Source organism: Mytilus trossulus, chromosome 6 (assembly GCF_036588685.1).
Source record: "Mytilus trossulus isolate FHL-02 chromosome 6, PNRI_Mtr1.1.1.hap1, whole genome shotgun sequence".
NCBI classification, from domain to species: domain Eukaryota; kingdom Metazoa; phylum Mollusca; class Bivalvia; order Mytilida; family Mytilidae; genus Mytilus; species Mytilus trossulus.
In genome coordinates this window covers 71,244,783-71,377,451 of record NC_086378.1, presented here as the reverse complement: position 1 = coordinate 71,377,451, position 132,669 = coordinate 71,244,783, and the positions used below count along the sequence as shown (strand labels likewise).

The window sequence follows — 132,669 nt, the reverse complement described above, 5'->3', positions numbered from 1 at the left end:
AGTGTTGTAACGTAGTTTCATTTATATAAATCCGACACCATTTTTTTCCCTTTTATAATCATTAAGTAGATTTAAATGAAATGGAGATTTTATATTGTGGGAAATATTCAATAAAATTTACATAGAATGTTAATTATAAGAACATAAAAATGACATCGAATTATTTAGTACATTTCACTGCACTTATCTTTTTATATAAATTGTTATGAATAAAAAAAGACACGAAGTTTATCGACGTAATTGTTTGCTCATATTATAAAATAAAGGTTTAATTTTCTCATATTTTCATTTCCTTTATTTTCCTTTTTTAGCTCACCTGACCCCTTTGGGCCAGGTGAGCTTTTCCCATCACTTGGCGTCCGTCGTCCGTCGTCGTCCGTCGTCGTCGTTAACTTTTACAAAAATCTTCTCCACTGAAATTTAATCAAGCTTGACCACAATCATCATTTGGGTATCTAGTTTAAAAAGATGTGGTGTGACCCGGACAACCAACCAAGATGGCCGCCATGGCTAAAAATAGAACATATGGGTATAATGTGGATTTTGGCTTATAACTCTGAAACCGAAGCATTCAGAGCAAATCTGACAAGATTAGATTGTTTATCAAGTCAAGATCTACCTGCCCTGAAATTTTCAGATGAATCGGACAACCGATTGTTGGGTTGCTGCCCCTGATTTTGTAATTTTAATGAAATTTTTGCCGTTATTGGTCATTATCTTGAATACATTATAGATAGATATAAACTGTAATCAGCAATAATGTTCAGCAAAGTAAGATCGACATATAAGTCACATGAGCAAAATGGTCAGTTGACGCCTTAAGAAGTTATTGCCCCTTATAGTCATTTTTTAACAATTTTCATAATTTTTTGTAAATTTTTAGAAAATATTTTCCACCGTTAATTACTGGGCCAAGTTCATTACAGATAAAGATAATTGTTGCAACAAGAATGTTCAGTAAAGTAAGATCTACAAACACATCACGATCACCAAAACATAATTTTGTCATGAATTTATCTGTCCATTGTTTAATATGCACATAGACCAAGGTGAGCGACACAGGCTCTTGAGAGCCTCTAGTTTTGTTAACCAGAGTGCTGCTCACAATAGTACCAGATGGTGCCATTCCTGAACACGTTTCATTTGCGCCAAAGCCAAAATCAGAAAAAATATTAGATTAAGGTTATGGCTAAAACCGCCATCAAGTGAGTTACTTAAACGGCACCAAAATGTCAATATAAACAGAATGTAAGGATGTAAACATTATTTTAGTTTCTTTTATATATTACGGAGTTTAGTATTACGTCCATTATCTCTGAGATAGTATGCATTTTTGTTAAAGGCCAGGTGAACACGTCTTTGCGTTGCATTGAAGACCTGTTATCTGCTCTTTAGTCGGGTTGTTGTCTCTTTGACACATTCCCTATTCCCATTCTAAATTTTATATTTCATTAATAACAAATTTCTTTACAAAATATATTTAGAAATTCTATGACTTTTTTTTAATTTGACAGGAATTTCTTAAAATAACCAACGACATGTATAGAATAAAATACATAAAGAGTACAACATTAACCTTTCAACACTAGACAACTGTCTTTGTAATATGTCAAACTCTGAACTACCCTAATAATTGATTACCTTAGGTGTATTTGAAAAAATACCATTTCGATAGTATTAGTTTTCAACGCTTTTCAACTTCGTACCTTTTTTTAAAAACTTTTTTAATTCGAGATTCACTGATTAGTCTTTTGTAGACGAAACGCGTGTATGGTAACCAAAATTGTAATCCTGATATTTACGATGAGTTTATTTACCCAAACTCATAAAAGATTGTGATTTATTTTTGCAGAACCTACCAACGAAATTCCATTCACAACGAATTCCTTTTAGATGAAACACAGGCTGATATATTACTTTCAGCAACCTCCGATAACAACTGAATTGCAGGCTAAAGACACGGAAATCCCATAAACAAATGTTTGTTTTGGGACTTTTCGATTGCCGGTATTCGAACGCTTACAACAAATATACGCAATAATAAGTAATTTCAGCGATAGATTAATTAAAGATTGACCATATTACATACATTTTTTGTTTTTTTGTTTTTCAAAATCAAAGTTCAAATCGAACATGTATGTTTTTTTTTAATAGACTAATGTAAATTTCAAAATATCTTGTACTTGTAGAGTCCATAAGAATTCATCTGCAGGGTACGGAAGTCAAGTTCGTGCGATGGATTTGCAATAAAAATGAACCAAAAAACCAAAAAACAAGGAAAACGTTTTAAAGACAAATCAAATGTTTCCTTGAGAATGATAGAATAAGAAAAAAACGTACTGTGATTAATAATTCTATGTCATTCAAGTTTGGTGATGGATCACATCAACAGAAATCCCGATAACATCTAGGAAGAAACTGTGGTTATATCTTTGAAAAAACTAAGGTAAATGTTTTCTTTAATCTATAGTTATTATTTCATAATTTCACAATAAAAGTCTACAATATGTTTGTTTTCAGAGAAACCTGTACAAACGTGTGATCAATATATAAATGTGGTTTTGAACTTTCTTGTTATAAAAGTACTTGCCACCATTTTCAACTCAACTGCTTGATTTAACCTGAAAGTAGTTTGATAAACGAGAGAAATGACGGAAATATCAAAGGTATCCAAGAAAAGAGGATAATTGGCAAAAAATTTAAAATAAATGATTGAAAAGATTGGGAATAAAGAAAACTTGTCCAACAAAAGTATAAAAATATATAAAGTAAGAATATAGAATAGAAGATGGTCAAGTATAACATTAAGTCGAAAAAGGATTAAGAATAAAGAATAACTCGCTTAAAACATTTTACTATTCAGCTTTGAAATGCTGCATATACTTTACTTATCAATTGTTATATTATTATTATAAGTATTTACAAAATATCAAAAAAACATTGGAGAGGAGAACAAAAGAAAAGTTATTCATCTTAACAATGTTGAAATAAAATTTTGTTAGATAGGATATATATCCATTTCCATTCTCAAATTTATGATATAAAATGGTATTATATCATTGATACTTGGAATCTTTTGTTCAGTTTTAAATACTTATTCATCATTGCTATCAATATAATCTATTTAACATTCCTAAACCGTTACCCACAGACCTTTTGTATTTTTCAAGAAATTGTCGACATTCCTATGGGAACGAACTGTTCGCTCTCCTTATCGACCTCTTCTTTTTTCATATGAGTCGGAGTTCCTTCAGAAATTGTCAAAAACGTGAAGGTCAAAGAAGCCAGATCAATTCATTTCGCATTCAGATATATTGATGATGGAATTCCGATTAACAATCCAAACTTTTCTGATTGCGTTACATTTATAACAAAACTTGGTTGGTTGAAAACAAAACTTTACGACAAAAGAGATGATTTCAGCTTTCCAATTGTGAACATTCCAGCAGCACCTGCATACGGGATATATATCTCCCAATTGATACGATATTCCCGTGCTCGCATTTCCTATCATGATGTTCTTGATAGAGGGTTGCTGCTCACAAGGAAGCTATTAAACCAAGAGTTCCAAATGGTGAAGTTGAAATCATCCCTTCGTAAATTTTACGGACGCCATCAAGAGTTGGTTGACCGTTATGGAATAACCGTTTCACAAATGATATCGCATATGTTCCTTACGTCGTAACTACAGTCCCCTTCCCTTTCATGAATGTGACCTACCGAATTAGACTATTTACCGGATTTGTTATCACATTAGCCACACGACGGGTGTCATATGTGAAGCAGGATCTGCTTACTCTTCCGGAGCACCTGAGATCACCCCTAGCTTTTGGTGGGGTTCGTGTTGTTTATTCTTTAGTTTTCTATGTTGTGTCATGTGAACTATTGTTTGTCTGTTTGACTTTTTCGTTTTTAGCCATGGCGTTGTCAGTTTATTTTGGATTTATGAGTTTGACTGTCCCTTCGGTATCTTGTGTTCCTCTATTATCTATCCCCGAACAACAGACATGGCTTCCTCCGCCTCATTTTTAGACTTATACATCGTATTTGACATAATCAATCATTTCAGTATTGGCATCTCAATACTAGAATCTATTACAGACGAGACGATTTCAATTTTGAAATTATGGATTTCCCCCTACTTTGGTAGCAATATACCAACTTCACCTGCATTTTATGATATTTTCCCAACTTTATTCAAGAGCTTACATCTGCTACACAGACTTCGTAAAACGTCACTAGTCGTCGGAGCAGAAAATTGCTGAACCAGTTATCATCTTTATTAACTGTAACAGTATTTTATTTGTCTTGATGAATAATACTTTTACTGTTTAGGCTATTTTTTTATGATATTCATTTGTACTTATACATCCCGTCATTGTGTTATTATTCTATGGTAAAATATTTGTATTGTTGTCTTTGTCTTTTTCTAAATTAAATGTGCTTTGTCAATATGCTGCATGTGTGTTTCTTTGTTAATTTTTTGTTTGTTTTATAGTGATTAATATTATAACACAATAATAACTGCTGTACCCCTATTTTTGATATTTTATATCAGAAAATTCCTGTACCAAGTCAGAAATATGAGATATCTTATTTATTCGTTTGATGGTTTTGAGCCTTTGATTTTGCCATTTGAAAAGGAACTTTCCATTTTGAATTTTCCTCGGAGTTCAGTATTTTTGTGATTTTACGTTCTTCCTATTATGTCTGTTCGATTTGTCCAATATAATGGATTTTTATGCGACTGTTATACAAGTGAGAGACTAAACTAGCTATTAACCAAGGTTTAATCCACGATTTTCTACATAAGAACATTTCAGGAATTTGACAGAACTTAGCTTTCTATTCGTTTGATTAATTTGAGCTTTTAATTTTGCTATTTGGTTACGGAATTTCAGTTTTCGATTTTCCTCGGAGTGCGGTATTTTTGTTATTTTACTTTTTTGTGTGAGTGACACGTGGTTTTTTTCTCGGTACAAAGTTACAAACCATTTCATAAACTTGAAAAAAAAACATCCGTTAGAAGTTAGAACAAAGATCCAGTAGGATTTGGCAACTTTTAGATTTTACCCAGACACTTGACCATTTTCAATTGCAATTGGCACTGCTCTTTTTAATTTTAGTACTAAGTCTAGTTATAATGTAATAGTCCATAATTTGCTTCTTTTTCTATTTGATTCAATGTACCAGTAAATATAAAAACATCATTAAAATATATAAAATATAAACAATTATCCTCCCCCAATCAAGACCTGTACTATAATCAAAACATATCTTCAAGATAAAACGTATGTTTTGTGGTACTGCCAGGATTGGTCTCCGATGGTGCCATCCATCAAGTGTACTTTTGTACGGAAATAACTTATATGATACATTTTGATGTAGTGTTCATTTTTGTTTATTTATTTGTGACAAAATCAAGGTTATAGATTTCCCAGGTAAACATTAAGCCGTAATTTGACCTATAATGATTTACTTTTATAAACTGTGCCTTTGATAGAAAATTGTCTCATTGGCACTCATACCACATCTTCTTATATGTATCTATTGTTGTTGTTTGTGTACCTGTCTACATTCAATAACCATTATGATGTTATATCGTATAAGGCAAATGTAGATGATGGCAGATATTGTTCATGCCTGTTAAATATTTCATCTCCTTTTTTTTAAACTTGGGCCGACTTGAGAGCTCAACATATTGTATAGCCACCTACTCTTTTTAGTTTTGTTATTTAAATGCTTTATCATTTAAATATACCACACACATACTTTTATTTATACGTCGGCGGACGTTATGTGTTAGTAAGGTTTTTGTTTATGTCTCTTAAAATCTTTGATTTATTTGACTGCTTAAGCTTTTTTCTACAACACACCGAAAAAGATTAATCACGCTTGGAAAGTAAAATGAACATATCTTATATAATACGATTAAAGAGTAGTTTAAATGTGGTTCTTTGACGGATCAGCACTCTTCGCCGTCAACGTGGGAGTGTTCATGTTTCTTAATTTGCTCTAAACTCAGAAACTGTAATAGTTTGTGTTCGGCCTGTGGTTGTAAAATTTTGAAGCAAATATGTATTAAGTGTGTCCCAGGGACAGTCTTTACTATATAGAAAATCCCTTCCTGACCTGACTTCTTAGAGTGCGTTCTTCAAAGCATTTCATATTTTTGGCTTTTTAAATTTCGAGCGCGAGTGTACCTGATACAGATTAATCTAGAAACACTTGTAATGCAGACAGAAAACATTTTCTTTCTTTTATTTGAGACATTTGACAAGTTTTATTAAACTTCTTTCAATTTTGAAATAGTTTGACATTTTTAAACACGAACATTATATTTCAGGTAGTGTCTGTCATATGTTCCATTTTACTTGACAAACGTGTTTTAAATGCAAATTGTGATCTAATTTACCTTCAAAAACATGCAGAAGAATGATTGAAATTGACAAATCATAAATTACTGCCATTGCTCATATTTGGGAAAAACAGACAGGTGTGAGGCACCTTTTTTTCATTTCCGTGTTTTTATATTTGGGTCGTGCTTGTGCAAATCAAATTATTAATTAAATTGTATCATATTCGACAAGAAGAAAATCAACTCATCTAAAGTATGTGTGAATTAAATTATGAATTTTTAAAATCTGATTTCAGTTATGTTTCAGTTCTGATAAAATCTTTCGAAAGTTGCTTTAAAAGATTATATGGTTAGGTGTTATATCAATAAATCGGTACTAAGAAAAAATAGAAGTGTTGTCAAACCGTACACTTTTGCCCTACCGATTACTCGGATAATCGTTCGACCGATTAACCGGTAGATTGAGTTGGTGCTGGAAAGCCTTATCAATAAAATATTGAATTGAATAGTACCCTACACATGTGGTATGAGTGCCAATTATACAACCTTTCATCCAAGTCATAAATTTACGCTTTTAGAACTGAAGTTTGTCCTCTTTGTTATAAGGCTTGTGTGTGAGGATTCCTGTCGAAGTTTGACTTTTAATAATCAACTACACCGTATCAACTATAGCGTTTGTACCAACTTCAGATTGAAAATAGAAAAACCTTCTTTATCTCGTAGAATTGAATATGTCTTAAACTGATTATTCTTTTCTTTTCACTTGTTGATTCCGAAAATAATGTGGAGTGTTTCAATTGAAATGATTTATTATAAAAAAGAAGATGATTGCCAATGAGACAATCATCTCCACAAAGAGATTGAAATGACACAGAAATTCGCAACTATAGGTCACCGTTTCTTTACTTTGTTTGCATGTTACTCGTACTATCACGTATACATAGAGTACATTCACATCGGTTTTCATTATACAATTTGTTAGTTAGCGTTTCGTTTAAAGTAAGATTAGAAGCCTTGTGAGACGGAGGTTGTACATTTAGGTGTAGGTTTACACACTATTAGATCAGAAACGAAGTAATGAAGTAAATCGTAAAATTTAATAGCATTACTGATTTAGAGTTACTGTTAAAAAAAAACCAAATATACTAATTATGTTTCTTTAAGATCCTGCCCCGAGCTGAGAGACAAGTTCTAATTAATTGATTTTATATGTATAGGATTAACAGTAGCAATCAATTTACTGGACAATTGATATGTCGAATTAACTACCAAGACGACAATTTTTAAATAAAACCTAACTATTTAATGATTTCAATACTATTTTATATAAAATCTGTCAAAATAGTAAAAAGTCCGGTTAACCGGTTAACGATTTTGGTATTCGGTATTCGGTCGTTTGGCCGATTAACCGGTTAACCGGTTAACCGTTGACAACCCTAAAGTATAGACTAGTTTTTTGGATAGTATATGCTTTCCTCATATACATAGGATAATAAATTAACAAATGAAACAAAAGAAAAATACAACGAAAACCAGTCAAAATGCAAATACACTCTATATAATATAATACCAGGGACTATCAAAAACAATTACTATAAACAATGAGCAAGTAGAGCAATGCTTTGTATCACAGTCTCGATGGTTGTCTATTGTTCACTGAAAAATTAGGAATATACAATAGTATACTGCTGTTCAAAACTCACTCGTAAATCAATTTTGAATACACAAGTAGTTAAGATATTAAAATGAGGGAATCGCATGATATACACACGGGGCGATACCATGTGCATCAATAAAGGCAAAATTAGTTTACCGCTGTTCGAAATTCATAAATCGATTGATGAAAAAAGACCAAATCTAAGTTACAAACTATAATTGACGGAAAAACTAAAACATCAACCTTGTCACCTGCTATACATGCATCGCCCGTCATCCGAATCAAAACTCATTCAAAATGTATTAATAAGAAATAGGACACAATCGCTAGATGTGTTGATTGAACAACTTGTATGGTATTTAAAGGTATAAAAAAAAATATGCCTCTATTCAGTCGAGACACAGAATCATCATATCGGTCAAACAATTCCTGATGGAGACAGTAAAACAGATGTAATTTCGCTTTCAGTCATTCATACTTAAAACCCTTCTGAAAAAAAGTACAATCACAAAAAAAACTGAACTCCGAGGAAAATTTAAAACTGCAAAATCAAAAGCTCAAACACCCCAAACGAATTGATAACAACTGTCATATTCTTGACTTGGTTCTTGTGCAAAAGATGATGGATAAATCTGGGTTTTATTGCTCTTACGTGTATGACAGTAGCAAACAATTCCCTGATATTGACACCAATAATTGAGCAAAACAAACATACATTATAGGTAAATAGTTATCAAAAGTACCAGGATTATAATTTTATACGCCAGACGCGCGTTTCGTCTACATAAGACTCATCAGTGACGCTCAGATCAATATAGTTAAAAAGCCAAACAAATACAAAGTTGAAGAGCATTGAGGACCCAAAGTTTCAAAAAGTTGTGCCAAATACGGCTAAGATAATCTACTCCTGGGGTAAGAAAATACTTAGTTTTTCGAAAATTTCAAAGTTTTTCGAAAAAACGTCAAAACTAAGGGTATAGCAGTCAACATTGTGTTATATTTTTAATCACAATAAAAAACCAAATATTTAACAAAGAGTCACAAAGAGGCATATATTAAATTTAACAACCTCATTCATTGCTATCTTATTTTCGCTTTTGTGTTTGGAATATACCCTTATGGAAGTCCGGCAAACACACATTAACAACAACCCAACAATATCATTAACCACAAAATCTGTGTCATATTTACTCATTCATTGGTATCATATGTCCATTTTTACCAACTAGCATGGAGTTATCAGTTGTGATATTGCTATTGTTCCAGTAGGTGTTAAAGTCATACGAATGCTGATCTTTAACATCTTCAGATGAATCATTTGATTCAGTCATATGCTTTCCCTTCGTATGAAACCATCTATGTCGTATGAATGCAACCCAAAATATCAACATATTACTTATACTTATTAATTAGTTTTGCATTATTCGTGTGCTTCGTTCAAACGATGATCAGATTATGTTTTTGAAGAATGGCAGATTTCTTCATTTTAAAAAAACTTGTTGACAATATGTCTTAATCTTTTTGTAATTTTACAGGGCTGATAAAGAGTTGACTTTTTCAACATTATTAGATAAAAGGGATGCAATTAAATTTTATTGATACAACTTTGATACAACAAGCAGATTATTTGTATAAACTAACTACGTTAAATCGACATCTTTATTATGTCAATTTCAATTATATGACGTATATGATATATAATTGATTTCTCGCACCTGATACATTTTCTGTCAATGTTATGTGTTTAAAGTCCAAATATCAATATATTTTTTTTTTAATTCCGAAAAAGCTTTCACGCTTCATGCTAATTATGATACCACTGGGTCGATGCCTCTACTAGAGGAATGATAATCCCCGAGGGTATCACCAGTCCAGTAGCCAGTAAATCAATAATGGCATGAAAATACGGAGGTTGTGTTTTTTTATAAAAAAAATTGCTGTTATCAAATTTTGGAAATTCTTTAAAATAGAGAGACGACAGATACCAAAGGGACAGTCAACATTTAGGAATGTATCTTAATCATGCAAAGCTCTGATTACTTGCCCAACTTTGGCTTTACTGTTCGTTTTTGGTTTATAGCTCTTCGTGTTCAAATAAGCTAAGGATTTTTCAATATTATGGTGCAGAAAAATGGGCAACTTTTATGTTATCATTTGCTTTCATTTCACCATTATACATTTAAAAAAACAGCTTTCAATTCTTTATTACATATGTTAATACAATGACTATATGACATTAACATCGAATGATGGATGTGTATTAAATGTATTACAAAATATGTTTATATGTTTATTATGTCGATGTAATTGTTTGCACTCGTTTGTAGGTCATATGCATTGAATTATTTTCACTCCATTAATTGACTTTGAGTATCCTTACTCTGTTCGATATCCTTCTTTGTACATTGACTCGTGATATCTTAGCTCACTTAAGTTAACTTTTGTAACTTGTATTATCTGAACGTTCTTCAACTTTCTATTTTGACCAATGACTCGTGATATCTGAACTCACTTAATTAAGTTCACATCTTTGTACAATGACTCCTTATATCTGAACTCACTTCAATATTCTGTTTTGTACAACGACTTGTGAAATCTAAACTCACATCAATATTCTAGTTTGTACAATGACTCTTGACAGCTCAACTTACTTTGTTTGACTTCTTTTTCAATATATCTGGTACATCTGAACTCATTTGTATGTTCTTATCTGTTTGATGACTTTGTGATATCTCTTGATATCTGAACTCATTTCAGTATTCCATTCTGTACTCCATTGCTCGATTATGTGTATCCTTACTGCCTACGGTATTTTTCTTTGTGCCTATTCTCTATTTTGTACAATGATTCGTGATATCTCAACTGACTAAAGTTGTCTTTTTAGTAAAATGACTTGTGATTACTGAACTCATATTAATATTATGTTTTGACTAATGACTGGTTATATCTGAACTCACTAAATTAATTTTACACTTTTGTTCAATGAATCGTGATATCTGATTTCACTTCAATAATTTATTTTTTATCTGTACTCCATTCGGTATTTAGTTTGTGTGCTGTGTCTCTATTCCTTTTTCGTGCTTCTTTGTAAGTTCGGTAAGTGCCATATTTGGCCCCAATTATAAAGTTCATGGTTACAAGACAATAATTGTTTTAAGTTGCCTTAAAGACATGTGAGAAAGTTAAACAGAGCTGTTATTGTCAAAGTTTAATTTTAACACGTTGATTTTTACATCCCAAAAAGGTCAAGATAAGGGATTTTGGTGAAATTTGACAAAATCAGCTGGATTTCAACCAAATAAAGGACCAGGAAACATAGAGCGCAGGCGTCGACAAGCTTAATATTCAAATAAGACATGTTAAATGTCTTCACAAACATTATTTTAAAAGATGTTTGTTGTTGACGTATGCGCTCTATGTTTCCTGTCAAAAAATCTTTGGAAATTTACCCATTCTCAATGATTTTTTCGTGAAATATCAATACGAGTACAACTTGTGACGTCATAATGAAACGCAGAAACGTAAAATTTTCAACAAAATGGCTTATATCCTATCTAGTCAATGTATTAGCTATAATTTATCGTGATATTGGTCAATAAATCCGAATTTGAAATTTACGCAAAAAAAGGGGGCCATTTTAGGACCTTATCGAACATACTCCTTTATTTGTTTTCATAATGATTAAGATTATAACACAATGTTGACTGTTGTACCCTATTTTTGACATGGTTACCTATTGTTTCTATTGATATGTCCACACATAGTTGTCATTATAATGGATTATATGCAACTGTCATACAAGTGAGAGGTTGAGCTAGCTATACAACCATATTTAATCCACTTTTTTCCTATTATCAAGAAATGCAATTACCTAGTCAGAAATGTCACAGTTGTAACTCATTCGTTTGATGTGTTTGAGCTTTTGATTTTTCTTCTTGATAAGGGACTTTTCGTTTTAATTTTTTTCAGAGCTTGGTATTTTTGAGATTTTACTTTTGTACACAAGGATGACTTGTGAACTCTCAGGTTACTGAAGTTGACTTGTTTGTCATTAAGTTGTGATATCTGATTTTTTTTGTACAATGAATAGTGATATCTCAACTCGCTTAAGTTTACTTCTTTGTACAATGACTCGTGATATCTCAACTAACCTGAGTATAGTTATATTGATGACAGACTCGTTTTATCTTTACTTCAGTATACATTTTTTTTACATTGAATCCCGGTATCTGATCTCAATTGAAATGACTACAGTAAACAAAATGAAGTGTTTATAAAAATTGATTTATCATGTTAGAGATCAATATGTTAATTTAAATTAACAGTACATTTTTAGACAACCTATAAAAACAAGCATCATACAAAATAAAAAATAAAAGTATTACAAAAATTACCGCACTCCAAGGGAAATTGAAAAAGGAGGTACATAAACATGTTAATTTAGTCTCTTGTTTCCTTTAAACTGCTTCTACGTGTGAAAGCCATCTTAAATCAAAATGATTTATATCGTTCTTAATGCAAAGGGTTTTCCAATATAAAAATGAAATGTACAATACTGTGTACGTAATCATGGTTGTGTTGTCTGGAGGCGTTCTTTAAACTATAAATATCATACTTGTATTTTTTTAAGGTCACCCCAGAACAACTTGTTCGTGTGTAGAATTTGTAAAGCGAAAACTTATTCAGTCATCATTACACACTGCACAAAACAAAGAACCGTTTAAAATCGTTCTATAATGTGAGTTTTTGCGACATCCAGTTCAAACAAGTGATCTGTACTCTTTTTTTTTTTAAATAATTGCTTTTATTTACATATATAAAAGTATTCAAACCGTTAAATGTACTTTCTTGGTGTGTTGAAAATTTACATGGGCATGAAATTAATATCGAACAAAGTTTTTTATGTTCGATTTTTGGTTTAATTTTTTTTTTTTAAATTGGGATAAATAAACTTAAAATATGTTGAAATATGTTAAAAGTGTTTTTAGATGAAAAAGTTAAAAACAAGTATAAATTATACAAGTATGTTTAACGAAGTCGATCATTATTGAGTTTCGATTTGACAGTGGTGGTTTGAAATCCAATAGTTCTACTATAAAAAAAAAAAGGCAATAGCAGTAAAGCGCTGTTTACAAATCCGGGTCACAAACCAAAACCGAGGGGAAACAAACTAATTATAGGAGAGAAAAAACGGAATAACAGAAACACTAAATTACGATAAACAAACGCAAACAAAACATAGAAACGGACTATTTATTAACAACTGCCATATTCCTGGCTTGGTACAGGACATTTTAAGAAAATAATGATGGATACAACCTGGTTTTATGACTGACCAAACCTCCAAGTATAGAAATTAATTATTTTGTATGAATCATAAACGGGTTTCATAGTCCGAAATCTACGAAGGGATTCAAAATCTGGGAGCAATGACACCAAATACAGAAAATGCGAGTAAGTAAACTCTGGATCCAATTTCCACAGAGGACAATGCGTCATTGGAATCGAATATAGATTTTACTTGCCCATTATTTTGATTTTTCATGTTATTGCTCCTTCAGATTCGGTTACCTCCTCTAATTTCGATCGGGAAAACCAGTGTGGTGATTTCATATGAGACAATTATCACCCATAGTCTAAATGCAATAGATAAAAGCAACAATTATAGGTCACCGTACGTCCTAAAAGAAAATCCGAATTTATAAATTAATGAAAATTGTTTTATTATATATGTAAGCATTAGTTACTTTCTTAATATTTGATATTTTTCAGATATCCATGGTGATGGAAGTCAGTGGTTGGTTTGTGGTGCTTTGTTTAATTGTACAGCTCAGACAAGCCATATGTGGTTAGGTTTGATTGGATTCATTCGTTTAAAAATATCATAAGATAAAAATGAAAAATACACGTTATATAAATTTCTTGCGTACCAAGCGCTTTTCTGGATTTACCTTCATCAGGAACGCTCTTAAAGACAAATATTTGACAAAGGATTTATAAAAACCGAAATAATTGAAGAACTATATGAGAAAAACTAACCTAACATCCATAAGCCAAATCCATCCAAGGCGAACTTTGCTTAAGGGAGTTGAAATCTTTAAGTTAGTTTCTATATAATTTCAAAATATATACACTCTTTCTATAAATCGATAATGGTGAAGACGAAACGACACAACAGTGATTTTTTTAATTCCCCTAAGCTTATGTTAATCTATTGAAAATTTCTGATGGCATAGTCTATAATTAGGATAGGACATACATGTTATTTGCAAAGTAACTAAGATGTACATTAAATATAAAATATACGTGCATTTGATCAAATTCATTTTACATTCGTGTTTGGTAAAATCAAGCAAGCACGACAACATCAACCAGAAAGATATTTCAACTTTTGTCTCCAATCATCAAATTGTCGCAATACTTTCTTGTGTAATGCTGTTGCATTTGAATGTTAAAAAAACAATGTATATGCTAAGAAAGTTTTTTGCAGTTTCCCCATTTGGCAAACAGCTCAACTTTGTGTCAAGATATCTTATAAAGTTAATGAGATATTTAATAAAATTAAAAGGATAAAGTATACATGTATATGTAAACAAAAATGAAAACATCACTATATATAATTGTTTCGTCCGAAGCGCATTTCTTGATTTTTATACATCAGGAACGCACGAAGACAAATATATGGAAGTCAATGATGTATTTGAATTGAAACAGTTGAAGAGCTTTTTATGACAAAAGGGACTGAAAAATAATAACCAAACCTATCTAAGGTCCTTGCTTCAGATATATCTTATAAACTAATCGAAATCCCCTCTTTATTTTTCCATGAAATCAACTAGGCCTATGTACATGTTTGGGCCAATAACCTTAAAGCTGTTAAATAGAATATTTATTATAACATACCATAACATTTTATTAAAAAATGTATTGACTATTGAACATGTCATAAAGTAAAGACTTTCATTTCCTTACTTTCGATTTCAGCATATTGCGGGAGCTCTTACTATGACCCTTCAGACAATACCTGTTGTAACGGAGTCTTGACATCTTCTAAAAACCAACAATGTTGTGGAAAGAAAGGCTACAAGCCACCTTATGAAACTTGCTGCAACGGAGTTGTTAACTCTCCAGGCGGCAGCCATTGCTGTGGATACAAAGCATACACACCTCCATATAAAACATGTTGCAATGGTAAACTGAACGCTCCAGGTGGAACTTACTGCTGTGGAAAAAAGGCGTACACACCACCATATTTAGTCTGCTGTAACGGAGTTCTTAACACACCAGGTAAAAAACTTTGCTGTGATAAAAAGACATATGATCCGGACAATGAAACGTGTTGCTATGGAAAGTTACACCCTCGACACGGACTTTGCTGCGGAACTGTTATTTATAATCCGGAAGAACAAATATGTTGTCGTGGAATTGTGCATACAAACAAACACAGATGTTGTGGAACAGAATCATATAATCCGTATTCTGAGCAATGTTGCTATGGCAGACATGTCAAAACACGTGGCTTTTGTTAAAAAATAAAAACTTTGGAAATTAATCGTATTTATAATCATAGTTCTCGTTGAAACATATAAAAACTATTGAAAATTATTTTATTGATATAAAAAAATGTAAGAAAAGGTCTAAAGAATATCAAAGTACGTACGCTATGAGAACTCGGATGACCCCAACATCTGATTGCTTGTAAGAAAATAATACAGATATCAATCTCCATGTAGACTAACTTGCAGTTGTTTCAATGTTTTGCGTCCATTGTCAAATAGTTAATAATAGTTAATAGTTTTTCGAACTATAACCATTTCTGCAGTTAGAAGGTTGTATGGAATACAGTGAATCGAGAGAACATGTATAACATGTGCATAAGAACTGAGAGGATAAACTTTATTTTCAACAACTTTTACACGATTTCAAAATTATATATTAAAAAGTAATGGGTCTTTCGAACCTTAAATCTTTACTTTTATTGGTATATTTTAATTAATAAAAAAATCATGTTTTATCAGTGTTTTTTTTCAATTTTTTATTTGAAACGTCTGTAGTTTTTATAAATCCGGCGTTTCGGACACTTTTTTCTATTATTTCTATGCTGTGTCATTGTGAGTTGAAGAACACAATTTGATAGATATCTAAATACGGAGATATTGAGTAAATCACAGCCGTCAGGTCAATAAGCTAACACACTCACTAACTAAAACAGCACATACATCTAATAACTATTTTCGAAATTGAAAATTCAGACAGTCAATCAGAAATACATTTGACTTATCTCCTGATGTAGATTATTCCGATAGTAAGGAGGGTGGACACGTTTACCTTTTTGAAGTAGGAGCGAGAAGATGAGAGATTGAGTATATATTTAAAGTATAGCACAACTACGTAGATCTACCCTATCTTATATATTATTTATTTTTTTACAAAACATCTCCACAAAGCCATCACGCTTACACTATGTATTTGAGAGATTAATAGATTTGACAAATATCTGATGCATTGACGCACATTTAAGAAAACAATCGACGTCTGTTTTATTGCAGATGTTTGTGATTCAATCAGCTACCGTGTCATATAAAATTTATCTTTATTTCTCGACGTTAACATATATCACGAAACCTGAAAAGTGACTTATTGCAACGTTATATCCCTACCACTCATTTCGTTAAAAAAACAGTACCCTTCCAACGATTCAAACTTTTCTGAATGGGTTTCATTTATATAGACTTCAGAACTAGAAATTACAGTAACTTTGACAACAGACACGGCTCCCTCTGCCTCATTTTTATACTATACATCGAGTTTGACATAAGCAGTAATTTCTGTACCAGAATCTATGACTAACATAAATATTGTATTTTTATTTTTTTTATTCCCACCACCGTTATAACAATATACCAACTTCACCTACATATGGAATATACATTTTCGAACTTATTCGGTATTCAATAGCCTAATAAAACGTCACCAGTGTCTGAGCAGAATCTCTACTGGTATATTTGTTTGTTTTTATAATGATTAAGATTATAACACGAGGTTCAATGCTGTACCCCTTTTTTTCACTTTTTTTTAATTTTCTATCTATAACTGCTGTTTGTTTTGTTCATATATTGTTGTCAATTTAATTGTATGCCACTGTCATATAAGTAAGAGATTTGACTAGCAATAAAACCAGGATTCATCCACCATCTTCTACACAAGAAAATGTCTGAACCAAATCAGGAATATGACAGTTGTTTTCCATTCGTTTGATATGTTGGTGTCGATGCTTTTGTTTTGTTATATATGATAAGGAACTTTTCGTTTAAATTTTCCATGGAGTTTTTGTTATTTTACCTTTTTATTATATATATTAAGTGTCCCCTCACTTACAAGCCAGCCGATTTAATTCCGAATGCAGTCGACAAACTCTTTGCATATATTGGCTGTATATATTTAGTATGGATATAAGTAAGTGGAATCTTGAGTGCAACATTAACACACACGCGAGACAAATCTAAAGAAGCAACTCAATTATCTTTGAAGGTTACTGGAAATTGCTCATACTTGTGTATTTTTAGATAGTTCAATTAAAATATGCTAATTACATCAACTTGACAGCAAGCTGCATAATTAATATTTTAGTTTTTTTAAACCAGGCTATATTGTCCTACTATTTGACAATAAAATTTATGAGAATGGAAAAATTAAGAAATATGTTTTGTTTTATTTATTGACCTAATTACCCTTCAATTACCTTCGGTGTCATTGACTTGTAAATCTCTTCAATCAGATTGTTATTTTTAAAGTACACACAGGTTGTGTATGTAAGCTATCTTTAAACATATTTGATTCGAGCGTCACTGATGAGTCTGTTGAAGAAAAAACGTGCGTCTGGAGTATAAAATTAATATTCTAACATGACGTCCTTCAAACGCTTTGAGTACACACCCGTGGTAAAATATGAATATATTTCATGGGCTGTTCCCATTGTACCCCCACGTCATATGTTTTTTTATGAATGAGCGACTCGACGTCATAGAACAATGACGTCAGAATATAAGTAATTTACGGGAAAATAAATGCTTGTGAAAAGGAAAATCATCACAACAAAGAAACGTAAACAAACGATGCTAAAATGGGATATAAGCGATTTTTTAAAACATATAAAACATATAATTAAATAATCATGTTTAAATTCATCCAAAACTATCTAAATACGTTATTGTTAATAGTTAAAGCATGTCACTAATTCTGTTTGCTCCGTTCTGTTACGCCAATCTAATAGTGCGTTTATTTATGGGAACGGCAAATATTTGCCTCCACCTAGAGCGCTTCGATCCAAAAGAATTGCCGTATTTGTCCTATTAGAATCGAAATAATTCATGGGGGCTTGAATATATCTAGATTTTACCACGGGTTGTCCCTTTATGCCGATATTTTACCCCTCGCTATCGCTCAGGGTAAAATATTTGTCATAAAGGGCCAACCCGTGGTAAAATCACGATATATTCAAGCCCACATGAATTATTTCTTAATTAACCTGTGATCACAGAGATATGTCCCGCTTTTTTATTATTTTGATTATGCAAATGTTAACATAAAAATAGCATACTTAACATGTTAAATATATTCAAAGTTAGTGAATCATGACTGTGGTACTTGACTAAGCAATCTCCATGTAAATGAGAAGTGTCAATGCTAGTACAACAGCATACCAAATATCATTGACTTATTATAAGTCGTTCCCTTTCAACGAGCTAAACTCAAACATCAACTAGTTATCTATGTAAAAGTTTCATGGTCAATGGACCATGAAGAGGGATGGGAGCTATATGATTTCCATGGAAACAAGACTAACAAATGCCATAAATTTGCATACCAAATACAACTGACTTTATATTATCACAAACAAATACATATAAACTAAGCAAAAGTTTCATATTCAATAGACCATGACTGAAGGAAGTTGGCCAAATTTTCTTATTGGAAATGAGATGTGCTAATGCTGACACAACTGAATACCAATTAACTTTGACCTAACTGTGATGGTTCCCCCTGAACTGACTTAATCACAAACTAATACATGTTTACTACCGGTAAGCAAAATTTTCAGACTCAATAAACCATTTCTAAGGGGGTTGAGTCAGAAAATCTCCATGGCAATGAGATGTGCCAATGCTAATACAACTGCATACCAAATATGATTGACCTACTTGTGGTTCATCATAAAAAGAAGCTTATCACATTGTTAGCACCACTGCTGTCATCTCCAACGCTGTCAAACGAGCCAAAAATAGGCTTTTTATGACAATAAATCGTATATTTTATGAATTCAGTCATCAGAGTTATTGGTAGATGTTACTTTGCTAAATATTATTGTTGTTTGAAGTTTCTGTCTATCTATAATATTCTAGATAAAACCATAAACTTCATCAAAATAATAATTTAAGGGGTAATAACTCCAAATATGTTTTTCTTATTGGTCTAAATATTCCAAGGCGAATAGAAATTGACCTTCTGATCATTTTTACCAAGTCTAACTTGCTCTGACTGCAACAATAGTTTTTGAGACATAGGCCAAAAACTGTATTTTAGCGTGTGTTCTGTTTTCAGCCATGTTTGTCTACAGATCAGGAGAAAAAACAAACTTTATACTAGATACCATAGGGACTATTCACTCCATAATTGGTTCAAATCTGTTCCAGAGTCTCTGTTTCAGTTGTCTTAAGTCATAATATTGCTATGAGGCACACAAACAACTGCCTGTCCCAAGTAAGGAGCCTCTGGTCTTTGTTAGTCTTGTACATTTATATGTTTTAGAGTTTGGTGTGAAATTCAACTTTCATTGAACAATAGATATAGGAAGATGTGGTGTGAGTGCCAATGAGACAACTCTCCATCCAAATAACAATTTAAAAAGTAAACCATTATAGGTTAAAGTACGGCCTTCAACACGGTACACATTTGGTTAGGTGATAGCTGAAGCCCGCCTCAGACTGCAGTATTTTCTTGCAGTGTTGAAGACCTCCTGGTGGCCTTTGCCCCTTTTCTGCTCTTTGGTTGAATTGTTTTTTCTTTGAAACATTTCCAATTTCTATTTTCAAATTTAACATATCACAACAGGCACAAAGCACCAAAATAAAAGTAATAATTGCAGTTACTGAAAGCTAGTTCAAAACCACTTAACACCTTGAAATATATCATGTTCTTCAAGATTGCAACAGAAATCCGTTGAAAGATCTATCCCTTTTAGGGTTAAGTTCTATCTAAACAAACAAACCTACCACACAGGCTGGATGTTTTTTTTAACAAATAAATGTACTAATGTAAAATCCATTGATGGATAACCCTGTCATGTCCTGAACATACACCCATCAAGATTAGACAATTCTGTCCAAAATCTTGGCAGAAAAAATACAATACTTGTCAGTTTCATCGACTTTTATTTAATTCCATTATTTTTGTTTGATAAATATCATCTCTATGTACAATTGAAATTATAAATTACAAATTATACAATATGCATGTATGCTAAGGATTTCTACTACATGTATTTGTGATACGGTATAATTTTAACAGGCTCAAAATTAAGTAATAATAATTTGTAACACATTTCCTTATTTTTATAAGAAACTTCGAGATATCACATGGCTAATGAAAAATGTTGAAGAAATTTATTCAAATTGAATTGGTATATTAAGATAAAATGGACAAAATGCACCAAACAAATATTTAAGAAAACAGAAAAATAGGACGAGAGAGAGAGAGAGAGAGAGAGAGAGAGATACCAATAAGAAAACATCAGATTTAACATTACACATTGGTGACAAATCTTTGAAGGTCTACTAATTGTTATCAAAGGTACCAGGATTATAATTTAGTAAATTTAACATACCTGTAATATCATGTAAGTTACATATTGAAGAAGAGATTTTTGTGATTTTCCTTCTCACTCATTTTCTACACTGATGCATAAAGATAATCTCTTATTACTGATGGCAATTTTACTTGGATATTTTTTAGTGTTTTGACACTGACTTTAATTTTAAACTGACCAAGCTAATAAAGAAATTTACATTTATGGGTATAACATTGAAGAGATTTTCAATTACATATTGATAATAAAATTATTTTGCAAACTGGGCTTTCATAAAATATAAAGGAATTTTATATTTATGAAGACAGAAATGTGAAGAATATCAAAATGCACAAAAAATCAAATAAACTTTCCTTCACAGGTCTGATTTATTTTATCTTTAACAATGTCGATTTTATTGTCTTGATAGCTTGTCCTTTCTTTAACAAAAATCCAGAAATTTAACACTGGAATCCTTTACCATTCGAGATATTTTTGAAAGTTCTTGAATCTACCACTAGATATATTGAAAAGTACTTCCTGTCATGGATTCTTACTTAAACTCTCATTTTCTATTTCTGTCACCACTGGTGCAAATATTTGTCCACTAAAACAATTTACTTTTCAATCCTAACACAATGTGTATATATACTTAATAGTAATCAGAAATGAGAAGTTGAATAAATACTTTACAAGTATATATCATATATCTAAACGAAATATATATTATCAAATACAACAACATACTTACACTCACTCCATTGATAACAAGAACTATTATAGTGAGCTAATAAAAATGTAATAAACATAAAATGATTACAAAAACAATGTCAAAGCAAGATTCTATTTTTATAAATTTTCCAGAGGATACTTTTAGATTATCGTTGATCATTTCAAAAAGATTGATTTTCTCATTTGAGATAGTACAGCGAAAGTAAAATAAGCTTACGAGTTGAGGTGACCATTGATAATCTGTTTATTGCTATTTTACCTATGAAGACGTTGTTAATATCATTGATAACGTGCATGTGCACCCTTAGTTTCTAGCAATAATTTTTCATATCACTCTACTGTAATAAGAATGGAAAAATTTGTAAAATAGTGATAATGGCGTTTATAGCATGGTTTAAATTGAAATGAAAACATATTAATTTGCTTTGACTTCATCTTATCCTTTCTACCTACATTCTACATTCTGTGCACTTAAGAATTTGGTTAATGATTTTAACTCTAAAAATTGATTTTTAAACTGTTTTTTAGAGTAAGAAATGGCACCAGTTGTGTAAATGGAATTTTCTGTCATTGGTTTCACCCTAAAAATGTATGTAATAATTACCTCTGGATGGTCAGTAAAACAACAAACAATCAAAATATTATGTTATCTGATATTACTTCAATTTAAATACATATTGCACAAGGATTAAATTCTTATTGCATAAAAGTTAATATACGGTGACAAAGAAAAGAATGATTCTTAAAAATAAATAGGTCCCTTTTAGCATTTACAGTTAATATAAAGTAAAATATGACAATGTAAAATATTCAGTAAACCAGAAATCTCCAGTTTAAAGAACCCTGCACATGCTACAGAAAAAAGGAATCTAAATTGGATGAAACATAAATTCTGTGATTTTTTCCTCGTTTTGTCCCTTTATAGCTATAAAAAAAAAAAAAAACCTTCCAAAAAATTTAAAGGTGCCAAAATATTATATTTTATTGTGAGACAAAATGCATTCAAATTGAGCTTAACATTAAAAGTTGACATTTTTAGTGTAATAACCCTAACTTGAAACAATACATCTTATGTAATCAATTGACATAATATAAATACAAATTATAATAGAAATTAAATCTGCATTAAAATCTGAAGAAAAAAATAAAAGCATATATTGAAACTTATGAGAAAATATATCTAAGTAGCTACTGACTCTTTTTCCAGAAAAGGGGTGAAATCAATATTATTTGATTTGTTCCAAAGTACTGGTTCACTATGTGAACATCTCATATAAAGTTGGTCAACTATAACTATTGAGGACAAAGCTTTGAGTTTACAGGAAAAATGGTGATGTTGACCTGATCAGGAACAAAAGATTAACCTTTACAATACTATAAATACAGAAATTATTGCAATGTTTTCATTATTGCGATGTTTTCATTATTGCAAAAAATGCAACAGGGTAATAATCACAATCATTTAAACCTTGGATTTTGAAATTTTTTATATGAATTAAACAGGATGTTTTTCTATATCTTAAAAATTAAAATTGCATTTTAGTCTAAACTGTCAAAAATTGCAATAATAAATGCCACAATAGTTTTTGAATTTACAGTAATACAACCTCAAATAGACAAAAATTTTAGATATGAAATAACATACTCAATTTCATGATAAGGATTAAATAATTACAATATTTGACCTAATGATCCCTGTACAACTGGAGACAATTAATATTTACAAAATTCTATCAAATCGTTGGTTTATTTCTGTTTTGAGTTATAGCAAAGCACACAATCAACCGCAAAATATGGCTATGGTTTTAAAATCAAGATATTCTGTGTTTGCCTGTTGAGGGTTTTTTGTTTTAACTTGAATTGGCCATCTTTTCATTTTGAAAATGTTGAACACTTATAGTTGACTTGTGAATACCATGCATTTAGATTATCAAGACAATCATTTGCTTTATAAGGGAGATAATTTCTTTTTTTTGTAATAGTTAACTTTTAATTTAAAGAGAGAAAATCAATTGGAAATAAGTCTAATGTTCATTCTTGCCCTCCCACAAATATGTGCATACAGTACGCTTTTATAAACAAAAATACAACATACACATATAAAACCATTCTTTCCTTAAAATAACTATCAAATTGAAAAAACATGTTTTATAAAAAAAAATAGTGACATTATTAGATTTTATAATTATTTCAACAGAATTTATGAAAACTCAAAACAGAAATGAACATTACTGCAGCCTAATTCTATAATTTACAACATTGCACCATCAAAATATTCATTTTTTTCTAAGATTCTATTTTTATCATGATGTCTTGGTTGTTTTCACGGCGTCGTAAAAATTTGAAGTAGATAGGTCTTTTGAGTGTACTAATTTTGGAGTGTCAACAAATTCCGAGCCAAATATATAAATGGCTGCCATGGATAGGAAACTAGCTGTTCCCCAAAACAATATGTACATCAACTGTGTGCTGATATTCTCTGAAAGAAAAAGAAAATGCTCATATACATACAAACAGTTTACAAAATGACTCAAACTTAATATAATAAAATACATTAATTTTATCAAAATTACAGCAGCAATACATTTTAAACATATTTGCCCACAAGATGATAAAACACTAAGTAAAATAACAATTTAAAACTTGAACTCCAAGAAAAATTCAAGACGGAAACTCCATAATGAAATGGCAAAATCTAAAGTTCAAATTCATCAAATATATGGATAATAGCTGTCATATTCCTGACTTGGTACAGGAATTTTCGATGTAGAAAATGGTAGATTAAACCTGATTTGAACACCAATTTTTCCAAAAAAAAAAAAAAACATTCTAAAGATGATTAGATTGAACCTGTGAACATGGTAAAGAGAGTTGACCCCTAATTTTCAATCATGAATTATTCTACAGATTTATAAGATGATATTACCTAACATTAAACAGTCTATTATATTTCACAGCAACCTAATGTTCAAAGAGATCCAGGGAGTAAATTACAGGATTTCTTTCATATGTGAAATTATTACTTTAATTTTAGAGGGAAATTGCTGTATTTCATTGCAACCAATGCATTGATTCAGAATGATTACTGTGGATTCATTTATTTTCATGGGTACCAATTTTCATGGATTGGGGAAAAACATACTTTTTTGTGGACATTTAATTTCATATGGTTTGGCAAAAGTCTGCATATTTTCCTATAGAAAATTAAAAATTCTTTTAATAGTTGAATTTGTCGTTGTCCTGTAACAACGAAATGTATGAAAATTGGTAAACAACAAGTAAAACGAATCAACAGTATCCCTCCAGTTTAATTTACACTAAGAACTAAAGCTTACCATCAGGTATTAGAATACAAATTAAACACATGGCTGTGGCTATTACAAATACAACAGGAATCTGAAAATAGAACACAAATTAAACACATGGCTGTGGCTATTACAAATACAACAGGAATCTGAAAATAGAACACAAATTAAACACATGGCTGTGGCTATTACAAATATAACAGGAATCTGAAAATAGAACACAAATTAAACACATGGCTGTGGCTATTACAAATACAACAGGAATCTGAAAATAGAATACAAATTAAACACAAGGCTGTGGCTATTACAAATCATCAGGAATCTGAAAATAGAACACAAATTAAACACATGGCTGTGGCTATTACAAATACAACAGGAATCTGAAAATAGAACACAACTTAAATACATGGCTATGGCTATTACAAATACAACAGGAATCTGAAAATAGAATACAAATTAAACACAAGGCTGTGGCTATTACAAATATAACAGGAATCTGAAAATAGAACACAAATTAAACACATGGCTGTGGCTATTACAAATACAACAGGAATCTGAAAATAGAATACAAATTAAACACAAGGCTGTGGCTATTACAAATCATCAGGAATCTGAAAATAGAACACAAATTAAACACATGGCTGTGGCTATTACAAATACAACAGGAATCTGAAAATAGAACACAACTTAAATACATGGCTATGGCTATTACAAATACAACAGGAATCTGAAAATAGAATACAAATTAAACACAAGGCTGTGGCTATTACAAATACAACAGGAATCTGAAAATAGAATACAAACTAAACACATGGCTGTGGCTATTACAAATATAACAGGAATCTGAAAATAGAATACAAATTAAACACATGGCTGAGGCTATTACAAATACAACAGGAATCTGAAAATAGAATACAAATTAAGCACATGGCTGTGGCTATTACAAATACAGTCGACTCTCGTTATCTCGAAGTCAGCCAGACCGGAGAAATATTTCGAGATACACATAGTTCGACTCAAAAGAAAACCGGAAGTTTGACTGAACAAGGGACACAACTCTTGCTTAGCATGGTAAAGCTAAAATAAATCAGGTTGAATATGGGAAGGGGATCGATATTCTGGTATCAGATCGATGTATTTGTCTGTCATGGTCTTTCATTATTATAATAACATTGTTTTACTTATTCAATTGTTTCAGTTACAATTGTTTCCTATGGCTTTTATCTGAGAGAGTAATTTCCAATCGATAGTTTTGTTATTCAGGTCGTTTAAAGTTGACAAAATTGTTTATTCTCGGGTACAAAAGACTTTAAAAAATTTAAATTCCTCTTCATTTTGTTTTATCTCGATCTTTCTTTTAATAAAAGAAAATACAACAAGATTAAAGACGCCGAATGAGCAGTTTTTAGGTGGTCATCAACAGAAGTCATAATCCTTACTTTATACACACCCAAGCTCATTAGTGTAAATCACAATTAATTGTTTTGTAAACATTTTAAATACTTTTTTCATGAACATTAACAATGTATCACTAATTATTTATAAAAATTCTATAAAAGATAATCTTAGGTAAACACTCGTGGAAACAGCATGTCATAAATCGATACAGTGGTCAGTGACCGGAAATTTAATTACACGTGTATTGTCAGATTAACTCTTCAATCCATTTAAATGCAGGTGGTCATTTTTTGACATATGTGTATTAGTTCGAGATAAATAATGAATTTTGAATGCTTTTGTTAACCTTGGGATCGTAAATTTAGTTCGATTCAAACGAAATTTCGACACATCCAATTTCGACTCATCGGGAGTCGAATTACATACATTTATATGGAACCAAGTTCGGGACCACGTGAAAACTTCGACTCATTCGAAATTTCGAGTCAACCGAGTTCGAGACAACGAGAGTTAACTGTATAACAGGAATCTGAAAATAGAATACAAATTAAATGCATGGCTGTGGCTATTACAAATATAACAGGAATCAGAAAATAGAACACAAATTAAACACATGGCTGTTGCTATAACAAATATAACAGGAATCTGAAAATAGACTACAAATTAAGCACATGGCTGTGGCTATTACAAATATAACAGGAATCTGTAAATAGAATACAAATTAAACACATGGCTGTGGCTATTACAAATATAACAGGAATCTGTAAATAGAATACAAATTAAACACATGGCTGTGGCTATTACAAATATAACAGCAATCTGAAAATAGACTACAAATTAAGCACATGGCTGTGGCTATTACAAATATAACAGGAATCTGAAAATAGAATACAAATTAAGCACATGGCTGTGGCTATAACAAATATAACAGGAATCTGAAAATAGAATACAAATTAAATACATGGCTGTGGCTGTTACAAATATAACAGGAATCTGAAAATAGAACACAAATTAAGCACATTACTGTGGCTATTACAAATATAACAGGAATCTGAAAATAAAATACAAATTAAACACATGGCTGTGACTATTACAAATATAACAGGAATCTGTAAATAGAATACAAATTAAACACATGGCTGTGGCTATTACAAATTTTTATACAACAGGAATCTGAAAAAAAGAATACAAATTAAATACATGGCTGTGGCTATTACAAATATAACATGAATCTGAAAATAGAATACAAATTAAACACATGACTGTGGCTATTACAAATACAACAGGAATCTGAAAATAGAATACAAATTAAATACATGGCTGTGGCTATTACAAATATAACAGGAATCTGTAAATAGAATACAAATTAAACACATGGCTGTGGCTTTTACAAATATAACAGGAATCTGAAAATAGACTACAAATTAAGCACATGGCTGTGGCTATTACAAATATAACAGGAATCTGAAAATAGAATACAAATTAAGCACATGGCTGTGGCTATAACAAATATAACAGGAATCTGAAAATAGAATACAAATTAAATACATGGCTGTGGCTGTTACAAATATAACAGGAATCTGAAAATAGAACACAAATTAAGCACATTACTGTGGCTATTACAAATATAACAGGAATCTGAAAATAAAATACAAATTAAACACATGGCTGTGGCTATTATAAATATAACAGGAATCTGTAAATAGAATACAAATTAAACACATGGCTGTGTTACAAATTTTTATACAATAGGAATCTGAAAATAGAATACAAATTAAGCACATGACTGTGGGTATTACAAATATAACAGGAATCTGAAAATAGAATACAAATTAAACACATGGCTGTGGCTATTACAAATTTTTATACAACAGGAATCTGAAAAAAGAATACAAATTAAATACATGGCTGTGGCTATTACAAATATAACAGGAATCTGAAAATAGAATACAAATTAAACACATGACTGTGGCTATTACAAATACAACAGGAATCTGAAAATAGAATACAAATTAAATACATGGCTGTGGCTATTACAAATATAACAGGAATCTGTAAATAGAATACAAATTAAACACATGGCTGTGGCTTTTACAAATATAACAGGAATCTGAAAATAGACTACAAATTAAGCACATGGCTGTGGCTATTACAAATATAACAGGAATCTGAAAATAGAATACAAATTAAGCACATGGCTGTGGCTATAACAAATATAACAGGAATCTGAAAATAGAATTCAAATTAAATACATGGCTGTGGCTGTTACAAATATAACAGGAATCTGAAAATAGAACACAAATTAAGCACATTACTGTGGCTATTACAAATATAACAGGAATCTGAAAATAAAATACAAATTAAACACATGGCTGTGGCTATTATAAATATAACAGGAATCTGTAAATAGAATACAAATTAAACACATGGCTGTGTTACAAATTTTTATACAATAGGAATCTGAAAATAGAATACAAATTAAGCACATGACTGTGGGTATTACAAATATAACAGGAATCTGAAAATAGAATACAAATTAAACACATGGCTGTGGCTATTACAAATTTTTATACAACAGGAATCTGAAAAAAGAATACAAATTAAATACATGGCTGTGGCTATTACAAATATAACATGAATCTGAAAATAGAATACAAATTAAACACATGACTGTGGCTATTACAAATACAACAGGAATCTGAAAATAGAATACAAATTAAATACATGGCTGTGGCTTTTACAAATATAACAGGAATCTGAAAATAGAATACAAATTAAACACATGGCTGTGGCTATAACAAATATAACAGGAATCTGAAAATAGAATACAAATTAAGCACATGACTGTGGCTATTACAAATACAACAGGAATCTAAAAATAGAACACAAATTATACACATGGTTGTGGCTATTACAAATACAACAGGAATCTGAAAATAGAACACAAATTAAACACATGACTGTGGCTATTACAAATACAACAGGAATCTGAAAATAGAATACAAATTAAACACATGGCTGTGGCTATTACAAATACAACAGGAATCTGAAAATAGAACACAAATTAAACACATGGCTGTGGCTATTACAAATACAACAGGAATCTGAAAATAGAACACAAATTAAACACATGGCTGTGGCTATTACAAATATAACAGGAATCTGAAAATAGTAACCAACAATCATATAAATGGCTTCAGTTATACAACTTCTTTACTAAATACTATCTATACAGCACATGTTATTTCAAAACATTGATCAAATTCTTAAACAGGTATTATTTAATTCATGAATTCAGTGTTCTCCCCAGGGTCTTTTGCATCATGGTACCAGTAATGTGAAGCCATCTGAAATTCTTTTCTTATAGATTGCGTTATGGATGGGATGCTATAATTTCTTAAAACATGATGGTATTTCATAAATGCCATGATGAAATTTGAAATTTCTTAAACACTGCATGATTCAATTTTTTCATAAATGAAACATTGAAAATAATAATAGAGGATATGGTTTTTAGAAACATTTGGATGTTCGTTTCACTGATTTTGGACTGCTTTTAAAGTTTCTAGAAAACACCAGTTTTTAAAAGTATGCCAAATACACTCAGGCATATTCTAAAGTAATATGGGATAAGGGTTGTTCCAGATTTTTGCACTTGTGTGGATGGGGGCACTCAAATAAATATTTTGTGGTTGGTTGCATTTTCTTAAGAATTTTGTAAAATCATTAATACATTGTACAATGAAAATTTTATAAAAAGGGTTGGTGGCATCTGAAAGAAGGTGCCTCCCACCCCCTCATGAGTTCAAATCTAGAACAGCCTTATTATAATTGTATTTTTTTCAGATATAAGTTAATATAGAATCTTACGGCATAAAACTTCCAATCTCTCTCTGACTGTAATGGTGATGGTCTGACTACACCTTCATTCTCTTCTACTATGTAATTTCCTAGGAACAAATCCATCGAGTCCTGGCAAAATAATGTAAAAGTTATCAAAGGTACCAAAATTATAATTTAGTACGCATGTGGTTTATCAAAATTATATATAAACTACCTGTAGATTTCTTATCAAGTTAAAAAAAACAATAATAAACTACCTGGTAAGTTCAAAAACTCATAACTCCTACAAGTCAATTGGTAAATATTTCTTGAATTTTATATAAATTAGACTGTTGTTTTTTTCTGTTTGAATGGTTTACACTAGTCATATAGTTACAAATTGTGACTTGGATGGAGAGTTGTCTCATTAGCATTCATACTGCATCTTCTTATATCTATATAATTTTAGTTTCCCTATCTAAAAATCATAACTATAGGGCTGCGCATTTCCAACTAGATAAAGTATTGCAAGCTTAAAGACAAATCCTTCTATTCAGATCTACCAATAATATCTTCTTTATATTTTATTTTTACTTTAGGCTAGGTAAAAGCTTTAAAATAAGCAAATAAAAAAATGGGGTCACCAACCTCGTTTTCGATTTAAAACGCCATCTTTTTCACAGAATTTGGAAATTATGACTTCTAGTCAATAGCAGTGTAATATTTTTTTTAAAGTCCGTATCCAATAAAAACTTGTCGGTTTTGTTAACCTAGTTTTTAATACAAACTATTTTACTAATATCACCATTTTCTGAGTGGAAAATGATAACGATAAGTTGCTATAATAGTTTTCCCGCCTTTTTTTATTGTGAAATACCTATAAAAAATCAAGTTTAAAAAATAAAAAACCAATAATATCTCCATGAGTCTTCAATAGAATATGCATTGTTTATATCTTAACAAAATAAGGAAATAAAAAGATGGGGTCACCGTAGTGGAAAAAGAGATATTTCTAAAAAGGGGTAAACAAATTGAATTGGCGGGAAAAACATTGCGCCAATTAAACAACGTCAAAAGATGTTCGGCCGGTTTAGGCTATATTCTTACAAATTAAGGACAAACCAGTTCTCGTCATTTGCTGTTTTGTTGTTTGTTTTGTTTTAAACTACGATAAATTCACATTAATCTACACATGATAGTACTTAGTTTTTCAGTCAGTATCACAGACACGTAATATAAATGCGGTGGTTGGAAAACAATGCGTTGTACAAATGTACACACGAGTGCTTCTCTGAACATTTCATTTCAGGTTATTCATAGTGATTATGTGTTGAACAGAAATTATTTTTAAAATAGTGAAGACATTTTTATATAATATCGTTGTCCAATCAAAGTATATCTGAAAGACAAGACATAATTTTGCTTCCGGTACCATGAATTTTAATTTCGTTTAAGAATGTAGTTCCTTTTTATTTTGATGATAATTGCTTAAAATCATTAGAAATTTAAGTCTCCGTTTCCACTAACAATAAAGATCGATAATTTCTGAGATCGCCGATCTTTAGTATTGCAAAAATAAGAAAGATCGATCTTCGATCGGACGTAAACATTCCATCTCAAGATGTAGTTTTAAATGACCAATTTTTTTTATGAACCAATTGTTCTTCAAGTTAAAACGCTTAAGATACATCGCGATCGACTTTTCAATCAATCAATTGATATAACATTCCAAGTGTTTTATGTAGATGTGAAAATAAATCTGCGCATGGTCAGTTTAAAAATGTTCTTAAAAAAAGCTGATTTCAGTGTTTATTCTCAAATGATTTGAGAGAACGTGCCATGGAGAAAACAAAAACCAAATAAATATATTCAAGGTTTTTTGCGTCATTCTAATTAAAGTTTATTAATAAAAAAGAAGATGTGGTATGATTGCAAAAAACACAATTCTCCACAAATAACCAAGTGACACAGGAAATTATTAACTATGGGTCACCGTACGGCCTACAACAATGAGCAAATCCCATACCGCATACACAACTATAAAAGGTCCCGAAAGGACAAATGTAACACAATTCATCCTAGAAAATAACAAAAAAACAAATTTGTTAATCAGAAATAGAGTTAATAAATGCAGAAGCATATAATTATCTAATGAACCAAATATTTCCTTATTCAATTTTCTACGATTTTTTGTTAACGAAATGGTTAGACAGATTATTTAGATCTGCAATAATGGGGAATGTATAAAAGAGACAACAACCCGACTATAGAAAAAACAACAGCAGAAGGTCACCAACAGGTCTTCAATGTAACGAGAAATTCCCGCACCCAGAGGCATCCTTCAGAATGTTTACTAAATGTAAACGCACAAGTTCTTATAAGATTGAAAATGCGAAGATGCTTTTCAGAGATCGATTTAATTTCAATTCCATGCAGGTGTTAACGGGGTCTAATTAACATGATTTCTGTTTTGATCATTCATCCTTCGGCATCTAAGAATATTGAAATATTCCGTAATGTTGCTAGAAACTCAGTCTAAGTATACTCATACAGCTGTCATACCGTGAGTATGAATAAAACCTAGTCCGACCTCTTGTCTCAAAATTTTTTTTAATTAATTTTTTTCCTTATGCATTCCTCTGTAATTCTTCATTCCGACAACTTTATATCACAGGCACAATTATGTTTTTTTTATACAAAAATTGCGCACCTTATACATAAATATCAAATTTGGAAAATCGGAACAAACTCGGAATGGTCATATAAAAAAAAACTACAATGTTAGAAGGCATTGCTTGTATGTTAACTTCTCTAGATGTATTTTGTTTTACATGTATGCATCGTTAGGTTACTGTTTTGTTGGTGTTTATCAGAAATCTTATTATTATATTCATGTAAAAATGTTAGTGCCGTACACATTCAAAATATGTCAGTGCAATTTGCCATATCCATATATAGGTACGTAATGTAACTATTGCTAAAGATACATTGAATTAATGATTTGTAAAGTATCGATATAATTAAGAACCTACGAAAGTCGATACATGTAGAAAATTTGTTAGAAAAAAGTATTATATTATAATTTGATTGGCTCATCTTGTTGTCGAGTATCCAGATTCTGTTTCGTTTCTTTACAGTCATTTTTGTTTTATTTTGTTGTTGTTAGATTGCTGTATAGTTGACTCTCTTTTCATTTTCTATATTTCATCCAATTCTGGAACATGTCTATATATAAAAACAATTCTCATTTTCTTTAGGCAGATTAATCTATCAAAGCCGTTAGCGATTGTTACTCTCTCCATCGGTTCAAAGAGGAATAACTCTGATAAACGTTTCCAGTTGGCGGAAACCGCAACGTCATAAATCCGCACGACATAGTACTGTTGCGCTGGTATACGCGCATAAACAACAGAGGGATTTGTCTTTAATATACCCTTAACTCCTGGTAGTTTCTAAAGAGGTTTTGATCATAGGAAACACGAAAACATCATTGCACTTGTAACCCCACCACCGAAAACATGGTGAAACAAGATCTTCAATTGTTATTGATGTCAAGCAGTATGGAAGAATAACTAAAATATCTTGAATTACTATTTGGTGAAAATCATCATAAAATGGCAATAACTTGTATTTTACCCTTATATTCTATTTTTAACCATGTTTTCCGTTAAGCTAGGCTGCTGGGTATCAGACACATAAAAAAAAAAATCTACCCTTATAAAGATTGTGGCAAAGTTTGTCAAAATTTGGCTCAGTATATAATTTCAGATGAGAAGAATTTGTGGAAGATACTACAGTCATGGGACAAAAGTGAGTTCCCACTCAAAAAATGTCCTATCATTTCAACCAAAATCGATATTTTTCAAAAAAATATTACCAACTAACTGTATGAGTGATTTAAAAAAAATAGATATCAAAAGATGTAAAAATGTCTGAAGTTTTATTGTTTATTTAGTCATGATTTTCTTGAGTTTTGTTTTCATCATCTGATAAATTAAACAGAAATGCAAATTTTTACGATTTTAATTTGGTTAGAATGATAGCAAATTTTTAAAGAATTTTGTTTCATTGTGTTTATCTCGTCAGAAAATTAAAATGAGCATGAATAATATTATTACCAAATATACAATAAAACTTCAGATATTTCTACATCTTTGGTATCTATATTTAGAAAATGGCTCATACAGTTACTTCGTAATAATTTTCAATGTTTTGAAAATTATAGATTTTAGTTGAAATGATAGGACATTTTTTGACTGGGAACTCACTTTTGTCCAATGACTTTTTTCTGTTGTGTATTCCAATATGTTTGAACTGTGTAATTCTAGAATAATTCTCATTCCCCATTCTATTCTCCATTTCATTCTGGTGATTAAGCACGACATGTACTTGCTTGTAGGGTATGTTACAGCCCACATGTTTTTTTTCACTTTCTTTTTTGGTTGTTTTGTAGGCTTAAACCAATAAAATTGTAAAAATTGTCATTAAAGGGAAATAACTCAAATCAAGTCGCCTTACAAATTTGATTATGTTGACTTGTTTGTCTTACTGATAAACCTCTTCATAAAAATCATTACATTTAAATATTTAAAGTGTTTCTAACTCAATACATGCAGTTATCTAAAAAAAATTATCTATAACTGATATAAAGATTTTATAAATCATTTGACTTTGAATACGGTTATTAAGGAAGTATACTTAAGGAAGTATAGAATACCTGTGTTGTACGTAAAAATGTAAAATGGCGTTTTCAAAATCAGCGCAAAAAGGACAAATTCCTGTATGTTGTGAATTATGTGAAACTAATAGACCCATCAAATGGAAGTGTTTAGACTGCGACCTTTTATTGTGTAATCATTGTAAGGAGAGAGTACATTTAAAAGTAAAAACTGCAAAGGATCACAGAATAATTGATTTAAAAGAAATTGGTCTTTATAAAGAAGAACTTGATTTTGCAAACATTCCCTGTCAGGATCATGCCGGACAAAATGCCTGTCTTTATTGTAAGACATGTGACACTCTTGTTTGTCCAACCTGTGTGTCAAAAGTTCACAAGAAACATGATCTAACAGACATCCAGGAAGGATATGATATGAAAATAGACAAGTTGAAAAAAGGACAAAGTAAAATTCAAAGGAATAGGAAAGAAATTGTTTCAAGACAAGAAAGGCTTAATCATCTTTTATCATCAGAAAATTCTAAATATAACAAGGTACATCAAAAAGTTCTTAAGCAAGAAAAATCTGTCAAAGAAGAAGTCGAAATGTACTTTAAAAAACTCAGAGATGAATTGGATGAACGTCACAATACTGTTTCTGACTCAATCAAATCTGATTTAAATGTTGTTTCAATCTTTCTTAAACAAGCTGTAACTAAAAACAATGAAGTCCAGGAATGCATTAAAATTACCAATACTCCTCAATTCTTCACAGAAGTCAGCAACTTAGAAAAAAATATTGACATCCAATTGCCTCAAGCCAGATCAAGTAATTTATCTACACCAAACTTTGTTCCAGGGCAGATAACTCAATTTAACATTGGGGTGTTAGAATTGGATGAAAATCCATCTGACGAACCACATAGAAATCTGGAAATAAATAAACTCTATCAAACTGAACTGGATGTAGTATCACGTGTCTGCTCCTCTATAGATCAGTCTTTCTGGATTACTTTGGGTAAGCTTGGTTTAGTTCAAAAAGTGAAACCTGAAGGAGCCAAACTGAAGATTTTGTCCAGTTATAAAACTGAGGTGTACAGTATGTCTGTCACTCAATCAAATAATCTGCTTATATCTACTGGGGAAACAAAACTTAAACAAATCAGTGGTCAGACAGGTTCACTTACAGACTCGGTTTATAATGTTTCACCATTCCTTCCTACAGCAGTCCATATCACCAATGACAATAAAGTTCTAGTAGGATGTGTTAATGACAACCCCCCTAAACAAGTGACTAGGGTTGTAGTACTAATGAATCAGAATGGAGACCATGAGAGAGTATATGAACATGATCAACATAAAAACCCTATATTTACCTATCCCATGAGTATAACCAGTACTAGAAATGGGAATATTCATGTGGTGGATAGAGTAAGTAAAGATGTATATAGAGTAGTAGTGTTAGGACAGGGTGGTGATATAATCAATATCTATACTGGACATGCAGTGATCAACGAAGATTTCCATGGTATAAAGATTAAACCATTCGTACCAGGAGACATAGTGACAACACCTAGAGACAATGTTATTGTAGCTGATGTGTTTACAGATACTCTTCATATCCTGAACAATGCTGGCCTACTGATGGCATATTATAAAACAAGTGATATGAACATAACCTCCCCATGGTCTCTTGCGTTCTCTTCGTCAGGAAAACTGTATATTGGATGTGGTACATCAGAAGACAGTGAAAATAAGTATGCCAAGCTATATGAAATGACCATATCAAGATGCTAAATCTTTCATGTAACATTTAAGTTTGAAAGATAGTCATGTTTGTTGACAGTTACTGATGTTGGAAGTTCATTGTGAGGGCTGTACATTAGTGAGACAATGGTCAACTCAATACTTGTTTACTTATGTAGCATACATGTATGTGTATTTTAATGGAATAAAACAATTTCATATAATAATTTTTTATTTTGCCTTAATATTGGATTCAAGACTAGAGATCATTATTTAAAATTGTACAACCCTGAAATGATTTTGTCTCTTACATTAACAATTATTTAAATAAATTTTACCTCACGACAGTTTTTATAAACTATCAAATATGTACCATCAGCACAGAGTTGTCCAGAACTGAATTATCCTCATGTAAATTCTATAAACAATCTAACAAGAGTAGCTTCATTTTGGTGAAGTTCAACTTTATAAGTGAGAAAGGTTTCAATTTTGGTTTTTGTAAGGATATGTGGTGTAAATGTCATTGAGACTTTTGTAAGGAGATGTGGAGTAAATTTCTTTGAGACTTTTGTAAGGAAATGTGGTGTAAATGTCCTTGAGACTTTTGTAAGGAGATGTAATGTAAATGTCATTGAGACTTTTGTGAGGAGATGTAATGTAAATGTCATTGAGACTTTTGTAAGGAGATGTGGAGTAAATTTCATTGAGACTTTTGTAAGGAGATGTAATGTAAATGTCATTGAGACTTTTGTAAGGAAATGTGGTGTAATTGTCATTGAGACTTTTGTAAGGAGATGTAATGTAAATGTCATTGAGACTTTTGTAAGAAGATGTGGTGTTAATGTCATTGAGACTTTTGTGAGGAGATGTAATGTAAATGTCATTGAGACTTTTGTAAGGAGATGTGGTGTAAATGTCCTTAAGACTTTTGTAAGGAGATGTGGTGTAAATGTCCTTGAGACTATAGTTAGGAGATGTAATGTAAATGTCATTGAGACTTTTGTAAGGAGATATGGTGAAAATGTTATTGAGACTTGTGTGAGGAGATGTAATGTAAATGTCCTTGAGACTATTGTAAGGAGATGTAATGTAAATGTCATTGAGACTTTTGTAAGGAGATGTGGTGTTAATGTCATTGAGACTTTTGTAAGCAGATGTGGTGTAAATGTCATTGAGACTTTTGTGAGGAGATGTTATGTAAATGTCATTGAGACTTTTGCAAGGAGATGTGGTGTAAAGGTCATTGAGACTTTTGTAAGGAGATATGGTGTAAATGTAATCGAGACTATTGTAAGGAGACATGGTGTAATTGTCATTGAGACTATTGTAAGGAGATGTAATGTAAATGTCATTAAGACTATTGTAAGGAGATGTGGTGTAAATGTCCTTGAGACTTTTGTAAGAAGATGTGGTGTTAATGTCATTGAGACTTTTGTAAGGATATGTGGTTTAAATGTAAATGTCATTGAGACTTTTGTGAGGAGATGTAATGTAAATGTCATTGAGACTTTTGTAAGGAGATGTGGTGTAAATGTCATTGAGACTTTTGTAAGAAGATGTGGTGTTAATGTCATTGAGACTTTTGTAAGGATATGTGGTTTAAATGTAAATGTCATTGAGACTTTTGTGAGGAGATGTAATGTAAATGTCATTGAGACTTTTGTAAGGAGATGTGGTGTAAATGTCATTAAGACTTTTGTAAGGTGTCATGGTGTTAATGTCATTAAGACTTTTGTAAGGAGATGTGGTGTAAATGTCATTGAGACTATTGTAAGGAGATGTGGTTTAAATGTCATTGAGACTTTTGTAAGAAGATGTGGTTTTAATGTCATTGAGACTTTTGTAAGGATATGTGGTTTAAATGTAAATGTCATTGAGACTTTTGTGAGGAGATGTAATGTAAATGTCATTGAGACTTTTGTAAGGAGATGTGGTGTAAATGTCATTGAGACTTTTGTAAGAAGATGTGGTGTTAATGTCATTGAGACTTTTGTGAGGAGATGTAATGTAAATGTCATTGAGACTTTTGTAAGGAGATGTGGTGTAAATGTCCTTGAGACTTTTGTAAGGAGATGTGGTGTAAATGTCCTTGAGGGTATAGTAAGGAGATGTAATGTAAATGTCATTGAGACTTTTGTAAGGAGATATGGTGAAAATGTTATTGAGACTTGTGTGAGGAGATGTAATGTAAATGTCCTTGAGACTATTGTAAGGAGATGTAATGTAAATGTCATTGAGACTTTTGTAAGGAGATGTAATGTAAATGTCCTTGAGACTATTGTAAGGAGATGTAATGTAAATGTCATTGAGACTTTTGTAAGGAGATTTGGTGTTAATGTCATTGAGACTTTTGTAAGCAGATGTGGTGTAAATGTCATTGAGACTTTTGTGAGGAGATGTTATGTAAATGTCATTGAGACTTTTGCAAGGAGATGTGGTGTAGGGGTCATTGAGACTTTTGTAAGGAGATATGGTGTAAATGTAATCGAGACTATTGTAAGGAGATATGGTGTAATTGTCATTGAGACTATTGTAAGGAGATGTAATGTAAATGTCCTTGAGACTTTTGTAAGGAGATGTGGTGTAAATGTCCTTGAGACTTTTGTAAGAAGATGTGGTGTTAATGTCATTGAGACTTTTGTAAGGAGATATGGGGTCAATGTCATTAAGACTTTTGTAAGGTGTCATAGTGTTAATGTCATTAAGACTTTTGTAAGGAGATGTAATGTAAATGTCATTAAGACTTTTGTAAGGAGATGTGATGTAAATGTCATTGAGACTATTGTAAGGAGATGTGGTTTAAATGTCATTGAGACTTTTGTAAGGAGATGTAATGTAAATGTCATTGAGACTTTTGTAAGGAGATGTGGTGTTAATGTCATTGAGACTTTTGTAAGGAGATGTAATGTAAATGTCATTGAGACTTTTGTAAGGAGATGTGGTGTTAATGTCATTGAGACTTTTGTAAGGAGATGTGGTTTAAATGTCATTGAGACTTTTGTAAGGAGATTTGGTGTAAATGTCATTGAGACTTTTGTAAGGAGATGTGGTTTAAATGTCATTGAGACTATTGCAAGGAGATGTGGTTTAAATGTCATTGAGACTTTTGTAAGGATATGTGGTTTAAATGTCATTGAGACTTTTGTAAGGATATGTGGTTTAAATGTCATTTCGAATGTTGTGAGGAGATGTAATGTAAATGTCATTTAGACTTTTGTACGGAGATTTGGTGTAAATGTCATTGAGACTTTTGTGAGGAGATGTAATGTAAATGTCATTGAGACTTTAGTAAGGAGATGTGGTGTAAATGTCATTAAGACTTTTGTAAGGAGATGTGGTGTAAATGTCATTGAGACTTTTGTAAGGAGATGTGGTGTAAATGTCATTGAGACTTTTATGAGGAGATGTAATGTAAATGTCATTGAGACTTTTGTACGGAGATTTGGTGTAAATGTCATTGAGACTTTTGTGAGGAGATGTAATGTAAATGTCATTGAGACTTTAGTACGGAGATTTGGTGTAAATGTCATTGAGACTTTTGTGAGGAGATGTAATGTAAATGTCATTGAGACTTTAGTAAGGAGATGTGGTGTAAATGTCATTAAGACTTTTGTAAGGAGATGTGGTGTAAATGTCATTGAGACTTTTGTAAGGAGATGTGGTGTAAATGTCATTGAGACTTTTGTAAGGAGATGTGGTGTAAATGTCATTGAGACTTTTGTAAGGAGATATGGTGTAAATGTCCTTGAGACTATTGTAAGGAGATGTAATGTAAATGTCATTGAGACTTTTGTAAGGAGATGTGGTGTTAGTGTCATTGAGACTTTTGTAAGGAGATGTGGTGTAAATGTCATTGAGACTTTTGTAAGGAGATTTGGTGTAAATGTCCTTGAGACTTTTGTAAGGAGATGTGGTGTAAATGTCATTGAGATTTTTGTAAGGCGATATGGTGTAAATGTAATTGAGACTATTGTTAGGGGATGTGGAGTAAAGTCATTGAGTACTTTTCATAAATAATATGCTGCATGACATTCCTCAAATGGCCTTAATAGTAAATCAAAATATTTCAAAAATAGGGTGTTTGTGTCTGACAGCCATAGTCTTGATACTGAATAGGGTGTAATGTACTGTAATGGAGTAATATCGAACTGAAATGGAGTCATACAATACCAAAATAGAACAATAATTAACAGCAAGGGAGCAACAATGAGAATGATCAGATAAAATTACATGTATCCAACATGAATTACCTCTAAAGTCAAATAGACTCACATGTATATGAAAAAAGTCTGGGTATAAGATAAAATAAAGGTTTTTTTTTCATATACAAAGATTTCTTTTTATCTTGAATTAATTCTTCCTTGTCGGTTTTAAATAGCTGTAATCAGTTGCTTTTACACCTATATCATTTATAAACTCTAGTTTTATCATTTGAACATAACACTCAACACACAAATGATAGAAAACATTGCATAATTTCCAATAAGGCAAAAATCTAGAAATAAAATTATACTGATAAATACATTTAAAGTTCACCACTTGATCAACCTTGAAAATGACAGCATCTTAAATTTAAAGTTAAAACAAATATTAAAAGAAGCGAATGGATCAATTATCTATACTGCAATCTTTAAGTGTGTGTCATTTAAGTTTGATATTTAAATAGACAGAACAAAACAAACATTCAGTCATGAAGGGATCAGAAAATGAATCTTATTACTGGTTTTGTAATTATAACCAACATTTATTTACTGCTTGCCTAAAAAAAAAGAAGCCCAAATTATATGAGGGTCAAGACGGAATCCTTAGATTTTGGAGTTGAAAAGGGCAGATCTTGTCTCTCTGATCAAATATGCATTGACAATTGCTATATAACTATAAAAGTTTCAAGATAATAGGCAAACATGCAAAAAAATGTTAACAAAATGGCATTAAAGGACAAGTATTTCAATAAGTAGTATCACAGAACCATTTTGGCCATGCTGACTTATTTATTGATTTTGCCTTGTTGATTTTAAACAATCAAAGTTTCTCTATTTCTATTATTGTTTTCCATTCTATAGGTAAAAATGCCAAAAAATGGTAAAAATGTCATTAGAACAAGGAATTATTTGAATTTGGAATAATTTTGATAGTTGGGTTAGTTTTCATCATACAATTCTAATAATTTAGAAATGTATGATGAAAACTAACCCAACTAAGTAGGGTTAGCCATGCATGCATTGTGGAAGGGGGTTAGTTGATACTGAAATGATAGTGAAAGTAAAACTAACCTTAGCCATGTGTATATGGCTTACCCTATAGTTGGGTTAGTTTTCATCATACATTTCTAATCAATTTTCCAGAATTCAAAATTATTCCTGATTCAAATATTTCCTTGTTTTAGAGAGAAAGGGGTTTATTGACAGTTTTGGTTATTAATATTATTTGTAGATCTTGTCTTGGTGATACTTTTTGGTGATTTCAGTTTCTATTGGTCTCCTTCAGCTTTTGTGCAAGACACAAAATAGAGGCTATTACGAGATTGTGTTGCACACTTAGGTTTATGTGCATCTTCAACAATTAAATCTCCCCAACATAAAGAGGACTTCAAAGAAAAAGAAAAAGAAAGGTTTTTTAATGTTTTGTACAATTTTACAATAAGAATATAACAGACCACTTCTGATGAGTTAAGCCTTTTTCAACTAATTTTTATAGTTCATTCTTATGTTGTACTGTTACACCACTGTCCCAGGTTAGGGGAGGGTTGGGATCCCGCTAACATGTTTAACCCTGCCACATTATTTATGTATGTGCCTGTCCCAAGTCAGGAGCCTGTAATTCAGTGGTTGTCATTTTTTTATGTGTTATATATTTGTTTTTCGTTCATTTTTTTACATAAATAAGGCCATTAGTTTTCTCATTTGAATTGTTTTACATTGTCTTATCGGGGCCTTTTATAGCTGACTATGCGGTATGGGCTTTGCTAATTGTTGAAGGCTGTATGGTGACCTATAGTTCTTAATGTTTGTGTCATTTTGTCTTTTGTGGATAGTTGTCTCATTGGCAATCATACCACATCTTCTTTTTTATACTAAAAGATATGTTTCAACAAATGCATTTGTCCTATTTTTTGTTTTTGTTAACAATGTGTTTACATCAATCATACTAACCTGTCTAAAGCCATCACTGAAGTTGTTTTTGAAATATCTTATCAATGAATTCCAACCATCCATTAACAACCCATATTTTGTTCTTTTTCCTTGTCTGAAAGTATAGGAAAATATTTCATTAAATCTTGATCTTTGCTTTTATGCTACAAATAGAAATATTCCAAAATATTCGTATTTGAATTTTATGATTGTTCAATATGTTTCAAATGCATACAAATTTTACAAAATCTGAAATACCATCCAAATATCTATTCTTTGCCTTAATATCATATATTTTGAAATTTTATAATTCTTTAAGCATACTTGATTAAATAAGTTGCATAATGTCTCAACCTTGCTTTGTTTTGTTATTTTTAGTTTTTACATACATTTTTATTGTAAAATCACTTCAGCACTCCTCTAGGTTTTATACACAGTACGTTACCTTGTAATATCTGTCTTCAGGGCACCTGTCCCTGCATATTGTTTTGACATCACATCTGCATTATCTGCCCAATCTAAAAATCAAAATCGGTGAACCTTTTAATTTACCAGTCATAAGAGAACTACAGTACAATTTTAATAAATTTTAAAGCATTTTGCATTAATTACATCAAGCCTGAAAAGATTCCAAGTTTTAAAAGATTGAGAAAAAGCAAACCAGAACTTAAAAGGTTATCACTGAATGCTACCCTCTTAAAAATCAAAGTGCTTGAAAGCACTAAGAGGTAAAGACTGCTTCAATATATCAGTGGGAAGTAAAATTAAATATTCAATGGTTGATGTTGTTTTAACAGCTATTCTAGAAAATTTGTAAGGGTTCCGCGGAACCCAGTGTCTCGCCTACTTTTGCTGTAAATCCCAGGCTCAACAAAAATGAGGAAAAAAATCTATAAAAATATTCCTCTTGATACTATCTTATGATTGTAAGAAGCTTCTGTCCAAGTTTGGTAAAAATCTAGGATAGTTAATGAATCTATTAAATGTTTTGAAAACTTTAACTGCAGACTGTATGTAATGTTAACTGGAAGAAAATCTAAGTCCATTTAAAATTAAAATATAGAAAAAATGGAGTTATCTTTTTACAAAATTTACTTCTGGATACTATCTTTTGATCATAAATAAGCTTCTATCACAGTTTGGTACAAACCCAGGATATTTTAAGAAAGTTAATTAAATTCTAAAAACTTTAACCACAGAGTGAATGTAATGTTTCACTGCAGAAAAACTAAGTCCATTTTAAAGTAAAATATGGAAAAAATGGATTTATCTTTTTACAAAATTTACTTCTGGATACTATCTTTTGATCATAAATAAGCTTCTATCACAGTTTGGTACAAACCCAGGATAGTTTAAGAAAGTTATTAAAATTCTGAAAACTTTAACCACAGAGTGAATGTTATGTTTCCCCGCAGAAAAAAACTAAGTCCATTTATAAGTTAAATACGGAAAAAATGGAATTTTATTTTTACAAAATTTACTTCTGGATACTATCTTATGATCATAAACAAGCTTCTGTCCAAGTTTGGTAGAAATCCAGTATAGTTTAAGAAAGTTATTAAAATTTCAAAAACTTTAACCACAGAGTGAATATTTGTGGACGCCGCGGACGACGACGACGGAAAGTAGGATCGCTTAGTCTCGCTTTTTCGACTAAAGTCGAAGGCTAGACAACAAAGGAAGATAACTCCAATTTTTAAAGAGGAAGTTAACTATGACATAATTTATATTTTTAGAACAGATTCAACAGATATTAGACTCCTGCATATTGCAAAAGTTATGTAATTTTCTTGACAAGTAAAACATCATTTTATGCCTTGAATATCTGAGCATATATTACATCGATAAATTTCTAAAAATATTCATGGAGGATAGTATGTATAGAATGTTATGATCAATGGGCTATATTTTATGTATTAAAAAAGGTAGTGAACAGTCTTGCAAGATTTAGATATTAAGTCAGTCCCATAAGGTTTTGATTTACCTAAAAAGGCTTTTCCTAAAACCCCAACAACATTAGGATATGACTTTAGATGACTTCTAAATTTTAAAATGGGGGGAGGGGAGTGTTTATATTTTTTTTTTTTTTTAGATCTCTTCTTTTTATTTCTAATTCAGTGGATTAACAATCTGAACATAAAAAAGCAGGCAATAAATTCACAGTTACAGAAATCAAGTTTTAATGAGTGGAAAAAATCTCAAACTCACCATAATCATGACTATTGCCATGTGTAGGGGAAAAACATCCATGATTTCTACTTTAATTGTATTACAAACTAGAGGCTCTACAGAGCCTGTGTCGCTCACCTTGGTCTATGTTAATATTAAACATTGTACACAAATGAATTCATGACAAAATTGTGTTTTGGTGATGGTGATGTTTTTGAAGATCTTACTTTAATAAACATTTTTGCTGCTTACAATTATCTCTATCTATATCAGTATGTTTCTGTGGAAAATGTTAGTGAAAATCTACAAATTTTGTGAAAATTGTTAAAAAATGACTATGAAGGGCAATAACTCCTCAGGGGGTCAATTGACTATTTTGGTCATGTTGACTTATTTTTAGTTCTTACTTTACTGTACATTATTGCTGTTTACAGTTTATCTCTATCTATAATAATATTCAAGATAATAACAAAAAAACAGCAAAATTTCCTCAAAATTACCAATTTAGGGGCAGCAACCTAACAACCGATGATCCAATTCATCTGAAAATTCTAGGGCAGATAGATCTTGACCTGATCAACAATTTTACCACTGTCAGATTTGCTCTTAATGCTTTGTTTTTTGGGTTATAAGCCAAAAACTGCATTTTACCCCCATGTTCTATTTTTAGCCATGGCCGCCAATTTGGTTGGTTGGCCGAGTTACCAGACACAATTTTTATACTAGATACCCCAAAGATGATTGTGGCCAAGTTTCAATTAATTTGGCCCAGTAGTTTCAGAGGAGAAGATTTTTCTAAAAGATAACTAAGATTTACGAAAAATGGTTAAAAATTGACTATAAAGGGCAATAACTCCTACAGTGGTCAACTGACCATTTTGGTCATGTTCACTTATTTGTAGATCTTACTTTGCTGAACATTATTGCTATTTACAGTTTTTCTCTATCTATAATAATATTCAAGATAATAACCAAAAACAGCAAAATTTCCTTAAAATTACCGATTCAGGGGCAGCAACCTAACAACGGAATGTCAGATTCATCTGAAAATTCTAAAGCAGATAGATCTTAACCTGATAACTAATTTTACCGTTGTCAGATTTGCTCTAAATGCTTTGGTTTTTGAGTTATAAGCCAAAAACTGCATTTTACCCCTATGTTCTATTTTTAGCCATGGCGGCCATCTTGGTTGGTTGGCAGGGTCATCGGACACAATTTTCAAACTAGATACCTCAATGATGATTGTGGCCAAGTTTGGTTAAATTTGGCCCAGTAGTTTCAGAGAAGAAGATTTTTGTAAAAGTTAACGCCGGACGCAGGACGACGACGACGGACGATGACAGACGACGGACGCCAAGTGATGAGAAAAGCTCACTTGGCCCTTTGGGCCAGGTGAGCTAAAAAGAGTTCTATTGTCATTCACTTGATCTGTTTTTCAGGATTTTTTTTATTAAAGGGGATCACAAATATGTATGTTTTCCTAACTTTAAATTGCATACAGAGCAAAATATTTTATATCATGTACTTTCTTTAAAATCTAAACATAATAAAATGTTAACAAACTCACCATTGTTGTATGTGTAATTAAATGTTTTACAGTCTTTAATTTGTTGGCCTTGATCCAGTATACCTAGTTTCTGTAAGCAAAAAGAGAAAAAATGCATAAGTGAATCACACTGTTGATGTGTCCTGTAAAATTGATAAAGAATTAAAACAAATCATTTTATCCTGCTTAATCATTTATTCTGTTTTGTAGGCTCCTTATAACAACACTATTTTGAAACAGTTTCAGATTTCAATAGAGATTTTTTCAACTTGAAATAACAGATGTACTGATATTCATCAGCAATAAGGTCAATTTCTATCTGACATAGCATAGCTCATATAATAAATGAATAAAGGGAAATAACTCAAATTCATATACTTGTAAAAAATTAATTTTGCTACTCAAAGGTCTAAAACTCAACAAGAACAAATAAAATTATCAAAATTTAACCTGACCTTCATTTAGTCATAGAAACAACATATCTAAATTCAAAAAATTTAGTCAAAGCATTTTCATGATAATGAACGAAACTGTTTGTCAGCCTCCTGTCTGCCTGCCCACCATACATCCCTAAAATAATAACAATTTTTTCTTTTAAAAATCCTGTTAAAAATAAAATTGTGCTGGATCTCTAACATAAGTTAACTTGACAATTAAAATCCGGCAGCTATAACATCTATCACTTACTGTTAACTGATTTTGTAAAACCACTTTGGCAATCAAACTCTGTACAACATTGGTCCTATCTAAACAATCAATACAATTAGTCCTGAAGATCCCTTCTTGTTGGGACAAAACTGTACCATCTTTTTGCATCATAAAATAACTGAAAAAACATATATTTTTATGTAAATTATATAATTATGTGTTTTTTTTTCTTTCAACTGTGAGGAGTAATGAATACACAGCACATTGTTATTAATTTGATTAGTTTGTAGGCTGTACACAGATAAAAAAAAAAGTAGCCAATATTTGAACATATGATAAAGAACAAATATGGTATGTATTTAAAAGGCCTGACAAAAATGTAATTTCATAACACCATATTGGTTTGTTAAAAAGGTTCTTTGGTGTCCCAACAACTCCAACAAATACAAAACAATATCTTACAATATTTTTGAAAAAGTCAAAGTAATAGTCTTCTGATAGTCTAAAACTGAATAAAACATACTCCTAAAGTCTAAAACTGAATAAAACATACTCCTAAAGTCTAAAACTGAATAAAACATACTCCTTAAGTCTGAAACTGAATAAAACATACTCCTAAAGTCTAAAACTGAAAAAAAACATACTCCTTAAGTCTAAAACTGAATAAAACATACTCCTAAAGTCTAAAACTGAATAAAACAAAAGTCTTAAACTGAATAAAACATACTCCTAAAGTCTTAAACTGAATAAAACATACTCCTTAAGTCTAAAACTGAATAAAATATACTCCTAAAGTCTAAAACTGAATAAAACATACTCCTAAAGTCTAAAACTGAATAAAACATACTCCTCAAGTCTAAAACTGAATAAAACATCCTCCTAAAGTCTAAAACTGAATAAAACATAAGTCTAAAACTGAATAAAACATACTCCTAAAGTCTAATTCTGAATAAAACATACTCCTTAAGTCTAAAACTGAATAAAACATACTCCTAAAGTCTAAAACTGAATAAAACATACTCCTTAAGTCTAAAACTGAATAAAATATACTCCTAAAGTCTAAAACTGAATAAAACATACTTCTAAAGTCTTAAACTGAATAAAACATACTCCTTAAGTCTAAAACTGAATAAAGCATACTCCTTAAGTCTAAAACTGAATAAAACATACTCCTTAAGTCTAAAACTGAATAAAACATACTCCTAAAGTCTCAAACTGAATAAAACATACTCCTAAAGTCTTAACCTGAATAAAACATACTCCTAAAGGTGAGGATTCTCAAAAGAAATTCATAGTCAAATAAAACATACCCCTAAAAGTGACAATTCTCAAAAGAAATTCATAGTCAAATTTCATGCCAATGTGATGAAAAAATAAATGTTCATAATGTTTATAAATGTTTAATCTATTTTTTAATCCATGGGGCTGATTTAAGCATGGGACACATATCCTATAAACTTACTGTTGTCTTCTAATGTCATCCGATAATCTGTCCATCAATATAGATAGTCTATCCCAACGTAATCCTGTGTTTCCACATTCGTGGTGAAAATCAAAATACTCATATCTAAAATAAATGTAGAGAAAACTTTAACAGTAGCTATAGAGACATGTTCAATCCTTTCATTGTCACAGACAAGTTGAGAAAATTTTACTAACTGATTTAGCTAAGGAGTTCAAATAAGTCAGAGTTAAACCAAATAATCCCTCTCTTTTTTGCATTTCTCATTAATCATGTGGTAAAAAAGAAACATACTATCCTGAAATTTGGTGTAAAAAGTTCTTTTTCATTTTTTCGAGCCTTCGACTTTTGTCTTTTGTTATTGCTATCATCATCATATCTATATCGCATTTTTCACAAATAATAATAACATGGCAATAATTTCTGAATTTACAGTAATTTAATATAAATACATTGGTCACTATAGAAACATCACTTACCTCATTTTTTTATTCTGAGAATTTGTTATAAATTGAGAAAAAGATTTTTCTAGAAGTCCTTCTGATCCGGCCTGGTTAACCTAAAAAAAATACAATTAAGGAAATTTTAGGGTTGTTCAATCAAAAAATTACATATAATACCTTTCTATATAGATAAGGACTTTAGTTTTACTGTTTGGATGGTTTTACACTAGTAACTTTTGGGGCCCTTTATAGCTAGCTGTTAGGTGTGAGCCTAGGCTCCGTGTTGAAGACAGTACCTTGACCTATAATGGTTTACTTTTATAATTGTGACTTAGATGGAGAGTTGTCTCATTGGCACTCATACCACATCATCCTATATCTGTAGCTACAGAAGGCATTTTGAATAAACAGCTGCACCATGAGCACATGATAAGCCTGTCATGTTTTAAAAGAATAAAGTTTAATAACTTTTCAATGTCATACCAGAAATTTATGAAAACACTAAAGGGAGGTCATCTTAATTGATATATTAACCAGTCACCAAAGTTTCATGAAAATATCATTAACACAGTGAATAGTTTGGAACAAATTTCATAAGAAACATACTATTTATATATAGAATAACCATACATTGTTTCTAATAATCAATGTTACATGTACAAGGATAAGAAACAGGTAGAAAGCTAGGCTGTGCTGATCATTTCTACCTGTTTTGAGCAGAGTAAAAATAACATTGATATTTCGAGACAATATATTGTTATTCTTTATAAACTGCAACTCTTTTTTATAACTGATCTAAATGAAATATTTAGGGTAAAAATCATCATTTCTTAATTTTGGGCAGGAGATGTAAAATTTCTGCAAACTTGTATGTTTTATTGATGTCATAAATAAAACTCAACGGAAACACATTGTCAATATCATAAACAAGGTGATATACAGTCAGTGACTGAATATCACATATGAATAAACGGTCAATGCAATTCAACCCAAAAAGCACAGCTGCAGTATATAATATCATTACCAGGGAAATTAAAGATATTTTCAAAGAACAATGTTACCCATTAAGTGCATGTAAAATGTATATGAGTGTGATTTTGCTAACATTTTTATGTATGCATTTTTTTCATAAAAATCAAGGAAGAGGAATACATACCAAATTAACAATCGTTTGTTCTCCATAGTTATAGACCTGGTTGTCAAAATGTCTTTGAAATACTTCTGGCTGTACAAAAAAAGTTTATAACAATTTAAATTTGCAAACTAGTATATTAATTCATAAAAAAGTAATATTATTTATAATAAAGATTTTCAACATGGTTGAGGTATTGTTTTAATGGTTTTTTTTGCAGATGGACAAATTAATGACAACCATACCACATCTTTGTATCACAATGAATTGGATTACAATACAAGAAAGTTCTATGCATTGATATATAGTAATGGTGTAGTTCATTTGTTTCTATTAATTTTGAAAATGTACAGAAAACAGAAAAACCCACTTAATTTACTTTTCATCCTCACTTTGTTTTAATCATAAATTAATGTTGTATTTACTGGTAAAAACATGTTTAAGTGCCATTTATACACATAGGCAAACAGTGTAGGTATATATATCTTCATTTATATGTTTTGGAGTTTAGTGTGAAGTCCATTTTCATTAAACTAGTATATTTAAGGGGCAAGCTGAAGCCTGCTTCGGGGTACAGAATTTTCTTGGTGTGTTGATGAGTCATTTGTTGTGTTGGGCTGTTTTTTTCTCTTTGGTCGAGTTGTTGTCTCTTTTTCCATTCTCAATGTTATCCTCGTACAAGAAAACATATAATACTTACATAATTGGCAGCATTGATTTTAATTTTTGGCTTGTACTTCAAATTAGGTCGTTGTGACCAGAATATAGGTATTGATCCTCTTGTCTGAAAAAAAATTAAGCATATAAACTTGTTTTTCTTTTATAATAAAAGTCACATAATCAATACAGTGAGTTATAACCATAGTTGCTGAGGGTTTATTTTATTCCATGATTTTCTCAAAAATGTCATATCAAAGAGTGCCATAGACATCAAAGATGGTAAAAAGATCTTAACACATTGCTAGATGGTGTCATATAAATTGTTATAGAAATGCATATAATTGTTTATGTCAAATGTATTATTAGAGGTGTAATTTGTGTTTGTAATTGGTTCATTTCAATACTTTATAAGTAATGATGTCAAAAACAAAATTTGTTTAACAGTGTTTTACCTTTAATCGTATAAGAAGATTGCAAATGGTGGTTTTGATAATTGGACTGAATCAAAATTAGTTTACATAACCAGACAGTCAGACAAACAGGTATACATATATGTATCTACTTATATGATAGTCTAAATAAATAGGAAAAAGAATTATTTACCTTAAAGCTAATTTCTTAATGAATGTAGAGTTGGCCTTTGGTTAGGTTGGTTGCTTTGTTTTTTTATATTGTACAATTGTAATTGGGATGGCATCAAATCAAATTCAAATAAATTAAATACAGGTTTAATTATGCCTATCTATATTGAATGCAGATGTAAATCTTAATAACAATGCTTCAGCCAACGCTTATACAAACAAAGTCACTCTACAAGCATAAGAAATTAGCTATAAAAATTTTCCACCTACCTGTACATATGAACATCTGACTTTTTCATATTCTACAATCTGTTCTGTTTCTACAAAGTTGGCCACTTGACCTTCGGTGTCGATTCCCCTGACCCAGAATCTAGTACCAACTCGCAAAACACATCTCCGCGATATCAAAATATGGTCAAATGATCTGTTGTTTATTAGCGATGGTGTTATACAAATATCTAATCATATGTTAAGGAAAACAATATTTAATAGTCTTAAAGTCAAAGAAAAGAGGTTTGCAGCTTCACAATAGCTAACTTTTCATTCAAATATCAAGGCTTGTTCCATTAGAATTTAAGAAAGAACTGATAATGAACACTCAATTACTTTTCACCTAAGATGGTAAGAAAATATAATAACAAAAGACTGCAAGAACTTATAGATAATATAGGACAGTGAGAAAGTTCTACAGAAATTTGCCTATGATCTTTAGATTGAAATTAAAATATCATACAAAATAGCCTGCTTATAAAATATAATGCCGATTTTTTTCATTCACATGATGTAGTAAGTATGAAAAATATCCATGTTTTTACTAAAAAATGTGTTAAATATTTAAAGGAAGGGGGAGCGCCAGGAGATTGAACCTGTGATCTCCTGCTTTGAAGTAATGCAAACTATGGGTACCACCAGATCATTGAGGTGGTTGTTTGTCTATAAACAGTTACTAAGGATACATCCATGTAAAACAGGTAGACAGAATCGGTGTAGTTCTGGTTGCTGTGTTAGTTCTTTAAGAATATGACCATTCCATGTAAACCTAGAATCTGCCTGCAATAAAGAAATAAAACTTAAATAAAAAAATCTGACAAAAACTATCTTATTTGAAAGAACCTTTAGTGATCCAACTCATATACCCCACTTCATTAATACAGGATATTTCCATTAACCATCCACTAATCAAAATGATTGTATCAAAGAACAGAAGATTCTGTTTATTTGTCAGTGGGAAGTAAAAATAAATATTGCAGTGTCAATAAAGCATTGGTTGAAGCTGATTCAACTACAATTCTGGACAATCGGAGATAACTTCAAAGGAGTATATTCGATAAGGTCCTAAAATGGCCCCCTTTTTTAGCGTAAATTTCAAATTCGGATTTATCAGCCAATATGTTGATAAATTATAGCTGATACATTGACTAGCTAGGATATCAACCATTTTGTTGAAAGTTTTGCGTTTCTGCGTTTCATTATGACGTCACAAGTTGTACTCATATTGATTTTTCACAAAAAAAATCAATGAAAATGTTTAAATTTCCATAAATTATTGAACAGGACACATAGAGCGCATACGTCGACAACAAAGATCTATTAAAATAATGTTTGTGAAGACATTTCACATGTCTTATTTGAATCTAAAGCTTGTTGACGCCTGCGCTCTATGTTTCCTAGTCCTTTGTTTGGTTGAAATCTAGCTGATTTTGTCAAATTTCACCAACATCTCTTATTTTGACCTTTTTTTGATGTAAGAAGCAACGTGTTAGAATGAAACTTTGACAAAAACAGTTCTGTTAAACTTTCTAACATGTCTTTAAGGCGACTTTAAACATTTATTGTCTTTTAACTATGAACTTTATAATTGGGGCCAAATATGGTCCTTTCCGAACTTACTCCTTTAAGAAATGACATTAACAATATGACATCATTTATATTTTTTAGAACAGATATTAGATTCCTGCACCTTACAAATTTGTAATTTTCCTAAAAGGTGTAGCATCGTTTTGTGAGTTGGATATCTGAGCATGTATTACATTGATAAATTTCTCGATAGGATGTAAAAATGTTATGATCAATGCACTATATTTTGTGTTTATTTTGAAGATTTAGATATCAAGTCAGTAACAGGGTTTTGATTGCATGAATTTTACCCAAAAATAGTGCTCATTGCATATTTTTCTGATTATCAAGCTCATCCAAGCTATTGATAAACAGATAAATCTAAAGAAGATCTGATAAGAAACGAAGGTGCTATATTAATGTGAATTATAGTTACAAGTCCAAAAAAATAACAGTCTATTTAATTTCTCTGATTAGCAAACTCTTTCCTGAATTTGATGACTGAAACCTAAATTCAAGTTAAAAATTATGATGATACCCTGGTGACAACAAAAAGATTACACCCTCCGCAAAAAATGGTACCCCATTCAGAGATTTTGGTTCATGAACTCATTCTGTTAATTTCTGATGATTGATTCAAAATTGAAGAGGACCTGAGAAGAAATATGGGAAAATCTCTTCAAGCCCATCCCCCTTACTTATTTATGAAAGTGTTTAAAAATCAGGATAATCAATCATTGTACCTCATACAATGTTATCTTACCCTCTCATGAAGTGGCATACTAAGAAAGTCGATACTTGTGTTGCTCAATCTTTGTAGACTGTGAGTGAGATCATAAGTAGTTGAGAAATAATAACTTTCTGTCTTTAGACAATGTTCTACCAAGTTGACATATGTTTTGTTGTCTGTGGTCTAAAAAAAATATAGTAGTTAATTATATTCCTATTATGTGACAATATTTATTAACCAATTTGATGTCTATTTTATATAAAAAAAATATATGTTTCAGCATTCAACAAAATCATTGAAAGTAAATGTTACAATAGACTAAAAATATAAACAAAATAGACAACCAAGGAAAATGTAGACAAAGACAAACATGATGATTTCTGAATTCTACATAAACATGTATATAGACATAGTCTAAGAACATACTGTAGCATAAATGTTCTAGTAAAGGATCTTAAAGGGAAATCCTTCAAAATGGGGCATAACTCCAAAATATGACATTCATTTTTTTTTTTAAATGTGCACGATATACTTTTGTTTAAGACATTTATTAAGTATAACATTCAGCCAACAGAAATTTGGTTGATTACCATATGTCAATGTGAACAACTCCTGTAGGACATATATATTTGTTTTTGTTTTTATAGTATGTATCCTAAACTATATCATTTGTATATGGAAGCTGTCAATTCTGCTGTTGTTTTTTTTAATCTTTAAAGATAAAAGAATCATCAACCAATTACCATAATCCTGTACAGAAGCAGTCATCACATAAAATATTCAGTCTATCATTAGCTAATGTAACAAAAGCCCTTGAACTATTGACCCAGAATTCATTACATGCGCTAGAGGGTCTTCCTCACCCCATAAGATATTATCAGGCCAAACCTGGTCCTGATAATTATTTCTTTGCAACTATAAAAATATTCTGTCCAGAAAATGAACTGTTCATGACAGGATGCCCAGAATTCATGTCAGCTTTCATAACAAGTCTGGTACTGGTAGGTTTCAACAAATCAAAAATTGGCTTATGATATGTTGATCTATACTTAGTATGTGTGCCTTGCATTTACTTACGTCAAAATATCAACAAACATTTATTTCTATTGTTTAAAATGAGAAGGAGATGGGGAATGTGTCAAAGCGACAACAACCCCACCATAGAGCAGTTACCTGTTTCTCTGTCAGATGCAAAGTAGTTCTTTTATATGAGAGCATTTCTGTATCTGTAACTTTCCATACTGTATGTCCACATATCTCTCCTACTTTCTCTTTCTTTGTAATCACAATGAGATAGGGTCCAGCTGTCAATCGTATGATACCAAAGATTCCCCATATTGACTTGGTCACAGCAGGAGGTATCTCAGCATTTCCTGTAAACAGATGATTAATTTGGTCAGGCTGTTGTCTCTTTGACATATTCCCCATTTCCATTTCCATTTTATTATTATAAATAACTATGCATCTATACAAATCTGTGCTAGTTTCTATTACAGAACTATGGAGAACCGATAAACCATGGATTAGATGCATCATAAAAAAAAATCAATTTTTAGACGCAAGATTTTAGTTTGATTCTGATTCAAATTTGATGAGTATTTAATTACAATATTCTCCATCTGTGATTGGTATTTTATATAGATTTTAACTAAGATGTGGTATGATTACCATTGGATACTCCCAGTCTCCATCAGATACCAAACGATGTAGAAACATGTTCTGTGTTATCAATTACATGTAGATAAAATGGTATTTCTGGTCATTTTTTTTTAAATACTTTGTTCATTCGGATAACTACATGCACAGGTTTTCCTGGACTCCACCTGGTGTTTTATGTTTGACTTACATTGGGTGTCTTATATTTGGGTTGTTTGCTGGTTGTATATTTGGTTAGAAATCAAGAAATCATATTAAACATGTTAAAACATACAATTCAAACCATGACCATTAAATTGAAAATTGATTTATATAGTTAGAAAGGCCTATTGTTTCGAATACTTAATCCTTGTATATCAAATGATTTTTTTTACTGAGTACAGTTCTTAATCAATACATATATTTTCATCTTGTTTCACAGTTTCAGCCTTAATGAAGACGTCCAAATTCATACAAAACAGTGTTAGGATCATTAGTGTTTTTAATGCCTGGAGTTATATCATCAATAATGAATGATTCTTTAAGTCACCTAACTAGCATACCAAGACCTACTTCGACTCGTCTAACTTAGGTTAGTTGAGTCTGTTGAATTTACTTGACTTACAACCTAACCCCCCTCCCTTTCAACTTACCTGAGTTAACTCGACATCAACCCTGAGTATGGGCAGGTTTAGTCGAGTTTCAAGATGGCATTAAGTACTTGATACAAATAACATGAATAAAAGTGATACACATAAACTGGTATTTGACAAAATACAGACAAAGAAAAAGGCTGATGAAGGAAATTTATTTTTGCCTGTATTTTGGAATCATCAAATATTGTTAATGTGTGTATCAATTGTCAGTGATGTTTATAAATAAACAAATTTCATTTCTGAACGATCTTTTTTCTCAACCCTTTTTAGCTCACTAACAAACTATTTTTTCAAAGGCATACAGGACAAGGACTTTTCTAACTGAAACAAAATGTTTTTTTTTTAAATTTCAATGCTCAGAAAAAAACATTCCACTTTCCTTATGATAGTCAACTAGATGGAAGAGTTTTTACTTGAATTCGGAGAGGTTGCGCATATGCACATTAGCACTGATATTTTAACTCAAGTCAACCCCAAGTTAGAGGAATGGTAGTACGCCCAAATTATCAGGATGCAGTTTACACATGTTACAAGGTACCATGCTTAACTTTTGTATGTCAAATGATTACATTTCTATCTTCTAACATTACTTAGGTACCTTGAAGGCTTATTTCCTGTGAAACACGGTCAATTATAAGTATCTCACTGTCTTTAGAATCTTTTGGTTCTACATAAAACTTGTCAGCCGTAATATGTCTGAAAAAGAAATTATGTACGTAAAACATCAACCAAATCTGTACACAAATCAAAGAAATAGTTTACTAACCGTAATTGTTTGTCAACCAAGTAAGTATATACATGTAAACTACAATCCAAATCTGGCAATGTGTATGAAACATTTACATCACATCTATAATGATTATGTATGTTGTATTCGTTTCAACTAACCTTCTAAAATTTATATATACTAGAGCACACCCATGATATGGCGGGTATGTGACTGAATTAAAGTATATAACTATGTGTAAGCCTTATGTTAGTATTGGTATTGTCATCTGATCAAGACATGCCTATAATAAGATACACAGGTTTCTCTGCCATGTCTGCTGTGAAATATTTAAAATTTCCTCATAGACTTTTCAAAATCACTGAAACAAGTAATTTTAGAAGTTAAAATTTATTCACTTCAATAAGTGTTTATAACATTTTTAGGATATTTTTCCAACAAGCTTGATTTTTTCATTGGTATCTTACTATGCCCTAACAATCAAAATGGCTGCTTCCAGCACAAACATGACAAATGTGCTACAATTAAGGTTTAAAAAATGTCGGCACTGGGAGGATTATTCAATTAAAGCTTCTTTAAAGGGATTAAATCATTTTGGGGTATAGGACCCTTACCAAACACGAAATTAACCGACTACAAATTTTATTTTTTTAAATCCCGACCTACTTACTGATTTATTTGCCTTGGCAGCCATGGCAGCAGGAAACAGAAATATATTTTTTTGACCTTATGTAGAAAACTATAGAAAAGTTTGTGAAAATATGGAAAATCACTGAAATTATATAATTAGCATAATTAGAAGTTTAGAGAAAACACCAAAATCACTTAAAAAGGTGATAACTGAATATAAAAAAATCACTGAAATAGGTGATAATGAAATCACTTGCTTAAGTAGCACCCCTGACTGCCTATTATTCCCAAGTGAATAACACTTGTCGCAGCTCAATGATTACAAATCTCTTTACAGTATGACATCACCTAACGTCAGTTAAACAAAAACAAATAAGGCTACAACCCAGTTAGAAATCCAACAGAAGAAAAAGAAACAAGATCAAACAAGACTTGAAAATTCTTTTAGAGTTGATGATATTTCTTGTAAAAGGCCTTTTTCAGGGCCATAAATATATTTAAAAGAAAGAGTCTACCTTTATTGTACCTACATGTACGGGAAATGTCAATAGACATAAAATAGTTTTCTAAAAGTAAGTGTTTTGACAATCTGTTACTGGCAAAAAATGACTGGTGAGGTTACAATATATTACTTTTTATCATTATTTGCTCGTTCCATATAATGAAATATCTGCATGTGTACTGTATGGCCCATAAATAAGTGGGTGAATAACATGCACTGATTTTTTAACAAAGTTAAATTTAACAAATGTATTTTTTTTATTTAATCTTCTTAATCATCATGATCATAATTGCCCTATAAAGGCTATATCGTTGATCAACATTGAAATCCCAGAAAAAAAACTCAAAAGAATAAAAAAAATGTAATAAAAATATTGTTGCCAAATAGCCAATGTTGAAATCAAATGGCCATGCTAAAATGAAGCTCCCGATTTGACTAACATGACTAAATGACGATTTGGTGCCGACTAGTCCAAATAATTATGACGTCTTCAAAGGCTATTATAATTTTTTATTTGGACTAGGTGCTGACTTGACTTGTCTGAAGCACAGGCACTTGTCTCAGAAAAAAAATTCCTATATACCTTATTATAACACAAGGTACTTAACTTGCATTTTAGAAAAATGTTAGGTGGTGACGAAGTTCCGTTATATGCCGCTTTATAGGCTGTCAACCCCACTAAAGCTTGTTATATCGTTAATCTAAATTGATTTATCTATACAATGGTGTATAACATGCCTACATTTGTTGTCGGAATCATCCGTAGCAATCCTACCAAAGTATGTCAATCGTAATAATTTTGCAAACCGCTGAAGAATTGGCAATAAACAGCCGCAGCCGCAGTAAAAGATTTATTATAAAAATCGTTTTAAAAAAAACTGTTAGTTTTCGTATGAATAGAACTTATCATACAGTTAGTAAAATCGTATGATATACCATGAAAAAATCTAACAAGTGTTGTTTGTGGTATGTCTAATAAGTTACAAATTTTCCCATGACGTCAATGTCTTTCAGACTCTCTCTTGACTTTACGTATGAAATGAAACAAGATCAGATAACTCCGAGAATCATTTAGACTTTCCCATAGAATTGACCAATCGGAAACTGAGATATACAAGGAGCATGACGCGTTTATTGCCAATTCTTCAGCGGTTTGTAAAATTATAACGATTGACATACTTTGGTAGGATTGCTACGGATGATTCCGATAATAAATGTAGACATGTTATACACCATTGTAAAGATAAATCAATTTAGATTTACGATAAAACAAACTTTAGTGGGATTAACAGCCTATAAAGCGGCATATAACGGAACTTCGTCACCACCCAACATTTTTCTAAAATGCAAGTTAAGTACCTTGTGTTATAATAAGGTATATATAGGAAATTTTTTCTGAGACAAGTGCCTGTGGTCTGAAGAATCAGATCATGACTTAGTGATTGTTTTCGAAAAGCAATTTTCCCGGTTTTTATGAGCTCTATGATATATTTTTCAATTAAGGCATAGGCTGGCATTCGGTTACTTAAAAGATTAACAATTACATACAGAGTTAATGAATCGTGGACAGACATGGTCACTGGTGTGATCGCCGATCGCCTGACGTGACAGTTATGTGTTATCTCCCCTTGGTTTAAAAGCTAAATTAAGGAAAAATAATTAATCCTTGTTTCAGCAAATTTTCGAATATATTTCTAGTTGTTGATAACTGAAAGATAAAATTATTAGCAGATATTTAATTCTTGCTTTTTCGTAACTTCGCTTGACCATTTTTGTTCAAAAAAGCTATTTATTTTCAATAAAAAACACTTATCCAGGGCTGCAATACATAATTTTACATGACATCATAATAGTTCCGGCAAGACCCTATTTTATTTATACAGAACATAGTGACATACATCTTCATATAGAGATACACCATGTTCTGGTATTTGGCTATTTGTTCCCTTCCATTTGTTCTTGGATCTTATAGTTCCAAGTGTAAGTTTTCAAAGTATAGTAACACATTTCTAAAGTTTGTAGTAAACATTTAGTAAAATTTCCAAGGGGGTCTCATTGGGGGATTCTGATCAAGGAGTCTACTTACTGATTTTTAATATTTATGTATCCCGCTTACACTATGTATGTAAGCAATTCTCATTTTTTTTTGTAATTTCCCATGACCCTGTCCCGCAAGACTTCCATTTCCCATTTTACTGGCACAATAATTTGACTTTCAATGCTTACTAAAAAATCAGTAATCCCCCGTCATGCCTTATACCCCAATGAGACCCTCTTCCAATAGACTACTTTCCAGTTTGTCTGCCGCTTGAAAAAATCATCAATTATGTGCACCTTTATGACGTCATTTACCAGATAGAGGAATCACCGGTATCCCTGCACTATATTAAACGTTCCTAAAGCATCTTAGTGATTGTCATTGTGATGGATAAACTAGATATAATATTTGTTCTGTAGGTACTAAATCATAATGCCCTTATAATGACAACAATGCGGAAAGACGATTATATTAGGATTCAATTCCCCAAATTATTTGTGCAATATAGCCTTAAAGTTTTCAAACCAGGCGCTCAACATTATAACGGAAGTGGCGATTCCCCTAAACACATGAATGATGTACTATCTATTCACTATAACCAAAGTTTTTGACGGAAATGAAATGGAAAGTTATCTATTTTTAGACCCCTAAATAAAGGCAAAAGTAGTATACTGCTGTTCAAAACTCATAAATCCATGGACAAAAAACAAAACCGGAGTAACAATCTAAAACCGAGGGAAACGCATTAAATATAAGTGGAGAACAATGACACAACACTGAAATTTAACACACCCAGAAACAGACCAAGCATCAGACAAAATCCCACGAGAATAACAAACATAACATCGAAACCAAATACATCAATTTGGGATAGACAAGTACTGTGACACGTCTTATCGCAATGTGAATTTACACTAAAAAATAAGAGAAAACAAAGATGCAACATTAAAATGTAACACACACACAGAAACGAACAATAATATAACAATGGCCATCTTCCTGACTTGGTACAGGACATTTTTAAAAGAAAAAATGGTGGGTTGAACCTGGTTTTGTTGTATGCCAAACCTCGCACTTAAATGGCAATGTTAAATATAACATTGAATGACAACATAATATAACAGGACTACAAAACAAATAAATAGGAGAACATATTAGACAAAGAAACACATAAGTAGTAGATAACAAAAAGCATCAGGTTTAAAATTCAAATTACGCCAAAAACGTGCCTCGTCCACGCAAGAGTAGACTACACAAGACGCCCAGATATAAAAGATCGAAAGTGAAAAAAAAGGGGTACAAAGTTGTACAGCACTGAAGATCAAAAGTTGAAAAAGGTTGGGTCAAATAGGGCTATGTTTTTATGCTTGGGATAAGAACATCCTTACTATTTAGAACAATTAAAGCTATTGCAAACAGTAAATTTTATCAAATGAATATAAAACAGATATACATAATGAAACTGAAGTATTAACTAATTACAGAAAACTAAACCCGAATACATAATCCTAAGCCTTGAAGGTTATAAATTGTTGTATGCACATACTATACACAGATATCTGATTTGATTTGATCTGTGGTAAAATTTTCCTTGGTGAGTTAAATCCCAAGTTTTTTGAGATAAAAAACAAAAATCCACATATGTTTATCTTTTGATACAAAAAAGTTAAGTATGTGTATCCAAAGGATAGCTATAGAAAATGTCTGAGAAAATGTTTTTTGGTAAATGTCTAAAATTTCTACCCCATTTAACTCAAAATTTAGCACATGAAGGTATATTTCTTATAACATATTTGAATTAACCAGGTAAAAAATAGCTTTTATAAAAATTTTCGTAAAGAAAATCAATGTAGGACATTTACTGGTAATTTAGCTTCTGTTTGATCAGTCAGAGATATAACTCTATAGGGTTATTACAGAAAATAACTTGCGTGTGTTATTACAGATACTTTCATGTCAGAGTTTGTCTACTCTTTATTTCTTAAATTTTCTAAATCTGTAATAACATATGTTTGTTTATATTTGTAAAATATTTTAATTTATAAAGGGTTCTTGGGAACTCTTGAGACTTTGTGAAGAAACTAAATGCATAGCCTTGATAACTAATTTGTTAATAAAATTAATACATTTTTGATTAACCATGATAAATCAATGAGACAAGGCTTTTAAGGGATAAACTTAGCTGTAATAACAAGGCTCAGTTATTAAAGTAATGTAACTTATTATATGAGACACTTGGGAATTACTGGGAAGCTTGTGTAGAACCTCATTACATGCTCTGGTCATTATTTCTTACAATAAATTAAAATACATTGTAATTAAGCATGATGTATGTTTGAGCAAATGCTTTGGAGTGATAAAGAGAAACTGTGATAACAACCTTTAGTTATTACAGGCATATTTTTCTGTAATAGCATAGGTGTACTATGCAAAATTGGCAAACTATGAACTGTTATATCTTTCTATAGTTAAGTATACATAAGGACAATAGTAATACCAATAGAACTTGTATACATTTAAACTAAACTAATGATGTATATATATTGTCCCTTTGAAACATGTAACATACATATGTCATCACAGTTCTTTGATTTTTTAGTCCACAATAACTAATGAATGTTATTTTTCTGTAATAACCCTATAGAGTTATATTCCTGACTGTTGATAATTTATTATGTTTCACCTTATTTCAGATTTTTACATGGATGAAAATTGTAACAGAGAAATTAGTATGGACACTGAAAGAATTGAGACTGCAAAGTTAAAGCTGACACGATATAAAGATTATTCCAGAAATATGAACTGTGTACTTAAATTAAAAGCGCCTTCAAACAAGAAAATCATGATATATTTTACAAAGATTGATATAAAAGAATCTAGATTCTCTATTGGATACTCATGTGAAGATTATCTTGAATTATATGATGGATCGGACACATCAAACAGACATCTTTCAGGTATTTTAATTAAATTATAATTGTCATATAAAAAAAATGTAGATGTGGTATGATTGCAAATGAAACAACTCTCAGCTAGAGTCAAAATGACATGTAATATACATATATATTTGTATTTAAAAGTCATCATGCAGTTGTTTATTAAGCACATAATGTCAACTCATCATGCTCATATGCAATACATTTATTTCTCCCTTGTTTGTATTCTAAAATAGACAGCTTTGTTTTTAATAATTTAGAGTATAGCAAAATAACATTATTGTGATTATGAACAGTGAAAAACAACTTTACTTCTTTGGTCTGTTGAATAACTTTATAAGTTGAAAAAAAATTATTAGATATAAGATAATGTCATTTTTCAAAGATATGTGAAATAAGTATAACTTTAATCACTATCATTATCACTGAACTAGTATATATTTGTTTAGGGGCCAGCTGAAGGACGACTCTGAACTTCTGCTGTTGTTTTTTCTATGGTCGGGTTGTTGTCTCGTTGACACATTCCCCATTTCTATTCTCAATTTTCATAAGTATATATTTATTAAGATAACTATGTAGGACAAATTTGCTTTGTTATTTCTAGGGTTACGACATGACAAGATATGTGGAGAAGATGAACCTAAACGTGCATTTTACACCACAGGACAGTACCTAACTTTAAGGTTCAAAAGTGACGGTACCAGACAGGATGATGGATTTTCCCTGTATTTTACTTCTTTTCATTCAGGTATAAAGAATACAAATAAGCTGTTAATATATAAGTCACTTTAATATATACTGTGTACTGTGTACAGAATTTTTTTCTCTACTCCTGGTAAACAGGAAATTATGAAACATATCCTTGTTTCTAGAAACTAAAGCGTCATCCATAACACTTACTATCTATAAGAAAATAATTTCAGACAGCAACACATACTAGCAATATAGCATGACATAACCATGATGATAAACAGCCCTTAAACATTTTATACTCCTTCATACATGTTAATATATTTTAAAGTCATATGGAACAAGTGACCCATGAAAAATAATGTTTTATCCAAATTGTATATCAATACATGTACATATCATAAACTTAGTCTTCTGTCCACGATTTTATCATTTTTTGCACAAAAATATCATATCATCGTCATTTTTTTTTGTCTCTGTCTGATATAATAAAATATGGCAGCTAATTAATTGCCATGTTTTGAAGCCGTAATTTACCTATTGTCACCTCATTGTAAACAATCAACAAAGAAGCATGGATATGTAGCACGTATATCACATGTACACTCAGATAATAGTTTATTTTAATGGCAGATCTATGCGTTTTGTAATCAACAGACTTTTATGAAAAGGGTCACGCAAAGGTCACTTTGCATACAGAAATTTTTTCAGCTAATGGTTCTGGAAGCAAGCAATTAAAACAAGAGGCTCTCAAGAGCCTGATTCGCTCACCTTAATTTTTTTGGTTAAATCTCTCATCAATGATTATTTTGGCTTTTCAATTTATTTAAATGTTCTTTGAATCGTCCTATTTTCTTCGAAAGCAAAAAATAAAATCATTTTCTCCTATGTTCTATTTTAGCCATAGGAGCTATGTTTCTTGACATGCAAGGAAATAAAATATAAAATTTATACTAGATACTCTGAAACTCATTTAGGCTAAGTTTGGCTGAAATTGATACAGCAGTTTCAAAGGAGAAGATTTTTTAAAGTAAGCCAACATGATGAACAAATTGTGAAAAAAGTCTTTAAAGGGCAATAACTCCTTAAGGGGTCAATTGACAATTTTGGTCTTATTGACTTATTTTTATAGTCCGCAAAATTTGAAAAATTTTCGTCGTATATTGCTATCACGTTGGCGTCGTGGTCTGCGTCGTCGTCCGAATACTTTTAGTTTTCGTACTCTAACTTAAGTAAAAGTGAATAGAAATCTATGAAATTTTAACACAAGGTTTATGACCACAATAGGAAGGTTGGGATTGATTTTGGGAGTTTTGATACCAATATTTTAGGAATTAGGGGCCAAAAAGGGCCCAATTAAGCATTTTCTTGTTTTTCGCACAGTAACTTTAGTAAAAGTAAATAGAAATCTATGAAATTTTGACACAAGGTTTATGACCACAAAAGGAAGGTTGGTATTGATTTTGGGAGTTTTGATTATAATAGTTTAGGAATTAGGGGCCAAAAAGGGGTCCAAATAAGCATTTTCTTGGTTTTCGCACCATAACTTTAGTATAAGTGAATAGAAATCAATGAAATTTAAACACAAGGTTTATGAGCATAAAAGGAAGGTTGGTATTGATTTTGGGAGTTTTGGTCCTAACAGTTTAGGAATAAGGGGCCCAAAGGGTCCAAAATTAAACTTTGTTTGATTTCATCAAGAATTGAATAATTGGGGTTCTTTGATATGCCGAATCTAACTGTGTATGTAGATTCTTAATTTTTGGTCACGTTTTTAAATTGGTCTACATTAAGGTCCAAAGGGTCCAAAATTAAACTTAGTTTGATTTTGACAAAAATTGAATCCTTGGGGTTCTTTGATATGCTTAATCTAATAATGTACTTTGATTTTTGATTATTGGCCCAGTTTTCAAGTTGGTCCAAATCAGGGTCCAAAATTAAACTTTGTTTGATTTCATCAAAAATTGAATAAATGGGGTTATTTGATATGCCAAATCTAAATGTGTATGTAGATTCTTAATTTTTGGTCTTGTTTTCAAATTGGTCTACATTAAAGTCCAAAGGGTCCAAAATTAAACTTAGTTTGATTTAAACAAAAAATGAATTCTTGAGGTTCTTTGATATGCTGAATACAAACATGTACTTAGATTTTTGATAATGGGCCCAGTTTTCAAGTTTGTCCAAATCAGGATCCAAAATTATTATATGAAGTATTGTAAAATAGCAAGAAATTTTCAATTGCACAGTTCTCAGCAATAACAAGAAATCTTCAATTGCACAGTATTGTGCAATAGTAAGAAATTTTCAATTGTACAGTATTGCACAATAGCAAGAAATCTTCAATTGCACAGTATTGTGCAATAGCAAGAAATATCTAATTGCACAGTATTGTGCAATAGCAAGAAATATCTAATTGCACAATATTGTGCAATAGCAAGAAATTTCAATTGGAGTTATCTTTCTTTGTCCAGAATAGTAGTTGAATCAACTTAAATCATTGTTTTATACAATATACAATGTATATTCACTTTTACTACCATATGATAAATTAAAACAATCTTTACCATTCAGTGATAACAAGCACTTTTTTACATTTTAATATTTTATGATGTATTTAAATGAGTAATTATTGTTGCAAACTCCATTAGAAATTTGAATTGAGATCAGTTTTGGACTTAAGGAAAGGGGGATGTGGAAAAAAAATTGGGTGGGGGGTGCAATTTTTCTCATTTGAAATTCCATAAAAAAAAGAAAATTTCTTCAAACATTTTTTTGAGAGGATTAATATTCAACAGCATAGTGAATTGCTCAAAGGCAAAACAAAAATTTTAAGTTCATTAGACCACATTCATTCTGTGTCAGAAACCTATGCTGTGTCAACTATTTAATCACAATCCAAATTTAGAGCTGAATCCAGCTTGAATGTTGTGTCCATACTTTCCCCAACCGTTCAGGGTTCAACCTCTGCGGTCGTATATAGCTACACCCTGCAGAGCAACTGGTTTTAAAATTAGATCAAGTATTTAAAATTTTCAACAAATAATGACAATCAACCACTTTTATCTTTATTGATATTGTAATTAAGACAATAAAATTTTAATACCCAAGCTCATCTATTGTTTGTTACAAAAATGGAAGTAGTGATTAACACATGTAAAAACATTAATGGATGTGTCAATTATGTTCCAACAGACAATTAAAATATACTTAATTAATTTTTCCTTAAATTCTTTTAAATAAGATGAATAAATTCACCAAAATTAGCTTTTTTGTGAGGCTAAAAAGTTATAAAAAAACTTGATATTGCAATATCATGAATATACAATGTAATCATAAGTAATCTAAAGTAATCATGATTACTTTAAAGAAAAGTAATCTAATGTAATCGATTACATATGCAATAGGGTGTAATTGCAATGTAATTGATTACATTTTATTAGCAAAGTAATTGTAATTTAATCGATTACATTTTAAAGTAATCGACCCCATCCTGTCTCCAACTTAAGTTTGCCTCAACCAATGCAAATATTATGAAATTTACAACAATGGTTATTGCCACAAAACTTATATCAAGTATGAATTTTGGTAGCATCACTTTTTTAGTTCTTGAGTTAGTTCCCTGTAATAGGTATGCAAGCATACATGATTTTCCTATAGACTTATTAGTACTAGTAAATTACTTTCCTAATTAGTGACTCAATCTTCATCTAATAATCAGTTGAGATTTTCCTTTTTTATTTTATTTAGGTGTTTGCAATGGGACAAATGACTTTAAATGTAGACTAGGACAGTGTATATCCAAAAGACTTCAGTATGATGGCTACAATCAGTGTGGTGACAATAGTGATGAAAACAGAGTGATATCAGCGTCATCTCTCGCCAAAATTCTGGGGGCAATTGCAGCTGTGGTGGTGATTGGTCTGATTGTGTTTGCAGTGTTTTACTTTTACCGTAGAAGCCGTGGACAATCTAGAGGAACGGTACTTAAGGTGTGATATAATTCAGATTAACATACTGTAAATTCAGAAATTATTGTGTACAATTTTTAATGCGATTTTGTAATTTTAGATTAGGCCACACCAATTTGATTCCTTGTTTGACAGACCCGCCCGCACCTATTTTTCTCAAAACAGATTTTTTTTTTTTTTTTATATTCCCGCTTCCCGCATCCAGAAATGTAATCGTGTTCATTTCCCGCACCGTTTTTTTGTAAATATTATAAAAATATATCAACATTTGTTTTTAATATCACAGTCTAACCTGTATATAACAATTTTAAACATAAAAGCACACCACCACACTTCTTAATTATCTGAGAGAATATTTGTTTCAGCATGAAACCAATCATCCAAAGAAGTGCTCCGATATAAATTTATAAAAGCGGAAATATATACTGGTAAAGAACAAAAAATTGGTTTCTTTCCCCCTTACTTATTATCCCTATCAAAATATGTTCGTTGTTAGAATAAACTTCTGAAGGATTTGCCTTCAACGGCAATTATTTTGTATGCTGGCGAAACAAAACAATCCATAGCCGCTGCATGTTAATGCACCTGTCCTGATTGATTCAGGGGCCTGTCGTTCAGCAGTTATCATTTATTGATGTTGTTCATTGGTATTTTCCCGTTTGGATATATAAATTAGATTGTTGGTTTTCCTGTTTGAATTGTGTACGCTAATAATTTTGGGGCCCTGTATAGCTTGTTGCTTGGTCTGTATCAAAGCCCTGTGTAAAAGGTCGTACATTTACCTGTGTTTGTTATTATCAGGTTAAGAGCAACCCTCCCTCAGACAAGGGGTCATTTTACTGATGTAGAAAAGAATAGAAATACCAATGCTTTGTACAGTTCTTCTATTCAAAACCTTTGAAAACTTGGAATTTTGTACTCAAAAAGAGGAGAGTTACATCATATTTTAAACAACTTATTCTAAAAGAGGGGTCCACTTATTTTGAATAATATTAAACTGTTAAAGTAAATGTGTTAACATGGTTAAAGTCCAGGAATATTACAAAATTCTTGGACATGTTTTGACCATTTAATATGAGATAGATGTATAGTTCTTTGAGAAAATATGAGCCCTTTTGTACAAACAAATATATTATAACTTATATTGATCACTCATAAAACATGAAAAAAGGGATATTTATAACATTAAAGGGTTGCTCCCAAACTGAATATGACTTACATGGAGAATTGTCTCATTGTCAGTCACACATACATAGACCAGATTAAATTACTTCTTGGTGAACAGGGTAAAAATACTTCAGAATTTAAAGAAATGTGAAAGTACAAGTGATAAATTTTTATCAAGTTTTAATATTGTCAAAACCTACTATTTTATGTTTACAAAAAAAAATTATAATCGCTCGCCTTTACTTTCAAGCTTCGCCTCAAGAATTTGCAAAATAAATATTTTTTTATTTATTAAATTTTCAAATCGCTCACTCGCCCCAAATTTGGAGTCCAAAAATCCGTAGAACAAGAAATTAAATTGGTGTGGCCTTAAAATACACTTTTTATTATTTTTATGATATGAAGAAATAGCCTGCTTAAGCCATATTAAAATTTTTCGAAATGAGAGGTTTAGATTATTGAAAATATAACCTCTGTTGCATTTTTCGCAAAAAAATTAAAAAAAATCACAATTATTTCTGAATTTCCTGTAATGCTATCAGTATGTAATGGTAACTTGTTATTATAACTTTATAATTACATTAGATGTATGTTTCATTATAACATGTATAATACGTTATTCTGATTGGCTACTCTAGATCTGCAAACTCGTGTTATTCCTGAAGCAATTTCATTACACAAAAAATTTATCAATCATAAAGACACGAGGTCCCACAATAAAGTGCACAAGAAAATTAAATTAAAAAAAATGATAAAAATCGTGTTTTTATGATCCTAGCTAAAAAATATAATTATGAGCATTGACTGCTTCATTTAGTAACTTCATAGGGTTGTAGAAGCGTTGATGTGCACATTTCTAGAATGAAGCACGGAAAATGTACTTTGTTCAATGCTTTTACACCCCAATTAAGTTACTAAAAGAAGCATTCAATTCATAAGTATACAAGGTGTGTCCAATCTAAAGTAAGGGTAGTGGTGGTATCATATTGGCTTAGATTCTTTCAGTGAATTATTGACATTGGTGTAGAGGATTTGGACAATCTGAAGTAAGTGTTGTGAATGTGCTTAGATTGAAAAAAATCTCTCTGTGCATTATTCATCATTATTGCAATCTTTTAGAGGATGCCGACAATTTGAAGTAAGGATTTGATGTTATTGTTATAGAAAAGAAAATCCCTCCATAATGAAAATCAGTACATGCACAGCAAAAAGAACATACCTGAAAGTAGTACATGTTTAAAACAAATAGTTCCTATGCATAGGTGTAAATATCAAACTATGTAGAATATATTTCAGTATTCAGGAATCATAAGAAATGTGAAGTAGTGATGACTATATGTGGTATGGGATTTGCTCATGTTGAAGGCCGTACAGTGACCTATAATTGTTAATGTTTGTGTCATTTTGGTCTTTTGTGGATAGTTGTCTCATTGGCAATCATACCACATCTTTTTTTTATAGTGAAGCTAGTTGTAGAATAACTTTTGTCTGATAATTTTGAAAAATACAAAAATGTATGGATGAATTTAAAAAATGAGGACATGTGTTTCTTGGGCATAACATAAAGTGGTTATGTTTTCTGTTTATCCACCCATCTGTCTTTAGTAACCACAATATCTCTAAATGTCTATACCATTTTGTTAAAAGCATTTATACCATGGATACTAATAAATGAAATTTAATAAATTCTTATTTTACAATTTTCCAGCAACAGCATGATACTATACCAATGGCTGCTCAACCAGTTCCAAATCAGTATCCAGGACAACAACCTGGATATCCACAACCCCAGCAACCAGGATATCCACCACCGGCAGGATATCCGACACAACAAGGATATCCAGCACAACCGGGATATCCTGCACAGCCAGGATATCCAGCACAGCCGGGCTATCCACCACAACAATATCCCTCCGGAGAAGCTGTCCCACCACCATACAGTGATAACCCATACCCATACGGAGCACCAGGAAAACAGTAAACCAGTAATATGTGACGGACTTCTATTTCTTTTATTTCATGATGAAATTAAGGTTCTAATTTGAGTCTTCCTTGACTATTGTAATGAGTACACCTTTTGACTGATAATTTTTAATACATATTGTAAAAACAAAAATGTATGAATGAAATCTAAAATTCAAGGCTTATATTTATAAGGCAATATATAAAGTGATTATGTATTCTGTTTTATACATCCATCTGTCCACACTTTGTAACCACAACTTCTCCAAAACTAATGGTGGGTTTGGACTGTTTTCTGCTCTTATGTCAGGTTGTTTTCAGAGGCGGATTTAGGGGGGGCCCAGGGGGGAAAAATTTGGTTGCTTATATAGGGAATCATTGAAGCGTGACTGGAGCGGGCCCCCTCTTAGGTCAGTCAGTGGGGCCCCACTAATGAAAATTCCTGGATCCGCCACCGGTTTTCTCTTACACACATTCCCCATTCCCATTCTATATTTAATGTACATGTATATTCCTGTTTGAAGTTTTGTTGTTCAGATGTTATTCCCTTTTGCAGTTAGTTAATATTTTATAAAGAGATTTTGCACTAACTACAATCATGACAATAGGTATGAAACAATAAGATAATGACTTTTATGGGGTATAATATCTGTTTGAATAGAAAAAAAATGTTTTTCATAGGGTTGTCAGTAAGCTGTAAAAGGGTACGGCACTATTTGTAATGAATTCTTAATTCAGTTTTATGCATATGTCAGATTAAAAAATAATTGTATACTAGACCAGAGGTATTAAAGACTAAAAAATAATAGCTGAATAAAGGAGTTTTATTGTACTTAAAATAGATTGAGGAGATGTCATGATAATTGATTGATTGTCATATTAGTATTAATGTCCGTAATATTATGTATACACCTTGTTTTAGTTGGTATAAGGGCTTATAGAGATTGCTGTATCCATTCATATATATGTAGTCATTTGTCTATCTGTCAGACAAGCCTTATTGTTAGTTGTTATTCAACCCTTCAATACCATTCACTGACAATTTCCAAAATTATAAATACATGTGTCTGATATAAATGTACTTAGGCATTAGCTGATTTATAACAAAGTCAGACTTTAGGTATGATTTTATTCGTGATTTGTGATGAATGCTGTTGCAGTGTTAATCAAGTTAAAAAATCAAATTCTTGGAAATACTTTTTTAGTCATAAACATTCAAGGTAACAGCAGCTTTGACAAATGTATGACGATATCTTTTAAAACATTTATATATTAAACCACCTGACTTGACTGAAGCATCCATGGTACATGTACTAGTGATTTTATTTTTAAAGGTCTGAACAACCTTTTATTTGCATATGGAGTAGAAGGAGGAGGGATGTTCCCATCTTGTTGCATGAATGGGCATTAGTTTGGCCTATGTGATATACAAAGTAGTGAGGATACAATAATCTGGGGGTATTACTGTTGTGAACACTTCTCTAGTTCCTTATTGTGATAAAGATTTTAATAATTACAAAATCAAAATAATTTTTATTGTTGTAAGTGTTGTTGATCATGATTTTATCATATATTTCTCTTTGTTTTGAAACATTAATATTTAGATATAATATCTTTTTGTGTGCATTATTGACATATATTTCATATTCAAGTTAATTAGTAAGTTCTAACCTGTCCTTCGGAAGAGAATTTTCAATAAACTTTGTCTTAATAAGGTGATGTTGTATTTTAGGTCAAGTGACTTACTGATTTTTACTAAGTTATGTTTTAATAGATTGAACTTCACATATATATTTAAAGCTTGATATATAAAGTAATGATAAAACAGCCATGACAAAATAAGAAACAACTATGAAATTGAATGCTCAACAAAGAAACAATTACATTGGCATTTATACAGACTTTGGTGAAACCATGATAAATCCAATATCCTTGAAAATTGGTATCCACGAAAAATTTATGAACCATCACATATCAATAAATACCTTTGTCAAATTATGATAAATCAAATATCCTTGAAAATTGGTATCCACAAAAATTAATGAACCCATCACATATCAATAAATACCTTTGTCAAATTATGATAAATAAATGAATTATGTCAAGTCATGGCACACAACTTTAAAACATTCCAAAAATTGCAATTGGACAGTATTTGTTTTACTAATTACTATGTATTTATATATATATAGTCATATCATCTAACGAAAATTATTTATTTGGAATATAAATGAAGACAAGTGTGGTATGGTGATGCTTTAGAAAACAAAAAAAGGACAGCTTTGCATCTATGCAGGATGAAAGTCCATTTTTAAATGTTGTTTTACTGTGTTATTAACATTTTAATACAAATTATTGTTACATTGTTGTTATAATTCAGTTTTTTTTGCTGCAAAATTGTATGGTATGAAATTGTGTACATTATTGATGTTTTAAAAAATGGTTATAAAGTTAGCTTTTGAGAGTGACTGTTGCAGTGAATTTTTATTTTGTGACTGTTAAGACTGGCATAGATCTGTTATTGACATCATATTTATATTTGTTTGGCATTTAATTTTATATACATGTTATAATGATCATTAGGCCACCTGTTTGCCATTTAATTTTATATACATGTTATAATGATCATTAGGCCACCTGTTTGCCTAATGGTGGCTTAAAACATCTGCATATGTCACTTAATTTAAAGATAGGATACACCATAGCATTTATACATTGGGCTTTTTGAATCAATTATTAAGCTATTAAACTGAAAATCCCTTTTTAGATTTTTTTTCAGCTTGAACAATGTTGAATAGCTTCCTACTCCATACATTTATTATAAATCATAGGTTGTGTTTTGTTTTGAGAAAAGTTGTATAAATATAGTCAATGTATAACACTAAATTCTCTGTTTAACTAAGTGTATAATTTTGTTTAAAACTTATAACTATCTGAAAACACAAATCTGTCGTATTCAATGGAAGAAGAATCTTTATTATATCGGTAGTGTATTGAAATGTTTTTTTCTTTCTTTAAGTATATATATTGTATTTCTGTTCTTATCTAATTGTTTCTATATTCAACTTTTCCATTGTACTAGGCATATTTGTGAACTTTTTCTTATGTCTGTTAATTTTTACACAATTTCATTGTTTTGTTGGGTGATGAAAAAGCAAATCTAACCTTGTTTTTTTTATACAATTGTTTTATAGCTAGTTAGAGGAACATGGGTATATTAAAAGATGCAAACAATTACACAGAATTTTAGAGAAACAATTTCAGTGTGAATTTTTTAGAAAATTTCAACAAAAGCAGAAAATTTATCTTTGCTGTTTATTTTTTTCCAAATTTGTACAAAACAATAGGGGCTATGGAATAATGCAATTTTTGTATAACATATTTATTATCCAATATCATGTTAGCTGTTTATAGAATTGCTTCTTGTTGAATTTATCAGAGGCATGTAAACTATTTAGGATCAAATAATTAATAAAAGGTGGAGGCAGACAAAAAAATATTGTACAGCATTTAACCAACACTGACAAAGAAATAGACATTTAGAAGTTACAATAATGTTTTTGGTGTAAGACAATCACTCATATCATATCATTAGCTCTGATGTAAACCCAATATTTCTTTTAAACTATTTTTAGGCATACAATTTTTGAATATTTTTTTTTCTTCTGAATGTTTTTAAAACACTTATGTCTTTCCAATGTAGCGTTTTAATTTTTTTTCAAGAAATTTTTATTTTATGTAGAATATCAATAAATGTAGTAGACAGCATATTCATGAACAAATATATTTAGTTTCCTATAGAAATACAAAAAAAAAAACCTGTTTTAATTCTGTGCTTGATTTATATTTAGCTCTCCATTTCTTCAACACAATATAAAATAATCTGTGTTAACTGATTGTCATTATCATGTTGGATATTGATACAATGCTTTAATCGTTTATAAGTGTGAACTATTGATATTATCATTTACACATTTTTATTATACATAACCATGTACTTTTTACTGTTTACTTTTTCTTAAATAAAAAATGCAAAATTCAAGACTTCTTTTTTTATTGTGAAAGGTGACATATTTTATCACTATTCCTTTAATTTGATTCTTTAGTATGGAATGTATTTAAAATGAGCTACAGTTCCATTAAAGGCATGAACAGTAGTCTGAAGTTGGTCCAATGTAGAAAGACATATATTGATTTAGTGGCAGATCCAGAAATCTTCATGAGGGGGCCTCACTGACTAGTAATGGCCTGCTTCAGTCATGCTTCAGTGATTCTCTGAATGGTCAATCAAAATTGTCCCATGGTTTGGTCTGTTTTTCAAATACTTTATATAATAGGTCAAATATATTAGGTGTATTGAATGTATGTATGGCAAGAATCATCTGTTCTTCATCTCATTTTCTTGGTTCATTGTCAAAGTTTTTGTCCTCTTCTCTTATGCACATCTTCATATTTTTTACTGTGCTTATCCAGTGACCTTTGGGGTATCACATTAGCAAAGACCAAAACAGTTTACCAAATTGCAGTCAGATTTCTACTCCAACTAACTGATCAACTGGTAAAATATTTTAGCAGATTGCTCAAGTGAAATGTTGTTAGTATGAAGTGAGTGCTGTAAAGTAAAAAGTAATACTTACCATCCAGATCCAGTCAGTTGATATCTTTTTCAATCAGTTCTAACACAAATAATATCTTACTATAGTATGAGTCACTGAATAAAATGGTATAATTTTGACATGGAAACTTCTATCATAAATAAATATTATAAATGAATAGTTCAAAACATTGTTTTGTAGGTGTATATTTTATAGCTTTGTCTTCTAAGATGAAGTTATTGTGCAATTGTGATTCGAATAAAATTTTGTATACAAATTACTGATCTGCTGGCAATAAAGGTACAAATAATCAGCAAAATTTTGTTCTGTCTGACAAATTTCAAATTTCCCCATTTAATTTGTTTGTAACATTATTTATTATTATTTAACTTTTATCCTCTGTTCTAAAACGAACAATGAAACTTATTTAATGATGAAAGACGATTAACAGCTGTTTTGCAAAATGTTGAATTGTTCAAAGTATAAGGGATTGTCTACCAAGGAGCAGTATTTTGCAAAACCTTTCTAATTTGTGTTCTACATGCCCTTCAACTTCATACTAATTTTGCATTTCATTTTTTTAGCTCACCTGGCCCGAAGGGCCAAGTGAGCTTTTCTCATCACTTGGCGTCCGTCGTCCGTCGTCGTCGTCCGTCGTCGTTAACTTTTACAAAAATCTTCTCCTCTGAAACTACTGGGCCAAATCAAACCAAACTTGGCCACAATCATCATTGGGGTATCTAGTTTAAAAAATGTGTGGCGTGACCCGGTCAACCAACCAAGATGGCCGCCACGGCTAAAAATAGAACATAGGGGTAAAATGCAGTTTTTGGCTTATAACTCAAAAACCAAAGCATTTTGAGGAAATCTGACATGGGATAAAAATGTTTATCAGGTCAAGAACTATCTGCCCTGAAATTTTCAGATGAATCGGTCAATCGGTTGTTGGGTTGCTGCCCCTGAATTGGTAATTTTGAGGAAATTTTGCTGTTTTTGGTTATTATCTTGAATATTATTATAGATAGAGATAAATTGTAAACAGCAATAATGTTCAGCAAAGTAAGATCTACAAATAAGTCAACATGACCAAAATGGTCAGTTGACCCCTTTAGGAGTTATTGCCCTTTATAGTCAATCTTTAACCATTTTTCATAAATCTAAGTAATCTTTTACAAAATCTCCACTGAAACTACTAGGCCACAATCATCTTTGGGGTATCTAGTTTGAAAAATGTGTCCGATGACCTGGCCATTCAACCAAGATGGCCGCCACGGCTAAAAATAGAACATAGGGGTAAAATGCAGTTTTTTGCTTATAACTATGAAACCAAAGCATCTAGAGCAAATCTGACAAGAAGTTAAATTGTTAATCAAGTCAATATCTATCTGCCCTGAATTTTTCAGATGAATTGGACAACTGGTTGTTGGGTTGCTGCCCTCCAATTGGTAATTTTTAAAGAAATTTTGCCGTTTTTGGTTATCTTGAATACTATTATAGATAGCGATAAACTGTAAACAGCAATAATGTTCAGCAAAGTAAGATCTACAAATAAGTCAACATGACCTAAATGATCAATTGACCCCTTAAGGAGTTATTGCCCTTTATAGTCAATTTTTAACAATTTTCATTAATTTGGTAAATTTATGTAAAGGAGTAGCGGCATTAAGCCCTAGTTTTGGCCCAAAAAAATAAAATGTTTGATAACTATTTCAAATTTGCACATAATGTTTAGAAATGCATAGGGTCAAGAAATATAAATGAAAAACATAAGGATTTTTTTCTGATGACGTCACAATTACGTCATTATGTGTACTATTTTCACAAAAACGATGAAAAATACATAATTTATGCATTTTTCTATCTCTATTTTGGTTGTGGAAACATCCTGCGCAGCCGAGAAACAACAAAATAATTTAACAGAAGCTTTATTATAACTATTGGCATAATCTCACCAAATATAAAGTTGTTTCTTGGGTGCGCACATACTTTTTCAATCTAAAATATACTTAGAATTTGATGAAAAAACAAGGAAAATCACAAAATTTTACAAAATATGCAAATAAAGTCATGATTTGTTGCCATGGTAACTTGTTCGATGTCAAATTTGTTTTGTTTTTCTTAGTACCTTATACCTTAGTCAAGTTTTCAGTAATTTAAAAATATGGATGATAACTTTTAAATTTGCATTAATTTTTGGGCCAAATAAGGGCCTTATTGCCCCTACTCCTTTTTACCAAATATAGTTCTCTGTTACTAATGGGCAAAGTTCATGATAGATATAATTGTAAGAATCAAAATCGTTCAGTAAAGTAAAAACTTCAAACACATCAACATCACCAAAATACAATTTTGTCATGAATCCATTTGTGTCCTTTGTTTAATATGCACATAGACCAAGGTGAGCGACACCGGCTCTTTAGAGCCTCTAGTTTTTATGAATCTTTTGTAGGCAAAATCATAAGCCTAGTATCATTGATTAAATTTTATGTGTACATTTAAACTCAATATAAATTATTTCCCTTTAATGACAGCAGATCAGTAATTTGTATAGAAAATGTTATTCGAATCACAATTGCACAATAACTTCATCTTAGAAGACAAAGCTATTAAATATACACCTACAAAACAATGTTTTGAACTATTCATTTATAATACTTATTTATGATAGAAGTTTCCATGTCAAAATTATACCATTTTATTCAGTGACTCATACTATAGTAAGATATTATTTGTGTTAGAACTGATTGAAAAAGATATCAACTGACTGGATCTGGATGGTAAGTATTACTTTTTACTTTACAGCACTCACAAATTGATGCTAAAATATTTTACCAGTTGATCAGTTAGTTGGAGTAGAAATCTGACTGCAATTTGGTAAACTGTTTTGGTCTTTGCAAATGTGATACCCCAAAGGTCACTGGATAAGCACTGTAATGCAATAAAATTTGTAAGTGTTCAAAGGTATCCTGGAAACATTGACTGTAATTGCACAAAAGAAACCAACCATCAACCTTAAAATATAACTTTACATGACACATCATCCTAGAATTAGAGACTTTGACAATGAAATTCAACCTTTTTACTGTATAGACACTTATCAATTGTTGAAACATGAATGCTGACCTCCACTTCTATCTTTTATTTTTTGTTCAAGCCTACGACTTCTGTCACATAACGCTCAACAAAGATATTCTGATCCAGCAGCGGGGTTAACTGACGTTTTAAAGGTTAATATTTCAGAAGGCAGAAGACCTGAATCCTTTATACTTTGTATATAGATGCCTTATGTCCATTGTCCTTGACCTCATTTTTATGTTTCAGTGACTTCTTGAAAAAAAAGTTCAGATTTTTTTACAACATAAATTTCTCTCTTAAAATAAATAAGATAATTATATTTGGAATGTTTGTACCTTGCAATGTCAATCATGCTCGTCAGATGGTTTTCAATTGACCTCAACCTCATTTCATGGATCAGTGAACAAGGTTAAGTTTAGGTGGTCAAGTCCATATCTAAGATACTATAAGCAATAGGTCTTGTATGTTCAGTGTATGGAATGATTGTAAGGTGTACATGTCCAACTGGCAGGTGTCATCTGACCTTGACCTCATTTTCATGGTTCTGTGTTGATAGTTAAGTGTTTGTGTTTTTTGTGTATTTTTCTAATATATCTGTAATAAATAGGTCTTCTTTATTTGGTGTATGAAATGATTGTAAGGTATACAAGAAATACCAGTTTGGTTTACCTGACCTTAACCTCATTTTCTTGGATTGTGTGAAGTTTGTGATAGTAAAGCTTTATATTTTAGGACAATCATATCAACATTATATAAATAGTAAGTTAAGAAGACAGGATATTTTAGTTTGTGCACTCTTGTGTGTGTTTTAAAATAGGTTGCTGCTTCATTGAGGTATACAGATATCTTTTTGTTCACATCTGTTGAAGAGTAATGCCTTTATTATTCTAAATGCTACCTTGCTATTGTCGGTCAATGAAATCTGGACTTTAACATTCATGTTCAATGCATACAGAAAATAAAGAGTCAAAAAGATCTTTGATAAACATTTTTATTATTTTATTGCACATGATATTACTTTGAGTACAGCATACTTAATACTTCGTAGACAATCTTAAATATGTCATAATAAAAAAAATCTATAACAAGTAACATTTATTAAGATAAATAATCTATACTTTAAAAACTCCTTAACTAGAGGCTCCAAGGAGTCTGTATTGCTCACATTGTATCAATTAATAATCTTCACTAATGTTCATGTAAGATTAAAAAAAAAACATGACAGCACTTTTCAGAAGAACAAAAGACAAAACTATGCAAAAATAAGATTCTGAAACTCAATTCCAAGATATTTAGCTAGGTTTTTATACGACCGCAAATTTTGAAAAATTTTTCGTCGTATATTGCTATCACGTTGGCGTCGTCGTCGTCGTCGTCGTCGTCGTCGTCGTCGTCGTCGTCGTCGTCGTCATCGTCGTCGTCGTCGTCCGAATACTTTTAGTTTTCGCACTCTAACTTTAGTAAAAGTGAATAGAAATCTATGAAATTTTAACACAAGGTTTATGACCATAAAAGGAAGGCTGGTATTGATTTTGGGAGTTTTGGTCCCAACATTTTAGGAATTAGGGGCCAAAAAGGGCCCAAATAAGCATTTTCTTGGTTTTCGCACTATAACTTAAGTTTAAGTTAATAGAAATCTATGAAATTTTGACACAAGGTTTATAACCACAAAATAAAGGTTGGGATTGATTTTGGGAGTTTTATTTTCAACAGTTTAGGAATTAGGGGCCAAAAAAGGGCCCAAATAAGCATTATTCTTGGTTTTCACACAATAACTTTAGTTAAAGTAAATAGAAATCAATGAAATTTAAACACAATGTTTATGACCACTAAAGAAAGGTTGGTATTGATTTTGGGAGTTTCGGTCCCAACAGTTTAGGAATTAGGGGCCAAAAAGGGACCCAAATAAGCATTTTTCTTGGTTTTCGCACCATAGCGTTAGTATAAGTAAATAGAAATCTATGAAATTTAAACACAAGGTTTATGACTATAAAAGGAAGGTTGGTATTGATTTTGGAAGTTTTGGTCCCAACAGTTAAGGAAAAAGGGGCCCAAAGGGTCCAAAATTAAACTTTGTTTGATTTCATCAAAATTGAATAATTGGGGTTCTTTAATATGCCGAATCTAACTGTGTATGTAGATTCTTTTTGGTCCCGTTTTCAAATTGGTCTACATTAAGGTCCAAAGGGTCCAAAATTAAACTTAGTTTGATTTTAACAAAAATTGAAACCTTGGGGTTCTTTGATATGCTGAATCTAAAAATGTACTTAGATTTTTGATTATTGGCCCAGTTTTCAAGTTGGCCCAAATCGGGGTCCAAAATTAAACATTGTTTGATTTCATCAAAAATTGAATAATTGGGGTTCTTTGATATGCCAAATCTAACTGTGTATGTAGATTCTTATTTTTTGGTCCAGTTTTAAAATTGGTCTAAATTAAAGTGCAAAGGGTCCAAAATTAAACTAAGTTTGATTTCAACAAAAATTAAATTCTTGGGCCTCTTTAATATGCTGAATCTAAACATGTACTTAGATTTTTGATTATGGGCCCAGTTTTCAAGTTGGTCCAAATCAGGATCTAAATTTATTATATTAAGTATTGTGCAATAGCAAGTCTTTTCAATTGCACAGTATTGTGCAATGGCAAGAAATATCTAATTTCACAATATTGTGAAATAGCAAATTTTTTTTTAATTAAGAGTTATCTTTCTTTGTCCAGTATAGTAAGCAAGAAATATCTGCAAGAATTTTTTTAATTGGAGTTATCTTTCTTTGTTCAGAATCAACTTAAATCTTTGTTATATACAATATACAATGTTTATTCACTTTTTACTACCAACTGATAAATTAAAATAATCTTTACCATTCAGTGATAACAAGCAGTTTTTTTTACATCTTAATATTTTATGATGTATTTAAATGAGTAGTAATTGTTGCAAACTCCATTAGACATTTTAATTGAGATTAGTTTTGGAATAAGGGAAAGGGGGATGTGAATAAAAAATTGGGTTAAATTTTTCTCATTTGAAATTTCATAAATAAAAAGAAAATTTCTTCAAACATTTTTTTGAGAGGATTAATATTCAGCAGCATAGTGAATTGCTCTAAGAGAAAACAAAAATTTTAAGTTCATTTGAATACATTCATTCTGTGTCAGAAACCTATGCTGTGTCAACTATTTAATCACAATCCAAATTAAGAGCGGAATCCAGCTTGAATGTTGTGTCCATACTTGCCCCAACCGTTCAGGGTTCAACCTCTGCGGTCGTATAAAGCTGCGCCCTGCGGAGCATCTGGTTTATACATCTGGTCTAATTTGGTTTAATAGTAAGGGTGTAGTCAAGGAATATACAACATTTTGTGTTAAATTACTGTTATCCCATAAAAATTTGCAGGATTTCCAATGTACAGCCAGTTTAAGTAGGTAGCATTGTCCCAAGAAAATGCTGAAAACTGATTATTAAAATCTAATGTTTTGATTCAAAATAATAAAAAATAGAATATTTGAAAATTGACCAGAGAGCAGTTTTGCAGAAACAGGAACAGAACATGTTATTTTATTGAAATTTGTTAATTTTATGGACTATTATTAGGTGAAGAAAAAGTTTGATTTCAATTGACAAAGGGATAACAGATAAAAATTTGAAAGATTATAATAAAAAATGTAGACTTCAGATAAAGAAAAATGACAATGGACGCTTAGTAATGGCAAAAGCTAATACCTTAACCAGATTTTGTTTTTAAAATTAACTAGCACAAAAACAAAATCAACACTTAATGATATTTTTGTAACATATCATAAAAACAAAGACATAACTATTCTAAGACAGATCAAGTTTATATACATATATCACAAGTAAATTTGATTGATAAATACATTTAACAGTATCAATGTGAAATAAAATGTTAATAGCTATATGTTAAAAAGAGTACACAAACCTTGAGACACAAACTTTAAAATGAAGCACAATGGGCCACATATTTAGTAATCTTAAATACCTACATCATATGAATAAATATACTTCGTCATAAAGTCTCTCCAAAAATGTCAGATCACAGCAAATAAAAACAATACTGACCATATCTATTGTTCATAAAAATAAGTTATAACAATCAACAAAACATATAAATTCTACTCAAATGATACAATCTAAAATATGACATTCCAGCTTTTTTAAACAATTAAGAGAGATGTCGGGATTTAAATTTTGTTAAATTTGGGACCTCAGGATTTCATGTTTTTTAAGCTCGGGAGTTTTGGGATCAGGACCCATTCTACCCCCGTCATAAAAATAATGTACATGGGATCAATAATAAATATATCAAAGTTACAATCACAAACAACATTAATTAAAGATATATTAAGCACAATCATGAAAATTATAATATATAACAGAAAGATTTAGTATTTCAACTAAAACTATTGAACACACAGGATGTGGTATAAAGTCAATGCTAATAAAACTGTGTCCTATTATTCAATGCATTGATATCACAACTGCATATTTGTGAACATAGTATGGTAATCAAATACTGTTAATGATAAATACAGAATTCATTTATAATAGTATTTTTAGTCTTACAGGCATAGAAGACAAAAGTTGAACTAATTATAGCTTTCATTAGTCTTAGATTATTGCCCTGCACCATAATTCTATTAACAGAAAGTCATTCCATAATTCTCCATACATCTACACCAAAAATCAGTAGAAAACAAGAATGTGTGCCCAGTACACGGATGCCCCACTCGCACTATCATTTTCTATGTTCAATGGACCGTGAAATTAGTCAAAACTTTCATTTGGAATTAAAATTAGAAAGATCATATCATAGGGAACATGTGTACTAAGTTTCAAGTTGATTAGACTTCAACTTCTTCAAAAACTACCTTGACCAAAAACTTTAACCTGAAGCGAACAGACCCACAGACAGACGGACGGACGAACGGAGGCACAGACCAGAAAACATAATGCCCCTCTACCATCGTAGGTGGGGCATAAGAATGCAGGACGTCATCATTGCATATCAATAGTAGTCAAGTACTTTGAACTTGCTTTAGTTGCTATAAACATTCTGATTAATACAGTTTTGTAAAATTTCAGGCAGGTTATAGTAGAGCTAACTGCATTTCATTATATGTTCTTGTATATAACTTAAACTGTAAATTTAAAAGAGGTAATTTGAAAAGAAGGTTGACCCCACTTTACATTTTATTTTGTCCATGTGCCTGTTCTGATTATGGAATTTTGTCTTGTATATTATTGAAGATTATATTATTATTCTAACTTCTAATATCTTTTGCTTTTTTGTGTCATTACGCTCCATTCCCCCTAATTCACACAAAATTGTACAACTTCACTGAGATTTTTTAGATAAGAGGAATTTCAATTAAATCAAAGCACAAATAATAAGTCAAACAGATGTCAAACAGCAAAACTACTGTGGATTCAAATATTTTTGTGGATTAAGGAAAATTTACATGTTCTTGGATATTAAATTTTGTGGTTTTGCCAAAGTCTCCTCACAAGCCTACGGAAATTTTGTTCTTTGTTGAACATTTAATTTCGAGGTTCACTTGTACCCACGGAATCCACTAAAATTAGTATCCAACAAATACCCTAGCCACAAAATTAGGCATGCAATCTGCCTTTTATCTTTACTGTTTTGGTGGCGCTGAAGGATATGGACTATCTGTATAGGGTGGAGGATCCACTAAATGATATCCTGGCTGAGGATAACCACTTTGTGGTTGATAGTTTGGTTGAGAAGGATATCCTGGTGGTGGTTGGTAGCTTGGTTGTGGAATCTTCTCCGTCAGTGGTACATAAGCTGGTTGATCAGTATGTACAGGTTGTGGTGGGTATCCAGCCTGTGGGTTATATCCTGGTTGTTGTGGATAGCCAGCTGGTTGATGTGAATAGCCTGTTGGTTGTTGCTGATATCCTGGATGTTGTTGTGGATAGCCAGCTGGTTGATGTGAATAGCCTGTTGGTTGTTGTGGATAGCCTGTAGTTTGTTGTTGATATACAGGTTGCTGTCCTTGAATTGGCTGAGAAACTGGTTGTGAAGTTAGTGGTATTTCTAATGGATTTCCCGATCTCTGTGAATATAAAAAAAATTACACTTACTAGATACACGTATACTACAACTCACTATAAAATGATGATTTTTTTGGTGAAGTGTTTTAGTATAAATAATTACCGGTATTGTGTTTTGATTATGCTTTTATGAAGCAAGCAATAACATTTTATATTTTCTGTTCTGTGTGCTATTTTGATTTGTTGTTCCTCAATCCAATGTAATGCCCACTAAAATATCAAATCTCTGCATAACTTAGCTCACTAAAGATCATTCATTATCAACTTTTCCTCATTACAATTTAACTGTGCACTAAAACAGTGATAGAAAATATTTCAATTAAATGATAAATACCTTGATGACAGCTCCTCTTTGTCTACGTCTTTTACAGATATAACATGTAGCTAGAATTATACATATAATTAGTACCACTGATCCGGCAGCATAGTAATCCATGTTAGTTTTGGTTATAAGTTCATCACTGTAATCTCCACACTGACTGTAACCATCATTTTGGAAGGATTTAGATATACACTGACCCTGTCGACATCTGAACTCTTTTGTCCCATTACAAAAACCTAAATGGATCATTAAATACTATTGAATAGAGATCAAAAAATAAATTCTTAGAGTAATGAGTTTTATTTTCAATACTTTTTTAATGATGTTTATGATAGTCCCTGAAAATTTCAGTGATTATAGTACATAATCCCTTATTTTACAAATTTACTGTTACATATATACATCCTTCAAAAATCGCCTTGTAATATCCCATTACATGTGCTATATTAAGGTACATGTTAGCTGTTCCATCATATTTTAACCTCTCATGATTTTTTATTGGTGATAATGTTTTACAAAAGAAGATTCCCTATGCTTTTAGGCAATGAGAAAAAATTTATAGATGAACGTATATTTGTAATAAAGTAAAATTGAGAGTTAAAATGGGGAATGTGTCAAAGAGACAACAACCAGACCAAAGAGAAGACAACAACTGAATGCCACGAATAAAAGTTCATTTTATACTTTAAGATATATAACTGTATAATAAATCAAAAATCTGGAAAAAAGAAGTACAAATATTTAAAGTGCAAGTAGATATAAAAACCATGATTGCTAATTTGACTTTAAAAGAGGCACAAAAAAAAACCCAGAGGGACAGTCAAACTTATAAATAAAAAAAAACTGACAACGCCAAGGTTAAAGATGAAAAAGACAAACAATGGTTCACATGACACAACATAGAAAACTAAAGAATAAGCAACATAAACCCCACCAAAAACTAGGGATGATCACATGAGCTTTGGAAGGGTAAGCAGATCTTGCTCCATGTGTGGCACCCATTGTGTTGCTCATGTTATAACAAATCAAGTAAAAAGTCTAATTCTGTAGGTCACGTTCATGAAAGGGAAGGGGATAAAGTGCATTTAAACATTTGAGTTTGATTGATCATTTCTGAAATTGTTGTATCTGAAAAATCACAATAATTTGTTATTTTATATAAACATGATACATGTATATACCTGTATGAAATGAAGTAAACAACAGTTCAAATCCTGAATCTTGTCTTCTATAGTCACTGGTGAACCTGAGAGTCAGATATTGTCCACTGGTGTAATAAGCTCTTTTCGGTTCATAGTTACCACAAATCTTTAAATCTGAATCTGTAAAAGTACAGGTATATATAAAAAAGAAGATGTGGTATGATTGTCAATGAGACAACTATCCACAAAAGACCAAAATGACACAAACATTAACAATTATAGGTCACCGTACGGCCTTCAACAATGAGCAAAGCTCATACCGCATATAATAAGCTATAAAAGGCCCTCATAAGACAATGTAAAACAATTCAAACTAGAAAACTAACGGCCTTATTTATGTAAAAAAATGAACGAAAAAGAAATATGTAACACATAAACAAACGACAACCACTGAATTACAGGCTCCTGAATTGGGACAGGCACATACATAAATAATGTGGTGGGGTTAAACATGTTTATTATCTATTATCTATTATCAAAATAACCTTTTATCTTAGCTATGAAAATATTGATTCACATAAACTAGTTTGCAGCAATGATGCTCAATAAGAAGACAATAATCATAATAGTTAGCCTTTCTTAATCCTTGTCAATTTAAAGATAATATTTGGTTAATAGATATATAAATTTTAAATGGTCTTTTGCCTAATTAATCAAAGGAGATTATAAACTTGTAAATTTATAAAAGTAAAACATTGTTCTTTATTTACTTCTCCCTTTTTTGTCGAGCCTTCGACTTTTGTCGAAAAAGCGAGACTAAGCGATCCTACATTCCGTCCTCGTCGGTGGCGTCCACAAATATTCACTCTGTGGTTAAAGTTTTTGAAATTTCAATAACTTTCTTAAACTATACTGGATTACTTCCAAACGTGGACAGAAGCTTGTTTATGATCAGAAGATAGTATCCAGAAGTTAATTTTGTAAAAATAAAATTCCATTTTTTCCCTATTTTACTTATAAATGGACTTAGTTTTTCTGCGGGGAAACATTACATTCACTCTGTGGTTAAAGTTTTTAAAATTTTAATAACTTTCTTAAACTATCCTCGGTTTGTACCAAACATGGACAGATCTTGAAGATAATATACAGAAGTAAATTTTGTAAAAAAATAAATCCGTTTTTTCTGTATGTTACTTTTAAATGGACTTAGATTTTCTGCCAAGAAACAACACATTTACTCTGTTGTTAAATTAAAAAAAAAATAATAACTTTCTTATACTACTTTTAATTTGTACCAAACTTAGATAGAAGCTTGTTTATAATCAAAAGCTAGTATTTAGAAGGAAATTTTGTTAATATTTTGTACCTGTGTATCTGTATTTTACTTATTAATGGACTTAGTTTTTCTTTCAGTTAACATTACATACAGTCTGCAGTTAAAGTTTTTAAACATTTATTAGATTCATAAACTATCCTGGATTTTTACCAAACTATGACAGAAGCTTCTTACAATCAAAAGATAGTATCAAGAAGAACATTTTTATTGATTTTTTCCTCATTTTTGTTGAGCCTGTGATTTTCAGCAAAAGTAGGCGAGACACTGGGTTCCGCGGAACCCTTACAAATTTTTTCAGAAGTTCAATGACAACAAAAACCAGGAACACAAGTACTGAAGTGTAAGATGAACACATCAATTACCTGGAACACTTTTGTTATATGTAGTTGATCCATCAAATAATTCCAGATAATCTTCACAAGTATTCTCAATTCTATGACTTCTCTGTTTGATATCAATTTCAGTAAAATATACCATGATTTGCCTGTCATCAGGAGCCTTAATTGTTAACTGGCAGTTCATGTCTGGCCCATACGTTAGAAAGATTGTTAGATCCAAGTTTCCAGATTCAATATTTTCCTCTTCCATATTAATAACTTCACCACATCTATCATCCATGTAGTAATCTAAAATTATAAATATGAGAAGATTTTTGAATTTCAGCATGTTCAGTCTAATTTATAAAGTTAAAAAAACATACTGACTATTACATATATATACATGATATACATTGTACTTTATAAATATACAGCTTGCTGATGCAAACTGTTTACCAATAAATAGTGTAGAAGTCCTTTTATCACCATCATCAACAGTGGCAGATCTTCAGGATCCAGAACTTTTTTTTGAGGAGGGGGTGCTGATTGACCTAAAAAGGAGGGCTCCAGTCATGCTTAATTGATTCTCTATATAATCAACCAAATGTTTCCCACAAAAGGCCCAGACTACCCCCTTCCACTGGCCCTGGATCCACCTATGTTCACTAGGGATCTTTTATCTATAAAGAAAATATTCAAATTAGGTATATCTTATTTTCTGTCTTGTAGAAATTTGTATTATGCAAAATATGTTTATGAATGTTAAAAAATTGACTAAACACAGCCATGACAGTGACAAAAATAAGATCTTACTCATCTTAGTATAATATTTTCAAATAAGCAGCAAAAGAAATAATAGATATACAAATCAAACATAAAGTGTCTGGTGAAGTGGAACGATGGGGAACCTGTACCAGAAAACATCATTAAGGGGACTTGCGGGTCTAAATCAACTTTTTTCTAATATATAGGATTTTTCTATGATTAAACTTTATCTTATATCTAACAATGTCTAATAGAAATATAAAATACAAATATGAGGTCACTGTTCTTTTAAGCTCACAATCTGCCTCCAAAAGCATACATTTTTGTTAATGTCTTTTTTTTCTGTTGAACTTATAGGAGAAAAATTGGTTATATCGAAATAAAAATAGAACTTAAGTGCCAGTCTGCCTAAGAATCAAGCAGTGGTAAAAACATGACCAAAAAAACCCACCCAATTTGACATTGATTTCAGTTCATAATATGTAGTTATGCACAAAAATAACATTCATTTCCTTTTTTTGTTCTTGTAATAGAAGATACAATTTGGTTGAAATGCATTAGAAATTAATGAATAAGGGGAGATAACTCTGTAATTTGCTGTCATTCTAATCAATTTTCTAACTAAGTTATTTGATATTACCAGACACACACAAACGAAAGACTAATAACTTTTAACTCAGGATGATGGTTAGTATAAAATAGTTTGATTAGCTCGGTGGGTTTTTTCTTATCATGTTTCTATTTTTACCTGAATTGCATGATTCTTACAAAGACTGGCACTTAATTACAGAAATCGCTTTTTTACAATAATTAAGTTTATGTACAGCTATTTGATAACAGTTATAAAAACAAGTAAACTGCGAGCTACTGCTCACTGATGATACCCCCGCCGCAAGTGGATAATATTAATAGTGTAGAAATATGCAAGTGTTCGGTAAACAGGAAGTTGTCGAGTGATGAATCTGAAAACGCATCACACGGTATAGCTGACTTATATAAATCCTGAAACCAAATTTCAGAAATCCTTGTATTGTAGTTCCTGAGAAAAATGTGACGAAAATTTTCAACTTGGCTATCATGTGTAAAATCATACAAGTGTTCGCTAAACAGGAAGTTGTCAAGTGATCAATCTGAAAACGCATCACACGGTATAGCTGACTTACATAAATCCTGAAACCAAATTTCAGAAATCCTTGTATTGTACTTCCTGAGAAAAATGTGACGAAAATTTTCAACTTGGCTATCATGTGTAAAATCATACAAGTGTTCGCTAAACAGGAAGTTGTCAAGTGATCAATCTGAAAACGCATCACACTGTATAGCTGACTTAGATAAAGTCTGAAACCAAATTTCAGAAATCCTTGTATTGTACTTCCTGAGAAAAATGTGACGAAAATTTTCAACTTGGCTATCATGTGTAAAATCGTACAAGTGTTTGGTAAACAGGAAGTTGTCAAGTGATCAATCTGAAAACGCATCACACGGTATAGCTGACTTAGTTAAACCCTGAAACCAAATTTCAGAAATCCATGTATTGTAGTTCCTGAGGAAAATGTGACGAAAGTTTCATGGGACGGACTGACTGACGGACGGACGGACTGACGGACGGTACGACGGACAGACAGAGGTAAAACAGTATACCCCCCCCCCCTTTTTTAAAGCGGGGGTATAAATATAGGTCACCAATGAGTAAAAAAAGAAATTTCAATTAAGACACAAAAAATGACATTTTTGCACCAAAGGGAGATAGTTTGGAGCTTTTTCAATGATACAATGTATAAACATTTTTAAGGTCATCTGTGGCCAAACCAAATCAATTTGTCTATGTGATTTTTGTACCATATCATAAAGTAATAACTAGTAGTGTAATACATAAAATTTGTATTGAAAAAACAAATGTTTAATTTTTTGCTGATTCTTTTGTACCCGCGAGCCTCATCAAGTATCATTAAGATAACAATATAAAAAGATATGACACGAGTTATCGTTCCTGAAGTTATCCAATATTCTAATATGACGACCTATTATCGTTATACATTAAGCGCAAACCCAGTAATACACAAACATGGCTGTTTCGTGTTACAACCAACTTATTCATACTACCAGATATTCTCAAATTTCGACATCAAAACTTCCAGTTTACGTAGGCCAAGATTCAGATACAATATAATTATCTCTATTCTATAGCAAATGAAACAAATCAGTCTATTTTAATTTATATTTCATGATAAAATTTCATAAAACAAAACTTCTGCGAAATAATGTTATAATTGTCTTGGTTTGGCAACGAAACAAGGTGACGTCACAAGTATGTTTCTGTTAAGAAAAATCAAATGTAAATACCAGGCATTTTAAAGCTTCTTGTACGCCTCAGAACAAATAAAATAACATTGGAAGAAAATATATAAGAGAAAAATGTGATTAAAAAATAAATAATCATTGAAATATATAATATTACTAATATTTTCAAAATTGGGTAAAACGGAATAGCCAAAACAGTATCGTATGTATACGGCTGTCAAGGTTAAGAAAATCAACAAATTTGTCCTATTAGAATCAAAATAATTCATAGCAGTTGTATATATTTGTTTTCGTCTAACCATGGGTTGGGCATTAATAGTCGATTATTTCACCCTGAGTGTAACGCTCAGGGTAAAATAATCAACCATAAATGCCCAACCCACGGTTAAATGAAAACAAATCTACGGCTGCCATGAATTATTACTTAATAAACATTCACACTAATACAAGCCAATTAATGCAGCAGGGTCTGCAATCACAAAGTGATTAAATAATAATAATCCTTTTATTTTTGGTACCTATGTACAATTTTTAATGGTAACCTTCCCTAAAGGCAGACAATGGCAAAGTGCCCAGAGTTTTGACTCAATACTTAACAGTCATAACAGTTATTTGACATAGATTGTTTTATTATTTTCCAGCAATTCTCCTGCTCATTTTTAACCTTTAAAAATGTATTACTAAACTTTTTAAATATTCTGCTTCTTTGACATTTTAAGCATCAGCTCAATTTAGATATAGGAAGATGTGGTGTGAGTGCAAATGAGACAACTCTCCATCCAAATAACAATTTAAAAGAGTAAACCATTATAGGTCAATGTACTGCCTTCAACACAGTTATCTAGATGCTTTTATGCATAACAGACTGAGTTTTATCACATTATTTTTATTTTTGGTTTATTTTTGCAATAAATACTTATTCATAATGCACACGGTATCCCCATGAAATTTTGTTTTTAAAATAAAACTCAAATTTATACATTGTTATAGAAACTTAGGATGATGTGGGGATTGATACAACTATTAATCTGTTTTAAAATGGTCGACAAACAACACCGCTCGGCAAAATAGAAAAGGGGACTTTATCTGGATGAGAATGCAGATAGAATTAGCCGAAAAAGTACAATACAAACAGATGCTGAAACTCATACATAAAGTAGTTTGTTAGGATGCCATGTAAACAATAGCGGTTTAACATGGGTATTTTGCAAAAAAACCGTTCCCTGTGTTCCAAGGGTAATTATAAGTAGGTGGAAATAAACTGTCAAAAGAGGTGCAGCACCGTGCAAATTATTTGGGTATCCTCTTGTCAGGCAGATTATGAAAAAATTGTAAATATTTGTGTTGAAAACTATCACTGTGATCGTGATGAATTATTTTGGCCATGTAAAGTTGGCTGTAAACTTTCACCCACATTTATCATAAGTTGATGATCCAATTACAAAAGGTAGAAAAATCAACATCAGCTGCAGATACTGAATCGCCATCATTTATAATTACCGGAAATTATTATTGCCGAATATATAATTTCCACAACAGATCATGTCGTTTCTTTCCCCATGCCCAAAAGAATCCTCGACATCGAATTTGAAGATTTTTCATGTTTACAAACAGAATCAAACTTTTAGGTTGATACGATGTCGGTTTACATGCGAAGGGAATTTGCAAAAATGGCAAGTGTTAAAACGATCTTAAATCATTGAAAAACTAACGGCCTAAAACTTAAAAAAAAAGAAGTGGAAACAAGTGGCTTTGGTTGATTCGGGCTTGGTCGTTTCGGCCATGTAATACAATATGTTACTATTTTTATTCAAGATAGGGGCCTAGTCCAAATAGGTTTTATGTCTTGAAAGACTAACATATTTTTTTTTACGCCTTACATGAGGGGGGATAGGACCTTTATCGGGACTCTGGGATCAGCTGTTTAAGCTCGGGATTACGGGATTGATGCCATCAGGATCAGGGAATTCTTTTTTTTCGGATTTCGGGAAGGCCGGATTTACTTTATTTAATTTCGTGACCTCAGGATTTAGTGTTTTGAATCCCGGGAATTCAGGATCAGGACCCCTCCTATCCCCCCTCTTACATGTACATGGATGTAAGCACATTTAATGTGTCAAAGAAAAAATATATAAGCCTTTCAAGACGTCATAATTATTTGTAAGGTGTCAAAGAAAAAAATATATTAGCCTTTCAAGACATCATCATGATCATAATTATTTGGACTAAGACACTTTATGTGTTCCAACCCATATATAGAGTAATACTGCGGTTGTCGCTTTGACATATTCACCATTTCCTTTCTCAATTTTAACCCTAACCTAGAACATCCCCTAACTTAACCATAACCATGAATAAACCCTAACTCTAAATTTTTGGGACCCTTGAAGTAAAAGATTAAGAGGGGGCCTCAGGGGGGGGGGGGGGGTTTCAATCCTGGATCCTGCTTACTGTTTTGTCAGATTCCTTTATCCCGCTTACACTACATATATGTATGTAAGCAATTCTCATTTTTTGTCATTTCCCGGGGCCCGCTTAACCTCATTTCCCGTTTTCACGACGCACAATAATTGTGACTTTCACATGTCAGGCTTACAAAAAATCGGCAATCCCACATCACACTTAGACCCCAATGAGACCCACTTAAGACAGACACTAAAATTTTTACATGTTAACTAAATATTATTATTTGAAAATTAAAATCATAAAAATTGTCATGATATTTTGATAATACAAATAAACTACATTTTGTAGATTGAACAATGAGGAAAGTTTTAAGACAGTGTTCCATATATATATGTTTTAAGTTAATCAGGTTTAACTGTATAAATCACATGGTAATGAAGGTTAATTGTTGCTAGGGCTGAAATATTGATTGTTACTGTATAAAGATGCACTTCAATGACAAAAGATACAGTCAAATTGTTTTTGGTGGCTTGCAATATTTGAGGCTTGAAGACATTAATTTTTACCCAGATTTTTGCCCAGATTTTTACCCAGATTTTTGAAAAACTGAGATCAAATGAACTACATGTTGTTTGAATAAAAATGATTTACTTATTGTTTCAGGTAATTAAATTTTTACGAAGTGGGAACAAAGAGGTGACACAATCAGGGAGGACAGAAGCACTAGAAGATATATTAACTTCAAATATCAGATACAGACTTGTGACAAAGAAAACCCGGTAACAAAATTCATTGTTATACCTTGCATGTACCAATATTTCTATTATTAACATGATCAATTTATAATTATAATCAGTCAGGGGTACTACAAATGTACTTGTACAAGTAATTTTTATTTACTTCTTCAAGAGATAAGAGATAGCCATATCTCATGCATGTAAAAGACACCCTTGTAGATTTCGAAAAAGAGCAGGCTGATGCCGCTACAAGGTAGCACTCACACCCGCAAAGTGGAAAGGAATTAATATAAGTTGTAAAACTTGTTTCCCAATCCACTATAGATAAATATGTTTAAACTAAATTACTTTCTAATATATTAATTAATATAAACAAAGAACAAACATTTATTTTGTATTCCTTTAGACTCCAAGACCCACAGTTTTACATCAGTGTATCCGATGTGAAGGAAACTGTTCCAGGACTTGACCAGAAACTGTTTACAGACAACCAAGCTATTTCACAGGTATCGAACATCAATACTATAAAACACACAACACTATATTGAAATAAAAAAAAAAATGATCCAGGGAAATTCAACAGAATTATCTTCCCAATAAATGTAAGCTTTTTGACATTGAAATTGACAACATCCTCATAGGTAAAATAGCAATAAACAGATTATCATTGGTCATCTCAACTCGATTGCTTTTCTCACTTTCGCTGTACCAGCTCAAGCGAGAAAATCAATCTCGTTGAGATAATCAACAATAATCTATAAGTATCTTACAACCATATAAAATAAATAAATAAATAATTATTTTATTATAGTGTCACATATCTGATCAGACAATATATATATACAACAGTTCATAATACAAACAGAGATCAAATATCCAGCCTTAGAATAGACTTATGAGACACTTTAGAACACATCAGACAACTGTACATTTATATAAAAAATAAAATGAACATTTCTTTATAAAATTCAAAAATAATTACTGGTTTATCACATTAAGTAAACTGCTTTTAAAATATTTACTAGTAAAAGTATCAATTAATATTAGATAGACTATATTGATAAAGAGATTACAGATTAAAAACATATGCAATGTTTAAAAGGTTTTGCCAAAAACCGGATACACTTCTTTAAATAATTAAGAATTAACAAAAAGAAAAAGATAAAAAAATATATATATTTCTAGGGAAACAAAAATAATTTAAATATGATGATATAAAATAAATGATCTAGCTAAAAATATCCGTACTTAAAAGTAACAATAATAACAATGATAGTAAAAAGGTTTTTAAAAATATAACTATGAAAAAATATATGTTAACATTCAAATAAATTTCTTTCTTCTCTGATAAAAATTGAAAAGTGCGTATGATAATGAGGATTGTATTTCTTTACATTTCATAAGGCTGATAAATTGACTGTCAATATCAAGAGTATCAAAGTTTTCTATAAAGTTTTTGGCTCGAGAAAATAAATTATATCTTAAGTCATCATACATAGTGCAGTTCATTAAAAAATGTTTCTCGTTTTCCAAGACGTCATTCGGACAGAATTTACAAATTCTTTCATTAACTGGTATTTGCGGTCGTGCGTATCGGCCTGTCTCGATTGCCAACGGAAGAGATCCACTTCGGAACAGGGCAACAACTCGTTGGACCGATCTCGGCAACTGAAGTTTCAAATATTTTTCTGTTTCTACTTTTTCTTTGTATTGTCTATATGTTCGTAGTTTATTGCCGTTAGGATTGTTCTTGTCATTAAACAGTTCGCTAACAAATTCTTCGTTGTCTACAATAATTACGCGATCATAAATTGTTCTCATCGCAGTTTTTGTCGTAATGTTATTATCGTTCACTATGTCCGTAGCATTAAACTTTAGTATCATTTTGCTAACTTGGTAGTACCATCCCTTACGCCTATTTGCAATCCATGCTGATATCTTACGGGTAATACGGACATCATCAGATCTAGTAATTCGACACATAAGACGAATACAAGCAATACGCTGTTTGGTAAAACACGAGGACCATCCAATGTCACCTCTGACGGCGGTATTTGATGTATATTTACCAGCTGACAAGAATAACTTAGATGCTTTATTCTGAATCGAATTAATCACTGAAAATGTTTTAGTTCCCCAAATGCCTGCTCCGTAGAATAAAACGGGTTCTACCATAGTGGAATATAATTTTGTGTACACAGTGTGAGTCATTCCACCAGCACTAATGAACTTTCCATATAGCGCGCCTAGTGCCCTGCTAGCTGACTTCGAAAGTTCCTTAACTGCTTTGTCCATAGTCAAATGCTCGTCGAACCATATGCCCAAGTATTTGTATGAAGAAATGTACTCAATATCCAAGTCAGAACATGTGAATGGGAAGTCCGATTGACTGACAGGTTTATTCCTGAAATGGATAACGTTGCTTTTGGTTGGATTTATATCGATTTTCCATTCACGGCACCACTCCGAAACAGTATCTAACATCTTCTGGAGACTTTCCTCGTCCGGAGCGATCAATGCAATGTCATCTGCATATAAAAGTATACTCAGCATAGTATCATCGATTCGAACACCACAATTTAGATTATTGATACGTTCAGCCAGGTCGTTGATGTAGGCGGCAAATAACGTGGGAGACAATAAACAGCCTTGCTTAACTCCGCAGTCCACATTAAACCATGGTGTATGTCTGTCATTGACACGAACTGTACATCTAACATTCTCATATAAGGACTGTAGAGCAGACAGAAATTTGCCACTTATTCCAACTTTTCGAAGTTTAAACCACAATAAATTTCTTGGTACAGAGTCAAAAGCTTTCCGCATATCAATAAAACTAACAAAAGTTGAATGTTTTGAAATTTTCCTGTTTGAAATAACGCTAAATAAACTCCAAATATGCTCTTCACAACTACGTTTGCTGCGGAATCCATTCTGCTCCTCACAAAGGATATTGTTTTCTTCAAAAAAATCGTTCAGGCGGTTGTTTAGTACACTGCAATATATCTTACTGGGTACGGACACAAGCGTTATTCCCCGGTAATTTGATGGTAGTCGGTTGTCTTGAGTTCCTGGTTTGAGTATTGGATTAACTATCCCTTGGGTCCATTGCTCAGGTACTTTACCAAGTTCAAAGCAGCCGTTACAGATAACATATAACAGTTCAATTGCGATTTCATTTTTGACTCATATGTACTCATTGTACTGGTTCAGTATGTTCTGTGTGAGCCAAGGCTCAGTGTTGAAGACCATACTTTGACCTATACATGCTATAAAAGTTTACTTTTACAAATTATGACTTTGATGGAGAGTTGTGTTATTGGCACTCATACCAAGTCTTCTTATATCTATTGAATCACATTTATATAATATTCATTTATGTACATGATTTATAGCCAATATTTGTGTGTAATCTTCATCCCATTTCCAACTCTCCTTCCAAAAAATCTCATGATAAATGTTGTCAGAGCCTACAGAACTGTGGAATTTGCATTGCCTTACCAATTATATATCTTTGGTTAAAAAACACATGCCTGTATATGATACATATATATACATGATATATAAATAGTTTTGTTTATTTTAAAAGAATAACTGTAATTGCTGTGCACAGTGCACTCTGATTTTGCAATATGTATTTTGGCACTTTGGGTTTTGGGCTTAAACATTGTTAAATCACCTTTAAATTTAAAACTTCTTTTCTATATATATAACTAGTCTTGGGGGCAATTTAGAGTTTGGTATGTGTGTTTGACCTCTAGATGTTATTTCTTTCATTGGATTATTGTCTCATTGAGGTATCTTGCACATATTTATTTCTCAAGTTAAATAGTAATACACTTCTGGTTTTTTTCAGGAACTACATCCTTTACCTATAGACAAAGCTGATGAAACAAATGGAAGAATTAACTTCTTTATAAAACCTTGTTATTTATGTAATGTAAGTTTTGTTCAATCATAATTGGATGAAGTGACGTAATGGTATTCTATCTAAATTAGTATGAATATGTCTATTTAATAATTGGTTGAGTACAGGTATAAATCAGTACAAATGTATTACAATACAAGATCTCCTTTCTTGGAAACTGAAAAGAATGATTAAACAGTGCTATAAATTAGTTGAATAACATTTAATTAGTATTTTGCATTGATGATTGTGGAACTTAAATTTTTTTCTCATGACCCCATCATATAATGTATAATTTAGAGAACAGTCCATACAGATCTGTGTACTGTTACTGGGATAAACCCAGACTGAAAAAAGAGCTGATTTAAAATGGTAATTTCAATATCCTTATTTCCGGTTGATAGGGAAATGATATTATATGTACTTGGTGAAAATTTGTCTGGACTTACCATTTTATAAACAAATCTGTCTAAAAGGGGGACAAAAGAACTGCACCAAAATTCCATGAGCTGAATCTAGAAATCATCATTTCATTACAACTAAAAAGGGAAATAAGTTATCTCAATATAATTAGACTTAAGTACAGATTGTAAAGGCCAGACAACTTTTAAAAGATCAATGAAGGTAATTGTTTGTATTTAAAAACATGGCCAACATTTCTAGTGTCTAGACTCACTTGAATGAATAGTGAGAATCAAGATGATGAAATTAGCTATTTGATAAGTGAAAATCATTTACAGTTCTTCATTGAAATTATATCTGTGTATATGAACTGTATTGGTTTTATATCATACAGTTGTTAACATTCAAGTTCTTTGTTAATTGGGAATAGTTGTCTCATTAGGATTTCGACCACATGTCTTTATGATAGACCGCTTCAAAAAATTGGAAAGATGGGTATGTAGCGATGCACATGTCTGTCTGTCTGTTATACTTATAGATTCCTAACAATAACTACAATACAACTTGACAACTTTTTGAACTTTGAACCATAAACTACAGGTGAAGTGTGGTTTTGGACTGGTTTGCATTTTACTAATTAATGTACAGAATTACTACAGATGTTTAACATCATTCTCATAGAGCACACATATATTTCAGATTATATTAAAGAAAGTTTTATCAGAAGGAGATACTTATGGTTATCATGGAATCATTAAAGAAAAACAGACTATTCTGGTTGAGTACAGGTAATCAGTACAAATGTATTACAATACAAGATCTCCTTTCTATGAAACTGAAGTCTTCTTCCCCTGTGCTTAAAATGTGACCTCTGCTTAGGAAAATGATGAAGGGCATCAGGTGTTTCTGTCACCACTTACATGATATTGGTTTTATGAGGGATTTCTTTTTTTTAACATAAAGTCAGAGCTACATGTGCAAGGTTTTGATCTTAGCCAATACATTATAAAAGTCATTGAATTTTGGCATTTTGTTTTAAAAGGTGTTTAAGTAAAGTTTTGCAAAGGAGTCTGAATGAAATCTAACTAGTTTATTAATATTATTAACTAATTATATTTAGGATTATGTGTTGATGCAGCATAAACTTTATTTCAGTTCTCCAAATATTGCAAAACCATTCCATGCAGGTCATCTGAGATCAGCTATTATAGGGAACTTTATATCTAATCTGTATGAGGCTGTAGGACACAAAGTGATCAGAATTAACTACCTAGGTGATTGGGGTACCCAGTATGGTAAGTGTATAACACATAAAACTCATACAAGTGATTGGGGTACCAAATATGATGAGGGCAAGACATACACCACATCAGCCATGTGCATGTTTTAAAATCATGTATCATTGGACAGTACATATTAGAATAGATGATTTCGTGAAGATAATTGAAATACTTGTGTAAACTTGACCAACACATGCAGACAAGATATAAAAAAGAAGATTTGGTATGATTGCCAATGAGACAATTATCCCCAAAAGACCAAAATGACACAAACATTAACAATTGTAGGTCACCGTGCGGCCTTCAACAATGAGCAAAGCCCATACTGCATATAGTCAGGTTTACTAAACAATGTTAATGTCAATTCTGATATTACAATAAATGCATTTATATCTTTGATATTTGTGTAAGTTATGTTCATGTTTAGGAGTTGTAGCTCTTTGAACTTTTTCATAAAACGTTTATATAAGAATTACACACAGATGAATGTCAAGTTGTTTTCTATGTTACAGGTTTATTAGCTCAAGGTTTTAATAAATATGGAAATAAAGAATTCTTAAATAAAGATCCTATGAAGCATCTATATATGGTAAGCAATGCTGCCAGTATTTATATTCCACAAATGATGAAGGGGCATTAAGGTTAAAGGAGCTCTCCCTGTTTATTTAATTGTAGAGTGGGGTGTCCATTTTCGCCACATCCTTCCATGTTTTCTACAGTTTATGGTCAGGTCTAATTGTTTTTAAAGCAATTGCTTTCATGCCGTCGCGTATGGCCATCTTTGTGACCCAGATCAGAGACTCCGCCCAGATCAAGCCATAGTATTTTGTTAAACAGGCTCCTGGTCTGTCATTCTTAAACACCTGTGTATGTTTTCTAATGCAATACATAGCTTGAAACTTTTGAAAAACGTTAGTGGATTTAAGAAGTTTCAGCATACGTTCTTGTAGATGTATTTTTGTATTTAGGGGGACAACCGTTTGACTATCAAAAAACATAGACGTCCGAGTGAAAAAAATGCATTTTTATACTTGCGATTCCGTTTTCCGTTCGAACGATGTTTCAACAAAATATGGAATCATTTCAGTTGTTGATTTAGTATTGAAAATTTGACTGAATTATCTTTTATAATATACGGTTTTATATGTTTAATTGGTGTTCTTTTAAGAAAGAGGTCAGGTGCTCTTGTTCATTCATAAAATTGTCGTTCATTCATAAATTTATCGTAAAATCAAAATCACTACACAGGTTATCAGGTTATACGTAGTGTCAAATGATTACCTGTAATCTAAAAATAGACAAAGTTAACTGACCTATTTTGTTGATTTGTTTGCGCAAATAATTTAGAGGAACGAAACCCTTGTTAAAAACACACAACAATAAGTTTGTTTTCCTTTTTTGCCATAACTCCGTAAGATTTATCGATCACCTTACTAATGAAATGGACCCGTCCAAACGTGATAGATGCCAAGTCCAGATGAAGAGATATTTACAATTTGGAATTTTCTAGTTTCATAGATTAAAAAAAGTACATCCTTTTTGGATATCATATTCAAAACTGGGTATGCATGACAAATGATGAAACCATTATCCTAGTCTTTCCAATGAACGAGTCTACTACGTTTGTTGACCCTCTACGGTCCACCGTGTTTGCAATTTTATTTCACATGAATTCGAAATATTGAAGATCATTTTCACAATGTTTCCTGAAAATTGGATAAATATCAAAGCAACTAAGAGCTGTTTGTTCTTGTTCGTATAATGACGATTTAATGTCATGTTTGTCTGTGATGGCCCCTCTTTTCGGGATTGCACGATAATTATAGTTATCTCGTACCCCATGAGGATGACACATATCAACTGAGCAATAATGTTTGGGACTTAGTTTTTAAGAAATGATGACAAAGTAACATTATGAAAATATTTTTAGTCAGCTGAAATATATATTTATTTTTTACATGTTTATGCCTTGTAAAATATTTTGTTTCTTTCCCGTTTTTCAACATTTGCGTCTGGAAAGTTGAAATGTTTTAACTGAAGTGTTAAATTTAAATTAATTATGAAAATTAAATCAATAAAGGAAATTATTGTCCAGTTACAAACACTACTAGGGGATAATCCATAATAATTTCTCTTGAAGTTATATGTTTCAGCACATGTATATTTGACCCCAACTTTAGCCTGGTAAACGTCTCCTTGTGAAATATAAAACATATTAAAAATGACTTTCTGCTAAAGTCTTTAATTGATATAAAGTTAAAACCTTCTTAATTCTCACTAGAAAACACTCCTGTCATGTTTAATTCTTAAATATATGTGGATGAAAAAAAAGTCCCCAAAACATAAACATGGCAGCAATTGCTTTTACAGCCTTTCAGGCTTTGATTGAAGTATACTGATATTTCCTATATGAAGATAACTTCAAATGCAAAATATTCTTAAGCTTGAAAACTTGTTTGTTTGAAAAAAATCATCTGAAAAGATAGATTAAAGGGTGCTTGAAATTTCCGGATATTTTGTCAATGGGGGACACATATTTGCCGTTTTTACACATCTATTTAAAACCAATTAACCGCAGCTTTTAACAATTTTTATCAAATCAATTGCATTATAGATGAATAGCAGACTTTTCAAAGGTGTAAAGAATTCAAAATTAGGGCATTCAGTCAAATATTTACTTAGAAATACTTCTTTGAAATCATATTTTTTATTCAGGAAATTGTCCGAAAATCATTGTTCGTTTTTCGGTCATTTTCGGTAGGAGCCACAATTTTGTTTCAGTTTAAAAAAATACCATATTTGTTATAAAAATATAATTTACCAGTACATTTATTCCATTTCAGCCATCCTTTGAAGTTTTTACACCTCAAAATCCTAAAACGGCGAAATTGTGTCCCTGGCGAAAATGAGCACCCCACTCTACATTTTAATTGTTAAATATAACATTGCATATTTCCAAGCGCCCACTTCTTCATTGCTGCAATATTATTCGATGATAAAATTTGAGAATGGAAACAGGGGATGTGTCATAGAGGCAACACAACCACATAGCAGAAAACATTACAAGGCCACCAATAAGTCTAGAAAATCCAGCAATGTGAAATATTTTTCGTTTGAATCACTAATGAAAATAATAGCTTGCATCAGTGTTGCCATCACTCATTTAGACATTCCCACCCCCATCATAGTTATGCTTAGATTAAAATCAATGCCATTTTGTTTTCATTAAAAGCAATCTGGTATTGATTCAAAAAAACATTATCAAGATCCTGATCAATAATTTAATTAACCTCAGAATTTAGAATATTAGATTGGTTCTGTATTATTAGGTTCCATATTTACATAAATGAAAGTCTTGAGATAAAAGTTATTGATAAAAAATAGTTTAAAATACATATCGGACCAATCAGAAGCACAACCATTTTTCTTTGCATTAGAAATATACAAGGATTTTCTTCTATATTGAGAGAAGCACCACTGACTGAAAATTGCTTTAGGCATACAATATCTTTGTGTAAAACAAGGAGTTTTTATTCAATTCAAAATGTTCACAAAGTCAAAGTTGCCTGAGGAAAGGGTTTTGTTGTTGGATTCCAAACTTGGTATGATTTCCAATGTGACATCTACATTTTTAAAATGTAGTGGATGCCATCAATTATAGGCAACCATTAACCACCTTGAATAGGTTTTATTACATTCAACAAGGCCATACACAATATGTATAGTTATTAGTTTTCAATACATAACTCAGGTTACACTTTATTTTTAGAGGTAAAGCTAAGCATTTTTTGTAGGTTTATGTAAAAATAAATGAAGACGTTGCCAGGGAACAAGAAAATAGAGGACCTGACAAAAACGAGAAAGGAGAAACACACAGAAAAAGTCTAGAAATATTTAGAAACATGGAACAGGGTAACAAAAATAGATACTGAAATAAAACATTTTTTTTGTTTTAATTTCAATAATACTGTGGATTCATTATTATTCGTTGGATCCAATTTTTGGGGGGGGGGGGGGGGGGGTTGTTGGTACAGATCTAGATGAACAACATAATTAAATGTTCTAAGAATGACACGTTTTCTTAAAGCTTGTATACAGACTGCAGCAAAACCATGAAATTAGATATCCAGGAAAATGCAAGTTTTTCTTAACCCATAACAATTGATACCCAAGAAAAAATAAATGAATCCACAGTAATCTAAATGCTTAAATATTTACATTTACAGTACAAATTAAAAAAAATAAAATATTGCTGTCATTCCATAAGAACCAGAAACTTTTTGACTTTAGGAGATGAAAAACATATTTATTTTTTTCTCTATATTTTTCTCAGTTTTTGTCTCTAACATCCAACATTTTAAAGAGTATCTTTTTCTTTTAAAATTTATAGAGCAGACAATTTAGTAATAAATGTAAAATTAACCAAACTATTTTATTCCAGGGACAGCACCAGAGGATTTGCAATTATGGAAACATTTTAGAGACATAAGTATAGAAAAATATAGAGAAGTTTATCAGGCAAGTTGTTAACTTTAATTTTCAAAAACTTATCATTAAAACTTTAAAACTTATCTTGATATAGGAAGATGTGGTGTGAGTGCCAATTAGACAACTCTTCATCCAAATAACAATTTAAAAAGTAAACCATTATAGGTTAAAGTACAGCCTTCAACACGGAGCCTTGGCTCACACCGAACAACAAGCTATAAAGAGCCCCAAAATTACTAGTGTACTTGCCTGCTTTAAGATAATTATTAGAAATATAAATTTAACATTAAAGCATTTTATGTTTGACTGAACATGGATATTTTGAAGAGATGCCAAAGATATCAAAGAGATATTCAAACTCTTAAGTTGAAAATAAAATTATTTCTTCTTCTTATCTGGGTTATATACTACCCAGGGTTGTCATCCGAATGTTTTTTTAAATTTAAATTAGTTCTTTGAATAGAAAGGCACATGCCTACTTTGTTGACACAAAGTCCCAATTAAACACTAGATAACCTGAAGGCTAAATGATAAAGAAAACAAATAGCTCTTCTTCTTATAGTTCCCCTTTAGACCTGAATACCAGTCTTCTTAACAAATCTGGTGGTCTTCTGTAGGACATCCACTGCTCCATTAATTGTAAAAGTGTTGATGAATGCCATATCTTTTGACTGAAAGATGTGTGTAGTATCCTTATCTGCTTCTCCACAATACTTGTAGCCAAGGTATCAAATATAAGCAATACCTCACAAATTCAGCTACAGTAACTATAAATTCAGAAATTATTGTGTGCAATTATTTTTGCAAATTTGTCATTTTGGGCATTTAATGTGATTAACTTTTGCGTTATTGAGGAAATCCTATTTAGTTCATATTTAAAATTTCAAAATGCAAGTTTAAATTATTGCAATTATAACCCTGCATCATTTTTTGCAATGATAAAAACATTGCAATAATTTCTGAATTTACAGTACAATGTAGTTATTTCTTGAAATATTGATAAGTCAGATGTGTTCACAGTTGTTTTGTTTGTTCAACTTTTAGCTTCTTCACCAATGCATTATAATGTAGCATATAGAAACCCAGTTGTATGAAAGTTATAGCAGTAATACACATTTAATCACAATAAACTTGACTTGATATCATTAGAGGAAGAAATTATATTACTGCAGTCATTTGAAAACATTTTTTTTTTCATGAAAAATGAAAAGTGGATACTTCGAAAGCTTAAAAAAAATTTAATTAACTATCAGCAGTTTGGGAATACTTCGGCAATTTGAAGAAATGCATAACACTGCAACTTTTTATCTGTTAAATGCAGTTACAAAAGTTTTTTAATCTAAGAGTTTATGGAAAATCTTTGAGTATACTTACTTATCTCATAATCATTATTTTTTTTGTTATTCAGAGGTTAAATATAAAGTTTACAGATTATGAAGGAGAGTCTATGTACTCTAAAAAGTCCTTAGAACTGATAGAGGAGCTAAAACAAAGAGATTTATTACATATTGATGAGTAAGTAATGGTTGATAATTAATATTTAAAGTTTTTGAAGTTCCACACATCCTTTATAGGTCAAATTAGATAAAATCTGAAAAGAAAAGTTTGAGAATATCTTATGATATCAAAATAAAGAGATCTATGAATGCCAATGAGAGAATTATCCACCAGAATTCAAACGAATTGGACATAAGCAATTGCAGGTCAGCTTATGATCTTCAGCAATCGGAAAAACCCATAACAAACATATAGTTGATTATTATATAAAAATGAGAAAGAAAATGTGGAATGTGTCAAAGCGACAACAACCTGACCATAGAGCAGACAACAGCTGAAGGCCACCAATGGGTCTTCAATGTAGCGAGAAACTACTGCACCTGTAGGTGTCCTTCAGCTGGATGTACTAGTACAGTGATGATGGACGTCATGCTAAACTCCAAATTAAACACAAGAAACTAAAATTAAAAATCATACAAGACTAACAAAGGCCAGAGGCTCCTGACTTGGGACAGGCGCAAAATTGCGGCATGGTTAAACATGTTTATGAGATATCAACCCTCCCCCTTTACCTCTAGCCAATGAAGAAAAGTAAACGCATAACAATAGGCACATTAAAATTCAGTTCAAGAGAAGTCCGAGTCCTATGTTAGAAGATGTAACAAAAGTAAATAAATAAAATGACAATAATACATAAATAACAACAGACTACTAGCAGTTAACTGACATGCCTGCTCCAAACCTCAATTGAACTTATTGAAAGATTATGTCTTCATCATATGAATATCAGGCACAATCCCTCCCATTAGGGGTTTGGTATCATACTTTCATAAAATATATGAGAAGAACATAACCCGTGTCATCCCAACAATTGTTTTTTTGAAAATAAATGTGATTAGTTCCGATGCAAAGACCCTATATTAAAGTGAATCAATATTAAAGCCAAAATATGAAATCTTAATGACCTGACGACAGTATCGTAACTATATCCCTTCTTAATAAGTCTGTTTAAAGGTTTTGTAAGCTTTTGAGGTATCATTGTTGGTTAGAAAAAATTAGAAAACCTACTTTTATTTTAAATAATTGTCAGAAATTATCGATTTTATTTTAAGAAGGTCAATTTACAAGACATCTATTTTTAATTGATGTGTTCTCTGCATTTCAGCATAACAGGAAAAGGTTATATAGATATTGAAGATGAAAAAGATAATATAAAAGCTGTCGTACAGAAAAGTGATGGATCAACTCTCTACCTTACAAGGTATTCTGTACTGATTGTATATATTAGATAGGTAAAATAAAACGATAAAAAAGACAACAACACCCATCAATTACCGCATGGTAAAAGTTTATTCTGGTCGACATGTTTCACCAACAAGGTTGGCGTCTTCAGGACAATAGTATACATGAAATCAAACAGTGAAGTACAAGTTCACCTTTAAGGTATCCACCCACTATTACCCAACCGCACGATAACCACTTTAGGTTTGGCAGTGTATATAAAGTGCGAATCCAGCTAGTTCATTTTTACTGTTATATGCGGGTATGTCTATTGTAGAATAAAGGATCATGGGAAAACTGTATTTGTTTACGTTTTGAAAATATCAAGTTAAAGGATTTTAAGTTAAGTTTTAACATATTTTCATTGTGATATGTCTTTATAATATACAAACATAGCATTAAAGTTCAAATAAGTGTTATAAAAGCATCATAATATAGCATATCGATTATTGAAAGCGATCCATTTTAACTATAGATGCGATGAATTATCACTGTTAGTGCAGTCATTATTAATGTAAAATTTCCAAAGATGCGAGGAATTTTCATTGTAGAATTATGTGATAAATGCACTTGCAGCGAATGAAAAAAACCTTAGTTGATGACTTTAGGATTGATGAAACATGTATTTTCAAATTGAAATACAAACTCCTTATTCATTTTCATCAAATATATAGCTTTTCAAACTTGTAACAAAAGCGATTCTCAAAATGTCATATTGTATTCTTCAGATTACGTTTCTCCTTGATTTTAACTTATATAGGGAATCACTGTAAGGTGACAGCAGCGGGCCCTCTTAGGCAGTCAGTGGGCCCCTACTTATGAAAAATTGTAGATCCGCGAATGGATACTACCGCAGAGGTAAAACCATGCACATTTGGGTTATTGTACGCGAAATGCATGCTAAAATTCATTTTTGTTGATTTTACACCCTTTGGAACTCTATGTGGGCTATTTCAGCAACTAGAAAAAAGAAATCCCCAAACTAGATACACGGTTAGATTCAGCATGTCAACGAATTCCAAATATCTATATTTTAAAAAGAACTTTTGTCTATAAATTTGGACCCCACAAAATTGAAAAAGGGACCAAAAATATATAAAAAAAAGCATGCATCGGATACATTTGTTCTTCAAGGCATGACTGCAACAATAGGATGAATATACAAACATATCTTATTCTTGGGTCTCATTGGGGGGTTCTGATCCCGGATCCCGCTTACTGTTTTGTCAAATTCCCGTATTCAGCTTATTGTTTTGTCAGATTCCCGTATCCCGCTTATACTATGCAGTTCTAATTTTTATCCGTGTCCCGCTAGACTTCACTTCCCGTTTTTCACTACACAATCATTTGACTTTCACCTGTCACGCTTGCAAAAAATCGGCAATCCGGCGTGACGCTTATACCCAAATGCGACCCACTATTTTACTATATTTTGACTGATATTAATCCCATTATAAATATATTAAAAAAGTAGCGTAGATTCTTTTATCCCTTTTTATCCCGTCTCGTTTCGTTTTTGAGCCATATATAGATGTCGTATGTGACAATGAGACAACTCTCCATTCGAGTCACAATTTATAAAAGTAGACCATTATACGTCAAAATACGGTCTTTAACATGGAGTCTTGGCTCACACCGAACAGCAAGTTATAAAGGGCTCCAGTGTAAAACCTTTTAAACGGGAAAACAAAGGTGCAATCTATATCAAGATGTACGTAATTAGTGGTGAAATGTCATGGAAATGGATAAAAAAATAAGGATAAAGATCCCTATACGCTTTATAAGAAACTAAATGGAATACATTTGAAATTAATGTTATTTCTATTGAATTTATTAGAGTGTTTTAAAACCAAACTTTCCTCCGTAAGTTAAATTTGATCAAATCTGTCTCTTACTTTATCTATTGTTTGAGCAAGTCGGCTAAATTAAGGCTTATCAGCTAATTTCCTAATGCATGTAAAGCAAAACTTTGGTTGGCTTGCTTTGTTTGTATAATTGTTTATACAAACTTTGTAAATAAGATTGACATTTTTAAACAATATGAATAGGCATAGTTTAACCTGTATTTTTAATATTTGAATTAAATTGGGTGTTATCATAATGATTATCAAATAAAAAAAAAAGCAAGCAAATCAACTAAAGTCTTGCTCTACATGCTTAAAGAAATGAGCTGTAATAGATAAAATAAAATAAAATTATACAGTGAAAATGCACCGCATATACAATAATAATGATTCGCTCCACAGTGAAAATGAAAGAATAGTATCATTATTCGACAGTAAACATGACTAGCATTACGAAATCATCATAGTGGAATTTAGTTAAATATGAAGAAACTGAATGACAAAACATATTCTACGTTATACAACTTTAATAATTGTATTAAAATGAATATTTTTTACTGCAACAACATCTAACCTGTTAGTTATAAAGCACCTGCACGATCTGTTCGTGAAATGTCCTAAATATTCACCTATTTTGGTATATATTTAACAACTGGATGGCTTTAGGCGCGATAAAACCCCGCTCGCATCTCTTACTTTGTTTGATTAGTATTATGTATTTCTGAACATATACATTTTAACTAATTTTCTTGATTTTCTTCAAAAATTAAAAAAAGTTCGTCTGTTTATTTATCATTCTACAGTAGACATTTATGGCATATACAGTAAAAATGATATTTTAGGATCCGCACTTTACATACACTGTTTGGGTTCACCTTATTCAAATATGAGATAGGTGTAAGGTCTTTAAATGGATTCATGTTTATATTATGCTCAGTCAGTAACTTTGTATTGATGTATGTCAGTTTGAACAAGTAGTTGCACTATATGCTGTGTAAAGTTGATCCCTGTGAGTAATTAGACATTGATTAAAACTCCATGCAGTGATATATAGTATAATGAAAATTCAAAGTATTGTGAAATAACTAGTGACTGCTTGACTATAGGAAATGCACTTACACATTATAACTGAACATAATTAAGTTTCTGATCAAGTATCAATCATTCCTAAATCCAGAAGGTAAGTAATTACTATGTATGCTAGAAAAGATGGGGGACATGATCATTGAACTATACCATCCAGTCTGTGAGTTGGGTATGTGCAGTCAGATGTACGTACAGTATATAAAGAAGCTATGTCTGTTTATAGATTTACATTTGTTTTTGGTGCATAAGTGTGATTAATGTGTTAAGATTAGATAAACTTCTTTATTATGAATATGTTATTTTTGATTTCAATTGCACATTGCACATTGAGACTGCTATATAATATCAGTAGTTAAAGATTAGAAATCACAAAAGAACAATATGGCTTGTGAAACATTATGTCATTTTTCCTCAGAGATATTGCAGCTGTACTAGACAGACATAAAAGATACAACTTTGACAGAACACATTATGTGGTAAGTAAATAGAAAATGCTTGCACAAAAAATGCCCCTGCCTGCATAACATATTAAAAAAGGGCAAAACTTAAGAACAGTAAAAGTTTTGCCACCAAATTCAAACTTGATCTATGTTTTATAGTAATAAGCATTCTGTAGAAGTTTCATAACATTTGGTCAATACAAAATAAAGCTTGAGAATGGAAACCATTTTTTTTGGGCCAGACATATTCACAGACAGACATACAGATAAGGGTTATACTTAATGTCCAAGCCAGTGTCAAAGTGCATTGATGTTACCTGAACTAAGTTATGTAATTAAAATATTGTTTGTTTAATAGTATCACTTTAGGTTTGAGTCCATAAGAATATAAAGTATAATATTTGAACAAATTGATTTATTATTTTTAGGTGGAAGATGGACAAGATTTACACTTCAAAATGTTAAAAGGAATATTACAGAAATTAAATGTGCCTTGGTTACAAAGGTAGGACATTTTGTATTAATTGTTTTGAGATAAACAAGCTAAAAAAAAAGTCATTTTGATATTTTCCATCATTTATTTGATGTTGTTAGTTTTACTGACAGGTATAAACATGTACTGGTAGAAACAGAATTGCTTTCATACCCAACACTCAGGGACCACCATCTTTTTTGCTTTTATTTCATTGAAAAGTAAAGAATGCCAGATAACACATGTCTTAGTGGGAGACCTTGATAGCACTTTTTACTGTTAATATTTATTTCATTTTATGGTGGACATCCTCTAATTGATGTGTCTACATTTGTAAATATTTTGTATTGCTCTTTCCTTAAAAGTCCAAATAAGAAAAGGAAAGTGTATTTTTGATAATATATGAAGTAAAAGAGATGTTTAATACATGTACCAACACATTTAAAGAATATATAATTATTCTCTGTCTGCAAATCAGCTAATTGTAAATGATGAATAAAACTTTGTTATAGATATGGTGACCAGATTCACATAAGGTTTGGAAGAATATCTAATCTCAGTACAAGAAAAGGAAAAGCTGTATTTCTAGACGATATTTTAAATGAGGCAAAAGAAAGAATAATAAAAACAATTCATAGTAAACAAAGTATGTATATACTATACAGTTAAACATATATGTCGTGTACATGTTAAAATTTTGTACATGTTATTACTTGTACAAACATTTTATATAAAGTAATTATTGTATGAAGCCTACATACAAGTTATTACTTGTACAAATACAAATAAACAAGTAATTACTAGTTCAATTTTTACTGAGGAAAAGATAATAACTTGTACAAATTATTATTCTAACTTGGCCTATTTGATGTTCTCATCAAATCATTTCCCTTAAAAAACAAATAATTTAGGGCTAAGACATTATTGTATAAACTTTCAACATGTGTGTATATTTTTGTATAATAAATATGTAGGACTCTGAACCGTGATGGTACTCTGAACCACCCAGGTCACACTGAGATGGGATTGTTTGCTGCTGAAGTTCGTTTTTGATCACGCCGAAGTGCAATGATGTCATTGTGAAGCTATCTTGTTGAAAGCTACGCTGAAGTTCGATGGTAGTAACCCCGAAGTGCGATAATCTTCACAAACCTCATTTGCTAAGCTTTTCTTGTCGATGCAAAGTTTTTATACAAGTTATAACCTGTACAAAATAATAAAATTTACACGACATATACATAGTTGTTTTTATAAGGAAAAATATATTTATAGTTATCTATTAAGAAAACCTTGTGAAAAAAGAAAATGGAATCATATGACATGAAGTAAGTATTACATTATTCTCAATTTATTTTGATGACAGAATTACATTTAATCAAATGTAGCAGTGTAAAGCCATCATCAATCAATCAAGATAAACAATTGTATAACGTATAGAACTTATTGTTTTCTTGCAGCCTCAAAAGAAGTAGATAGTACAGAAACTGTAGCAGATGTACTTGGTGTTAGCTCTATTATAATACAGGATTTAAAAGAAAAACGACTGAATACTTATAAATTTAGTTGGGATAAAGTTTTAAGTTTTAAAGGAGATTCAGGAATTGTGTTACAGTATGCCCATGCTAGATTATGTAGGTTAGTACTGATTTTAGAATTTAGTTTCATTTTGGTAATTTTAAAGACAATAGGCTTTGTTGTTCATAATGACTGCACTTTATAATCACGAAAACTATATTTTAAGTAAATTTACTCAGTCTTTTTAATTTCACATGTTAGATTCACTATTTTCAGGCACCACACATACATATTATTTCAGTCTTTAGGAAAAAGTGAGTGCAATAAAGATGACATGATAGAAAAATATCTTTAGTATTTTTAATATCTTTAAGCAAAGAATTTTATGAAACTATTTTGAGTCTGACTTATTTTCTTTTTTAATGTTTCAAAGATATTATTATTTATTTTACAGCTTGATAGAACAGTGTGGGTATGATATACAAAGTACAGACTTCGACACTAAATATTTAACAGAACCAGAAGCTATACAACTTATATTACATATAGCTAGGTAAGACTTGGTTATACAAATGGCATTATAAATACTTACATTTTTCAATTTATATTGAAAATTATAGATTATCTATAACGTGAAAGACCAATGATAATCGGTTTTATTTGCCATTGACTTTGTTGATGTTTACAATGACAATGGCACATACACCCTTAGTTTCTAACAATCATTTTTAATGTCAAGGGAGAAGCATGACGTCGCTGGGCTTCTAAAATGTTGTATATGACTTTTTTGGCTATAAATACTTCTTGACACCAATGGTCTGGGTGGCAGGAAATCTTTGGTATTACAAAATAGCATTCAGTTAGACCAATCAAAATGTGTGAAATAAGACATATTACAAAATTGCCAATGTCAGCTGTTTGTAAAGTTTGCTTCCAAAATGTTGTATGAAAACTTAAAAATTATTGTACAATGACTTGGGGAAAAAATAATTGTACATTTCTTTATTTCTGTGAAAATAATTTAAGTTCTTGGATAATCCAGAAATGTCAAAGGTTATATTTCACTGCTATTTACAAAAATGTTCAAGTTCACATAGGACATTTTGGAAGCATGCATTTTGCCAAAATTTTCAAAGCCTGATTGGGAGATATTTTTTTCTTGAAAAAGTTGTAATTTACAACATTTTAGAAGCCCAGAGACGATAATATAAAAAATCACAAAACAGATCAAAGGAAAAATTCCCAAAAAAGAGATAATGTTTTTAAATATCTATGTAAACTCTCAAATATATTAATATTGACCATACTTTCTATATTGAAAATACATCTTGCAGGTTGCTTTCAAAGATTTTTTAGTAGAAACAGAATGATTCCAATTCTTTTAATTATTCAGAATTTATTATTCAGGATTTTTAGAAGAGTTATGTGGAATGGAAATGATTTTTTTAAGAAAAAGATTATTTTTTAAAGTACCAAATACAGTTTTTTGAATAAGATTAGGTTAGGATTTGTTGTAGTTAAAAACAACCAGGTAAATATCGAAACCATAACATCCAAATTATCATATTTTTTTTTTAAATATATACTAACTCATTTAATTTTATTGGGTTTTTTTTGTGGGCAGTTATGAGGACACAGTGGATAAGTGTTTGACCAGCCTAGAAGCATGCCATCTTGTCCACTATTTATTCTCTTTAAGGTAAGGTTTAACATGCTGCATTCAGATTTTTAAAATGATACATCAATACAGTTTATAGCAAAATAAAAAAGACTTGATAAGAATTACAGGTTGTGTGGTTTACTCAACATTCAAACTTTTATTAAAAAGTCGGAAATACTATTGTGCATATTTGTTATCACAGAATTCAGTGTATTAATTGCTTAATTGACATCAAACTACATTTATATGTAGAATCTAGATGAATAAAGGAAATTCTTTTCACCATTCAAAACTGGGTGAATAGATTTTATTTATATTCTTCCACATATAAACATTAAGCTTAAAGGGAAAATTCACGATTTTTTACTTATGGTTTAAATATGTTCATTATGACATAATATATATATTCACAAAGTTTTATCGCTATATGTGCAGTTATAAAGGAGAAATTCAATATTTAATGAAAAAATATTAACTACTTCCTGTAGGTCGTGACGTTTTCTCCTGGTTTTTGCATGCCGGGATTTAAAAAACAATCATTAAAAGTCTTGGTTTGTAATCATATTTTTACGTAATCGTAAGCGCGCCGATGACTTATGCTTTATCTAATAACCATCCGATAATAAGAAGATAAAACGCACATACGTTCAATTGTACATATTCATGAGATAAATTTTCTATGTTAAACATAAATATTCGAATTATTTTTGTAGACAACACAAAAAGTTATAAATTGATTTTTAATTAATGTATTTTCGGACTGATAAGGTGAACAAAGTAATATAAAGTACAATAATCTGTAAAGACAATATGTTGGTGTACTCTTATTGACCTTTTACTATCTCTGCTATGACTTGGTTGATACGATGTGTGTATTCACGGTTCTGTAGCAATACTCGTAGATGGCTTGTTGAAAGGTAAATTGTTATTTGCACTTCGGTATTTAACCACGCCTCTCGGGCACACCTTGCCAGGTGTGACTGTCTATTCGGATCAGTGAATTATAAGACAAGGGGAGCATCCAATACACATATTTAAAATATATATTCAAGTTGGGGACAAATAAAAATTGATCGCCGTGGAATTATTTAATTATGTTTGGTGCTATTATTTATTTGAATTCAAATAAGTTAATTTACTAAGAAATACACAATTTTTGGTTAAAGACAGGAAACTTAATTCATATGTCCGATTGAAATGATTTACACCTTTTGTCCTTGATTGATGTCTAATAAAAAGGAGAACTTAGAAATTATAAAAAGCTTTACCAAAGTATTTTTATTTGTCTTTATTAGGCAAATAAATGAATGAGAACACTTAGATTTAGACTTTTTAAAAGCCACGTACAAATTAATAACTGGAACTCACTGAAGATAACTCTACCGAAGCGGAATATAATATGAACGAATAAAGAAAAAATACTTTTGTACTTGAGAAGTCTTAAAACATTGACAGCAAATTTAAGGTCTTCTTGGAATGGAATCGAAAAATTACGAATAGATATTCTTTATCAAGTGTGAAAAACGTCAACCAAATTTAATCATAATCGGGGACGTCGACGTCCTTATTAAAGTAGTCTTCGTCTCACAATGTATAATACTTAATAACTATTTGACCAAAGATGTTTAAAAACAAAAGACAACGAATTTAATGTCATCTTTCCCTATTTTTGAATGTAATTATAAGTCTGTTCAACTGGCAAGAATACCCCTAAAGCGGACAAATATCTGACAAGCAGTTTATTCTTTAAATTTTCTGTCATTGAATATCAAGAAAGAAAATAAATCCCGAAAATGATTTGAAACTTTAATACTCAATAGCTTTCCTAGAAAATATTCACATCCCTCGGGGATTATTAGTGTACGTCCAGTTGCATATGTCGGAACAGTTGTGGTGATGACGAATTTCTTTCTTTATTCGAGAACAATCTAATTGATATATAAATCTGTGATTTTACTATGTTCATAACTTCGATGAACCAAAGCATGTTATAGATCGACCTGTATTTAAATCAAATTGGTCCTCTTCTTCTTCTTCTTCTTTTGGTATACAATAGTCTATCGAATTGGATGATTACATACTGTTGGTATACGTGGACTAGTCTATTTACAAAACTTTTACCCCAATTTGCACAAAATGTATGTTTCTTTCTTATGTTCAATGTATATATTTTAAATTGCGCTGTCGTTCCGTAACTTTCTATCCGAGCGTATAAACGAATCGTCGACAAGTGCGCACATTTTTTAATCAACATTTCTGGAATGATCCAACTATGTCCTTTACTATTGACAACGAGTAAATATTACATTGTCCCAGAGACATATAATACAATTATATGTCTCTGATTTTCCCCAAATTAACCCTTGGAAAAAATACGTATATTTGTATATCTTCAATTTTTTTTAAAGTTTTTTTTGGTATCATTTTTTTTTTTTTATAAATAATATTCTTTACACCAGAAATTTTATTTATAAACAAGCGTATGAGTTAAGTAATGACTAGTATATTATATCACTCTCGGACACGCAAGACAGAGATGTATATTATACATGCACCTGATAGTTCAAAATGGAAAGTTATAAGTTATCGGCCGTGTACACTGATCAATACCTACAGAAGTGAAGCGATGCATGAACTTGCAGGCCCGACAGGAAATCGCTTGAATACCTGGTCGTGTCACCTTACACCCCTCACAATACCTTTGGGAGTAATACCTTAAGCCATGCGGGTGATCAGTGGAGCGAAGATCCTAATTTATTTGAATAAAGTATATTACTTTAAAGAATTATGAACGAATTAGATTTTCGAAAACAATTTTCACGGAACTCTTATTTATGATTTGAACTTTGACTTTTTAACTAATTCCAATATTAACAGTTTAAAAATAACAGACTATATGGTTATTAAAAATATAAGAACATTTTCCGAATCAAGTTAGTTAGTCAGATAAAACAACCGTACGATTGACAAGATATCGACACGTAATTACGACAACATCGGTTACTGTAGTTTTGTTTCTTTATGGTTTATAGACATATCGTGATTTTTATTTGGACAAGATAACAAAATGGCGGAACGCAAAGAACTGATACTCAAAATTTAAAATCGATGGTGATCTCTTATCTAGCGGAATAAAACTTTAATATTTATAAATTTGAGCATTTTTATACAGAATGGACATAATATGAATTTTTGATTTTTTTGCGAAGTTTCCCTTTAAGCAGTAGAATTTTTCAGCCCAAGTTTATTAGATTTTCGAGTAGAATAAAAAACGCTTTAGTTTGAACCCATGGATAGTAAGTTAGCTGGTTTGATTGCTGTTTCGGGAAAATACTCCACTTGCAGTGTTCAATACTTCAGAAAAAGACTACATATACCAGCCAGGATAACCAACAAATTTTACCTGCCATAGAGAATTTCATCATAAAATGGATTACATACATTTCTATAAATTCACATCAAGGCTTTTGTTTTATTTATTTACTCGATATAAGAAGATGTGGTATGAATGCCAATGAGACAACTCTCCTTACACTGCATACTTGACATAATAATCACTTTATTAATCTGAAAATTATGCTTTTACTTGTCATCTATAAATTAAAAAATCAATACACTGATATTTTGACATTTTAGAAAAAAGGTAATATCACTGAATCAGATCTGAAATCATCATAAAACTATCTATAATTTAGCCGAAAGTAATGACCTGCCTATTTGAATGTTTAGATTTAGTATCATTACTTTCTAGAATATATTTAGTTATCTCTTTGCCATTTATTCATTTGGATAAAGTTTTCTTTTATGTGAATGTATAACCAAGTTTTTTCTTCCTTTTCAGCAAATTTATAAGTGTTGCTCATCGTAATTTAAAAGTAAAAGACCAACCTCAAGAAATAGCTCGGGTTTGTATGTTTTTAAAATAAAAATAAATATAAAACTAATTCTGTAAATTCAGAAATTATCACATGCATTTATTATTTTGATTTTGTCATTTAAAACTAAAATGCGATTTTATTTTTTTCGATATTGAGGAATATACTGTTAATTCACATAAAAAAAATCAAAATGTGAGTTTAAATTGTTATGATTATAACCCTGTTGCATTTTTTGCAATAATAAAAAACATTGCAATAATTTCTGAATTTATAGTATTTTGATTGTAAACAAGAGTATACAAATCAAACTTTCAATAAATTGATGTAGTCATTCAGTACAATAATAACATTGATATTGAATATTAAGTTACCCATTAAGTGTATGGCTTCACCTGACAGCTTTGGTGTCAAACACACTGTTTATTAACACCAATTACCTTAGCTTTAGGTCGTAAATAAATTGTAAACATATTTCAAATAGACGTCTAGAGTTACTTACCCTTATTTGTCACCATTCAAAATTATTCCTTATATTTACGTTTTATGGGTGAAAAAGATTAAATCATTAATAAATATAAAATTCAAATACATATTGAAAACCAAATTTTTATTATTTATATACCTTTATACAATTTTTAAAAAAAAAGTTGAAAATTATTTTTTACATTTATACCTTTTTTTAACTATATTACTATATTTTATCACAGTCTAATTTCCTTCCATGGTCAAAAGTGGTATGTTTAAAGGCTTCTTAGCCAGAAATCTCAAACATTTAAAAATCACTTTTGAACAATTTTAAAGAACACAAGACCTTAACACAGAATTATAAAAATCTTTAAAAGTGCATTGAAGTAATAATTAATAGGATTTAAAATGACTTAACCAAGTGAACATGCATTGATGTTGTGGTATCTTTGATATACTTTACAAGAAAATGTACCATAAATACTGAAATTCAGCTAGAAAAAGTTCGTACGCGTTATGACCTGAGATTTGATTCTTCAATGCAGGTCATGACCTGCATTTTCATCGTCACAGGTTGACAGGAATGATATTCTGTGGATGATACTATTAAGGATTATACTGCATAAAAAAATTAAGTAACACCAAAAAAAGTATTTTTAAATTCAGATATATTTGTGTGTGATTGTGAGCTAGTATTTGTCTTGTTTTCCTACTAAAACTATAAGTCAATTGCAAGCTGGTATAATTTTGTTTTCATAGAATATAAGTCAACTTGTTTGTTTTTTTGTTTCAGGCGCGTCTTCAAGTTTTCAAGTGTGCTAAAACAACTCTTGCCAATGGTATGACACTTCTAGGAATAACACCTTTAGACAAAATGTGATAATGTTTTAATAAAAAATAGAACATACTATCTATGGCTAAGCGTTATTGTGGCACATAGTATAGGTGTGCTAAATTGAAAATTTACTAGTTGGTGAATGTATTAGACCAAAAGCAAAGAACTGTCATGGAATAAGTGGTCTCATTAGGGTTTTCAAACATGAATGCTTGGTGCTTCATTATTAACTTAGAAATATAGATTCTACCACTGCATCAAGTGTAATATGATATTTTGCCACTCGAGACAGTTAAATTTTCAAATTTAAAACATGAGGAAATTTAACTGTTGAGAGTGGATAAATATTGTATTACACGAGATTTGGTGGTAGAATCTGTTTCTCTAATGATTTTCTAACATTATGCAGACAAACTTATTCCTTCTTTTTGAATGATCTGTAAAAAGATGTGTTCTTTCTATGTGATGTCATCAGGCATGGTCGCCTTTTTTCATGCCATCAAAATAGGAAATTCAGAGGAAAGCAAGAAAATTCGACGTTATAATCCGATTTTAACCAATGAAGTACTGAGATCAAACCAACCACACGTTGATTAATTTTTTTTATACAATGGGTGCAGAAAAGGATAAATTGACGAAGAATTAGAGAAAGTGTAATACAACATTGCCTTAATTGATAATTGATAATTTTTTGTCATCAGGAATTCTTTGATAAAAATTTAAACAGAATTTTTTATTTAAAGTATTGTAACTTCCAATTTTGTCTTTTTGGTATATCTCTAGAGCAGTTCTTTTTTTATGTGTTGATGTGCTCTCAACACCTTTACCTTTTATGTTAAGGTAGTAAACAAATGTTAAAACATGAATCAATAGATATAGGGTTATGTATGAGTGCCAATCAGGCAACTCTCCATCCAAGTAACAATTTATAAAAGTAAACCATTATTGGTCAAGGTATGGCCTTCAACACGGAACCTAGGCTCACTATAAAGAGCCTAACAAATTACTAGTGTAAAACCATTCAAATGTGAAAACCAACGGTCTATTCAATATATAATAAATAAAAACGAGAAATAAGAAACATGAACCCCATACACAGACGACAACCACTGATCATCAGTAGTCGATTTCACATAAAACTTACCACTAAGATTTGTCTTAAGTCATGAACAAATCAGTATACTTACGATCAACCTTAGTCGTTAGTATTTTTGTGAAATCTATTCCTGACTTCTGACTTAGGACAGGTGCAAACAATTGCAGGGGGATCAAACATTTAATGGTACCAAACCTCCTTTTTTGAAACAATAGTATTACATCACAACATAAAAAGACAAACTATAAAATATCAATTGGAATGGCTCAAAGCCTTAACCCCATCAAAAAACATAGTAACACAAATTAAGAAAAATGAACGAAAAAATTTGATGAATCACGATGACATGTTCAAGACAAATTTTATATTAAGCAAATAGTTTAAGATTTAATATCAATATACCGGTAAGCAGAAAACAGATAAAAATTATTCAGAAAGCAATTTAAACTGTGGGCTACCCCTGGCCAGATGTTCAGTTAACTTTAATGTTTGTATAGTTGGATGAATAACCAGGTGTCTGGAAGCTTTGAATGATATAACACAATATAGTTAACCATTCTTGTTTCGAAATTGCAAATGAATGGTCATGAAAAATTCCAATACAAAAGTAACATTAAGAAGTGTTTTTATGCAAAAACTATCAAGAGAAGGATTTGAAATAATTTTACTGCCCTAGATATTCATTTCAACAATACATGTCTCTTCAGTGATGTTTGATTGTCATATGATTGCCATGCAAACCTGTTGAGCAACTAATCAGAAATAATAGGCAAAATCTGATGTAAAGGAGTATATCAATATATCATTCTCTTGCTTGGGAAAATGAGAAAAAATGTGGTATGATTGCCAATGGGACAACTCTACACAAGGGACCAAATGACAATGAAATTAACAATAATATGTCACTGTACGGCCTTCAACAATGAGCAAAGCCCATACCGCATATTCAGCTATAAAAGGTCCCGAAATGACAATGTAAAACAATTCAATTGAGACAACTAACGGCCTTATTTATGTATTTATGCACAAAAAAGAACAAAAACAAATTTGAACACATAAACAAACTGCAACCACTGAACTACAGGCTTCTGACTTGGGGACAGGCACCTACATACAGAATTTGTTGGGGTTAAACATATTATCCCCTAACCTGGGACAGTGGTTAAACAGTACAACATAAAAACGAACTATAAAAATCAGTTGACAAAACTCATCAGATGGATACAAATGCTACAAATACATGTGCACGTGGCTGGGTACTTGTACATCATAAAAACAAAAAGACACAAAGTACAGATCTGAGAGTACTCGCTGTTGCTGACAATTAGTTCAGAGCCACTAACGACGAATAAAAAAATCATGCATCTAAGACTGCAATAAAGTTTATTTTAAAGAGTTTTGTATTGTAATGATGAAGAACACATAAACTTGTCATAAAGATTAAATGTTGTTGAAAAGATCCATATTCAACACCATTCTTTCCAAAAATATCGTGTTGCTAGTTGCAAGGGGGTTAGAGATTGGAATTGGATGAGAAGGTCTTATGTGACCTCCGCACTAGTATACAGGGCCCTATCTGCTTGGCATAAGAAACTTCCCTTCCAATATACCGATAGACAAAACACAAATTTAATTTTACATTTAGTATCTGTTTCTTAAATTGATCAACCAGTAAAAGTGTTATCCCTTTGTAAGTTACTTCTGAAAGACATGCCAATATGAAGGCTGATTTTTTTAACCTGAATGCCACGATCTCAAACTCAGTTGAAAAATTGAAATCCTAGGTATATACTTGAAATGTCCTTACCAGGCCAGAACATCTTACTGACAAATAGTACTGGATAGTCTTGTAGTTTATAATTCTTTCTAAGTGACACTATATTTATATTCAAACCATCAAGATCATCCATGTCAAGTCGGAACTTAGCTTCTGGAATTATCGTTTCGAAATTCCTTTATCTTAAAATGCATTATAAGTCTCTTCACTACTTGAGATAATTTAACATTAATAAGCATACATTATCTCACTTTATTATATATGACAGGTTAATACTATTGAAGTCATGTTTGTTGATAAGATATTTAATAATGTATTGTAAGAAGGCAAGTGTGGTCGTTATTATCATCGCTTCTATTATGATTATTATTCAAACATTTTGCCTTGATGATCATCATCAACCAAGATCTACACACGAAAGAGGAGATTTGTCTTATTATTATAAAAATACGACGGGTAAGTTTCAATTAAAGTAAACTCAGCACAAAGTAATGTAATGTGTAATAAAAAACTCAACAAATATACTTACAATGCTCTTCAACTTCGTATTTTATCTGGTCTTTTTAATTGTTTTGGATTGGAGCGTCACTGATGAGTCTTTTGTAGACGCAACGCGCGTCTGGCGTTAATACAAAATTTTATCCTTGTATCTATGAAAAGTGTATTTCTAAATATATGTTGACACACCTCATTTTGAATTAAAATACCTGTCAGAGGAACATCACTTAAGGACTCTCCATTTAAAATTTTCCTCGAAGTTGTGTATTTTGTTATTTTACTATTCACATAACTAGTTTATTTGCCAATACCATGATTGCTCCTGTTATTAGAAATCATTTTTGTAGTTGTTGCCCTTAGCAAGGACTTACAATTTCATTAACAACGAAGAGTTTGAGACGAAATCTGTTTGTGCGTAATGTGTTTTAATCTTTAACTTTTTAAGTTATTTTTCTTTTTAAAAACGTTAAAACGCCTATATACCCCTTTCAACTATTCATATTTTTCAAGAGTTCATTTTGTCCGGCATAGAACAAATTATATACTTTGTACATAATTCAGAATCAATTGGGTAATTGGCAAACATACTATTTTTAGCACTTCATGAACACACAACTGAAACAAATCCAGTCATGGTGTATCATTTGAAGGGAATTTTGGGTCCTCAATGCTCTTCAACTTTGTATTTGTTTGGCTTTTTAACTATTTTGATCTGAGCGTCACTGATGAGTCTTATGTAGACGAAACGCGCGTCTGGCGTATAAAATTATAATCCTGGTACTTTTGATAACTATTTACACCACTGGGTCGATGCCACTGCTGGTGGACGTTTCGTCCCCGAGGGTATCACCAGCCCAGTAGTCAGCACTTCGGTGTTGACATGAATATCAATTATATGGTCATTTTTATAAATTTTCTGTTTACAAAACTTTGAATTATTCGAAAAACTAAGGATTTTCTTACCCCAGGAGTAGATTACCTTAGCCGTATTTGGCACAACTTTTTGGAATTTTGGGTCCTCAATGCTCTTCAACTTTGTATTTGTTTGGCTTTTTAACTATTTTGATCTGAGCGTCACTGATGAGTCTTATGTAGACGAAACGCGCGTCTGGCGTATAAAATTATAATCCTGGTACTTTTGATAACTATTTACACCACTGGGTCGATGCCACTGCTGGTGGACGTTTCGTCCCCGAGGGTATCACCAGCCCAGTAGTCAGCACTTCGGTGTTGACATGAATATCAATTATATGGTCATTTTTATAAATTTTCTGTTTACAAAACTTTGAATTATTCGAAAAACTAAGGATTTTCTTACCCCAGGAGTAGATTACCTTAGCCGTATTTGGCACAACTTTTTGGAATTTTGGGTCCTCAATGCTCTTCAACTTTGTATTTGTTTGGCTTTTTAACTATTTTGATCTGAGCGTCACTGATGAGTCTTATGTAGACGAAACGCGCGTCTGGCGTATAAAATTATAATCCTGGTACTTTTGATAACTATTGAATAGTTTATAAATATGGACTTCATAGGAAAACGATATCTAACATTCTTTCAAACAATGCTCTTTCTAAATTACTGAAGTTGTAATGTCTCTTTCTAAATAATGAAAAACATTTACATTACAAACATGCAACTGTCGTTATTATCATATAATCCATTCTGATAAAGACAACCAAATTAAAAACTATCCGACTACGGGGGATTGTTTTAAATCTCCTAATCTCTAGTTATTACTCCTTGTGTGAATTAAATATGCATTGATGAATTAACAATTGAAAACATACGTGGAGATACAAATATTCGTAAAAAAAGAATACAAGTTTTGGAAAATGGAAACAATAGCATAAATGCTTTTAGACAGCACAAATAAATAAAACACAAAACATTTTTTGACGAAACGCGCGTCTGGCGTACTAAATTATAATCCTGGTACCTTTGATAACTCTTTGCGTTTGAAAATTCATGAAATAGATGAAAATTTGTAGTTTATTATTTGGAAGTTTGTCTGAAGGATTATTGTTACATGTATACCGTATTAGATAAGTCAGAAAGTACCAAACCAAACTCTTTCTCAAACAAAGGAAAAAGGTATTGGATCTCTTTATTCCTCTATACTTGATGACAGTGATGCCACATGGAAGTACATTTCCATCCATTTAGTCACACTGAATAAACTCTGCTACAACTATTTGTTTAATGAACTTTTTTTGTTTGTAAGCTGCTATTGTCTTTTATTAGGATGCACTGGATCAATAACACTGATCCACTGGACTATTAATTGCAGAGAGTATCACGAACTCAGTGGTAAAAGCTTCTGTTCAGTCATGATTAAAAAAATATTTCCCCGGCATAGAGTTTAGAAACTACTAAGAAGCTAAGGTTCCGACCATCTGATACATAATTGACCTGAGATGAAGTAAATAAAGGCCACAGTTACTGTAGTAAATCGCTGTTCAAAAGTCATAAATTGATTGAGAGAACACATATTCGGGTTATAAACTAAAACCGACGGAAACACATCAACTATAAGAGGAAAACATTGAAACAAAGAGACACTAAAGTGCCCCCAGAAAAACCGACAATGCAACACACATGGAAACAAACTGTTAGATAACAACTGCCATTTTTCTGTATGGTACAGAACAACGGTGTGTTGAACCTGGTTTTGTGGCTAGCCTAACCTCGCGCTTTTACAGCAGTGCTTAATATACTGCTTTTCAGTTTTGTCTCGCCTTGACGAAATTTAAAAAACTTGACGTACGTTTATTGTTTTTGCGGCGTCAAGTTGGTGTCGAAGACTACGTCATCAATTTGTAAACAAACGCTTTGAATTTTTGATATACTGAGTCTTTTCTACTTCAGGAATAGATAACATTAGCTGTATTTGGCAAAACTATTCGGAATTTGTCAAATTATTTTGTATTCCCGCGTCACTGATGAGTCTTTGGAAGATGAAACGCGCGGTTGGCGCCATAAAAGTTTCAGTCTTGGTATCTAGGAAGAGTTTATTTGGTATGAGGCTAGTTTAAAGGAACCATTAATTATTAACAAATCTCACTTGGTATTCATTTGTATGAGTATTAGTTTTTAAGCATATGGGTTTGAGTGTTCATGCTGGACGTAAACCCAAATAAGCGCTCGGATGCACGAAATTGTTATGGTGTTATTTTCGTTTTTGTCAGATAATAACCCATTGTGTCTTGAATGAACTTTTTCTAATTGTTCAATTTTCAGGCTTCAAAAAGGAAAAATGGAAAACACACTAGAGACTAAAACTTTTGAAAGTCAAATAACCTACTACGTAAACTCCAATCCATAGCAGCACAGTTGATATTTTGATAAGCCGTTAGAAGTTATCAAATGTGGTTTTAACACTTATATATAATTTATAATAAGAATTAGGGAAATGCATCATTAAAGTCATAAATATGAACTGAGAGTTGACCATTCTTCACATTAGGAATAGACTGATGGAATCTTTTAAGTAGAATTATGTTGAGCCACAAATATCGATAGTATTGTAAAATCAACTTATTTTAGGGCGAATAATAAAGCATTTATAAGTGTGGCAAATAGTTATCAAAGGTAGAAGGATTATAATTTAGTACACCAGACGCACGTTTAGTCTACATAACACTCATCAGTGACGCTCAAATCAAAACATTTAAAAAGCCAAACAAGTACGAAGTTGAAGAGCATTGAGGATTAAAAATTTCCAAAAAAAACCCCATCATATTAAATTGATAGAATTATTGATGTTTGCTATTGTATAAAACTACAACATCTAAAATTAAGGAATAATAGTTCTGTAGTTGAAGAGTTGCCACCGTCAATTGTAGATTTGACGGTCGCAAATGCAGTTTTACTGGCGACGCGTAGCGGAAACAGTAAAACGGAGATTTGCGACCGTCAAGTCAAAATTGACGGTGGCAACTCTTCAACTTCAGTACTGTTATTCTCATTCTAATGCATTACGAAAAGAAAAAAAATACGATAAAGCTTGGAAATAATGTCTAAATTGACAAATAAAAAAAATCCGAGAAACTTGAAAGATTTTACCACAAAGACATCATGGCCAAACGTGACGTCATACAAATGGACATAACTGGATGTTATTAAGTTACCTGTACGATTCAAATTCGAATACAATTCCATTAAAACGGCAAATTTGAGGTAGTTGTTATTTTATTATCGATTAAATAGTAGTAATCGATTATTTGTTGATTTAATCATTTCAAAATGGCGGGTTCCTTCTTAGTTACGCCTTGTCAACTGTGGATTTGACGGCAACATTTAGCCAATGAAAACAAATTGTTTCATACTTGAACAATTTGTTCGTGTTTCCCTAATGTAAATTGTTGGTGTAACTAAATATATTTGTTTTTATTATTTCATAGTTACAAAGAAAGCAAAAAGATTGGATTCAAAATCGTATAGTCAACGAATACATGTTTTACACCAAGCTTGCAAGTCAAGACTATATCACCAAAGAGCGAAACTGAAACAGACAAAAAAGAAATATCTATTATACAATAAACAAAACAACTTTCTTTTTTGTTATGTGCAGAAAGTTGGATGCACATTCTGGAAAAGAATTTTTCTGTCTCTAGAAAACAAGATCGTCACAAATCTGACAGACATGTCGCTTGTACATAAAATGGATTTGCCAAAAATATCACAGGAGTACAGTGATGAAGATGTGAAAAATTTCTCTAAATCAGCGTTTTCAGTCTTATTTGTTAGAGACCCTTATTCTAGACTCTTTTCTGGATATATTGACAAATTCTTATATCCAAATCCACATTACTGGAATGTGTATGGAGCAAAAATTATTAGAAAGTACAGAAAGAACGCTACAGTAGAAAGTATGGAATGTGGATATGACGTCACATTTGCCGAGTTTGTAGAATATGTTGTAGATACGTATGAATACAAACCACGCCTTCTCGAGGATCATTTTAGTCCTATACATCAACATTGTAGACCATGCGAAATTGATTATAAAATAATAGGAAAAATGGAAACTTTTGGTGATGATGTGAATCATGTATTTAATGAACTTGGGAATATTGATATGAAGCAATTTAGTATTGAACAAAACTTTAGTGAAGAATTGCGACAAATTGCCAACGATCTGCATTATTATAAAAATCTCAACAAAACATGTCTTGAATCAGTGAATGTTATTGAAAAGGTCCGACAGACTTTATATTTTCGAGGATTTCTTTGTGAAGACAATATATCCAATTTTAATATTTCCTCTCTGACAGCATCAAATGTAAAACAATATACCCAAATGTTGTCTAGTAAAATATCAAAAGTAGAGAGGCGACAGCGATTAGTATCACAGTACAAATCTCTCGGAAAATCGTTGCTTGACAAAGTAGGAAGGTTTGTAAAAGCAGATTGTGTTCTTTTCGGATATGATACACGGCCAGACGATATTTTCAATCATTTCTAAATATAACAATAACTAGATAATAAATTTAAACTTTTGCAGCTGTTCTTAACTTTTTACAATCAAGGAAAACAAACTTGCAGAAAAAATGTGTTGTCCTGTTAGACTTGAATTATGTTACACGTGAAGTGCATGAACAGTTATCTAGGACATCATGGATGATATATATTAAGAGAAAAGACATTGTTGCTGATTCTTTTCAGATATCAGTTTATGCAAACAAGTTTTGATAGGGAAATATAGTATCATTTTGGTATTTGATATTTGATATTACCGAGCGATAGTATCCTCTGACATCCCTATTGTATATAACATGTGTGAAAGCACATATCAGAATCGCACTGAACGTACTTCGTAAATAATCGGATTGTTATTTTCAGTGGCAGAAAACGCATGCCTTAAGTGGCATCAGACAGTTTTAACTCCTTTTGTCGATAGCTTACGCAAATAATGTATAATATGACGCATACGCAGGGTGAATTTGAAATGAACGTTGATAATGTGTTATTGAATTATATGAAGATTGACTTAGAAAGACGGCAGTATTTTTTTATGTTTAAATTTAGTTAATCGACGTGAAAGACGTTCAAAATGTCACAAACATATGACTTTTATGGAAGACAAGTCAAAAAGTCCAGTGATAAACAACACATGGAAGTTTTTAACGACCTTGACTGGCTATACAGCCCTTGCACGGTCGGCTGACCAGTGATAAAATTAGGCTTTCTGCAAAGAAAAGACCCTTTTCCGACAAACTCAAAATTCACCTTAATCTGTCTGTAAAGAAATGTTTTGTCAAAATCCCATTTTTTAAAGTTTATTGGAAAATATCAAAACCTTGGCATTAAATTTTCCTTTCTCAATTATATTTACCATACCAGCTTTATTAGTCTTTAGTTTTTATATTGTTTGTTTTTTTGTCTTTTTCTTTTTTGACCATGGCGTTGTCAGATTATTTTCGACTTATGAGTTTTAATATTGTGCTAAGGTCATTTTTTAAGTTCCTTTCCGCCATTTCTTGCTTTGTCAATATATAATCTCTACATGCCATTTGTGTAATTTTTGCTGTTGACAATTTGTGTTTATATAGCGATTATAATCATAACTCGATGTTGACTGTTGTACCCTAAGTTTTGTCAGTTTGTATTGCTCACACATAGTTGTCAATATAATCGACGGTCAAACAAGTGAAAGCTTAAATTAAATAGCTATCAAAACCGATTTAATCAGCCATTTTCTCCAGGAGGAAATGCCTGTACCAAGTAAATCTCATTGGACAAAGTAAACCTAAGAAGGAAATGTCAAATATAGTTTTTTTAGTCTTCGGTTATGTAGTTTTTCAATTGTTTCACATATTATATATTTTGGGGAATTCAAGAATTCAGTTTTGAGCGTTCCTGTTGAAAGTAAATCACGAAATGTGCTTCTGGCTCATGAAATGTAAAAAGTTTCAGTTGTAATGCCTATATTTATATTGTAGTGGTCAACAAATGAATGCAACACCAATCTTACATTGGCAACTTTTCACAGTTTTCAAATTTGTAACTCCATGAAGAACATTGCGGTTGTCACATTTTGATAACAAATTTACAGGCTGGATTGCGGGCGAAGGAAGTAATCGATTAAGCAGTCACTAGAACACAAACTATGCATAAAAAAGACAGAGAACTTACATACCAACATGATACTTTTTTGTTTATCGCTCATTCGGTGTGGATACGAAATACACAGTTAAAACATTTTGCACTAGGGAACTCCATGCGACTTAATAGGGTCACGTGTAGAATATATGTTTTCCTGAAGAGCCTATAAGTAAGTTATCAATTTAATTCATCCGAACCTATATAAAAACCGTATTGTAAATAGTTTAAGCATGTCACTAGTTCTATTTGCTCCGTTCTTTTACGTCAATTCAATGGTGCGTGTATTTATGGGAACGACTAATAACGTCTTCATCTAGAGTGCTTCGATCAAAAAGAATTGCCGTATTTGTCTAAATAGAATCGAAATTATTCATGTGGGCTCGAATTTATACTGATTTCACCACGGGTTTGCCCTTTGTGCTAAATATTTTACTACGAGCGACATATTCCTTAAATATATGTTTAAGCTGAAGGACTCTTCCGGGTGCAGGAGTCTCTCGCTGCATTGAAGGCCCATTATTGGCCTTCGGCTATTTGTCTGCTCTAAGGTCGGGTTGTTGTCTCTTTGACACATTCCCATTTCCATTCTCAATTTCAATTTACGCATTTGTAAGAAATCGTTCAGAATTCATTAGCTTATACAATTTTGGAGATTTCTGTGCTTTCTATATGTATTGGAAACAATTACAGTGGGACATGTGTAAAATAAAAATGAAACATTCTTTCTGTTCATACTATGAAGTGTAACTTACTATTTAGTACAGTACGAGAAATTCCAGTTTTGGACGTGTAAAATTTGTCTGTTTTTATTTTGTACAAAAATCGGTATATACTGAGATCATATAAAAGGAACTTAAATAATGAACTGTTTATAAACCCATATTTATTGATATTCGATCTCTGTTGTAAACTATAAAAGAGGATGATACAAGGAGGGTGTGTTATGTTGTATGCAGATAAATGCATGTGTACACGTGGTTGAGAACAAGTATGTCAATATGCACATCATATCTCATACCGTTTGGCCGAAAAAAGTAAAGTCACAAAAATTCTAAAATCCATGGAAAACTTTTTATGTAGGCATTGGTGGATTGAACCTGGTTTTATATCTAGATTTATCTCTCATCTGTACTTAGTGTTTCTGTTGTTTCGTTGTTTTCCTCTTATGGGTGATGTATTTCTCTCGGTTTTTAGTTTGTAACCCCTATTTTTTGTTTTTCTCTATCGATATATGACTTTCGAACAGCGGTATACTACGGTTGATTTCATTTGTATGACAATTTCATCAAATCATTCCTTGAGCAGCATGCTCAACGAAAATTATATGTATATCTGATGTGCACATGCTCTGTAATATCCCTTTGAACATACATAGTAAGAACTTAAGATACTATTGCAACCCAATTACAAAACGTCATAGAAAAGAACGAAACAAACACTTTATAAATACCTGAATGAAATTATTCCCACATTTACTAATTAATTAAACAAGAGTTTAATCCTCAAAATTATGTTTTCAACAAGCACTATTTTTAATACCCTTTAAAGTATAAACTGATTCAAGTCACATCAATGACGATTCAAAATATTGATTTAGGTTATTAGTGAACAGTTTTAAAATTAATAGTAAATAACAATCAATCACTGTTTTGATACATGCGATATTGTTAAACATGTGCTAGTACTTCAATGTAATAACAGTTTATAGATTGTTATGCGTAAAGATAAAATAGAAATATTGGAATTCACGACATATCTGTGGTTTAATGAAAGTGAAGCGTGTCAATGAATTGTCGATTCAAAATTATTAATACAATTAAAAAAGAGGCGGAAGATACCGAACAGGCATTCATTAACATGAAAAAATGAATATCATTGATGTAAACTCTTTAAATAGGACAATATACAATTAAAGAACACAGGCTTCTTAAATGATTTCACAGTTACAGTTCCCTTTTATTGTATCTATATAAATATCCCAAATGAATTGTTATTATAAAATGTTGGGGAAGGATAGGAAAGTCACACATTTACTTACTTATTTTTAGATCTAAATAGTCTTCACATTTAAAGGCTTTTCAAATATATAAAGGGGGTCGTTTTTACAAATTACAGGTTGTAAATAATTAGCTTATTACAAAGTAGGTCATTGTCAGTCGAAACTTAGTGTGCTGATTAAACCTAACAAAGTAAAACAATCTGAATCTTTTAATTTGTTGTGTTTCCTTGTATAAATATCTTTCTTTTGTATGCAAATTGGTGAAGATAATTTGCATTTGCATTTTCCGGTACCAACCTGTACCAAGTCATGAATAGGACAGTTGATATATATTTGTTTGAAGTTTTTGAGCTTTTGATTTTGACATTTGATAACGGACTTTCCGTTTTGAATATTACATTTTACATTATAATATACAAGTTTGCTTATTATCATTTATGCTTTTTATAAAAATTGAATGCGTAGATTTCTATTCTAAATTGGTCATGAGACTCGGATGAAAATGAGGAAGAATATTACAACTATTACCGTTCCATACTCATTTTACAAATGATGCATCACAATAATTCAATTTATCGATTACAAAACAAACGTGCCTAATAAAAACTGATAAAAAAATACCTAGATGAGATAGCCCTGGTACGTAATGAATATACATTTCCTTTTAATGTTTTTTCCCGACGTAGTCGGTATAGTTTCGGTTTGTGCCCTTTGAACTTAAAGACGCTTCATTATGGCAACAGAATACGCATGCTCGAAAATCCTTTCTGTGATTGGACAAAAAGCTGTCACGGTGGGTGATTTGGTTGTGTTTGAACAAACGTCTCGAAAATTATATCGTGATGGAAAGCAAGTGAAAAACTATAAATATACCTAGATGAGATAGCCCTGGTACGTAATGAATATACATTTCCTTTTAATGTTTTTTCCCGACGTAGTCGGTATAGTTTCGGTTTGTGCCCTTTGAACTTAAAGACGCTTCATTATGGCAACAGAATACGCATGCTCGAAAATCCTTTCTGTGATTGGACAAAAAGCTGTCACGGTGGGTGATTTGGTTGTGTTTGAACAAACGTCTCGAAAATTATATCGTGATGGAAAGCAAGTGAAAAACTATAAATATTTGAACTAGATCTTACAAATATTTATATTTTTATTAAAATAATTGTTTCTCCAATACCTCTTTGCATCCATGACAGCTGTTTATTCGGGACAATTATATAATTTTTAATGTAAACTTTGTTGAACCTTTGGCAACGCACCAACGCATGTGAGATTTCCGC

General features: G+C 31.3%; 6 protein-coding genes across 7 annotated transcripts; 4 read left to right on the top strand and 2 right to left on the bottom strand.

Annotated features, from left to right (window-relative positions):
• Positions 1 to 12,651: 12,651 nt before the first annotated feature.
• LOC134723722 (galaxin-2-like) lies at positions 12,652 to 16,003 on the top strand. The gene is made up of 3 exons (XM_063587273.1): positions 12,652 to 12,753; positions 13,788 to 13,863; positions 15,000 to 16,003. Exons 2-3 carry the CDS (start codon positions 13,794 to 13,796, stop codon positions 15,542 to 15,544), a joined length of 615 nt encoding a protein of 204 aa, XP_063443343.1. The 5' UTR covers positions 12,652 to 12,753; positions 13,788 to 13,793; the 3' UTR covers positions 15,545 to 16,003.
• A 4,423-nt stretch (positions 16,004 to 20,426) lies between these two features.
• On the bottom strand, positions 20,427 to 59,640 carry LOC134721793 (phosphatidylinositol-3-phosphatase SAC1-like). Its single transcript, XM_063585011.1, has 17 exons — positions 59,556 to 59,640; positions 56,747 to 56,844; positions 55,031 to 55,230; positions 53,891 to 54,040; positions 52,248 to 52,341; positions 51,562 to 51,749; positions 50,751 to 50,834; positions 50,075 to 50,143; positions 48,955 to 49,034; positions 48,476 to 48,580; positions 47,053 to 47,191; positions 46,387 to 46,456; positions 43,096 to 43,168; positions 42,672 to 42,765; positions 30,165 to 30,266; positions 24,927 to 24,987; positions 20,427 to 24,070 (listed from the first exon to the last, which is right to left on the bottom strand). Exons 1-17 carry the CDS (start codon positions 59,579 to 59,581, stop codon positions 23,895 to 23,897), a joined length of 1,809 nt encoding a protein of 602 aa, XP_063441081.1. The 5' UTR covers positions 59,582 to 59,640; the 3' UTR covers positions 20,427 to 23,894.
• A 194-nt stretch (positions 59,641 to 59,834) lies between these two features.
• LOC134721792 (uncharacterized) lies at positions 59,835 to 71,359 on the top strand. Of its 2 annotated transcripts, none has more exons than XM_063585010.1 (5): positions 59,835 to 59,987; positions 62,739 to 63,002; positions 63,586 to 63,729; positions 67,419 to 67,651; positions 70,515 to 71,359. In XM_063585010.1, exons 1-5 carry the CDS (start codon positions 59,927 to 59,929, stop codon positions 70,785 to 70,787), a joined length of 975 nt encoding a protein of 324 aa, XP_063441080.1. In that variant the 5' UTR covers positions 59,835 to 59,926; the 3' UTR covers positions 70,788 to 71,359. The 2 variants fall into 2 exon arrangements, with proteins under 2 accessions (XP_063441080.1, XP_063441079.1); XM_063585009.1 differs by having other exon boundaries at positions 67,419 to 67,660.
• An 11,462-nt stretch (positions 71,360 to 82,821) lies between these two features.
• LOC134721791 (uncharacterized) lies at positions 82,822 to 87,975 on the bottom strand. The gene is made up of 4 exons (XM_063585008.1): positions 87,698 to 87,975; positions 86,039 to 86,179; positions 84,870 to 85,093; positions 82,822 to 84,537 (listed from the first exon to the last, which is right to left on the bottom strand). Exons 1-4 carry the CDS (start codon positions 87,951 to 87,953, stop codon positions 84,094 to 84,096), a joined length of 1,065 nt encoding a protein of 354 aa, XP_063441078.1. The 5' UTR covers positions 87,954 to 87,975; the 3' UTR covers positions 82,822 to 84,093.
• A 4,274-nt stretch (positions 87,976 to 92,249) lies between these two features.
• On the top strand, positions 92,250 to 118,986 carry LOC134721790 (probable arginine--tRNA ligase, mitochondrial). The gene is made up of 19 exons (XM_063585007.1): positions 92,250 to 92,391; positions 93,788 to 93,903; positions 94,268 to 94,367; positions 97,718 to 97,801; positions 98,870 to 98,958; positions 99,326 to 99,465; positions 99,963 to 100,039; positions 103,245 to 103,362; positions 103,892 to 103,968; positions 105,347 to 105,453; positions 106,601 to 106,696; positions 110,062 to 110,122; positions 110,515 to 110,591; positions 111,071 to 111,204; positions 112,016 to 112,193; positions 112,528 to 112,626; positions 113,698 to 113,772; positions 117,575 to 117,638; positions 118,870 to 118,986. Exons 1-19 carry the CDS (start codon positions 92,356 to 92,358, stop codon positions 118,954 to 118,956), a joined length of 1,815 nt encoding a protein of 604 aa, XP_063441077.1. The 5' UTR covers positions 92,250 to 92,355; the 3' UTR covers positions 118,957 to 118,986.
• A 3,109-nt stretch (positions 118,987 to 122,095) lies between these two features.
• LOC134722973 (carbohydrate sulfotransferase 11-like) lies at positions 122,096 to 127,782 on the top strand. The gene is made up of 2 exons (XM_063586607.1): positions 122,096 to 122,240; positions 126,684 to 127,782. The coding sequence occupies exons 1-2, from the start codon at positions 122,096 to 122,098 to the stop codon at positions 127,745 to 127,747; spliced, it is 1,209 nt and encodes a 402-aa protein (XP_063442677.1). The 3' UTR covers positions 127,748 to 127,782.
• The last annotated feature ends 4,887 nt before the right edge of the window (positions 127,783 to 132,669 follow it).

Bases quoted from the DNA above. Each gene is read 5' to 3' on its own strand.
- LOC134721792 (XM_063585009.1), top strand. From the start codon at position 59,927: ATGTTCTGGTATTTGGCTATTTGTTCCCTTCCATTTGTTCTTGGATCT. The intron at 59,988-62,738 runs GTAAGTTTTCAA...ACCTTATTTCAG, and splicing joins TGGATCTTATAGTTCCAAGT to ATTTTTACATGGATGAAAAT. The intron at 63,003-63,585 runs GTATTTTAATTA...TGTTATTTCTAG, and splicing joins ATCAAACAGACATCTTTCAG to GGTTACGACATGACAAGATA.
- LOC134721793 (XM_063585011.1), bottom strand. From the start codon at position 59,581: ATGTCTGTCCACGATTCATTAACTCT. The intron at 52,342-53,890 runs GTAAGATAACAT...TCTTTATTGCAG, and splicing joins GTATGCCACTTCATGAGAGG to GCAGATTCTAGGTTTACATG. The intron at 24,071-24,926 runs GTAAGCTTTAGT...TTTTTCTTTCAG, and splicing joins TTGTATTCTAATACCTGATG to AGAATATCAGCACACAGTTG.
- LOC134721790 (XM_063585007.1), top strand. From the start codon at position 92,356: ATGTCGGTTTACATGCGAAGGGAATTTGCAAAAATG. The intron at 99,466-99,962 runs GTAAGTGTATAA...TCTATGTTACAG, and splicing joins TGATTGGGGTACCCAGTATG to GTTTATTAGCTCAAGGTTTT. The intron at 105,454-106,600 runs GTAAGTAATGGT...TCTGCATTTCAG, and splicing joins GATTTATTACATATTGATGA to CATAACAGGAAAAGGTTATA.
- LOC134723722 (XM_063587273.1), top strand. From the start codon at position 13,794: ATGGTGATGGAAGTCAGTGGTTGGTTTGTGGTGCTTTGTTTAATTGTA. The intron at 13,864-14,999 runs GTTAGGTTTGAT...TTTCGATTTCAG, and splicing joins GCTCAGACAAGCCATATGTG to CATATTGCGGGAGCTCTTAC.
- LOC134721791 (XM_063585008.1), bottom strand. From the start codon at position 87,953: ATGGATGATAGATGTGGTGAAGTTATTAATATGGAAGAGGAAAATATT. The intron at 86,180-87,697 runs GTAATTGATGTG...GTACTTTTACAG, and splicing joins ATATAACAAAAGTGTTCCAG to ATTCAGATTTAAAGATTTGT. The intron at 85,094-86,038 runs GTATATACATGT...TGATCCATTTAG, and splicing joins GTTTACTTCATTTCATACAG to GTTTTTGTAATGGGACAAAA.
- LOC134722973 (XM_063586607.1), top strand. From the start codon at position 122,096: ATGTATTGTAAGAAGGCAAGTGTGGTCGTTATTATCATCGCTTCTATT. The intron at 122,241-126,683 runs GTAAGTTTCAAT...ATTATTTCATAG, and splicing joins TTATTATAAAAATACGACGG to TTACAAAGAAAGCAAAAAGA.